Below are 106,623 nucleotides of genomic sequence, written 5' to 3'. Positions count from 1 at the left end.
AGTTAGGACCTCTATATAAACTTTTAAGATTTGGCAGGCAGGTGCAGGGATCTTCTTGTCGTAGACCACTGAAGACAAGCCTAGTATGTAAATTCTCTTGCTAACTAGAACTGCTACCTACCAACCTGGAGTGGACTGCCTCTCTCTTCAGTCTCTCCCTGCCCTCCTCAGAGGGCCCTGTTTCAGATTATCCCCAGGAAGTTCTTGAGGTTGCCAACTAACACCAACACACGTGTTTGATTCCAGATGAACTGCTGTTTCCCTGAAACATGCATGAATTCTGCATACCTGACTTCATGGCAAACTAAACACAGGGTTAGCAGTGACTACCCTTGTCCCTTGTTCCCTGCCAGACCAGGGACAATTAAGGTAAAACTATGTGCCAGAGAGCAAAATGCACATGAAACTTGGAACAGATGAAATCAGTGTGAATAAAGAGGCTGGGACTTGTAATTAAGAGAAAGGACAGTTTTGTGACACCAAGTTCATTAATGGGAACACTCAATTCATTACTGCAAAGTATTTATTCTTTTCATACACTTTGAAGGGAGAGAGAAAGAGAGTGAGAGAGAACGTGAGCAAGGGAGGGGCAGAGAGAGAGGGAGAGAGAGAGAAAATCCCAAGCGGGCTCCGTGCTGTCAGCCTAGAGCCCAACGTGGGACTCCAACACACAGACTTCAAGATCATGATCTGAGCAGAAATCAAGAGGTGGATGCTTAACCGATTGAGCCACTCAGGTGCCTCCATTATTGCAAAGTATTAAAATTCTAAAGATATTCCTTAAGATATACATTTGGGAGATTTGAATTTTTCCATTGTTGCCTCTCACCTTTATCACCCACTTTCAGAAGCTATGTGGTAACACAGTAGGCTGGAGACAAGAGGAGACTGGGTACATTTCTTGAAGAATACCCAAAATGAAAATTAAGAAATACAAAGTGAAAGTAGGGATAGAAAGAAAACCACTTCCTTGGAGTTTTATGATGTTGTAGTCACTATGTGTCTCAAAAAACTCTTCGAATGTTCAGTGGTGGAAAACAATTCAAAGTTGTAATTGAGGTACCTGCTATCACTCCGTCTAGGACTTGAACTCTGTGATTAATTAATTAAAATTCAAGTTAGTTGACATACAGTGTAGTCTTGGCTTCAGGAGTAGAACCCAGTGATTCATCACTTACATATAACACTCAGGGCACATCCCAAAAAGTGCCCTCCTTAATGCCCATCACCCATTTAATCTATCTCCACCCGCCCCCCCCCCCCCCCAGCAACCCTTAGTTTGTTCTCTGTATTTAAGAGTCTCTCATGGTTTGCCTCCCTCTCTGTTTGTAACTTATTTTTCCTTCCCTTTCCCTCTGGTCTTATGCTAAGTTTCTCAAATTCCACATATGAGTGAAATCATATGCTATCCGTCTTTCTCTGACTGATTTATTTCACTTAGCATAATACCCTCCAGTTCCATCCATGCTGCTGCAAATGGCAACATTTCATTCTTTTTGATTGTTGAGTAAAGTCCATTGTATATATACACCACATCTTCTTTATCCACTCATCAGTCGATGGACATTTAGGCTTTTTCCATAATTTAGCTATTGTTGATAGCGCTGTTGTAAACATTGGGGTGCATGTGCCCTTTTGAACCAGCATTTTTGTATCCTTTGGATAAATACCTAGTAGTGCAATTCCTGGGTCATAGGATAGTTCTACTTTAAAATTTTTTGAGGAACCTCCATACTGTTTTCCAGAGTGGCTGCACCAGTTTGCATTCCCACCAACAGTGCAAGAGTGTTCTTCCCTTTCTCCGCATCCTTGCCAACATCTGTTGTTTCCTGAGTTGTTAGTTTTAGCCACTCTGACCAGTGTGAGGTGATATCTCATTGTGGTTTTGATTTGTATTTCCCTGATGATGAGTGATGTTGAGTATCTTTTCCTGTGTCTGCTAGCCACCTGGATGTCTTCATTGGAAAAGTGTCTATTCATGACTTCTGCCCATTGCTTCACTGGATTACTTGTTTTTGGGTGTTAAGTTTGGTAAGTTCTTTATAGATTTTGGATACTAACCATTTATCCAATATGTCATTTGTAAATATCTTCTTCCATTCCGTCAGATGCCTTTTAGTTTTGTTGTTTCCTTTGCTGTGCAGAAGTTTTTATCTTGATGAGGTCCCAACAGTTCATTTTTGCTTTTATTTCCCTTGCCTCTGGAGACATGTGAAGTAAGAAGTTGCTGCAGCCTAGGTCAAAGGGTTGCTGCCTATTTTCTCCTGCAGGATTTTGCTGGTTTCCTGTCACATTTAGGTCTTTCATCCATTTTGAATTTATTTTTGTGTCTGGTGTAAGAAAGTGGTCCAGGTTCATTCTTCTGCATGTTGCTGTCCAGTTTTCCCAACACTATTTGCTGAAGAGACTGTCTTTGGGTCACAAATCAGCCCTCAACAGGTACAAAAAGATTGTGATCACACTATGCACATTTCTAGATCACAACTCTCTGAAACTTCAAATCAACCACAAGAAAAAAATTTAGAGAGCCTCCAAATATATGGAGGTTAAAGAACATCTTACTAAAGAATGACTGGGTTAACCAGGAAATTAAAGAAGAAATTTAAAAATACATGGAAGCAAATGAAAATGAAAACACGACCATCCAAACCCTTTGGGATGCAGCCAAGTCAGTCCTAAGAGGAAAATACATTGCAATCCAGGCCTATCTCAAGAAGCAAAAAAGGTCCCAAATACAGAACCTAACCTCACACCTAAAGGAACTAGAAATACGGCAGCAGAGAAAGCCCAAAGCCAGTAAAAGAAGAGAAATAAAGATTAGAGCAGAGATAAACAATATAGAAGCCACAAAAATAGTAGAACATATCAATGAATCTAAGAGCTGGTTTTTTGAAAGAATAAACAAAATTGATAAACCACTAGCCAGAGTTCTCAAACAGAAAAGAGAGAGGACCCAAATAGATAAAATCATGATAGAAACAGGAGAGATCACAACTAACACCACAGAAATACAAACAATTATTAGAGAATCCTATGAAAAATTATATGCCAACAAATTGGACAACCTGGAAGAAACGGACAAATTCCTAGACACCCACATACTTCCAAAACTCAAACAGGAAGAAACAGAAAATTTGAACAGGCCCATAACCAGCAAAGAAATTGAATCTGTTATCAAAAATCTCCCAACAAATAAGTGTCCTGGGCCACATGGCTTCCCAGGGGAATACTACCAGACATTGAAAGCAGAGATAATACCTATTCTTCTCAAGCTGTTCCAAAAAAATGGAAACGGAAGGAAAGCTTCCAGACTCATTCTATGAAGCCAGCATCACCTTGATTCCAAAACCAAACACACCACTAAAAAGGAGAAGTAAAGGCCAATATCTCTAATGAACCTGGATGAAAAAATTCTCAACAAGATACTAGCAAATCGAATTCAACAGTATATTAAAAGAATTATTCACCATGATCAAATGGGATTCATTCCTGGGCTGCAGGGCTGGTTCAATATTTGCAAATCAATCAACGTGATACACCATGTTAACAGAAGAAAGGATAAGACCATATGATCCTGTCAATAGATATAGAAAAAGCACTTGACAAAATACAGTGTCCCTTCCTGACAAAAACCCTCAAGAAAGTTGGGATAGAAGGAACATATCTTAACATAATAAAAACCATATACGATAGGCCCACAGCTAATATCATCCTCAATGGGCAAAAATTGAGGGCTTTCCTCCTAAGGTCATGAACATGACAGGGATGTCCACACTTGCCACTGTTGTTAAACATAGTACTGGAAGTTCTAGCCTCAGTAATCAGACAACAAAATGAAATAAAAGGCATAGAAATTGGCAAGGAAGAAGTCAAACTCTCACTCTTCGCAGACGACATGATTCTCTACAAGGAAAACCCAAAAGACTCTACCAAAAAACTGCTAGACGTGATACAGGAATTCAGCAAAGTCACAGGATATAAAATCAGTGTACAGAAACCAGTTGCTTTTTTATACACCAATAATGAAGCACCAGAAAGAGATCTCAAGGAATCGATCCCATTAACAATTGCACCAAATACCATAAAATGCCTAGGAATAAATAAACCTAACGAAAGAGGTAAAAGATTTATGCACTGAAAACTATAGAAAGCTTACAAAAGAAATTGAAGAAGACATAAAGAAATGGAAAAACATTAAATGCTCATGGATTGGAAGAATGAATATTGTTAAAATGTCAATACTACCCAAAGCAATCTACATATTCAATGCAATCCCTATCAAAATAGCACCAGCATTCTTCACAGAGCTAAAACAAACAATCCTAACATTTGTATGGGCCCACAAAAGACCCCAAATAGCCAAATGTTGAAAAAGAAAACCAAAGCTGGAGGCATCATAATTCCGGACTTTAAGGTACATTACAAAGCTGCAATTTTCCAGACAGTATGGTACTGGCACAAAAATAGACACATAGATCCATGGAATAGAATAGAGAACCCAGAAACAGACCCACAAATACATGGCCAACTAATCTTCGACAGCGCAGGAAAAAGTATCCAGTGGAAAAAAGAACCCCATGTTTAAAAGGCAGACAAAGTAACCTCTGAGGAGATTAACTCCGTGCTCTCAACCCAAACAGTATCTCCTCACATACATCCCAGGAAAGATTGGGACACAGTTTAGAAAAACCAGTGTCATAGCAGATGGCACAGGAAACTTTCTAGGCAGAGGTGGATGGCTTCCTTGTGCGGAGGGGGCAAATGGGAGGTAGTGTGGTCTATATGGTAAACCATGCAGCGTGGGCATTCTCACCTTGTATCGTTGGGATCGGCACAATCAGGGAGGGAGTTTTGCCCCTATTACCAGATACAAACATTATCAACGAAGGGTGACCATGGGTCCAGAGGCTAGGCAGGAGATATCTGCAGGGTGCCAGACCTATTTTAGAATGACAATAATGAGGAAATCTATGGTAGAGGTGACACAATGTGTGGGCGACGTCAGCGTAAGGATTTGAAATAAACACAATACAAATTCTGTAAGTCACAAAGGAAGAAAATGGAAACCTGACGCTGGAATAAACAGTTACGAAGAAGAAACAGCCAGAGACACTGGCTATGGATGGGAAATGAATGAGTTTTTCGACAACTCGGTAGACTATCAGATAAGACAGAGGGCAGTATACCCAACGATCAAATGAGTGAGCTAGAACATTAAGTCAAAGAACAATCTTAGCAAGCATTACAGAGGCATCAAAAGGTAGAAATGAAGACAACTTTACGAAACACAGCAACAAATGAGGCCCAGAAGGATAGAACAAAATAAGTGGAGAGACAGCATTTACAGAAACAGTGCTCCGGTCCTTGGGTCTATGGTAGCTGGTGGCCCTGGACGGGGAGGTAGCCTCGCTCCTTGCCTGGGGTAATCTTGGAATCTGGGCGGTATGTAGTGCCTGATTTCAGGGCTGTCCGGGACAGCCATGAATGCCACATCCTATGCCCTCCCCTTGCAAGGCGTTGAGTAATTCCAGAGGGCCAAGAGTCACAGGTATGTTCCAGTTCACTCTAGAAAGAAATGCAACCCCAAGGACAATTATGACACGTGTCCACAGGAGAAAATGAGGTCAGCGCAGTGTTCTGGCTCTGAGGAGACCGTGTGCGCAACAGGCCAGGGGGTGAATCGGTGCCCTGTCATTCTCTCCAGATCTGGCCTGTTAGTGGGTCTTTAGGAAGAACTGGAGGAGACAAACAGAAATAAAGGGTGAGATGACCAAACCAGATGGAATCCTCGGGACACAGAAGACAGGAAGACTGATGAAGATAAAGAGTGAGAGTTGACAAGAATATCAGCCATCTCCTGGGTCTTGTCTTTGATTAGAGAAAAATGTTCAGAAAAACACTGATAAGAAAGATGGGTTGAAGCACCCTCTTTCCGAGGAGCTGACATTTCAAACGTCTCTCTCTCAATCCTACTGAAAAGCCGAAACCTTCTAAAGCTAAGGACAGACACAAGAGGGAGACAAACTAAGCTTTCATCCGCCTGCATTGCCTTTTTCGGAGGAGGAAATTTTGTGAGACACTCAGCAAGCAGGGATGCCAGTCTATAAAGAATTTGGAGACAGCTACTTGCACTGAAGGGTTAAATCTTTGAAGGGCTCTGTTCTTAGTTCTAGCAGAATACAGAGGTTTCAAAGTCATAAACCAGATGAAGTCATAATGACCTGTGCTTGGGGTACAATCTGGTTTTAGGGCACCGAATATTACAATCAATACCTTGACCAACATGCCTACTCATGGTACCTAACTGGGCCCTCGCCCCCCCCAGACAATAGAAATTGACAAGAGGCGGAAGGGGCCATCCAGGCAGGGTTTGGTTGGGGCTTGTGCTGGAGCACAAGAGAGGCTGGGTCTCTGAGGAGGGGTCAGAGAGAGCTTTATAAAGAGGCGTAGGTGGGAAAAGAATGACTTCTAATCACATAGAGGAGGGGATTTCTTGGCTCCTGCACATGTCAAGGTCATGTTTCTTCATGCGTCTTCTAGCATATTAAATCTCCACCCTCGGGCAGTACTTTTTTTTTAGTATTATAATGAGGGGGAAACGGGGGTGAAACGTTAGCACCGTGGTCCATCTTGGGGCGCACTGATTTGGCCCCACCTTTACCAGTCTTCACAGTCAAGACATCCCTTTCAATGAGCATGCTGCCTCTGCATTCCTGCAAGATACGCTACTCGAGGGCATATCTTTTTCTCTCTGTGAAGGCAGCCAAGAAATGCTGGATTTTGTGGTTGGGGTGAGGGGACCCAAGTCCAGTCCTCACTCCGTCTTACTTACGAGAAATCAAGTTTTTAGGGGACTTGTTAAAGAACATGTCAAACAACTACCTCTGTGAAAGTAAACCATAGAAAATTAAGATGGATGTCCCCTCAAATCATTTGTCATACCCTACAGCATATCATGAAATTTAGAATACAGTCCAAATGTATTGTTTAGATAAGAATACCGATCAAAACTAGAGTACTTTCCTAATGTAAACTTAATTGGGTTAAGCGACTCACAGATTAATCTACCGACAGAACTCACGTCGGAGTGGTTCTCATATAACAGATGGGAAAAAGGATGAAAAATTTAGTAACATGAGCCTAAGTTAAGAAGTGATCATAAGGCCCCAAAATGTATATTAGTTGTCATTGAAAGATAGTTGCATTGATTAAATAGCCAAGAAGACTGTGGCTCATCTTTTTGACTCTGAAAGTGTGAAGACAGAAAAATGCCCTCTGACGCTTACTTACTTGGTACCATGATCGCTTCTTTTTCCAATCTCATAATTACAGAATAACGGGAAGGATGAACCTAATGAGGGGAACTGTTTTTAATTCTGAAGGTATCACACTCAGGGCAGCAAAATAAAATTGAAAATGTGTATTAGTTCCAGGCATGCGTGTTGGTTCACATGGATTTAAGATGTGGCTTAGATACACCAGCTAGTGTAAACTTTGACTTTAACCAGAAGCTTTTGGTAAGTTAATAAACGCCTCTAACACTAACGTCTTGGTGCCCGTGAAACATTAATGTTAAGAAATCTACCTCGGATCAGTGGAACTTCTGGGAGCTGAAAACACGCTTTGGTCTAGGAGCCCCTCGGTAATGATAATATCCAACTTTCAAAAAGGAAAGAAGTGAGAAGAGGAAAACTCCAGAACAAGAATTTTTCTAACCTAACTTAATTCAAAGTTAGATGGAAATGAGTTAAACGACTTAGAATAGTTTAGCGAAGTAGAGCAAAGGAAAAAGAAAATGTCCAAATTTCCTACAGACCAGCCTTACCACCAAGTGACGTCATGGTGATTGCAACTGTCAACAGACCTTTCACACAAACAGCCTTTCCAACTGTTCATTCATGTAGGTGACTGGCGGGGAATTAAGTTTCGGGGAACAAATTCTTTGTAAACAAATGAGGGTAATTGGAATCTATTTCTTCTTATCTGAAAATATGGAGAGGCCCTGCACGTAGGCGGCTCGTTGGTCTAGGGGTATGATTCTCGCTTCGGGTGCGAGAGGTCCCGGGTTCAAATCCCGGACGAGCCCGCTTCCTTTTCAACCAACTGGATTCAGAGAATCAAGGAAAAGAAGTATTTTCCCAAATATTCTTGCCAAAAAGACTGGGCTCTCACCTTGCTAACAGTGGCACTGTTCTCGGAGGAGCTGGGCTCTGAATCCCGGATCTCCCGGACGCGAGGCACCCGAATCGTTGACGCGGTACCCGGCCGCCAGCGCCTGTGGGTCCCTCCGCCGCCACCGAGGGAGCCCGGGGCCGCGGCGGGCGCGCACGCGCGTGCGCACACCTGGCGCGGCTCGGGAGGCGCGAGTAGCGTCCCCTCGGAGCTCCCCCGCGCGCGCGCAGTCGCGAATTCGTAGCTTACGTTGTCGCCTGGCAACGGGATGAGCGTCCACGACGCGCTGCATCCGCCGCTCCCAGGGCGCGGAGCAAAGAGGCGCCCGGTCCGCTGCTGGCGTGAGACGCCTGCCGCTCTTTGCCTGCGTTGTCGCGGTTGTTCATTCGTTTATTCGTTCCGCGAGTGAATTTTCAGCGAATACTGCAGGTCAACCTGTGCTGGGTGCTAGGGGCGCAGTGGTGGACAAGGAATAAACTAGTTTTTGCTTCTACGGAATTTCACATCACAAGTAGCTGAATATTTACCATGTTCACGCTTCCTGAGACGAAGCACAGCATTCCCATAGAAGCGTGGAGAACCAGGGCCGACCTGTCCGCTCCAGGGAATACTGTCCGCCAGGAAAGAGAAACCAGAAGGAGCAACCCCTGCCCCATGCCGGAAACTTACCAGTACTTTCTCCTCTGCCCCAGGAAATGCGCTCACTTCTGAACTGTTGAAACGCTCGGGTACATTGATGAACATAAATTTAAAAGACGAGACAAAAAAGAAAAAGAAAGAAAGAAAGAAAGAAAAAGAAAGAAAGAAAGAAAGAAAGAAAGAAAGAAAGAAAGAAAAAGAGAGAAAGAAAAGAAAAAAGAAAAGAAAAGAAGAGAAAAGAAAAGGGAGAGGAAGGTATTAATGCACTTACTTTACTCGTGCTAGCTGAATTAAGTTATTTCTTTCTAATAACCGTGTTGTGACCCAAACTGAAAGTGAACACACACACACACACACACACACACACACACACACCACTCCAATTTCTTTCAAGGCTCAACTGGCCCAGCTCATCTCAGTATTCTGAAAGACTGGGTCTTTTGTTACCTTTCTGATCAGTTGAAGGCCCAATAGGCTTGAAGACGCAGGTCATCGTTCAGAAGTGGTGCATAACATATTCTCTTTTTACACACGAAACATGAATTTAAAATTTATTTGTAATTTAAAATAATTTTATAATTTGAAGTAGATGGTGTCATTCATTAAGTTTGCAATTCAAAAGGAACTTCCTCCAAACTTTGCCCTTCAAGAATGTTCTCAGGATTCAGGAAGTCAGTTTATGCCATCTAAACCAGAGATTGAATAATCTTCTTTCGAGGGATTTTATTATCCCAAGAAGGGTGAGTTAAAGATACTGTCTGGTACTAAACGGCACAGGCAGGTCATTTTACAGTGAAGTCTACCGTCAATAAGCTGGACTCGTAATCTGTTTCCATTTATTTTTAGGGCCTCATTATAACAATACCCAGCAACCAAAGATCACCTGACGTCTAAACTTAAGTGTCTAATATGAGGGGGATAAAAGTGGACTTAGAAAAAATAGAGGCTAATGTTATGCAGAGAGAAGAAACCTTCTCAGGAAAGTTATTACAGGGAGAAGGAATGCTGTACAAAACAGTAGCTTGGCTACAGAAGCCTCTTAAAATTGAAATTGTGAGCGTAGAAATGAAAAACTTAATGGAGTAGCTGGAATAATTCTCTTCCAGAAGACGGAGTAAAATATGTAAAGGGAAACTCCAGCAGTCATGTTCCCTAGGAGACCCCCAAAATAGTTGAAATTGCAGCCTATACAAAAACCTGCACGCAATGCTTATAGCAGCTTTATTCACAATTGTGGAAACTTGGAAGCAACCAAAATGTCCTTCAATAAGTGAATTAACAAGCTGCGGTACATCCATACAATGGAATATTATTTAGTGATAAAAAGTAGTAAGCCTTGGGGGCGCCTGGGTGGCTCAGTCGGTTAAGCGTCCGACTTCGGTTCAGGTCATGACCTCACGGTGTGTGAGATTGAGCCCCGCATCGGGCTCTGTGCTGATGGCTCAGAGCCTGGAGCCTGCTTCAGATTCTGGGTCTCCCTTTCTCTCTGACCCTCCCCCGTTCATGCTCTGTCTCTCTCTGTCTCAAAAATAAATAAACATTAAAAAAATTTTTTTAAAAATAAAAATAAGAAGAGTGTAAATAATAATTTTAAAAAAGTGGGCGAAAAGGAAAAAGGGAGACGAAACACCCTGGAGGTTTAAAATCCAAGGTAAAAGAAGTCCCAGAAAAAAAAAAAAAAGAAGAAAGAAAGAAACTAGAGAACACATAAGTGAGAAAATCAAAACAGAAAAAGTCAAGCTAATTTCCCAAACTGAAATACATGATTTTGTAAATTTAATGCTGTAATAGAGCTCTGAGAACAATGAATGAAAATAGAAACACACGAAGGCATATTTTTCAGACATTTAGGAACACTGGGGACAGAGAAATAATCCTGAAAGAGAAAAAAGCTAATTGCCAATGAAGTATCAGTAATTAAAATGACTTCTCACTTCTCAAAAGCAATACAGGAAGCTAGAAGAAAACGGAGAACGCTTTCAAAATCCTGAAAGAAAAACTTCCCCAACCTAGCATTCCATACCCAACCAACACTCAATCGAACATTAGAGAAACACAAAAGATATTCTCCAATACCCAAATATTTAAAAAATCTAAATATCATAAGAGAACAGTGGACAATATTTACCAGTCATAACAAACAAGCAGTGAAGACCAACTCAAAAAGACTATGATATAATTGGAAGAAAGATGGATTGGAAGCCTGTCCCTATACGGTGGTGTTTAAGGCGAGGAAACAAGATGAGCCTTTTTGTATGGTGAGTAGTCAATCGAAAATTCTAAACTTGAAAAATCAGTAAGTAGAGAAAGCATCCGTATCAGTCAGAATACAATTCTGGCTTTGTAACAAAGACCTCAACCTACGGTAGCTTAAAGGAGGCGGACGTTACTCATCTCTCACATGATCGTCGGAAGGTACAATCGAGGCTGACGCTCTGGCCCCACGGTGTTGGTTCCAGTATTGTACCTCGTGGCTCCCTCCTTCCTACGGGGTTGCTTCGTGTTTCGTGACTCCTTTCCTGCGGTGTTGCCATGTCCAGCAAGCACACACGGTAGGAAGAGAGAAGTGGAGGGTGTTCCTTTCCTCTTCTGGGCATAACCTGCACGTTTCACATACACCGACTCTCCAACGCACTGGTTTCGAAACTGGTCACATGACCCCGCTTAGCGTCAAGGAAAGTTGTGCGTTGCGGACTTCTCGTGGGTGGCTCTGAGCCCTACTAAATGTCCAACCAGCCATCTCTGCCCTAGCATCCGACTTGGAGATACTCCGGGAAAAGCAAACACCACCACAAACCGAAAGCCAAATGGCTGAAAATCTTTCCCTCTCCCAGGGGGGAAGATGAGGAAGAAGGCCACGTATTTTTGAAGATTTTTAAACGTGTGGTTAACTTTGATGGGAAAAGATGTGAACTTAAAAAATAAGCCTGAAGCCGAGAACAAAGGTGGATTAAAAAAAAAAAAAATCCATCTGGGTTCAAATGGGGCAGGGGAGGAATACCCCATGAGGGAAGAAGGTCTTGTTGGAAAGAGGGGAAATAGATCCTTCTTGATACCCAATGGGGAATTGGACCGAGCGAAGAAAACAAGGCAGAGGGAAGTGGGTGAACTTAAGCATGAAGATCCAAGCAGGTCAGCGCTGCAAGCAGTAAATAGAAGGTTGTTTTCAAGTAAGAAGAGAGAAGGCTTCTCTGTCGCAAGCAGAGTGGTCTTGACTCAAGAAGATGTTAGTGGGACCCAAGGTAGAGTGTCCTGACACTAAGAGCGTGAGAATCGGCGGGGATCCATTCCCGCAGGATCCCCCCATGCTCCCTGTTATGCTTCCTATGATTGATTTGCTTGGGCTCGGAAAACAAAAAACAAAAAACAAAATATCTTCATGACCACCTTCCTGCTCAGATTTCAGGATTCTCCCTGATGGGTCACACACGTGCTTCAGCGCTCCGGCCACAGTGATTTCTCAACACTCGTCTAGGCACTGTCCGCCCCCCGGCCTTTGCTCAGGCCCTGTCCTCAGTGAAGGACACCCTCTCTCCTGGCCAGCTCTAGAAAACTTCCTCGGCAAGACTCACCTTTAATACAGCCTTCTTTCCCCAGGCATTTATGATTCATTCTGATTAGTCATAAACAAGCCCTACCCATGTTTCCTTATGTGCATTGTATTCATTCTGTGAAACAAATTTTTAAAAAGCAGTTGAAAAAGCTTTTTGCACCCTTCCCCAAATAATCTTCCCGCTGGGAGTGACTCTTTTAACTTTTTTTTTTTTTTTTTTTTTTGCACCGCAGCCTTTGGAAATCAGGCGCAAGTCGGGCCACCTGTCCCCGCTAAGATCACCCAAGAAGCACACGGGGATTTGGGGGGAATCGGAAGTCGCGGCTCCTCTGCTGGGATGAGCGGGGAGAGAGCCCCGCGAGTGAAGGGCTCTGCCCTGCGCAGTTCCACCCTGCAGGGTCGAGGCGGTGACGACACGGGGTAGAGTTGCAGCGCGGCCCCGCTGGGGCCCGTCGTCTAAGCTCCCGGACTGTCTTCTTAGCCGCGAATTCGGAGTCCGGACTCGCCAGGCTCCCTGAGGTCCACACCAGGGGGACCGGCTCTGGGAGCCCCCGCCCGCGGCTGGCTCAGGCGGGTGGCGCCCTCGGACCGCAGGGGGGGAGGGGGGGACCGCAGACAGGTGCCAGGCAGCCGCGCGGGGGGAGCCCAGGCCCAGGCCGAGGTGCTTCCGTCCCGGCTCCGCCCCCGTCGCGACTCCTGGGGGAGCTGAGCCTGCTTTTCGCGTCGCGACTTTTCCAGTCCGGTCGTGGTCCATTCGCGTGGGAGCCGAGCTGGTCTCCCGGGCGTCCCCGAGCCGCCTCCTGGATCCCCTGCGTCCAGGACAGCCGGGAGCTCCCGAGGGTCAACTCTGAAATAAAGTACTTGGAGACCGTGGTGCGTCGTGACGAGGTGGCCGAGTGGTTAAGGCGATGGACTGCTAATCCATTGTGCTCTGCACGCGTGGGTTCGAATCCCACCCTCGTCGGTGAAGGTATTTTAGCGAGGGGGAGCGGGAAGGAGTGCGTGCAATTTCACCTTGGCTTTGATTGTCAATATCGTCTGTGTGGATACTTTATGTGAGTAATAAAGTGCCTGCGGAAGGCTTCCTTTCGGGTCCCTGGGGAAGGAGAGAAGCGAAACACAGGTGAAAAATTCTGCTCCCTAGAAATCACAAAGTTATGGATGGCCTTTTATTAACACTTGAAGGCTGTACTGTTTTACCACTTATATTTAGATCTGCAACTCTCCTGGAACTAATATCGATTTACAGTGGAAGGAAAAATCAATTGGAGTATTTATTCATTGATCTATCATCCACCTGTAGATAAATACAGTCATATTGCTATTCAAACAGATCACCTTTACCGTGGACATCGAATGGCCCTATCCGTGTGGTTCTTTTCAGGTATTTACTCTTGACTTGTCTGTTTTACATACTCCGCTGTCTTATTTCTAGAGCTTTGTAACAAGTCTCAACCCCTTGTTCCTATCCCAGATTTGCCTGTTCTAAATTGCCTTTTTGTAGTTCCATACACATTTTAGAATCGTTATGTAAATATCTGCCCCCAAAAAAGGGGGGGAGGGGAAGGCTGATATAATTTTGGCTAATAATGTTTGAATCTATAGAGCAGTGTGAATACAATAGACATCTTTAAAATATTGAATCTTACAATACATATTAGACCCTTCAGTTATGTATGTCTTCTTGAATTTATCTCAATAGTGGCTTGTCTGATTTGTCTACGTAGAAATACAGCCCGTATTTCACTAGATACGTTTTAGGTATTTGTATTTAAGTATCTGAATTAGGCTGTAAAATATGGCGTATATGAATATGTTGTTGTGTATGCTATTAGGTTTTGAAATTTTATTGTTTATTAAAACATTGAAATCCAGTGGATTTTTATATACCAGTCACGGAAAGCCTGATAATACCTCATCATGCGGGCGCTGAGTTGAAAAGATGACATCACAGGCACATGGTCTTGCTCTGGAAAATGCCATATTAGGAAAAGCCGAGGCCCCATCAGGAGATGCATACAGGCCATCGGACCCCAGGGAATGCGCAGTCCGCACTGGGTACGTCGCAGCACACAATTTTCGGGAAAGAAATAGCGGGGTGGGGGAAGTTGAAACTGAGATAGGCTTTTTGTATTGGAGAGAGAAAATGTTCTACTGAAAGGCACTCTTACTGTGCGGGTGAACATTCTGGACGGGAGTCACCGCTTAGTTAATTTCTGGCTCCCTGAAGTGGGTCGAGGAGGGGGGACAGTTGCCAGGTGCAACAGAGGACCCACGTTTGCTTTACGCATAGAAGCTGTCTTTTGAGTAAATCTGTTGACAGCATCCGAGAGCACCCTCTCCCCCTCCAGGACTTAATTTTTTTTTTAATTTTTTTTTTCAATTTTTTTTTTCAACGTTTATTTATTTTTTTGGGGGACAGAGAGAGACCGAGCATGAACGGGGGAGGGGCAGAGAGAGAGGGAGACACAGAATCGGAAACAGGCTCCAGGCTCTGAGCCATCAGCCCAGAGCCTGACGCGGGGCTCGAACTCACAGACCGCGAGATTGTGATCTGGCTGAAATCGGACGCTTAACCGACTGCGCCACCCAGGCGCCCCTCCCTCCAGGACTTAATGATCCACTCACTAGGTAGGCTTCCTGTGATACGTGCACTTGACTGCGGATATAAAATTGATTAGAAAGTATGGACGAGTTCACTGAACATTGATGATACAAAAGTATATGACATGAGCCTTATGTTTTAATGAGTGCACTTTCGTTGCTGCTTCGATATGAACATCTACGAGCATCTTGCTCACGGAGATTCTCATCCCCCAAAGCTCATTGCAAACTTCTTGGAACTTTAGCAGAACAAAACCCAAGGGGCTGCTGGCCTCTGGCCATATGTCCGTTTTTTCCAATTGTGGCTGAGGCTTCCGCTCACCCGGCGTGGCCCTCGTGACTGGAGGGTGGGCGGAAGTGGTTCTCAGTGACAGGTGATTTCTCCCCATCGGGGGACATTCGGCCATGTCTGGAGACATGTTTGGTTGTCACAACTAGAGAGGGACCATCTGGCGGGGAAAGGCCAGAGGCGCTGCCGACACCCTCCAATGCTCGGTACTTTCTCCAACAGCAAATAATTTCCAGCACGAAATGTTACTCACATCCAGGTTGAGAAGTCCTGATATGTTGTGATAGAGATTAACATAATGCACACACATATGTAGTATAATATCATAAGAACCCTGAGTACAATATAGTAAGAACCCTGTCCTGGGTCTTAAGGAAGTCCATTCCGGTAGGTGATACAGACAGTGACCCCCACAGGCCACAACACAGGCACAAGCTCATGCTGTTGAGACACAACATGAACCACACATACAGCTACTCAAAGGCAAAAACTCTAGCATAGACCTGGAGCGGCACAGAGACCGATGAACGCCAGAGACACAGAGTCTGAGAAGCAGACGTGTATTCAAAATGACACAATCACCCCCACACGCACTAAATAAGGCAAAGTGTACCAAACACTGGGCTAAGCCCTTCCTAATCAAATGTGGATAACATTCTCATTAAAAAGTATCTGATACAATCGTGGTCTCCGTGTAAAATTTCATAAATCCAAGGCACAAAGAACTTAAACTTTCCCAAGGTCACCAGCTGATAAACTGGGCTGGGGGGGTTAGGATTTTCAGCCGTCTGGTCTGAAATCTAGTGTCTGCCTTACCCACGCTTCTAAGCTATCCCTTTCCCTGAGGGTCTCAGGAGGCTGGTTCCTTCTTCTCCTTCCGGTATTGGATCTAAGAGGCCTTCCAAGACCCCACACACACACCCCTGTCTTTAAAACTCTGACTTTGGGGCGCCTGGGTGGCGCAGTCGGTTAAGCGTCCGACTTCAGCCAGGTCACGATCTCGCGGTCCGTGAGTTCGAGCCCCGCGTCAGGCTCTGGGCTGATGGCTCAGAGCCTGGAGCCTGTTTCCGATTCTGTGTCTCCCTCTCTCTCTGCCCCTCCCCCGTTCATGCTCTGTCTCTCTCTGTCCCAAAAATAAATAAACGTTGAAAAAAAAAAACTCCGACTTTGCCTTGTTTTGTTGCCTGCAAGACCCATGAGCGTTTGAAATTACTTTGTTTCCTTTTCACTTGTATATGTAGCTACTTCCCCCCACAAGGCTTGAGGAAGCAAGAGCTGGTCCATCCAGGACTGCGAGATACAGCGAATGAAAATATGAAATGCCTAATTAAATTGCAACTTCGGATCATTTTTTAGTATGTCTCATGCGATATTTGGAACATGCTTATATTCTGAAAAATAATCATTCATCTGGGCGCGCCCGGGGGGCTCCCTGGTTAGGCTCCCTGGCCTAACCGGGGGCTCCCTCGGTTAGGCGAAGACTCTTGCTTTCAGCTCAGGTCCTGAACTTGGCAGCTTGTGAGTCCGAGCCCCGCGTCGGGCTCTTGACTGACCGTGTGAAGCCTGTTTGGGATTCGCTCTCTCCCTTTCTCTCTGCCCCTCCCCTGCGCACTCTCTCCGTCTCCCTCTCAAAACAAATAAATAAACCTAAAAACATTAACCAAAGAAATAAAAAAAAATTATTCATCCATTCAAAATTCACCTGTAATGTTGTGTCTGGCAACCCTATCTCCTTCACGGTCAGCCTGGCATCTGTGGGGTCTTGGCATACAGTGGCCATTAAATGTCCATTCAATGTGGAAATATAGTAAGTGTTTCTATGGTTGCAGCTCAGGAAATCGATGGAACTCTCTGACCTGGGTGCAGGGATTGGTCTACTTACAGATTTGCGGGGAGAATGTCCACAGAGAGTTGCAGATGAACAATCGAGTTGCAATGTCCACAGAGAGTTGCAGAAATCGGTGATTTCTTACTGTTGCCCGTCCCCGGGTGGTCACTATCTTCACCCATCGCTTTGGGTGCTGCCGCACCTCGGTGCCATCGTGTGTCTCTGCTCGTCTGGAAGATCTTCCCTTAGAACCTTCTAAGACTTGTTGATCCCCCAGCAATTCCTCTCCACACACCTAACCGCCTTCTCAGTACGGGACGGCGTAGAGCGACAGTGTGTTTTCTGGAAAGGGTCCGAGGACATGACCGTCCTTTGTGGACGCACCGCTAGTGCGTCTTTTCCCTTTTCATTCCAGGCTTCTGGCTCCTCGTTTTTCTCATCTTCAAACTATTATCCACCTGTAGGATTTGGGAGGCGATAAGTGAACTAATGAATATGAGATCATTTGTAGGCTCTCAAAGGCAAGACAAATGTCACTAATCGATACTGCTTAATGTGGGGCTCTCACACTGCGAGTGGACACCTGAGAGTGAGAGTCTCACACTCAAGAAGACACCGGGTGGGGCGCCTGGGTGGCTCAGTCGGTTGGGCGGCCGACTTCGGCTCGGGTCATGATCTCGCGGTCCGTGAGTTCGAGCCCCGCGTCGGGCTCTGTGCTGACGGCTCAGAGCCTGGAGCCTGTTTCGGATTCTGTGTCTCCCTCTCTCTGACCCTCCCCTGTTCATGCTCTGTCTCTCTCTGTCTCAAAAATAAATAAATGTTAAAAAAAATTAAAAAAAAAAAAAAGACACCGGGTGCAGAACAGAGTCTGAGATACGGCAGGACCGGTGGGTTTTGGAGCCGAAATGCCAGGATACCGGCCCATGAACATCTATGGCCACAAAATAAGCATATCCCTGTAGCCAGCAGAGAAGATGGTGAGAGGAACTGTGTTGGGAACAGGCCTCTGCGGCTCCCTGGATTTGGTTCCCGGCTGTGATGGGGTGTATGGAATGAACGAGAAGCTCAGGTGCCTGCTTCCCTGATGCTGGCGCCTGTTGCCAAGTCAGGAACCGTGTCCGTGCCTTTAGAGGAGTCACATGTTCTCCTGGAAGGGAAGCATTACGTGAGCAATCATGGAATCATTTGATGCAATGTTCCTGTGTGCTGAAAGGAACCAGATGAGACTATGAGGACAGAGCCCGTCACCGAGGGGTTCGGGAGAAACATCCCAGAGATGGGGGCATGAAAGCCATGAATCGAAGCAGACCCACAGGGGCCTGAGTATTTAACATATTCTGACCATCATCTGACTGATAATAATGAGAATCATTCTCCTCTTGAGAGACCTTCATTGCCCAGTGGACTGGGGAGACCCCGGGCCCTGACCCAGAGGAGTCCCCAGAGGTGCTTAGTCTTGTCACGAGAAGGAATTCCAGGACAGACACGCAGCAGATGAGCGACGCAGTGGGAAAGTTTATTAAAGTGAAAAGTACACTTGAGACATGAGAGCAAGAGAGAGGCAGAGACAGAGACAGAGAGACAGAGAGAGGATGAGAGCTGTGCCTTTGGGGTTAGGTTTCTTTTATTCCCGGATGTTAACTAGGGGACAGAACATTCATTGCTTGGGGCGCGAAGCGAGGCTGGTCTCCCACTTTTCCTCCTCTCTTGCTCAGGGCTTCCTGTCATGGCCCGGCCCTCTTGGGCCCATCTGGTATGATGGGGCTTCTCGGGGAGTGAGGCCCCGACAGGACTCTGACCCTCCCCGTGGCTGGGCACGGCCTCCTCCGTGCTGGCCTCCGGGCATCCCCTCAGAGCCTAACTAACTGCCTGCTCTCTAGGGGTTACAAAATTGTGAATTAATTATTTTGACTTAGTGATACATGGACTAGGAGAAAAAGACCCAGAAGTTCTCATGGCTACAGAGTATCGGCACATTTTCTGAAGAGGTTTGTTATAGATCATCAATACTGACTTTTTTCAGTCTCACGTAAGGCAAATATTTTCTAGTTTTTCCTTTGTGTTCTATCCTTGTTTGTTAGTATGTGTCAAAACATTTTAAATACGTGCGTTTTAATATTTCTTCTTTGTGTTTTTTCATCAGATTTAGAATGAAATTCAGAAACACAAATGAAATAATTTTCTAAATTTTTCCTCCTGAAGAAATCATGCTAACTACGGTTATACACTTCCAATCTTCCCCACTCACCATTAAGTTTCTCTTTATGGGCCACCTGCCTGGCTCAGTCAGAAGAGCGGGCAACTCTTGATCTTGGGGCTATAAGTTCGAACCCCACACTGGATGTAGAGATTACCCAAATAAATAACATCTTCAGAAAAAAAAAAAAAGTTACTTCAGGACCCCTGGGTGGCTCAGTCGGTTGGGCATGCAACTTCGGCTCGGGTCATGGTCTCCTGGTGTGTGGGTTCAATCCCTCCATCCGGCTCTGTGCTGACAGTTCAGAGCCTAGAGCCTGCTTTGGATTCTGTGTTTCCCTGTCTCTGCCCCCGCCCCCCCACCGCTTGCCCTCTGCCTCCCTCTCAAAAATAAACATTAAAAGGTAACTCATTCATTAATTAAAAAGTTACTTCCTGCACAAAATAGGTGCCAAGTAAAATTTTGAACTGTGGGCTGCACCTCCAAATCACCATCCACAAATTCCGGAGTCTCCCATAGGCTGGTGAATGTCCTGCCTTATTTCGATTGGTTTGTTTAATGGAAATCCATGCAAACGAGGTATCAGTTGAGATGAGTGTGGCAGGGCGTGGGTAAAAGGTGTGATCTTGCCCGTCCTGATAAAAAGGCAGCATTAAACCGCAGGCCTTCACGTGCACAGTCTTTAGGGTTGGAAGCCTGAAAAGAGCTCCTCGGTGTAAGGGGTGAGTTTTACTTCTCACACTCTTTCTTTCTTTTTTTTTTTTAATTTTTTTTTTCAACGTTTATTTATTTTTGGGACAGAGAGAGACAGAGCATGAACGGGGGAGGGGCAGAGAGAGAGGGAGACACAGAACCGGAAACAGGCTCCAGGCTCCGAGCCATCAGCCCAGAGCCCGACGCGGGGCTCGAACTCACGGACCGCGAGATCGTGACCTGGCCGAAGTCGGACGCTCAACCGACTGCGCCACCCAGGCGCCCCTTCTCGCACTCTTTCTATACTTGATTAGAAATCACTTTGATGAGGGATATGTGTTTGCTATTGGGGGTATTTGTTTAAAAAGTAAATACATAAACAGAGTAAGTAGACGGTGTGGAAGACAGAGGAATGGTCTCACACCATTCCTTCTTTAATAGAATTCTTCTACCCCTTCAGCCCCCAGCAAATTTTAGAGAAAACATCCATGAGGACTCTAAGGGGAGCCTCCTTAAACATTGAAAGGGCTCTGCCATGTATTGGAAGCACTTAAAGTTATGCTGAGTGCTATTTGTTGGACGTGGGCTAAAATGAAAGGTCACAGAAACATGGGCCATGTTTCACGGAACTCAAAATCTTAGGAGGCCGTGAGACAGTAAACAAAAAGGGGACTAAAGAATGCAAATTCCATGCAGAAATAAGTGTTACTTACGGGCTCTTTGCCAAAGCGTTTTTTGTTGTTGTTGTTGTTGTTGTTGTTGTTGTTGTTTTATGGATTATACATCCTGTCTTGGCTCTCTGATCAATCATACTTCACTTGCAACCTCCAGCCAGCTTGTTTTCACTCCTAAATGTTGCTCAAAGGAGTGAAAGAATCCTGGATAGTGATGGAACACTCCGTCTTTTTTGATGGCATAATCCTCACTGCTGGGTGCGTTCCTCGGTACAACGATACGTTTGGTCTTCATCCACCGTTCCTGTAACTGCTTCAGAGCCATAAAGGTGGACTGGGTGTCTTGTTGTTAATGAAGGTGACTTTTGGATCCCAACTTAGGGCAGGGCTGGTAGCCAGGAGGACCGACCCTGTGATCGGAGGGGCTCAGTCCCAGACCCCTGGGGAGCGGGGAGGGGCTGTAAGTTGAACCAGCCAAAGGCCGATGACTTAGTCAATCAGGGCTGTGTGACGAGACCGCCATAAAAACCCAGCAGCGCTGGGTCTGAAACGCTTCCAGGTTGGTGAACACGTGGAGAATCGGGTCCAAGAACTTAAAAGATCTGGTGTCAGTAGAGTCTCCATTCCCCAGCATCCACGGCTAAGCTCCAGAAAGCGCTGACCTGTCTCTGTTTTCGGGGACGTTGAGGAGCCCCACTGTGGCGTGTGAACACAGCGTGTGCCCGGGAAACCCTGCCTCCTTGGTGACGGTGACCAGCAGGAGGCCTGCGCGTGAGTTACGCCTGGTCAGTGTGTGCGTCTGAGCATCTTTCCTACACACCCACCCACTGACAGGGTCCCGCAGGGGCCCTGGCAAGTTTGGGGACGATTATGCCAACGCCGCTGCTGTAAACGTCCTCGTCCTTCCGGACACCACGTGCTCACAGCTACTCGGGCCGCTGAGTCACGGATCCGAAACGTGTCCGAGTTTCAGTGTGGCTGTTGCCATCCTTCCCACGCCCTCGGTGCCCAGGGCCGCCTGTCGCTTTCCTACCTCCCGTCACGCAGTGCTGGTGTCTCTACGGTTAGGCACTCACCTTGGTTACGGTTGCTGTATAGTGTTACCACGCTGTGACTCGCACTTGAACGCCCGACACGCCAACTGAGTTTGAGTCCCCTTGTATCATATGCATGGTCCATTTGGAAACTCGCTTTTGTAAAGTGCCTTTTCGGGTCGTGACTATTCTGTTTTAAGTTTATTTATGATTTGTTTATTTTGAGACAGAGAGAGGGAGAGGCCGTGTGACCAGGGACAGGGGCCAAGAGACCGGGGGAGACGGAATCCCAAGCAGGCTCCGCGCTGTCCGCATGGAGCCCAACGCGGGGCTTGAACCCACAAACCGTGAGATCATTAACCTGAGCCGAAATCAAGAGTCGGTCACTTACCTGACTGAGTCACCTGGTGCCCCAAGTCTTGACTGTTTTGCAAAGGTGGGGTTATCTTCCTTTATTTGGTTAGGGAGTGTTTTTGATATTTTTTTGGCCGGTGAGCGTCTTGCCACTGTGTTTTTCCGTTTCCGCTCTGTCAGTGGTTTCATTTTTTTTTTTTTTTTATCACAATTTTAATAGACGCCGGTTTTCCATCTTCCGGCTCACGGTGATTGCGTTCTCTCCCCTCTAACAGTCCTCCCCTCCGCAACGAGCGTCCAGTTTTCCCCCGGGGGGACGTCTCATGCCCCGTTTTTGCATTTCACACTCCACATACGTTGCATTTTGAGCTGAAATTTCTAAGGTGACACAGAGGGGTCCTTGTCAAACTTGTTCTCTCTTCTTGCCCGATGAACCCAGCCCTCTTTGCTGACAAAGCTGTCCCACCCCCCTTTCGGCAGCGCTCACTGTGTCTTTCGTTGAGTTTCCATACAAGTTTCTGCCGTTTTTGAAACCTTCCTTTCGCTCTAGTCGTTCTCTGAGGAGGAGTTCCAGGTGGCTATGACTAGGATGGCCTCACAGAGCACGTGATGTTTTTTGTGCAATTCCTTTCGCTTTTTTTCATTTTGTGCTGGCCTTGAGGTCTCTGGACCCTGCTCATGTCCACATCGACTTACCTTTTCTTCTCAGTTGCCAAAAAAGGCAAAGGCTGCTATGTTGGTAGAAATACAGTTGATCCCGCCGGTTAAACTGAGGAGAAAGGAAAGGACCCCTTTAAAATACCATCTTTCGGTCTGTGGCCATAACGTGTGAGGAGATAAAATTGGCATTTGCACGTGTTTTGAGTCTAGTAACCTCTCTAAATGCATTGGTTCCAATATTCTCTCTGGTGTCCCGTATGTATTATGCGTATCTTACAGCCTCGCTTGGCAACAAGACAGTTGTCACTTGTCGTTGACACGACGGTAAATCTTTCCTTCTTTTTTCCACAGGTACCGCGGCGGCAAAACTCGGAGCGGCCTCGACTGACGCGCCCTTTTCACCCAAAGTCCCTACTTCAAGATCCCTGTTTGACGTTCTCTGCCTCACTTGTCCTTTGGACATTAGGAGAGGGAGTCCCGGGATGGCTCTTCCACCTGTCCTCGATGGCTTGACATCAGCCGCATCCAAAGGATCCAGACCAGCGTGATCCCGGGGAGGCCGGGGGCTAAGATCCCAGCGCGGGGGATGCTGGCAATGAGCAGGGTCTCTCCCGTGTGCCGCCTGTGGATGCTGGAGGTGATCACCCCATCCCAGCTCCCTAAAAGGGAGAGGCAGCTTCCAACACTTTCGCCCAGGAGGGGAGGGATCGCTGTTCTAACTTGAAGGGCTGGGTGGATTTTGAGAGAAGCTGCAGGCTTCTGAGGCCGCTGCAACTTACACGTCGCCTCTGCTGACGGCTCGTGGCATCGTAGCTCACCACGTCTCCCTGTGTTAAGACGAGGTCAGTCACCGAAACACGCGAGTGCAGCCGTAGCCAACCCTGGGGCAGCTCAGAAGATCACGTCACCCTCCTTGCAAGTCCGCCCCCCTCTCTGGACTGGGACCTTGCAGCCCGAGAGGGGGCTGGGAAATGAGAGATACTGGTGACCCGGCCACAGCGTGCGAGCCTGGTGGGCGTGTTAGTACCCGACGTTCTCGGTCTTTGTTCCTACTTCCAGCGTCTGCTTCAGGGAGTCGGGTCGATTGGGCAGAACCGGGAAATGTTTCTGCAGAAAAGCATTAATCCCACAAGACGCTCTTCGCCCGAACGTCTGTTCCAACCCCTCGTAAAGACCCTTCGACGTATAATAAATCTTCAGTTGAGTTCAAGTCTTAAAAATCTTGTGTTGTGGCGCACATGAAACCGAACAGGGTTTAACACGAAACGAGGGCTTCAGACAGAGACTGTGAAGCTATTTGAGCTGCCTTTTAACAACCTCTGCGGCCGTTACTGCCTGCAGGACCTTGAGTTCTTTGCCGCCACCTCTGTCTTTCAGGTTCGTCCTCTGTAAATGGGGGGAAAGTAGAAAAGCCCTTTTCAGAATTAAACATGTTAGTATCTGTAAAGTTACAGGAACCGGAGCCAATGATAGATTGTTCACATGCTGTTTTACTCCTATTATTAGTGTCATTATCAAACTGTTTTCTACTTTGCTTGAGTCTATTACCTCTTTATTGTGAAGGAGTCTGGATCCGGCTGCAGTCAGCGATCGTTGGAGCCTCTGGCCTTGGGTTCATCCAGATGCGCCCACCACAGACATTCATCTCAGCTCCTCGTGGCCCCGGGTCCGCTGGCCACCTCTGGTCCCCTCCGCTAGGCGGTTCCAGTGGGAGGGACAGCAGAGTGGGCTGTGGGAGTTTGCAGTGCGCCTACATAGCATCAAGGACCTTTCCCGGTGTCTTCAGACCTGGGTTCTCCCCGGGGGGAGGGCATGAGGTCACCTTCTGGGCTAGCACAGAAACCGGGACTGTTGGCCGCGTGACCCCCAACAGGCGGTAAGTAGATATTGTTCTGGACTTTGATCTGAGAAATTTCACTTTTCAATGCCTTTCATGGTTTCCCCTTATTCACCTTCACAAACGTATCTACCTCAGATCTTCTGTATCTACTCTTTCCGCCTGCAATCCCAGCAGAGGGCGGGAACATTCAAGCCATGGAGATGTGCGCCGAAGAAACTACGAGTGTTGCAATTTGACCACGGTCCTGTCCAGGAGATGGTGTCATCTCTGTCCAAAAAGAAAAGCATATTGATATTGACGAAAATGCTGGATCATACTCTCCCAGTTTTCTCCGATATTGTCAAGAGTTTATAAGGTTGAGAAGATGATCGAATCTTTTTCTTTCTTTCTTTCTTTCTTTCTTTCTTTCTTTCTTTCTTTCTTTCTCTTTCTTTCTTTCTTTCTTTCTTTCTTTCTTTCTTTCTTCTGTCTTTCAGAGAGAGAGAGAGAGACCAAGCATGAGCAGGGGAGGGGCAGCGGGAGGTTGAGAGAGAGGGAGAGAGAGAGAACCCCAAGGTGGGGGGCGACGCAGGGCTTGATCTCACAACCGTGAGATCATGACCATGAGACCACGACCTAAGCTTAAATCAAGAGTCAGATGCTTAACCAACTGAGGCACCCAGGCGCGCCTCTAATTTGTTTTTCTGATAAGGAAGACTTCAGATTAGAACTGCAAAAATAAATCAGTGATTTAAAAACCTGACTTAATTCTAAATACTGAGTTTTGCTCAACATGGAGCTGAACCAGACCCCAGAAGCCACAGTTCCAGGGTGGGGTTGTTTCTTTCTCTGGCATCTTTCCAAGAGGTAGCATTCGGCTGCTTCTGGATGGTACCATGAATGTACTACTGAAGAGCAAGCCGATAAGGGTAGGACCTGAGAAGGAGCGAGGGGGAAAGGAAGGGGGCGGCCAGAACCTTATAGAACAAGGACCCTCCCCTATAGACCGTGGGCATTCACTTTCAAATGTCCCCTCTCTGCAAAGACAGCTTTCCTACTATTCTCCCTTTCTCATCTTCTAGTCTAATAAACTTTTGCCTGCTGCTCATTTTGATGGAGTTTTGGGGTGATAGTGGGGTGGTCCGGAGCCGATGGCCAAGAAAGAATTCTTGAAGACGTCTTTGGTGCAAAAAAAAAAAAAAAAAGGTGATATTAGTAAAGCATGGGGACGGGACCCGTGGGCAGGAAGAGCTTCACGGGGTCGTGACGGGTAACTCATTATATACCCTCAAGTTGGGAAGGGGTCAGGGATAGAGTAAGTCTCTAAGGAATTTTGGAAGCAAGGTTTCCGGGACCTTGAGGGGCTGGTGTTGTGAGAAAAACACCATTTATTACCGCTTAGTAAAACCCCAGTCGTGAGACCCTTCAGATGTATCTCAGGGGCCATATGCTTAGAGTATGATTGCCAGCATATACTTGGGACAGTTGAGATCAAGGAAGTTTCCAAGGGAATTTTTATATGTTAAAGCAGACTCACAGGAGGATAATGTTGAGCCAAGGTTCTCTTTTGCCCCCAGCAAAGTGCCATCAGGGAGGCAGCTGAACTCCCAGAGGGAGGTCACTCTACCAGTTTCAAGGAATGTTAATGGGCTGTAGGCAGTAAGGGAATTTAATTTTTCATTTGCCTTAGTTTCCCCCATCACCATGGCCAGCACTGAAACCCCTTTCCTTCATTCTTGGGCGGCCAGGAGTGTCCGAGGAACATCACATATGTCCCACCTGCAGGCGGGGGTGCTGTAACCTGTACTTGGCCCTCAGCTCACCCCGCGCTCCCTCATCCATTTTGTTTCCCCCTTTTCATTCTTCAAAGCGACGAGACCACAAATCCCGGGCACTGAGGTAAAGAAACCCACAAGAACATCATTTCCATATGTGAACTAGAGTTCTTGTCCCTTATTTGTGGGCTTTTCAGATTGAACTAAAAAGGTGTATTACAGACTTGTTCTATCCTATGATATTTTTACTGTGACTGAAAAATGACATTTTTACTTGTTTAAAACGACTTTATTGAAGCGTTATTGGCATGTGACAAACTGCGGATATTTATTTGTTTTAATTTTTTTAATGTCTTATCTCACGTTTGAGAGACAGAGAGAGAGAGAGAGCAAGCAGGGGAGGGGCAGAGAGAGTGGGAGACACAGAATCTGAAGCGGGCTCCAGGCTCCGAGCTGTCAGCACGCAGGGCTCGAACCCATGAACCTTGAGATCATGACCTGAGCCGAAGTCGGAAGCTCAACCAACTGAGCCTCCCAGACCCCCCAAACTGCACATATTTAAAGCATACATTTAATGAGCTTTGATAGATGTATACACATGAAACGATTACCCCCATCAAGACAGTGAACTTCTCCCCTCACCCCTAAAGTCTCCTTGTCCCCTTCTAGAATACTGTTCTCCTGCCCCCTCTGACTCCATCTCCAAGGGACCTGACGGGTCTCCATTTGTAAGGATGTCTCACTCTCGGTCCCAGGAAGAGAACTCTCAGCCATGAAAAAGGTGCTGACTTCCATCTGCATAACGACCTTACCCTCCTTTACAGTTTTTCCTGGGAACCTCGCCTCACTGGCCTTCCTAACCTCCAACTACTTTCTTCTGTCTTGAGCTGAAGATGATATTTAAGGTGGTGCCATTTCAGGGAGTTTCGCTCAGTTTTCCTGGGCCTGTCCCATGCATACATGAGGCAGACATATTATTAAACTTCTGTTTTCCTCTTGTGAATCTGCCTTTTGTTACAGGTGGGGTCTCAGCCACAGCACCTAGGAGGGCAGAGGGGAAACTGTTTTTCATCCGCTACGTGAGCTCCCCGATGAGAATGCAGGCTGGCAGGGGTCTGGACGGAAGCCCTGGGAGCCGCTAAGCCGACGCTGCGGCTAAGTCTTTCCCGGAGCTGAGCATTTACTATCCTGAGATAATAAACGTGTATTATTTATAGACACTAAGCTCGCGGCGTCACACAAAATTCCACCAAGTAAATTCTAAAGATCTTGTCGGCGTTACTCAACGATTCATAAATCGGATTCATAAATCCAGTCTAGCAGACAGAAGTTCTAGGACTTCCAAGGAGCTACACAGAGTGAAAGGCTCTTATAGGCAGAAAGCGGGGAGAAGAAGGAAATTCTACCAGAAGAGCAGGTTGGTTTGCAAAGGTTACTTTCCTTTGCAGAAAAGCCTGGGGTCTGTCAGGCGGATTACCTACCTACCTAGTGCTGACCGGGTGATTTCTGATGGACTGGTTTACGATTCCATTCTCTGAGAGAGCTAGAACTGTAATTATCAGTCTGGTGATCCAAGGCTGAGCATAAACTCCATCTGGGGCCTATTGTCTTAACAAGGCTCATGTATCCCGCCCAGGCGCAGCAGGAAACTAACACTTTTGTTGGCCAACTGTTCATTCCTTTTCGTTGCCGAGTAGACTTCCACGACATGAATGTACCACACACGGAAGCTATTGGTCACTTTGGGGGAGGGTAGGTAAGGAATCTTTTATTTATTTATTTTTTTGATTTATTTTGAAAATCGTATTTAAGTTCTGGTTCGTTAACATACAGGGCAATGTCGGTCTCGGGAGTAGAATTCAGTGATTCATCACTTGCATCCAAAACCCAGGGCTGATTCCAACAGGGTCCCTCCTTAATACCCATCACCCATCTAGCCCAGCCCCCCCCCACCTCCCCTCATCAACCCTCAGTTTGTTCTCTGTCTTCAGAGTCTCCTATGGTTTGTTTCCTTCCCTCTTTTCTCTTTTCTCCCCGCCCCCTCCCCCGTAGGTTCATCTGTTTTGTTTCTTAAACTCCACGTACGAGTAAAAATCAAATGGTACTTGTTTTTCCCTGATCGACTTCTTTCACTTATTAGCTATTTATCTATTGATGACCATTTAGACAATTTCCAGATTTGAACTAATACATATAGGGCTGCTACGAACATGTGTGTGCGGATCTTTGTACGGTGGACAGTACAAAGTTAAGAAACACTTTGTTTCTGGTGGCAGGATTACTGGGATTAAGTGTAAAGGCACCTCTGGTCTCTTCTATTAGACCGAGAGCAGGGGTGATGTCTGACTCCTCTCTGCTTCCCAGAACGATGGAGTTTTGGAGTGGTGGCGGGTCCGGAGCCCACGGCCAAGAAAGAATTCTTGTAGACGTCTTTGGTGCCAAAAGGTGATTTCATTAAAGCACGGGGACAGGACAGAAAGAGCTGCGCTGGGGTCAGAAGGAGTGACTGATTAGGGAGGCCCCCAGAGGGACTGCGATGTGCTACAGAGGACTCCTAAAATACCAGAGGCCTTTCTGTTATCAAGCTAAGTTTGTCCCTTAGGACAGGAGGGGGTTCCTGGAGAAATGCTCTACTCCGGATTTGCCTCAACTATTTGCCAACGGGCTGCAGGTTACTAAAAAATGGAATTTTACCTGTCATTTCCCTCTTGCCTCTGTTCTCCGCAGCGCTGTGGAGGGAGGGTGACATTAGGGCTCCAGGAGAATGAGTGATTTACTGAGAAATGGGTAACTGAAAGAGAGGCTCACAGGCAGGGGCTCCCGTGTCGGAACAGGTCTGGTCTCAGGTTACCTGCCTCAGGTCACTAGGGTGCACCTGCCGAGAAGTTTCAGCCGCGCTAGTTAGTAAGGAAAGAGTTCCAAGCTAGATAATGAGAAAAGTAGGCAGGAGAACCGTGAGAACAACATCACCGCTGGCCATTTGAGTTAAAGTGGGGGGTTGGGGGTGGGGGCTGAGAGTACACGTTGATGTTTCTGTTTGTATAAAGAAGTTCCAGATGGCTGCACCCCAAACTGGTGAACGTGCTTCTTTGTTATCGATGGGGGAGCTCGGCGGTCGAGGAGGACGGTGGGAGCAGGGCTCTTTCGTGTGTTCTTTATATAAGCAATTATTAAACCTTCGCCGCGGACGGATAGAAACCGGAAATAAAACAAAGCTCTAGCTGCATTACCCAAAATGGCCACAAGGTGCCGACAGAGTCCAACGCTCTCCCCGGGCGCGGGCGGGGGTGGTTGGGGGAGGGGTGGGAGGAGGAGACCTGGCCGGGAGGCCCTTCCCGCTTGCCGACCCCTCTGCCTGTTCCTGCGGTTCAGTGGCTGGAGTCGCTCTCTGTGTCACCCTTTGTCCCAAAGACAAATAGCTTCGTTAACCGGGCTGACTTCTTACAAAAGTCGGGGAGGCAGGCAGGGAAGGGACTGAGGCGGGATGGAAGCTACACAAGTCCCCGTCAGTTACAGAGTCTCGTCCACAGGGTGTCACTCTCCGCGCCTACATTGGGCGGAAGGGGGACAGTGTAAAGAAACCACGTATTACGTCAATCATGAATATTGTCACAAAAGTCCCAACAGATGCAGAGTTGAACAGAACACAAGATCCTCGCACCTAAATTTAGAAGCGATGATCTGTAACATCATCCAATATCTAGTGCTTACAAAGAAAACCCCTCAATTGCCTCAAATACTTTTTTACAATAATTTATTCTATCTGAAGTAGGATTCGATTGGTTGCTATGTCTCTCAAATCTATTTTAAAGCGTAACCCTTAACCAAACGTCCAAATTAGCCGAGTTGGCTCTTTGGAAGAGTTGAGAAACAATCTGGGTGATGGCAATTCTCACCGCTCATGGATTGTCCTTGCTTGTAGACATTTTCTGCGAAAAGTGCTGGGGAGAAAAGTTATTTTATAAGAAGAAATACTGACGTTTTCATGTGAAAAGTTAACATCTTTCCCAAATGTCCATCGACTGATGAATGGATGAAGAGGGTATGGTATGTATACACAATGGAGTATTACTCGGCCATCAAAAAGAATGAAAGCTTGCCGTTTGCAATGACATGGATGGAACTGGAGGGTATTATGCTAAGTGAAATAAGTCAGAGAAAGACAAATATCCTATGTTTTCACTCACATGTGGAATTTAAGAAACAAAATAAATTAACATATGGAAAGCGGGAAAAAAAAAAAAGAAAAAAGAGGGAAACAAACCTTAAGAGACCCTTAAAGATCTAGAACAAACTGAGGGTGGGGGATGGGCTGGATGGGTGATGGGTATCAGGAGGGCACGTGTTGTGATGAGCCCTGGGTACTGTATGCAATTGATGAATCACTGAATCCTGCTCCTGAAACCAATGTTGCACTGCATGTTAACTAACTAGAATTTAAATAAAAATCTGAAAAGAAAAAAAAGTTAAATCCTTAAGTTTATAATTGAAACTCCTCTGAAGATCGTAGTTTTTTAACACAATAAACAAATTTGTTTTCTATATCCATAGATAAAATGGGAAAAGGTATCTTAACACTTTTATTATGCTCACTTAGGAACTAGAAGGAAAGAGAGAAGAAAAGAAGGTCTGAACCTAAAAATCTGACCTCAGGTGAGATCAAGGTCAGATTTCAGCACAGACTTTTCAACCCCTTTTTCATTTTAAGTTGACATTCACTAATATTTTCTCCTTCCCAAATTAAGGAAGAAAGAGCCTAGAAGTGTGGATGTTGCAAAATAGCTTAAGAGAAAATGCCTCCTCTAATGGGGTATAATGTAATACTCTTTTCTTCGTGGTTAGTGCTTTTGTTTCCTGTTTAAGAAGTCCTTCTCTATAGTGAGATCATATTTTCCTAGCTGATCTTCTAAAAGAAGATTTACACTTAGGGGGTCTTCCTACAATCACCCATAACCAACTGCACTCGTCAATTTTTTTTGAGCAGCCTATCGTTTCCTCACTAACGTGAAATTTCAACAAAAAATTAGATGCGATCCTTGGCTGTCTATCTAATTCAGTTGGTAAATGTGTTCATCTCTGTGCATTGCCACCCAGTATCAGGTAAGTCTTTTATCACTACATCAGGTTCTACCTCTCATCGAGAGCTTCTTGGGTTTGTTTTTGTTTTGTTTTGATTTGTTTTTACCATTTTGCTCTTTAAATAAATGTTAGGATTAGCTTCCAAATTCCAAAACTGACATTAGGATTTTGACTGGAATTACCGTGAATACCAATTTTAGCAGACCTGACATCTTTAATATTTCGTGCCCATGAATGTATTATATCTTTTCATTTAATGCCTTTAAAGAAGGGTCTGATATCATTGGATTTCTTCTTGACCCATTATAGTTACAGCAGCTATTATATGCTTCTATTACATATATTTAGTCATGTGTGAAAAAGTTTGTGGTTACATAGAAATTCAACTAATTCGCGTAAATTGAGAAGTAAACCTTGGCCAAAGACTAAAACACACTCTTTTCCGCAGATTGCTTTTCCACGACAGTGACGATGTTCTCGTTTTGCATGTCTCCGTCATATCCTAAGAGCAGAGGCAGAATCAGTTCAGTTACAGAAAATAGCTCGTAATCCCGAATCCACTGTTCTTCTGGTTCCACGGTGAGGCCACATGTATACTGTGTCACCTGTAGAGTTAGGTGGCACCAAGACACCCTGAATAAAACAGTAAAGGAGAAGGAAAGAAACACCAGAGATTAGGTTAAATAGCCAACTACACGCGTGAAATCTCACAGGAGGAAACTGGGTAGACAGCACAATTTTTTTTTTTCAGCTCGGTTATCTGAAAACCGTTTCACCAAGTGACCCATTCGTAAGAATTATTAAAACTTTATTTGTGTACTTATGAATGTTGTAGTAACTTAGATCAGTGTAGTTTAACTTGTACTTGAAGGTTTCTGAGACTAAGTCGACCGACCGGCTTTCATTGTATCTTTTTTATGACGGCCTTTTAAAGAACACTCCAACGTTCTCTGTTCCAGGTGCCTGCCTGTCCCTCCTAAAAACAGAGGGTGTGGGAGGGAGGAAGGAAAACAAAAACTTATACAAGATTGAGGAACAGAGGAATCCGAAAGCCCAAAGTCCTCAAGACTTCCCACATGTCTCTCTCATTCTTTTAATTTTTTTAAATGTTTATTTTTTAGAGAGAGAGAGAAACAGAGCGCAAGCAGGAGAGGGGCAGAGAGAGAGGGAGGGAGACACAGAATCCAAAGCGGGCTCCAGGCTCTGAGCCATCAGCACAGAGCCCGACGCGGGCCTCAAATCTACAGACCGTGAGATCATGACCCGAGCCAAAGTCAGATGCTTAACCAACTGAGCCACCCAAGTGCCCCCTTCCCATATGTCTCTTAAGCCAGTCCGTGAATCTAATTAAAATTGTTTTAACTTTATATCAGAAATGGCTCATTTTTTGTAAATCAATAAAATTTAACAGTGTGATCTCAGTCTCCGCTGGCAGACATATTCCTCCTTTGAGTACTAAAGCTTTTAAGAACAAAAAAAAAACGAAAATCCAATAAACTCAACAGAGAGAGCCCTGAGATGCAAGGATGGAAAGTGGGTGTTTTTTGAGCTGGTGATTAACCCTAAGAGCAGAGGGACTACCCCCTTTCTGCCTCTTTGTTCTTTGGCCAATGTGTTTTGGCAATGGCAGAAATTATGCCTATTTGTCACTCTTCGGTACCTATACATTATCCCGTTGAACGGGACTCCAATCACTTGCCAAACTCCTAGATGCCACTTTAACAGAGTCTCCCAGTAATTGGTAAGGCTGTGCTCATGAAGGATGTGGTGCCCATGAGGACGGGTGAGTCCCATGCCATCTTTGCATCGCCTTACCCTTTTTCTAAAATGACCCGAATGCTGCGAGATAGAGGGACAAAGTATTCAGGAAGTTCATGGATAATCTTGCCAGCGACGGCATGAGAGGTGAAACACACCAAATCCACCAAATCTAGAGTAAGTGTCTGTGTCAGTGAAGTCCAATAGCTGCCTCATCCATGACAGCATGGATCCAAGAAGAGCGGTCCCGGCATATGGGTCGCTTAGCAGTGCCAGGATCCAGGTCAACTCTGGTGAGCTAAGTCTATACCAAAGAGCTTGTGGGTAACCTCCAGCAGCATCCCCCTGGCCACCTTGCTTGGGCAGTAGGAAGGGTGTTGAGAAAAAGAAACGTCGTGACATGCACGTGGTGGCTGTCGTATGCCTGAGTACCGATAGCCTCCTCGGAAGGACAGACCTGTCGGTTCGCATCCACAAGGGCCAACGTCATTCTTACACTCTGGGACCATTCTGAGTTCATCCGTATCACTCGTCCCCCAAACTCGTCCACAAACCTCCACTTTTATCCCCTTCAAACCCTTGCCCAGCCAGACACACATGCATCAGTTTAGCTCGATATCTTAGATCATTTCTCTTTCCAGCAAAACTAAACAATGAGACGCCATTCTCCTCTCTTTTCTGTTGTCTTTCGTGGGTACTTTTGAGCGGGACGTTGTTATTACTCGTTCTAATACTGCCCTTTTGACTGGTGTCAGCAGTGGTATTAGCTCAAATACGTTGAAGGCTTACGATACGCAAGACATTGTTAACATAGTAATTCACAAGGGGCGCCTGGGTGGCTCAGTTGGTTAAGCGTCCGACTTTGGCTTGGGTCATGATCTCACGGTTTGTGAGTTCGAGCCCCGTGTCGGGCTCTGTGCTGACGGCTCAGAGCCTTGGAGCCTGCTTCAGATTCTGTGTCTCCATCTCTCGGCCCCTCCCCTGCTCATGCTCTGTGTCTCTCCATCTCTCAATAATAAATAAACGGAAAAAAAAAATTTTTGTTTTTGAAGTTATTAATTCACGAGAAGCACTACCAAATCCCCCTTTGGAAATGAGGAAGAAAGCAACAGAAATTAAAGTCATGTGTAAATGCAAATTTCAAGTGGCAGGGCCTAGTTTCAAACCTAGGTAGTGTGTCTCAATCAGGTATTGATAGGAAAAGTCCTCATGCTATTGAAAAATAGCAAAAAGCATAACTATGTTGCAGAAGTAGAAATAACTGGGGTGTGAGCTATTTGCTCTCAAAATTATTTTCCTCCTTCAACACTTGCTCAGGCCGAGCCTTGCGTGTATCGCCTCCTCCTGACGATCAAGTACCGATGTATACGTCATCGTTTTGTCGATCTGATGGTGTACAAGTAATAGCAGGAGAACAAACAACGTGTTCTTCCGTCCCGATGTCAAATAAATAGTATCGTTTCCACAGTGAGGGTGAAACGATACATTTGCAAAGACTGGAGAAAATACTAGTAATGTGCAAAACAAATGCTTCAGGTATGCCAAACAGTGTTCTTAAAATTCAAAAATTCCGTTCTAGACTTATGGGCAGAAGGCATACGCCTTCATGGAATGCAGACTCTAAACAGGGTTGCATATCCAACATTTGGGGACAATATCAGGAAAAGCGGTTCTTCGAAATTAAAGCTTAGCATAAGTCGTTCAAATCAATAGTTTGGAAATATTGTTATTATGAACTGGGTATTTGCCATGTGTCATCAAAACTTGAAAATAAAATTGACAAAAGTTATAATGGGATGAGCTTTAACATACCAAAGATAGAGTTGAAGAACAGATATCCGCATAGGTATCTAGATATAGGGTCATGCATCTTTCAATGGACTTTGTCAGCGAGTCTCTATTAACCCCCTGGGGAATGGGTGTCTTGATTTCCACAACCGATGCAGATTAGCTTACAAAGAAATATGTGCACGGTAGAAACATGAAATATCATTTGATATAGTATAGCTTGAAAAAAGATTTCTTACGAACAGCCGGTTCACCTAACACAATGTTCAAGGCATCATTGTGGTTTATGATCTCTGGGGAAGATGGGCCAAATAGCCATAAGTATTTGAGCAACAAATGTGTGTATTTTGGGATAAGATATAACACCATGTACAATGTACAAATGTACACTTTTGTAAATGACATACTGTATTAGGTTAGCTTTGAACCAATTCTTCTGAAGCTGGTTAGAAGTAGGTTAAAGTGATAACAGTTTAGGGGAGCCTGAGTGGCTCCCTCAGTTAAGCGTCTGACTTTGGCTCCAGTCACGACTCAAGCCCCGCATCGGGCTCTGTGGTGACGGCTCGGAGCCTGGAACCTGCTTCGGATTCTGTGTCTCCCTCTCTCCCTGCCCTTCTCCCTGCTCAGTCTCTCTCAAAAATAAATAAACATAAATAAATAAATACACAAAGACATATAAGTACATAAATAAAGTGTAACAGTTTTTCAAGCAAAAGATTAAACTCTTGCCTTATTTATAATGGGGCCCCATCCAGGTGCAAATAACTCCACAGATGAAAATTTGATTTATTTTCCTGATTTGTGTATGGCTTAAGCAGTTTAATTTTCTGAGTAATAGGGTAAATTGGCTGGTTATCTTTTCAACTTTGTTGTTTCCAAAAAAAACTTAGTTTTCACAAAGTTTCATCTGGGAATGGACTATTGCCTACGACTCATCCTCTGTCCCAATCCCTCTGCTTTTTCCACGAATTCGGGCTTTGTATTCTCATTTCTATATCCTATAGCACAAACAACAAGAACAAAAAGTATTCAGCTTGAACATTATCATCTGATTATTTGGATTAATGGAGAGGATCAGGGGGCTCATATGACAGAAAAAGTGACAAAAATTACGTTGTTTCCAGGTACTCGGTTATCATTAGTGTGGGGTGGAGATGAAGGAAAGAACTTTCTCTTTTCTTCCTTCTTTATTTTTCCTGTCTTGACTGCACATTTTCTGTGGGGAAACATACAGCAAACCACTTAGTAGCAATTCAAATAGATCTGCATGAGGAACTAACTATACGGAGGCAGTTCCCAAATGCTGGACAAGGAAAGGGAATTTCGGAGAGCAGGCCAGATTGACGTGGGCACTGAACCAGGAGTAGGATTCGAGTCAACAAAGGAGAAGCCTATATTTGACATTGGATCTAACAAAACGTTTTAGACATTATCGCTGTGTTAAATTTAGATCCGTTTTAGATAAATTGGGTAATTTATTTATATCAATTAAATGCATTTAAAATGACTACCTAAACCCCCAAACCAGCCGGACTGGAGGCTTCCAAATGCTTTACAGATCATGGCTGTTTAGCTAAGAGACATAAGATATTGAAGAATTATAATCCAGAGACACATTGTTGGCTGACTGGTTCTTATTTGTGGCAACCTAACTGACGCGGAGCGTGCTTTTTCCTTACTGGTCCCCAACAATGTCAAACAGCAGCTTTAAGCGCCAACCGAAGAAACTTTAAAAGAAAAACTGATTCTCGTTTTACAGGAGTCTGAGATGGATGCTATCAAGCTTCTTTGCCTTCACCGAACCCCCAAATAGCCCTGTCTCGTCATGGTACCATTTTCCATTATATGGGTATATGGCAGAAGGAAAGCGGCAGCCTAATTGGAAATACAGCATTGGTACTTCTCAGCCTGAAAACATCTTCAAGATTCCTCTCTCCAACGAAAATTCCAAGAGGAAATACTAAACCTCACTCCTGACAAGTTTAGAAAGCTTAAGAGGATGAAAACAGGATAGACAGCCGTTGAATATTTACTCTAGGTGCCTGAGTGTGCTGGGCTGGGGGGGCGGGGGGGGGGGGTGTCTCAGATGCCAGAACCAATCAGGGCGCAGAGAGGAAGGGCGGCAAATTCAAACTGTAGGCGCAACCCCCGAAACCTGGGCACGAGTCCAGCTCTGTTCTCAAGGGGTGACTGGGGAGTATTTGAATTTGCTTCCAGCTTATGTTTTCTCCTCCATCGTTTACTTAATTCTAAAGGTTATTCGAACTCGTGACAGAGCCCTTTTGAAAGTAGCTAGCTCCTAAGTGAGGGACAAGCTCAGAGCCTTTGTTACTTTGCACAGGAGCCCCAGAGCTTGGCTAAGACCCAGTATTAGTTTTGCCGCTTAGTTACTGTAATAGGAAAAGCCGGGGATTGTTCAGACTAACTACTGTAATGAGTCACAGGATCAGCACAGAATAAGCAAGTGGCAGCTCTCTCTTTGAGAATATGGGTGGCTCTTAAAAGAGCCGTTAGGATTCGGTTTGCAGCCAACTCACTGTTCACTTGGCGCTGGTGTACTTGGTGACGGCCTTGGTGCCCTCGGACACGGCGTGCTTGGCCAGCTCCCCGGGCAGCAGCAGGCGCACGGCCGTCTGGATCTCCCGGGACGTGATGGTCGAGCGCTTGTTGTAATGCGCCAGGCGCGACGCCTCGCCCGCGATGCGCTCGAAGATGTCGTTCACGAACGAGTTCATGATGCCCATGGCCTTGGACGAGATGCCGGTGTCGGGGTGCACCTGCTTCAGCACCTTGTACACGTAGATGGAATAGCTCTCTTTGCGGCTGCGCTTGCGTTTCTTGCCGTCCTTCTTCTGCGCCTTGGTCACCGCCTTCTTCGAGCCCTTCTTCGGGGCCGGGGCGGATTTGGCTGGTTCAGGCATAATTCAGGACAGCTCAAGACTCCCAAAGGAAAAAACAAAAGAGAAACTAGGAGAAGGGCGTAATGCGCCCCTTTTATATAGAACCACATATGCAAATAAGGCGTAAATTAGAGTCCTGTGTCTGATAGGTGCCGCTCAGGGCAACGTCAGGAGTGAGTTCTGCCCAATCGGAATACAAGGATCCCAAAGTTGCATTTCCATTGGTTAAGATGAAGCTGCAATGTTAACCAATGAAAACTTTTGTTTTTCAAGCCCAATAAGGGTTATAAAAACTGCTACCCTGGTCGGTTTCGTTTTTGGCAGTTTATCGCAGTATAGCTTTTCTGAGCCGCAATGTCTGGCCGTGGAAAGCAGGGCGGCAAGGCTCGCGCCAAGGCCAAGACGCGCTCGTCGCGGGCCGGGCTGCAGTTCCCGGTGGGCCGCGTGCACCGCCTGCTCCGCAAGGGCAACTACGCCGAGCGGGTGGGGGCCGGCGCGCCGGTGTACCTGGCGGCCGTGCTGGAGTACCTGACGGCCGAGATCCTGGAGCTGGCGGGCAACGCGGCCCGCGACAACAAGAAGACGCGCATCATCCCGCGCCACCTGCAGCTGGCCATCCGCAACGACGAGGAGCTCAACAAGCTGCTGGGCCGCGTCACCATCGCGCAGGGCGGCGTCCTGCCCAACATCCAGGCCGTGCTGCTGCCCAAGAAGACCGAGAGCCACCACAAGGCTAAGAGCAAGTAGTGGCCTATATGATAGTTTACGGTAGCTCGAATAAGTCGAGTCCAAACCCAAAGGCTCTTTTCAGGGCCACCTATCTTTTCTGAAAAAGAACTTAGCATTTCTTTGACACTAAGGAAGGAAGTGAGATGTAGGGAAATTGGGTCACTCTTAACGAACCTGTCTTGGGTTGAAAGCAGGACGCCATAGATGAAAGCCTAACGTGCAAAGCGGGGTAGATTTCAGCCCATGGCGGTGATTGGGGGTAGACTTTTTCGGTATCTTCATTGTTTACGTAGCCTTTCGGGTAATGATATTTGGCGCAAAAAAAGTTGCCCTCCCTGACTTGGGCGGACGGCGCAGCGAGCAGCCGGCCACCGGCGGCGTCAAGAAGCCGCACCGCTACCGGCCCGGCACGGTGGCCCTGCGCGAGATCCGCCGCTACCAGAAGTCCACCGAGCTGCTGATCCGCAAGCTGCCGTTCCAGCGGCTGGTGCGCGAGATCGCGCAGGACTTCAAGACCGACCTGCGCTTCCAGAGCTCGGCCGTGATGGCGCTGCAGGAGGCGTGCGAGGCCTACCTGGTGGGGCTCTTCGAGGACACCAACCTGTGCGCCCTCTGCGCCAAAGGCGTCACCGTCATGCCCAAAGGCCATGCAGTTCGCCTACAGGCGGACGGAGAGCTTCAGGGCCCGATTGTCGTGCGCCATCCCAAGGCTGGCCGCCACGTCCAGCCTTCCTAACAGTACCTAAGTTTTGAGACACTGACCTCGCCAGCCCCCCTCCGTGTTGGCAAATGAATGAAATACTGGGATTACGCTGGTAGGTAGGACACCGTTCTGGAGCCCGAGAAATGTTTCTCCCGTTTGGGAGGAGCCTAAAATCGTCAGTGCCGTTGGTTGCTTCCGGGTAGTTATTTCTGTCCCACTTTGTTAGTTCCCACAACTATTGCCATTGAAATGTAAAGTGTAGTTAATCGCACAGGCTGTTCCGCCTTACAGGCTTCAAGGTCCAGGTGGAGTAAGGAAAATCCTATAAATAGAGGATTGTATGGTTTGACCAAGGAATGCTTCTGAATGGAGAGGTGGAGTGTGCTGTGGCTCCCGACGACCCAGGTCTCTCCGCCCAGCTGACGCTGAAGTGTGGAAGGAGGTTGATTGACGTGACTTACTTTTGTTGCTGTTGTCACCAAATAAGGAAAACTCCCTCAATGGTTTTGATTGCCCAGGGCACAATCTTGCCTCCTACTTTCTGTGCGCTGGACCCCTGTCACGGATGTCATCTCAAAAACGGGGAGAAAAACGTTCTTCGCTTTTTTTCTTGAATGTCACGGACGACGTTGGCTGCCTGATGACATTTATGGAAATTCTTCTTAGGATAACATTTCAAGGGTATAAAATGCAAACATTGCAAAAAAATGTTTATTCCACTTCTTATCCAAATTTCAAAAACTAATAAATTTGGTAGGAGGGATCAATGTGTTTATATAGTTAGCACATTCCATAATACAGTCTTTTGGAGACATCTGTGATTTCCAGTGGGTGACAAAGTCACAGGTACTGAAATTGACGGCCCAATGTCGTCATAAAGGGAAATGCTAAAGTTCAGTCAGAGGCGAAGTGTATTTTTCCCCATCCCAACTCACAGGCTTCCCCCCCTTATCAGCACCACCACCCCATCCACAGGCTCCTGATTTTTTTTTCCCTTGGAGGTATTGTGGCGTATATGGACTCCAGGTTAAAAGCATTTGCTCTCAAATTTGGTTGACCTACCCGTTATTTTTCCACCCGATAAAATTTGGGGGTGATGGTGGTGGGGTGGTTAGGAACTGACGGCCAAGAAAGAATTCTTGAAGACGTCTTTGGTGCAAAAACGTGATTTTCTTAAAGCACAGGGACAGGACCCGCGGGCAGGAAGAGCTATATGGGGTCGTGACGGGTAGCTCATTATATATCCTCAGGTTGGGAGGGGGTCAGGGATAGAGTAAGTCTCTAGGGTATTTTGGAAGCAAGGTTTCCGGGGCCTTGAGGGGCTGGTGTTGCGAGGAAAACACCGTTTATCAACGTTTTAACACTCGAAGTCTATGAATATCTCATATTAATATTCACACCCTTCAGTTGTTTCTATTTCTTGTACTTAAAATATAATTACTGCGAATCCCAGTGTAACTATGACTTCTTGGAATCAAAATAAATGCTGACAACTTATCTCACAATGACGGGCACTCAAATGCACACTCCCCATAGTAAGATATTTTTGACTTTTGATGGGATTTTTACAAGCTGGGTGACCCAAATGATTTTATTCATTATTCAGTTGTTCTGTCTTTAACTATGTCTTCTAATTATAGGCCAAGAAAAATAATTTATCCGCTATGCTTTTGAGTGTTTGGCTGAGACCCCTGCAGTTAGAAGACAGTTTTCCCAAGAAAAAAAAACACACAGAAATTTATTAACGTTGTTAAACAACAAAAATTCAACTGACTAAAGGTCAAATTGGCTTTTTTTCAATGATTCCTGAGCAGGCAGCGTCCCATCTAGCAACAGAAAGGAGTTCTGCTGCGCTATAGAAAACAAAAGGCTTTTCAAGGTGGGAAAGCAGCAGAAAAAGGAAATTATTAGCAAAGAGTACATTGTTTCAGTCAAGGTCATCCTCCTAAAGGGATTGGCTGGGCCTACTGGTGGATTACCTCCCCAGCACAGACTAGGTGAATTGCTCCTTGAGTGGCTAAAGGTTCCATTCCCAGGGTGGGAAACCGATCAGATTAGGCGTTCAGGCTTGGTTTGCTGCCGTGGGGTTTCGCACACGTGACTCCATCTGGGGTTTACCGTCTCTGTGACGTGTACCTCGTGCGTACACAGGAGATACACTGGGGAAGATGAACCCCAGAGGTGCCTCGGATGTACGGCTTAAGTACCGTCCACAGCTTGTCGGGAAGCAAGAATTCCTGTCCCCTTCAAGGGTCCTTCTAGCTGGACTAAGAATCCCATTGACGTGAGAAAAATTTATAGGAGAAAATCAAATTTAACAGCATACATATGGGGAATCCACACAGACATGGAAATTCCAAAGACAGCCAGGCCAAACAAGGCCTGTATGTCATCCTGAACTAAGAAGGGGGCAGAGGTCTGGGACTAGGAAGGGAAGGAATGCATTCACAGGGCCATAGGAGCATGCTAATTCCATGTTTGTCCTGCCATGTGGATGGGTCACTCAGATCAAATTTATCGCCGCCAATAACCCTCTTCTGGGAAAGACCCCCAATTTAGGTTGTCCTATGTAGTTAGTACCAAGAGTTTCTCTGAGCCCGTGGGGTCTTCACTGCCTTCAGCTCAGAATAATCTTCATGCCCAGTGGTGCATCTTGGAGCAGCCTGCCCTTGGCCCCCATGAGCCGAAGACAAAAGGTGAGGGGAAGTCAGTTATGAGAAGGTCACCAGGAGAATAAGAATGAAGTCCGTCAGGCAGATTTAAGTTGCTGCCTTCTCCGTTGAGAAGGGTCGAATGCTGTCTACTGGTGTGGCCGGGTGAACTGGGGAGACCCTGAGCCCTAAGACCTCGACCAAGCCCAGATCGAAGATGTCACCGAAGGCTCTTGGTCGCCTCATGGGAAAGAATTCAAGGGCAGACACAACACAGTGGAAGAGAGGTACACTCGAGATGTGCGAGCCAGTGAGCTCAAGGGAGAGAGAGAGCACGTGTGAACCAGGGTTGAGGTTTCTATCAGTTATTGACAGTTGTTAACAAGGAGGAGGAATATTGATTACCCGGGGGTGGGGATTTCTCGGAAGCAGGGTTTTGGGCCTTTTCCTCCTCACTTGCTGGGGGGCTTCCTGTCCTGGCGCCGCCATCTTGGGCCCCTCCAGTGTGCTGGGGCTTTCAGGGGAGTGTGGCCAGACAGGCCTCTGACCCACCCTGCAGGTGGGCACGGCCTCCTCCGCCCTGGCCTCCAGGCATCCTCTTAGAGCCTAACTGCCTACTGTGACCCTGGAATTAACCTTTCCCCTTCCTGGTAGAAAGGGAAGGAGAGACATCTGGATAAGTCTACCACCTGCTTTTAGAGCTAGAAGGGAAAGACCAAGAGCTTTTCTGGTCTCTGCTTTATCTCAAATGCCTTCAGCTGAAAATAAACCTTATGCCAGAGTGGAATATTCTGGGGTGGACTATTCTGCCACCTTTCCATACCTAATGCTAATATTTTGTTGGTGTTTGTTAGCACAGAATTAGGTCAGTATTAATAAACAACCTGAGGAGTGCTTGGGTGGCTCAGTTGGTTAAGCATCTGACTCTGGCTCAGGTCATGATCATGATCTCACAGTGTGTGAGTTTGAGTCCCACGTCAGACCCTGCGCTGTCAGCTCAGAGCTTGGAGCCTGCTTCAGATTCTGGGTCTCCCTGTCTCTGCCCGTCTCCCACTCACGCTGTCTCTCCCTGTCTGAAAAATAATAACAAAAAGGTTTTTTTTTTTAATTAAAAAAAAACTTTAAATCTGCATTGTATTTCTCAGTAATACACAGAGAACATGTCTAAAAATTTTAAGGCAAACTAAAGCTGTCTCTTTACAATACTTTTCAGCATTGTATCTTAACTCCATCACAGGATACTATGCCCCTCGGGTCTTTTGCCTAAATTAAGACACACACTGGAAAAAAGAGCTTAAGGAAAACGTGGGACAAACGTCAGTACGAGCAGGTGAGCAGTAAAGGTCAGGTCTTGGGGCCTCGCTGGTGACATTGTCACTTTCCTCCAGTACTGCACCACTTACCTGCTGAGTTTTCATCTGGTAAGGAATGAGAAGACCAAATTCTCTGTCAAAAATTTGGTTAAGATGAACCTTTATGGATTTGTCCCGAATATTTGGTCAAATGCACAAAGACATATATATTCAAGGTGATTGCAACATTGTTTTAGGACCAGATTTAATCAAACCTAAAACACTCACTGTTGTAAGTTAAATAGCCCATTATGTGCCAATAACCTGTTAAAAAGCAAAATTCAACCAAGTAAATCTGAAGATCTAATTGGCTTCGTTAAATGAAGATTCGTGAATTGGGCAGCATCTGAGGAACTGTATAAAATGGAAAGTTTTTATAGGAAGAAGGGTGGGGCAAGAAAGTTATAAACAAAAGAAAAGAAAAGATTGTTTCCGGCCAGAGCACCTTCCCTTAAGGGTAAAGTCAGGGGGTCTGATTATGCCGATTACCTCACCTTCCTTTGGAGGATGAACAGGCCCCCGAGACAGATTATACCTCTTTGGTGCTTATCAGAAATTAATTCATGTTAATTTTAGCCATTCTGACAGGTGCGTTTGGGAAAGTATTCTAAGAAGATAATGCAAATACCCAAGCCAGTCATATACACGAAATGTTTAAGCAAGATCAAAAAAGGATAAGGAATTTAAAGATCAAGTCTAAGATCAAGAATGTTTAAGGACGATCAAGAGCAGAAGGGCCAAGGGGTGAAAGCGAGTTCACAGAGTGGTCAGAGGTCACAGGCAGAGGTCACGGGCAGAGGTCAGATCACGCCAAGCTGAGTTGTATAAATCATCCGAAATTACCATTCTAAGCTTCGAACATGGGAGTAGCACAACCCGACCTACATTTTTTCCGGAAGTTCACTCACACAAGAGTATTGTGAATACAAAGTTCAGAAGTAAGGCTAGAAGTTGGGAAACCATTGCTGTAGTCTGCTCGAGAGATTTGGCCTAAAGGAAACAGTACAGACTCATTAAGCATAGGATGTATTTGGCAAGTGTAACTAACTGAGTTTGCTGCTGAGGTTCGTTATGCACATTAAAGTACGTGTCTTTTCCATTAAAATTCTCTTGTTATGTACCAGTCTTCCTTCCTGGTACTTACAAATGAAGATTTCCTTTAAAAATGTAAATATGTCGGGGCGCCTGGGTGGCGCAGTCGGTTAAGCGTCCGACTTCAGCCAGGTCACGATCTCGCGGTCCGTGAGTTCGAGCCCCGCGTCGGGCTCTGGGCTGATGGCTCAGAGCCTGGAGCCTGTTTCCGATTCTGTGTCTCCCTCTCTCTCTGCCCCTCCCCCGTTCATGCTCTGTCTCTCTCTGTCCCAAAAATAAATAAACGTTGAAAAAAAAAATTTTTTTTAAAAATAAAAATGTAAATATCTCTTACAATAAAGTAACTTCTACTTTCAGACATTCTCCTGTATCTGCTGTTTTGCAAAAATAATCAGTTCAGAATAATCCTTACGAGAAAGAGGCACACTCAGCTACCCTTCAGCTGTGAAAGGTACAAGGAAAATACCTTGATTTGAATGAAGTTTATCTTGATCTATAAAAGTCAGTGAGTATGAGAAAATGGCCCAAATGGCATTATATTTTCATGAACTAATACACTGTAGGTTTATAGAAAAATAAATACCTTCCGCTATCGCTTTCAGAAACTATAAAGAGCCTGACCAACTTTCCAGATCGCTGCCCACTGCCAACTTTAACAGGATGTGTTGCCAGGCAAAAATCCATGAAGTCAAAGAGGGAGGCTACAGGTTGGTGGGAATTTTACTGATTCTTAAAGTAGAGAAAGTAGGGTCTGTAAAATGTATTCCAATTAACTCATGTTGGAGAAATACAATTAAAAGCAGAAGGAGCGGGGCGCTGGGGGGCTCAGTCGGTTAAGCATTCTTGATTTCCACTCAGGTCATCATCTCATGGTTCTCACATCTCTCTCCGCGCTGACAGCATGGAACCTGCTTGGGATTCTTGTTCTCTGTCTTTCTCTCTCTCCCTGACCCTATCTTCTGGCTCTCGCTTTCTAATTAAATAAATAAATAAATGAATAAGTAAATAAATTTAAAAAGAAGGAAAAGAAAACAATCTTTTTATTCAACACACATGAAGCCAAAATACTATGCTCATCATAGGTAATCTTCTAAAGAGACTGCAAAGGCACAGAGAAACCTCACTTTTTTAGTGAGATTTAGTGGGCACATCCCTTTACATTAGATAGGTTTTGCAGTGTGGACGCAGGTAACAGCTGAACTTGGGTCCCTTTCCTTCTCAAGAAGCTGGCAAGCAGAGGACTGTTTCCCCTGATGATTACCTTTCAAAGAGAGTAAGATCCTTGAGGAAAGTTCCTGAGTTAAGGGGACAGCAAAAGACTTATTTAGCCATAAAAAGGAAAGAAATTCTGAAACAGAAAAAGGAAAATAGAAGGACCCTCAGGGAGAATTAAGCCTCTTATTTCCTATTTGCATTTGCCCTTGAACTAACCTATGCTATCCGTCCCTTTATAAAATATATAGAATATACCCCCCCTGGTTGAATGGGTTTTGTTTCTTCGAGTGTTGGGCAAGTGTTCTTTTATTGCCACATAAACGCAGAAAAGAAATTTAAATATCTTAATGACATTTTAAAATTATGTTTATTTCTTTTATAAAATTTAAGTGGAATACTTTGGAAACACTGTAATGCAACATTTGCTAAAAGTAATTCATTGCTATAAAGGGTAGCGATAAAATCATCGGATAACAAGGGGATTACATGCTAATGCTGAAAAAAGTGTTAAAATTTCGCAGAATTTAAGCAATAGTAAAGTTGTATATATACTTTTTTCAGCTAAGTATATTTTTATAAAGATTTTCGTAGAAAGACCAAAGTGTACTTTCTTTTCCCTGCATTAGAATTTTTACTTGTTCACTAATGACAAATTAATTGCTCTTATAATTAATGAGAGGTTTTAAAAAATTTTCAAATGATATATTATCTAGGGGAAAAAAAAAAAAAAACCTCTACTGAGAGACACGTAAAGACCTAGATGGATGGAGAGATTCAGTATTTTTCAGGTTAGGAAAACACAGTATTTACCATAATAAATGTATAGCGAAATGCTATTTTTCAATGTTACAAATACAACCCTTCAGCGCTGCCAGTAGACTAATCAGAGGAACAGTGAAAACTCAAATAATTTTAAGTGAAATATTCAATATATGAGCAACTAATTCCCTCGAATCAGTGGGGAAAATACTATGTTCTACTGGCTAGCTAGCTGGTTAACTTTTTAAAAGTTAATTCTCTATACAAGAAACCACGTCTGGATTATTACAGTTAAGATTATCTTAATGGCTCTCTTCATTATGAATAAAATGTAGTAGGAGCTGCTGTTGAAACTGAAAACTGCTACACCTTTGCCGGAAGAGAATTTAGCAATACACCTGCAAGATCTTAAAATTCTCTGTTTTACTAGCACATCTTGTTCAACATCTAGGAAGTTAGCATTTGGAGCATTATTCCCCCCGTATAACCTTACAAAATGCACAGTCTTACACACATAGTTAGCAAATGCATGCATATTTGTAGAGACATAAACGGAGTATTTTCTTCCCTGTGCTCTTTAAAGTGTATCCTCTGCAGGGTTAAAGTTTCGTTGCTTAATGAGGATGGGGTACGGAACACGCTACACGAGAACGAGGGGAAATCGCCCGGCTCCTGGGTGTAAAGCGCTCCGAGAACAAAGGAGGCTCGGGTTTAGGTCCCTCCTCCAACCCAGGCGGACTTCCCGCCGCTGCCCTTCCGGTTCTCACTCCGGTCCGCAGAGGTTGCCTATAAAAGAGAGCTGCGCGCTCTGCCTGCATTCTTTTGCTCTCAGACTTCCCGAAGATGTCAGGTCGTGGCAAAGGCGGGAAAGGCCTGGGCAAGGGGGGCGCCAAGCGTCACCGCAAGGTGCTGCGCGACAACATCCAGGGCATCACGAAGCCCGCCATCCGGCGGCTGGCCCGGCGCGGCGGCGTGAAGCGCATCTCCGGCCTCATCTACGAGGAGACCCGCGGGGTGCTCAAGGTGTTCCTGGAGAACGTGATCCGGGACGCCGTCACCTACACGGAGCACGCCAAGCGCAAGACAGTCACGGCCATGGACGTGGTGTACGCGCTCAAGCGCCAGGGCCGCACCCTCTACGGCTTCGGGGGCTAAAGTTTTTTAAACGTTCCCGTCGCTTACCAAAAAGGCCCTTTTTAGGGCCCCCAAGTTTTCGTTAAAAGAGCTTTGGTGCTTGTCTATAAACGGGTCTCGGTAGAGCCGTTTTTAAATGCGGCTTAATGGTTACTTCTGCCCGGGGAGTTCAACGTGGGCGGAGGATGGGAGTTGAGACCCAGCGGGACAGGACCTGGGCCTCCCGACCGCTTTTCACTGCGCGGTGGCATTGCACGGCATCTGGTTAATTTTGGATCATTAGCTTAGTCCAAAGATTTTGAGAAATCTGGAAGCGTCCGGCCTTAAGGGCCAGGCCCACCCTAACCTAACCTAACACCGATCTTTTAAATACATTTCTCCATGTCCGATTGTGAAGAGGCCAAGCAAAGTAATATGTTCCCCTTAACAGGAAACTTTGCAGAGAGCTCTAGAAGAGAAAATCTATCTGTCCTCTTGCACTGTAGACCACATTTATGATTTATCTATTCCTTTCTCTGTTGGAAATTTAAATTGCTGTATTTCCCTCCATGACCTAGCACGGCAATGGGCATTGTACTCAGCTGTAGGCCTTCTCTCCTTGCTTATCTAGGAGTGGGATTGCTCACCAAGAAGATCTGTGCATATTCAACTTGACAAGAAATGCGCAGCTTGCTTCTCAAGGTTGTAGTTTGGGCTACTTTCCCATATTCCACAAGTACCGAGAGTTCCTGCTACCCCCCTCCCCCGCCTGCAAATCCTGCTACCCTCCCCCCCTCCCCCGCCTGCAACATTTTGCTAACGGCAGACCAGATTTTTGCCTGTCCGCATTTGCTAAATTGTATCTCATGTATTTAAATTGCATTTCTCTGATCGTAACAAAGTTGTTTACTTTCTTACAAGATTTTTGGCTATTTTGGAGTCAGGTCTAATGTTGGGTTTATATTCTTAGGAGTTCTTGCAAATGATGCCTGTTCGTACAGGAGTTATTTCCCTCGGTTCCTCAAAGAACTGCAGGCACAAGTGGACAGAATTTAGGCTGCTCATGGCATTATTGGGCTTGGAGATGGAAACTTTTCTGAAATTACTGACAACTGATCGTCCTACTCTCTTAGTAAGCCATGATTGATGGCCCGAATGCCTAAAATTTGCAAGCCATTATGAAAGACAAAAGGTAGAGTGAAAGAGAAGAAATCCTGCCTATAATTTGTTTCAATTTGTGGTAAATACTTTCCGTGGACTCTCTCACGTAATCTTGATCGGTTTTATTATTCTCATTTTAAAATGGCAAAGTAGAGGCACTGCCAGCCAAGTCAAATAACCAAGTCACAAATATATTCTATAACACGAACCTATAACATTTTTAAGCATTCTTCTCTGCTTAGCGCGGCTAGAGAAGCCATCACCAAGGGTCGGCTGTAGTCCTAGTCCCATGAGGAAGAAATGGCAGACGTGTATCAGGACAAGTACAGGGACAGCTCGTGACTATCCCCATCTGATCGCTATTCCGATCTCCTCCACAGTAGATCCGATTGTGGGCCTAAGAAAGTCACTTTTATCATCTCTATTCACACAGATTTCATGTTCTCTCTGGAGAGCACATAATTCACGAAGTTCAGATCCATGCTCTCATACAGATAGGCGAACAGATGCACAGACTTTAATTGACTCAAATCAGTAGAGACGCGCGATCCCAACGGTTACTTATATGCCCTTATTTCCCCCCCCCCCCCCCCCCCCCCCCCCGCTATACCACCTGTCCCTTCTCTCTCTGGCAGTATGACAAACCAGTAAGCTAGCCACATTATTGCGAGCCCTTGTATTCCATTTCTTCACTCAGGAGAAAAGGTAAGCTTATCTTTGCCTTGCATACCTCTCCCTCAGGGCGGTCTGGCACTGTCCCGGTCCCAAATGGGCCGGAGAGGCCAACTTGTTTTCCCCCAAGCCGGACGAAAGCACTGCTCTACGAATCTAACGTCCCCTCCGGCACACAGTGTCTTTCTAATTATGTCGTACCGCCTAGGACATGCGACAACCGGAGGTAAAAGGCTGGCTTTGGAAGACCAGTGGGGACTGAATTTACCAATAAAAGCAGATTAGAACGCCTAACGGAGAAAAGTCACAAGACAATAGGCTGTTAGGATCAACAGGAAGCCACTCTTGCTCACAACCAAAGGATCCACATTCGCGCTACCGCCAGGAATCATTTCTAGTTCACACAACACACGTATACAAACTTGTGTTACTCTCCCGTTAAGGGGCATACTAGAATGTTTGCTGCAAACCCGCAAGAGTCAACTCACAGCACACCCGGGTTCCTTCCTGCCAGAGACAGTTACGGGCACAGTAGGCATTACTCACTGCAATGGAATCCTCATGGTTGCCTCAAAGAAACCGCCTGAACTTGAGCCTAGATTCCAAACATGTAGTTACAGCTCTGATATTGACAGGTTAGTGGCTCTTAAAAGAGCCTTTGGGTTAAATATTCTTACTTGGCAACTTTACTTCGCGCTGGTGTACTTGGTGACGGCCTTGGTGCCCTCGGACACGGCGTGCTTGGCCAGCTCCCCGGGCAGCAGCAGGCGCACGGCCGTCTGGATCTCCCGGGACGTGATGGTCGAGCGCTTGTTGTAATGCGCCAGGCGCGACGCCTCGCCCGCGATGCGCTCGAAGATGTCGTTGACGAACGAGTTCATGATGCCCATGGCCTTGGACGAGATGCCGGTGTCGGGGTGCACCTGCTTCAGCACCTTGTACACGTACACCGAGTAGCTCTCCTTGCGGCTGCGCTTGCGCTTCTTGCCGTCCTTCTTCTGCGCCTTGGTCACCGCTTTCTTGGAACCCTTCTTCGGGGCCGGGGCCGACTTGGCTGGCTCAGGCATGGTCGACAAAAAAGACTTGACGCGCTGGGAAGAGAAATGAAAGCTATACTGCGGGCAAAGCGCAACTTGTCCTTTTTATGTAGAAGCCCTTATGCAAATAAGGTGCAAGTTACAGTCCTGGGTCTGATTGGTGACTAGTCAACTTGACGTCAGCGGTTAGTTCTGCCCAATCGCAACGCGAGACTCCCAAAGCTTCATTGTCATTGGATGAAATAAAGCCACCAGCTTAGCCAATGCAAAGTCTTCTTTTTCGCGCTCAATAGGGTTATAAAAAGTGCTGGCCTGGTGTCGGCTGTATCAGGTACACTCTGTGCACCTGGGGTCATCATGTCGGGACGCGGGAAGCAGGGCGGCAAGGCTCGCGCCAAGGCCAAGACGCGCTCGTCGCGGGCCGGGCTGCAGTTCCCGGTGGGCCGCGTGCACCGCCTGCTCCGCAAGGGCAACTACGCCGAGCGGGTGGGGGCCGGCGCGCCGGTGTACCTGGCGGCCGTGCTGGAGTACCTGACGGCCGAGATCCTGGAGCTGGCGGGCAACGCGGCCCGCGACAACAAGAAGACGCGCATCATCCCGCGCCACCTGCAGCTGGCCATCCGCAACGACGAGGAGCTCAACAAGCTGCTGGGCCGCGTCACCATCGCGCAGGGCGGCGTCCTGCCCAACATCCAGGCCGTGCTGCTGCCCAAGAAGACCGAGAGCCACCACAAGGCCAAATAAGGAGTAAGGTTAGGGAAGTTGCCAAACAAAGGCTCTTTTCAGAGCCACTTACGCCATCAAAGAGAAAGCTGGTGCACACTATCTGCTGCGTTTTTCGGTGACTGTTGTAAGGCCTCGTTAATCGTGGGAGACAAAGTGTCATTTCTGCGGGCGATAACTACATGTAGCCTGACCTACAGGAAGGACAAGCTGGAGATAAGGGGTAGTGGGTTTAGGACAGGCTTGGTCTAGAAGTTTCAGATGGGGCCAGTCAGGCAAATTCCTGAACCCATTTTGGTGTTATCCGTTACCAGTTTTAGGCGGTGAAAAGTACCGGATGCAGTGACCACTTTTCCAGAAGAAATTTACCTGTATGAAGGTGCTAGAAGAGTTCTGGAAAAGGACACTGATTCTTAAGTGCTCTAAATTCCCAGGTGATGGAATTCTTAGTGGTCTTCCCCTTTTAAGATTTCATTCCGAAGGTAGTTAGTCTGACTTACCGGTTGAAAGTACACAGAACTTACCGAATCCCACATTGGTAAATCCTTGGTCCTATTTCTTTGGAGCCCAAGTGTTCATTTGATTCACTCTTCCAGCAGCTCAGGACCCAATAGCGGATGCAACCTAGAAAATCTGCCTCCGTGGAAATTACTCCAGTAAGAGAGACAAACACAGAATCGTACAATAGGTTAGGTGTCAAATATCTTGTGCAGAAAATAGGGCAGCTACACAGCATAATGGGGACCCCTATTTTAGATCGAAGGTAAGTGTAGATAACTTCTTTAAAGGTGTATCTGATCAGAGACCTACGTTCATCTAACAAAGAGATGAGCCAGGCAGATATTAGAGGAAGAGAATTACAAGTGGAGGGAAATGAACATGCAGAGGCCTTAAGACAGAACATGTGTGTGGCATTAGTTGGGAACAGCCAGCAGGCCCAGAAGACTACGGTATTAAAGCAAGCAGTGGGGAGCATAACGGAGGACTTTGGAGTATGTGGATTAATGTGGATGAGTCATCAAAAGCAATAGCATGGGGCGCCTGGGTGGCGCAGTCGGTTAAGCGTCCGACTTCAGCCAGGTCACGATCTCGTGGTCCGTGAGTTCGAGCCCCGCGTCGGGCTCTGGGCTGATGGCTCAGAGCCTGGAGCCTGTTTCCGATTCTGTGTCTCCCTCTCTCTCTGCCCCTCCCCCGTTCATGCTCTGTCTCTCTCTGTCCCAAAAATAAATAAACGTTGAAAAAAAAAAAAAAAAAAGAGAGAGATACCATAAAAGTATTAATTTGTCGTGTGGTCACAAACAGCGATGTTAAGCGCACACGGTTTATAATTCAATACACACAGATTTGTTTGCTACTGAATGGAAGGAAGATTCCTCTGTCCAGATTTCTTCGAGCCGGGCTAAGAACTCAATTGACATGAGACGGATTAGGAGGAGGAAAAAAAATGTTTCCTGGCGTGCGCGGGGAGGCCCAATAATGAAATTGACACTTGAACAGACTGTAAAGCGGGCAGTTTTCATACACTTGAGACAGACAAAACAAAAAACAAAAAAAAACCAAAAAGTGAGGATTTGACAGGGTAAAGAAAACAGATGTTTGGGAATCTTAATTAGTAAGAAATTTTAAGTAAAAGTTGGGCTGAGGTAGTCGATTGGTGAGAGACGTCACAAGGCTTGTTACTCTCAATTCACTTTCTCTGGTGATAAGTGGTCTTTTACTTTTCCGTCCTGGGAGGTGACCTTTCCCAAGGGAGATGTTCCCTGCTTCCCCGGGGGACCGAAGATGGTGTGAGGTCCTCGCACCTGCTGCTTCCCAAGAAGCTCCCATTCAAAATAATCAATATGCCATAGAGGTCCATTTGGGGCGGCCTCCCGGGGCCCCCACACTAGTCCTGGTCTTAGCTCGCGGAAGCCCTACTGAACAAAGCAATAATAAAATGCCAGAGACCCAGGACAAGATTATGGTGACAGAGCAACGCAGGTGAGGTTCTCCGGGAGCGGATGCCCAGGTGGAGTTTGGGGTACAAGATGTTATTAAGGACCAACAGCTGTGACAGGAGGAAGAGGAACGAGGACCGGACAGAGGGTCAGACCGTGCCGCGGGCCAGACAAACGTGGGGGAGCAGACCCCTGAGCCACCCATCAGCGATGTCCCGCATTGGTCAAAGATCCCCCCGGCCCAGTGTGCATGGCCCCGCTTTGCTCTGTGCGGGCTGCAGGCTGCCCTGGACGAGGGCGCGGTCTTGAGCCGGGTCAGGTCCTGTCACTCGGGCAAATCCTGATGTTGCTCGGCGGCTGTTGTAACCACACTCGCTCTGCAGCTGGACAGCAAGGCTCCCCCGGAGGGGGGTCTGCGCCCTGCATTTGTATGTCTCTGACATACGTTAACATGCATGTAAACTCTGACGGTGAGTAATGTCTGTGACGGTGTTTGTAAAACTTACTTTTTAACACATATGGCTGGTATCACCTCTTTACTTTCATTGGGGAATTCAAAAGGGATGTGGTTTCTTTTCAGAGAAATGAGAAAATCTACAGACTTTCTAAAAAAATCTTTACTAATGTTGTCTATCCCGTAAGATTGTATTAGATGCTTGATTCACCGCAAAGGGAAAGTGATATAAAACAGTTATAAGGACTACAGGGTGGGGGGAGGTGGGGGGGGGGGCGGGCACCTGGGGGGCTCAGTCGGTTGAGTGGTTGAGAATCTGATGCTTCGGCTCAGGTCACGATCTCATGGTTTGTGAGATCGAGCCCCATGTCAGGCTCTACACTGACAGCACAAAGTTTGCTTGGAATTCTCTCTCTCTCTCTCTCTGCCCCTCCCTCCCTGTCTCTCTTAAAATTAAATAAATAAACTTAAAAAAAACAACAACAACAATTATAAGGACTACGGAGGATCTTCCCCTGGCCCTCCCTCCTTCCTCCAGATCCAGCCAATCACCTCCCTCTCCCGGTACTGGGAAATAATCCAGCCTCACACCATGATGTAGAAGCTTCAGAATGAACAGTTGAGGCCCAAAGGGGAGGAGAGGAGCCTTTCAAGAGAACATGGAAGGGAGATTCCATACAGACCACTCTGGGCTACAGATGAGGTGGGTATTGTTCTAATTCCAACCCAGAAAAGAAATGCTATGGGCTGAGTGTTTGTATCTCACCCTCACCCCCTAGTTCTTGGGCTAAAACCCTAAACTCCAATGGGATGGTACTAGGAGGTGGGACCTTTGGGAGGTGACTGGTTTCCCATGAGGTCATGAGGGTAGAATCCCCAGGATGGGATTACTGCTCTTATAAGAGCGAGAGGGGGGCGCCTGAGCACCTGGGTGGCTTGGTCGGTTCAGCGTCCGACTTCGGCTCAGGTCGTGATCTCACGGTCCGTGAGTTCGAGCCCCGCGTCGGGCTCTGTGCTGACCGCTCAGAGCCTGGAGCCTGTTTCGGATTCTGTGTCTCCCTGTCTTTCTGCTCCTCCCCTGTTCATGCTCTGTCTCTCTCTGTCTCAAAAATAAATAAACGTTGGGGCGCCTGGGTGGCGCAGTCGGTTGAGCATCCGACTTCAGCCATGTCACGATCTCGCGGTCCGTGAGTTCGAGCCCCGCGTCGGGCTCTGGGCTGATGGCTCAGAGCCTGGAGCCTGTTTCCGATTCTGTGTCTCCCTCTCTCTCTGCCCCTCCCCTGTTCATGCTCTGTCTCTGTCCCAAAAATAAATAAATAAACGTTGAAAAAAAAATTTATAAAAAAAAAATAAAATAAATATATATTTTTTTTTTAATGAGGAAGAATAAAACTAGATTTCATTATTCAAGTCATGTTTACAGCAGTCGTTTCCTGAAAACGAGGATCACAGTTAATACATTCTCTTCCTCGTTCTATTCTTTACTCCTTCATGTCACCTATTACTAGACGGAGTTGTTGTAACACATGGGGTATAGGGAACAATTGTAAGGTCAGATCTAATGTTTAATATCAAAGCAAAATATCTAATATTTATCCCCCAAAGTAACTACATGACTCAGACTTTTCAGCACCTGATAGAAGTTCTGACATTTACAAGAATGACTGATACCTACACTCACAACTGGCCATCGGCATATAAATTTAAGATCCCAAATCTCCCTTGGAATAACCTAAAGGAAAATACCAAAAGAACTCTGAGGGCAAAACTGCTTGTGCAAATTAATATCGTTTGGCCCCTCAAAAGCTAACCGCATTATATTCATGGTAGAATTGCTAACCTAATTGGTATCTTTGTGGAGAAATCATTGCATCCCACACCCTGCTTGCTTGAAACATTTATGAATTAATACAATTATCAGATCAGAATTAGAAAGCCCTGTCAGGGACGGGCCCTTCTGATTTGGCCTGGCCCTGTCGCTAAATAAATCGGAAGCCTCTCTGAACATTCTAGTCAGTTTCCAAAATGTCCTTTCAGGAGATCGGTTTGCACAAAGAGATCGTATTCGGCTTGTTCCGTCCCTTTCCCACGGGAAGGAATGCTGTGTTACAGTGATCTTGTCCCCCCAACCCCCTCAACCTCCCCACTCAAGACCTAACCAGCACCATTGCCAGAAGCAACTCGATTCTCCTTTCTTCCTGGCTTCTCCTTTCCCTCCCATTGCCTCCCACTGGCGGAAACTACCCAGAACCCTGCTGACAAAGGAATCGAAAAAAATATAATCTATAGTCTTCTAGCCTTCGGGATACAAAGAAAAGCGTGAGGTGGGAACAAAGACACAACAGACAGACGCTCATAAAGCAAAGGGTTCACCATGCATGGCCTTCTCTACATCCACGACTTCTTTCTCATAACACTCTAATCACAAGGGATTGTTTACTGCTTCTAAAATAGGTGATGGCTCTTCCTGCCTCAGGACCTTTACATGTGCTGTTTTCAAGGCCCAGAGTGTTTGTCCATCCAGTCACTCTTTGCATAACCTCCTTTTAAAAAAAATTTTTTTTAACGTTTATTTATTTTTGAGACAGAGAGAGAGAGAGAGAGCATGAACAGGGGAGGGTCAGAGAAAGAGGGAGACAGAATCCGAAGCAGGCTCCAGGCTCAAGCTGTCAGCACAGAGCCCGACGCGGGGCTCGAACCCACGGACCGCGAGATCATGACCTGAGCCGAAGTCGGACACTCAACCGACTGAGCCACCCAGGCGCCCCAACCTCCTCTTATCCTACTATTATTTTATGTCATTTTTCATAAAAAAAATTCATCTCTTGGTGAGGTATTCCCGAATCCTGATCCACCGTACGCGTTCTGCAGCCATTCGCTGTTACTAGACCAGATTCTTAAACTCCTTATCAATTACCATATTTTACAAACACATATCTTATTTGTGTTTAATGTCTGGAAACTTCACTAGCATGTAAGCTGAAAGAGGTCAGTATGGCAGCTAGTGTTTCACCAGAAGAAGGACGCTCAGACTGAATACTTTGATATCGTCTCATTGGCGTGTGAAGAGCAGGGAGCAAGGTGTTAAGAAGTCACAAGGGACAGAGAAGCTGATCCATGGAGGCCGTCACCACCCCCCACCCTCCCAGCCCCAGAGGGCAATGGGAGGAAAGGGAATCTGGAGACAAAGGGTGCTCCTTCCTCCGTGTAAGCTGCCAAATCCAGCCGGGAAGCCGGAGGGCAAAGATTGAATTGGTCGTTTCAGGGGTCAGCCTCCCTGCCGGTGAAGGAGGGGAGAGCAACTCTCTGGCCCAGCCTTTCCCCTTGTTCCCCGTCTCCTCTTGTCCTTTCCCACGTGAAAACTCTGTATTTCCAACACGGGAGGGTGTACTGGCAGCCTGCTCACCGGATAATTTCAGTTTGTTCAGAGACCCACCTTAAATTTAACGTGTTACCACCTTCTTAGAAGGTGTTGGGGTAAAAAGTGAGAAATAATCAGCTGACAGAATACAAAGCTACTAGGGATCCTGCTTCCGATCAGGAGGCTTGAATTCGCCATCTCACTTCCTTCTAAAGACTCATTCCTTATCACCCTGACCTCTGCGAGCACCTCAGCCGCATTCTTACACACATGGGGGTAAAATCTATGCCTTTATTCCCGTGGGACTCATGTCCCTGCCAGTCTTTTTTTTTTTTTAATTGTTCCGCCACAATGTTTTTAGTGCCCAGGGTTGGTGGCAAACAATACTTAGAAGCTTCTCTCGGTTCCAGTAGTATCTTTTTCGCCCCCATTGGATAACAGACACCCAATTACTTCCTGGAAATTGGGATGAATCATCCCAGCGAGAAGAGGAACTCTTTTCTCTGCCTATTGGCTCAGTGGCATGGAGAGACTAAAATGCACAGAGGCCGTCCTCAGCCTTTAAATTTGTTGAAATTGACTAATCAATTAATTTGAAAACTGACAATGCGCCCTCCTGGACACCTTTCTCTACTGGGCATGAAGACCTTCAAGCCCTCGGAGCTGAAGTTCACAGGGGTAGGATGCAAAATTCTCCTAATGGATTACCGGGTGTAATGATGAGAGGGGCCATTCTCACCTTGACCCCTTGATTCCCAGATCCGTGCATTCTGAATACAGAGGGATGGCTTTCTGTGTTGCCCGTTGTTTTAAGGCACGGTTGGAAGGACCACCCTGTAGGACAAAAACTTGAAGATCCTCGCCTTTCGGTTAGTGGCATAATGAGCTTCCAGAAGGCCATTTCACAGTTCTATCAAGCCGCTAGCTTCTGGGTGATGCGTGCACGTTATGACCGGTGAATACCATGGGTACAAGGCCATTGCCTCAAAGTATGTGCCCGACTTAGAGGCACTGTTTGGGGTTCCATGATGACGGGAAGGGTATCCCGTGGGCCCGTGGATGGTGGTAGGAGCTGAAACATATAAACAAGGAAAGCAAATTCAGGCCCCAAATAGGTGTCTACCTTGTAAGGAAAAATCAGTGCTTCCTCCGTGAAAGAAGGGTCTGGTGTAATCAAATCGCTAACTCGTGGCCACTTGATGAAGCCCCGAAAGTCACCCGGTAAGGACGCTCAGCAGCGACCTCTGCCGTTGGCAAGCAGGACAGTCAGCAGTGATGGTGGCCCACTCGGCTGGGTGTTGGTGAGCGTTTGATTTGAACCTGCCCAACTCTGTACAGGGAGAATCTTGCCCTCGCTGTTTGGCCGGGGAAAGAGGTTAACTGATGCCCACAGAGAGGTCACCGTTTCCACCTGATGGTTAACAGCCTTCATGGGAGGAGCCCTCTGGTAATCACTTTGGGGTGACTCGAATACCTTCGGATGCACACCCAGTGCTGTGCTGATAGGATTTCCCTTACCCTTGGGCTGAGTTGTAACTTACAATGCACAGCCAGCCAGTTCTACTGGTGCTAGAATGCTCTGCAAAGCCAATCGAAACGGGCCATGATTGCCAAACCTCTGTTAACTGGTCTTAAGGAGTTCCCCACGACCTTATTGAAGGAGGTTGAAGGAGGCGTAGCCAGGCAGTAGGAACAGATGCCAAAGGAGTTCAGACTGCATCACACACGCACCCCAGACCATCTCAGTTCTGGTCTTATCTATAGAATTTCACTTTCAAATAAGATGCTACTGTGAGTACCCAGTTGTATGATTCAGTAGATCATAGAACACCTGGGGAATATCTGGGGACACACATCTACTTTGTGTCCCAACGTCACGCATTCGGTAACTATAATGGCTCAGGAGGTGTCAGAGGCTACTTTCACATAAAGAACCGTTGTCATTAGAAGAAGCCATGGCCTTACTCTAAGTCCCCGGGTGTAGTACTCTTCATGAGGTTTGCAAGAGTCTCTTGGAGCATCCCCGTGCGCCACGGATAACCTGTACTGGGAGGAATGTGTCGCGCGGAGAGGGGAGGTCAGCAAAGCTTCCCGGACGAACTGAAGCTACTGTATCCAACCGGGTGAAGAGCAGGCCGAGGGCAGGGCAGCCCGCCAGGGGGCAGGGCCGTCCCGAGGGGCTTCCGGTCCACGCCGGCAGCGCGCAGTCGGGTCCCGGTTCTGGCAGCCGGGGAGGCAGGAGGAAGAGGCCGGAACGAGGCCGGAGCCCCTGGCAGGTGCACCGGGCGGCACCCAGCCGCGCGCTCCGGGGACCCCGGACCCGGCCTGCGCGCCGGGCCCCGCAGATTCTGGCCGGTTGGGGCACAAAGGGGCCCCAGGATGCCTCTCTCCGAGGCAGCACGTCTCCAGCCTGCGGCCAGAGCGCAGAGGACCACGCGTCGTAAAACTCGGGCAGAGACCCGCGTGGGCCGGGGCGTGGGCGTTCCCGCCCCCGGCGAGGGGCCGCCAGGGTCGGTCACGTCCATGTGGCGGAACTTACTGTTCCTCCCCTTCGGTTTGCTCGCCAAGAGCACAGTATCGGAGCGGGGAGGGCAGAGCAGTCATCGGGGTGAGCAATTCAAAAAAAAAAAAAGGACGGACGGCCCAGTGCAGGTGTCTCCCGACGACACAGGTAGGCGTTGCTGACAAAGGAGGAAGGCCGGGCCGGGAGCGGGTGGCCCGCGGTGGCGCGCCGTGATCGTATAGTGGTTAGTACTCTGCGTTGTGGCCGCAGCAACCTCGGTTCGAATCCGAGTCACGGCAGGAGTGTGTGGTGCCCGCCTTTTTCATCGCGACCAGGGGACGCCTGCGACCCTTGTCCTTCACCACCAGCCCGGCCTCGGGCATTCCTGTCTCTTTTTAGCGCTGTTCTCCCCCACCATGCCCAAGTCCCGTGGCCCTGTGGGCACTGGCTGCAAGTCCCAAGAAGAAGCTGAAGTGACAAAAATACACATAGAAACCTTTTCCTTTTCAACAGGAGGAAACGACTGTCCAAACGCAGGCCCAGGTTGAGGATGGCGGTCTTCCCTAGGGACAAAGGCCTGATTATGAATCACGCCTGCTGAGTATGGTGGCTGGGCCAGGGCTGAAAAACTGACCTTCTGATCATCTGGAGAAAATTGGGGAGGGGGAGGGGAATACGGCTCAGAAGAATAACCCCTACCTCTAGCCTCTCCCGTTTCCAGAATGATTTAGAAAGGGGCAGGTGGACAGGTCAGGCGGGTGTAGGGAGAGCTGAGCTGAGGTGGAGGTGTCTGGAGGGAGGCCCCCAGACCCCCAAGAACTCCCAGGAGCTCGACAACCCACAAATGGCGTCTCCTCTCTCCTGGGCCTTGTGGATTTTGAACGCTCAAAAAAATACTATTTGCCGTCTATTTTTGTCATATTTTTGTAGCAGCTTTTAGCAATTTCCGCATGAAGAGCTCCGATTTCCAAAAGCTTTCCCTTCCTAAGGCTTCAGTGGCCCCCGTTCCTTCCCCAACTGTCTAGGGGACGTAGGGTCTGACGCCCGCACCCACAAAGCTTCTGAGACGTTGTGACTGAGGCTTCTTGTACTGCCGGGGTCACCTCACGGGCAGCCCCGGTGGCCCGACCGCAGTCATACCAGTCACCCAGGGTCACCCGTACCACATCTACTCAGTTTTCTCTGTTACGTGTGTTACTTCCACTCAGTCTTAGAGGCGCAAGGACAGGGACCAAGCGTGTGTTTTACATGGTGAGGACAGGGGTCAAGTGCGTATTGACCCAGAAGGACCAGCTCCTGTCGATTCTTTCGCCACCAGTGAACGAGGAGACTGGTTGAGAACAGAGACAAACGGCTTGGTCCGGAAGTTCTCCAGAACACATGTTCTCCAGCTCTTAGTGGCCCGAGGAGTAGGTCATGGGCTGTGGCCCAGAGGCCACCTCTTAGTAGCAGGAGGGTTAGTGTCCTCGGTCTGGCCCCGAATTCTCTCGTGGCACCAGGCGAGTGCGGGGTGAAGACCTACGCTCTGTGATTTGCTCAAAAGGCCCGGAGCTTGCTTGGCGTGGCCCGTATGTTTACCTGGTACTCTGTGCGTGTTTCTATTAGATGTATATTAGATTTATATTAGATATATTAGATGCTCTGCTCATGGCTCTATTGTGTAACGTTGAACGAACCTCAGTGGCAAATCCGGTCTAAACCGAGCGGCGGGGGGTGATAAAAACCGCCTCGTCCAGGGAGTCCTTTTACGTAGGCGTGAATATCGGTCTGGGAGCCTCCTACACAGCGTGCCAGCCACGTCTGCAGGCAGGAAACTGCCCTCCTCGACGGCACTCGCGGTCCGGCTTTTAAACTTCTCTGCGCCCCATCGTCCTCCTCTCTCAAGGGAAGCGAAGGAGAATTACCCCTTCCTACAACTGTTCTGAAGATGTAAGGGCATGACGGGCGTGGTGGCACCGGCTCGGTGAGGTACAAACCCCAAAGCGATCCAACGAGCCATTGTCGTTATTGGCAAATAAAGAAAGCGCGTCGCGTCCTCCACGGAGGAAGGGCTTCGCGCGGTGCTGATGGTGCGGACACTGGAGCCAAAGTCAGCATCTTCTTAAGGGGCCTGACTGGCGCGCCGTGCCGTTTTGATGGGGAGAAGCTAAGAGCAGGAAGAGCTCTTTGTCCGTCCTCAGGATTAAGGTTTATTTCAAGATCTCGGCGAGGCCGCGGGGAAAGCCGATCGTGGCCAAGACGTTTGCCATAGTAGGTTATATACGTTCGGGGAAAGCACGCAGGGAGGTCAGGGGGGGAGGCAGATCAGAGGAAGCGTGGCCACAAGTCCGGGAATCAGGAAAAGGACAGATTTACGTCCAAGAAGCTTTGTTGTCCTGTGAGCGGAAGTCAGAGGGAGCGCCCGGGGCAGGGGCCATTTCTCCCAAGAGGGCAGCAGGCCGACTCTAGACTCTATGTAGGCCGCACCAGCGCCTCCTTCGTGCTAACACGGCTGCTCAGATTGGAAAGCTTTTCAAGAGGAGAGGGGGAGGGCTTTTCCTCCAGGGCCCTAGGCAGGCTTCAGCTAGACTCGTAAAAGGGAATAGCCAGGCCTCACCAAGAACCCCGGGCAGGAGAGCTGCGTGCATACAGGTCCCGCCTGGGGACCAGCTGGGCAGTGAGCACGAGCTCCCGGCCCGCGTCCGGACACATCAGAGGCCGCCCCACACTTGACCCGAACCTCACCCGCGCGGGCCTCCCAAGGCCCGGCCTCCAGTCTTTCCTCTAAGTGTGAGGCCCGGGGCAGGACAGACCGCCCCGGACAGAGGCTGGAAGGCGAGAGGGACAGCAGCAGGCCCTAAGCTGAACAGAACAGGTGAGAGCGGGCTCAAGGGACAGAGAGACATCGATTCGCGTGGGATCTGCCTCACAGCTCTCGGTAGACCCTTGGCCGAGGCAGAATTGTTAGCCATCCTCCTCCACGGCCGTAGCTAAAATGCCTAAACGCTTTGCTTTTCGTATTTCAGCCTTTGATCCGCCTCTCATGAACTTCGATGTACATTTTGAAGTGTGGACTTTTCCCCAACACGTGTAATTGAGTCAGGAAGACTTAACGAAGAGTGGACATGCCCTCTGGACCCGCCCTGCCGCCCACGTCGGATATGATGGTTTCATTATTGGCCTCGATATTGTGCCGTCCATTCTGCTCCACTGGCTTACTTCTAGATCTCTGCGAAAATGCCATGCATATTGTTATCCTTTACGGTACATCTAGTATTTACAAGAGGAAGCCGTCCTACTTTCTTTATCTTCTTTTTAAAAATGATTTAGCTGGCGTGGGTGCCTGGGTGCTTCGGTCGGTTGAGCGGTTGAACAGCCGACTCTTGACTTCGGTTCAGATCTTGCAGTTCGTGAAATCGAGCCCCACGTCCGGCTCTGTGCGGACTGTGCAGAGCCTGCTTGGGATTCTCGCGCTCCCTCTCTCTCTGCCCCTCCCCACTCTCTCTCTCTCAAAATAGGTAAGTAAACATTTTAAAAAATGATTTAGCTGGCTAAATCTCTCCGGTTCTTCCAAGTGTTAGGATCTGTTGGAGCTCTGACGGAACTCTCATTTAATATATATAATTTTAAAGAGACTTCGTATTTTTCCCTTATAAAGCATTTTCTCCCCTTGATACAGTGTTTCTCTGTGGTGACTTAAGCAGTTTTTGATATCTCTCCATAATATTGGAGAGATGTAATATGGATAATGTAAACATTATCCATAATTTGTCAGATTCATTCTTGGGTATGATTTTTTAGGCCTTATTTTCTGTATGTTTCCGAATTAAAATTACGCAAAGTAGCAAGCGTGCCCAACTCAGGTATTGACTTGAAACGTTCCTCGATCCTCTTTTTTCTCTATGGATAATATCATATTATCTGCAACTAACGATTCCTTATTTATTCCTTTTCAATTCTTATATATTCCCTTCCAGTTTGAAATCGTCCTAACAGACCATGATTGCTCCTCCCACAAGGAATGAGTGACCTTCATTTTATTTGCACGGCTTTCTATAGGTCTTATTTCAACCCCAAATTCACGCACAAGTTATTGAAGTCTCTTTCGAGGGTGTCTCTCCACATCCCAGTTTCTCTGAGCTGTGCACCCCGGGAAGAATTCCTCCCCAGACCTTCCTGAACCCCCGCAATCCCACCCCCCCCCCCTTGCCTCACATTTGCATCTGGAACTTTCTGTATCCCCAGTCTCCCTGTTTCTCAACTTGCATTTTCATTTTTACCTAGATCCTGGGGAAGGCAGGAGTAAAGGTAAATTTCACAGGGCAAAGCACTTTTGAAAACGTCTCCCACGCTCATACTTGACGGATACTTGGGTTTCACGTGGCATCCACCGTGGATTTGGTCTTGAAGACTGGAAGCCGTCGCCTCACTGTCTTCTAGCTTCTGGCCTCAGTCTTGAAAAGTCAGTGAGTCTGTCAACGGATCTACTTTGTGTTTTCTTCCCACCCCCCCCCCCCCCCCCGGAATATTTTAGGCTCTTTTCTATTTCCTCGGTAGTTAAGTATCAGATTATTTTTATCCTTTTTACTGAATATTCAGTGATCCCTGACCACCTAGAATTTTTTGCGTAGGGCTGGGATATGTACCTGATTCGGGGGAGGTTCTCTTCCTTGCATTTTCCCTATTATTTCTAGAAGTAATATTACTGGAATTTTGCACATCCTCGGCTTTCCCTCTATCATACTTATTTTTTTATTTTTTTTCTCTCCTTCAGCACTATGTTTTTGATCTGCCAGGATACTACCACACTTTAGGATCCGCTTCGTGGATTTTCCATTTCTGCTAATACCTCTTTCTTTTACAGAAGCCTCTTTCCCCGTGTCGACAGGCCTGTTTCGGCATTCAGTGAGGTCTCCCACCTCTCTGGGCATAGCGTTTGTTCTCCGTATGGTTCTATCGTAGCCTTGATCCTCACGGCTCTTCTCCCCCGTCTTTTATTCCCTTTCTGTAACATAGTCTTCAAATACGTAACAACGCTGGCTTCTCCATGCCTAGTCAAGAGCAGGGCACTTGACTCAAGTCAAGGGGACTGGCTGCTCCGGGTGTCTGTGGTGGAGGAGGACTGGAGCCGGCCCCGGAGGCCCTGGGAGGTCGGTGTCCCTTGTTTGCAGCGCAGAACCGCCCCCCCTACCGCGTCCGGCGCTCGCGGCCGGGAGGCGGGTCGCCCCGGCCCGGAGGCCCAGGCTGCGCACTGCTGACCTGAATCCCTCGCTCAGGTCTGCGGTTTTAGGAATCCCTGCACATCGGGCGCTCGGTGTCTTGGGGAGAAAACTCGGGCTTCACGGACGCCGGTTCCTTTCTGTCTCTGACGGCGGCTGGACGTGGCAGGAAACGAGACTCTTTTTCTGGGACCCCCTGACGCGGCTGCACCCGCCTCCAGCTGAGCGATGTATGAAGGTGAATCTCCCAAGCGGTTCGCGGTTCTGGTTTTCCGTTGGCGCTGTCAAAGCCTAAAGTTTAAAAAAAAAAAAAAAAGCCGCCTAAAATTGAAGCTGAAGGGCAAGCCCGCTCGGTTTGCGTCCGACCGGGCGCGGAAAAGAAGCGCCGCCAAAGCTGGTTCCACTGGGGATCGAACCCAGGACCTTCTGCGTGTAAAGCAGACGTGATAACCACTACACTATGGAACCGCAAGCCGGCAGAGGCTGGCAGGTCTCTCCATACAAAAGTTTCCGAGCAAACACGTCGAAGGAAAACCGTTTCTAGTCCCCCCACCGCCCCGGAAAGAGAACGAGCCCGTCCGCGCCGAGGGAGTCGCGCCCCCGGCGCGTCCCGCTCGCGCCCCAGCTTGAAACATCCTCGAGCCAAGTCCCGTGGGAACACGCGAGAAGAAACTAGGGGCGGCAGCGTTCTCGACCGGTGCCCCCTCGGGGCGCGCCTGGGCCACTCCGGGTTCCTCCGCTGGTTCAAGACGCGCCTGGTTTCGAGCCGCGACCCCCAAGTACGCATGTCTGGCGTATTGATTATTTTGAGTTAAAGGCGCTGGAAAAACAGGAGGGGAAGGAAGAACTCTCTCGCTTGCCTTTTTCCTGCTGAGAGCAGGAGGTAAAGGAGCCAGGTGAGAGGCGCCCTCCCTGTCCCGGGGGGAAGGACCCTTCTGATCACCGAGACCAGGCCAGGAGAAAGCTGCACCGAACCCGGTTAAACCAACCCTTACCTGCCACTCGCTTGGCCCCGGCTCACTGTCCTCGGCCCAGACCCCTTCTCTTGCCCGGCTTTCCCAACGTGTGTGCAACCTAGCACGTGAGGCCGGGGCTCTAACTGCTTTGAGACTTTGTGTGAGCATCCCCCCGCCCCCCATGTCAAAATTGCTTCATGAAATGTGTGTTTCCATCAACCTGTTTTATATCAGTTTAATCTGTAGGCCCGGCCAGAAACCCTAAAAGCTCAGAAGAGAGATTTTACCTCCCTTACACAATCTTTCTCTCTCTCTCTCTCTCTCCCTTCCTCTGACACAATGCGGCTGTGACCGTCTCCGGGCAAACTCCAGGCCCCACTCTCCAGAGCCTCGGTGAAGGGCTGGGAGCCTTTTGAAAGTCAAGTCACCGGTGAGGGCCACGAGGCCGAGGACGCTGCGTGCGGGCCATGTAATCCCGGGTGTTCCTTGGTGTTGTCCAGGCTCTTCTCAGTCTTCATTTCTGCTTAGAATCAAATTACAGCAGACTTAGACGCTGATGGACTCGAGAGGGTTATGCCGAATCCGTGGTGGGCGAAGACCACGATGCAAAGATCCAGTCGTGCCCCCATTAAACGCTGCCTAGCAGGATTTTTGCCCCCAGCTCTTGTCCTGAGGTGCAGGATTACAGGAGAGAGAAAAATAAGCAAAGAGCCTGAGAACAAAAACAGAAATGCGTAGGTTTTCCGGAACCAGTAAGAGGGGTTTCCAGTCCATATTGAAAAGGACCAATTAGAAGACAAGATTATGTGCCACAAGCAAGGATTGGACCCCCGCAGACTTTAAGTGCAGAACCTTACCCACTCATCCGTCCCAGCAACTTAGAACTGGGATCCTCCTATCTTTTTCTTCCAGGAACCAAAAGACTTGTTTTCAGTTTAGGGAGCCTGCGATTGACGTCAGAGGTCTACGCAACTTGGGCCCAGGCTTACAAGAATATAAACAAAAACCAAATCTTTGCAAGGTTATCTGCTGGGAAATTCGTAAAATATCATTCAAACAGTGTTTTATTAAGATATATTCTTTACAGGGGCGCCTGGGTGGCTCAGTCGGTTAAGCGTCTCGCTCTTGATTTTGGCTCAGGTCCATGATCTCACAGTATGTGGGATCGAGCTCTGCATCGGGCCATGTGCTGACAGCACAGGGCCTGCTTGGGATTCTCTCTCTCTGCCTCTCTCTCTCTCTCTCTCAAAATAAATAAATAAACTTCTAAAAAATAATAAAAATAAACTAAAATAGATTCTTTCCATGCTATGACTTGTACTGTGTGTTAGGGAATAATCGGATTCTCCCCAACCTTGCAGACATATGTTCTAACAGGAAAAACACATAATTTTATGAAATATGTAATTGCATAAGAAACGTGAAGCAGCTAAGAGAAAGGAAACCTAGGACGCTAAGTGAGCAAGTTCACCTGCTGGGCACCCTTACCAAACCAAAAAACTCTTGAGAATTGGAAGACACAATTCCAACAGATTGTCATAAAAAACCAACACACTTATCTAGAAAAGTAGATGGATCGACGTCTCAAACGTGAAAAAGAAAATCGACACATTTTTTGTTGAGAGAGGAGAACAGTTTTTAACTTAGTAACAGAGAAAGGCCCTTTAAGCCTAACCTCAAAAGGGCAAACCATGGGCCGGGCGGGGGGAAGACAAACCCTTAACAAAAGGAAGGATCCGCCATTAGGTTCCTCCATCAACAGGCCAGTGGGTCACATAACGGGGGACGATATTTCCAGATCCCAGGTTCACAGCGGTCTAATAACCACGATACACCACACAGCCCCTGCGAATCAACGTGAAAGATCCATCAGCCTCAGTAAGAACACAGGCGAATTATAAGAGTCCACGCCAATGGCCAACAAACATAAACAGATGCTCAAACTAAGGCAAACTTTGAGGCAACAGTGATGAGACGCATCGCTCTACACATATTAGATTACAAAGTGGAAAGCTGACTCGTGCTGAGCGTCCAGACCAGGATAAAGGGGCGTGCAGAGCGGTGCAGTGTGGACTTAGCCATTCTGCTCCTACACGCACATCCCAGTGAAACTCTCCACCACGTATGTAAAGGGGGTGGATGAAAAGGCGGTGTTATTTGGAACTGGGGGGGACCTGCGGGGGGCAGTGGAGGCAACCTGGGTGAGTCCATCACTGGGACGGAAGAGAGGAAACAGTGGGAGCGCCCACTATTGGGAATTTATACGGCATTAGAAGCAACGACTGCGGAGCACAGGACAACTCTGATGGATCTTGAAGTCAGTATGTTTTTTTTAAACATAACTTGTCGTCAAATTGGCTTACCTAGTCATAATCTTTTTGAAAGGCATAAGACTAGATAATATGCCATTTATGTAAGTGTGCAACATATGTGCACGGAATTTCAACTTTGCAAAAAATACACCTCAAAATGGCCGTGCCGTAAACAAACGAGCTGGTACCAGGAGAGGAATGGCAGCAGGACCTGGGGACGAAGGGAAAGCGTAACCCTCAGGCGACACGAGAAAAGGCCAACCGGGTTAGGTACAGGCGAGGCTGGCTGGGAAGAGAGCCAGGGGGGCGGGGCTGGTGTCCAGAGGAAAGCAGGTGTACAGAGATCTGCCTGTCCCCAGGAGATCTCCGAAGTGATCTGTCACCCCTGCAGCGTCTTGCCCTTTGTGGCTGCCCAGGAACGCACATGCCCTTGTCGCTCAGAACGCACAAAGCAGCATCTAAACGTCTCAGGATGACGGCCCCACCTGCTCTCTCCACGCTGAGCCGCGCTCGGGCCCCAGGTGCCACAGTCCCCTCCTGCTTTCGTCCACCTGGCGCAGAACCTGTCAGAGGACAGGTCGTGTGACTCTGCTAAGACCCCCCGCCCTGCGCCAAGCCCAGATCCCACAGCACCCCGTGGGGGTTATCTGTCACACTCTGCCCCGATTTCTCCCTCTCCGTACCCTCTTCTCAGTCCTTCTGTCTTGACAGAGACCAAGGCGGTTTTAACCCAGCGGGTCAATCCGCGAACGGAACGAGACTGTGCCAGGAGTAAAGTGTCCTCCTGCGGAACTCCCCACCGAGCAACAGATCTGTTGGGGTCCAGACTGTCTTGGAAAGAAAGGGCCTGACAGTGGCTGGTCTGGGCACGCTGGAAGCAGGGCGGCCCCAATTCTGCCTCGGTGTGTGCTCATCGCTGCTTGCTGTCCTGAGCCAAGTTAGATATAACAGAGGGACGCGTGACAGCCTTGCTCCAGTGCAGGAAATCAGCTCAGAAGGTCGCCCCGTGGGTTTGTAACCCGGCAGTAGTCGGATTCGTTCTTACATCCCCCCTTATCTATCTGGCAGGTGGGGGGGGTAGGGGTTGGGGCAAATTGTTGGAACGTGTTTTCTTCGCCTCCCTCTAGAACACAAATTCTGTCAGAAAAGAAAGTTTTGTCTATTTTTTGTTCACTGTTCTATCGCCCATACCTAGAAAAGGGCTTGACCGGCTAGTGACTCCCGATTGCGGACAAAGGATTTAAAGAAGAAACAAAATTAAAATGTGTTGCAATAACCAATACGTCCTCTAGATGGCGAGAGTCTCCATGAAATAGGAATTTAACCCATTTTTAATTTGAAAATTTTTAAACCTTTCTTGCATTGAAGAATGCATCTTCTTTAAACGTTGGAGGTTTCCATTTAAGTACACGCTCGGAAACACAGATATCGTCTCTTGGTCACAAAACGAAGTGAGTTTCTGACAAGTTGCTACAACTCACAGAAAACGGTATAAATATGATATAACTGAACATAAACTCAAAAAGGGGCTCTGTGGCTTAGCTGGTCAAAGCGCCTGTCTAGTAAACAGGAGATCCTGGGTTCGAATCCCAGCGGGGCCTTCTTTGTTTAGTTTTCTGTTTTTCCATAGTGGAAGGTGCCACTAAATATGTTGGAGAGGCATTAAAGAATCTGTGTGGCGGGTAAGCCTGCGCTGAATTGTTATTCCAGGCGAGGAGAGTCTCTTGCCAGGCCACTGCCATCCCATTATGAGGGCCTGGGGTGAAGGGAAAATGAGGAAGGTTTCTGTAGTTGGTAGAAAGTGACGGGTTTGCGGATCGCAGGTAGGACTGGGTTAAGAACTGAGTGACAGGTGCCTTGCAGTAGAGATAGAAAGCAATGCGCCACACTGTGGCTTGGAGGTTCGGTCCCAGACCTCTGAACCTGGGACATCTTCAGCTGAGGGAGTGTGGTTGTCCGTGTCAGGCAGGGAACAAGCCAGGGTGTCTGGCTTGAGTCAGACTCCGATTTTATTTTTTGAGATCAAGTAAGAGAACAGCGGCCAGACTTGGACCCTCGCCACTTTGGTTTTGTGCGGGCCCGGGAAGCGCCGCCTTTGTGCATCAGATGCACGTTCTGGGCGAAGGGGAGAGACTGGAGCTCGGGGAGGAAACAAACCACAAACAGACTGGCGCCTTCCTGAATCTACGGAGCCCTGGCCTGCGCACTGGGCTTTTCCGCTTGATGTAGCGATCTCGAAGCTTCTGACTGGGGTCCCCTGAGAGTCACTGTCTCTTCACCTAGCGCAAGCGGCCCAGCCCGGCGCCCGGCGTCCCGTTCACACCGCAGCAACCCTGAGTTCATCGTTTATTCATAGCAGTTCCCCACACCCAACTTCCAAAGGAATGTGAACAAACAAGACGGCGAAGGTGGAGGACTAGGCCACCCCCATATATGCCACTTGGGCAAAAGGATTGTTGTGAGCAGAAAGCGAGAGAGAGGAATTAGGACAGAAGTTTGCCAAGAGACTCTTGTGCCCTCTCTGCCGGGAAAGACGGAGGTTCACCCCCAGACAACCTTAGACCCCAACAGCCTGGAAATCAAATAACAAACTTTACTGACTGGCCTGTCTCCTGCCCTTGGCCTGACACGCGTTCCTTTGTTGCGTGACTTCACCACAAATCCACTGCTCTTTGTTGAAGATGCCGCGTAAGCTGGACTTCTAAGCCACGGCGACAGTTACTTGTTCTCCCCGGGTGTCCCCACCTGTCCCCGGGGCAAACGGGTTAACAAACTTCGGTCGGTTTTTCCTTCTTACTCGCTCGTTACCGGGGTCTCGGCGAAGACCTCAGAGAGGCAGCGGGGCACTGTCTTTCCCACCTCAGTCACAAGCCTCGAGTACCTCTAATTCTGCAGGATTGCTGCTTGGGAACCCAATCCAGTGAAGGCTGAAAACACCTTGGGAACCCAGACATCACATATTAGTGTCACTCCTGCCTGTTCCCTACCAGAAACTTGGGCGGGAGGGACAGATATGCCACAGGTATGTCAGGAAGTGGCCCCGAACAATCCGTGTCACAAGTAGGAAGTCAAACTCACAAACCGAGGGCCAAACTCTGCCCACGTGACACTGTCCGATGCTCCAAAGTCACGACAATTACAGGGAGGCCTCCTCCATATTAGCTCATCGGCAGACCCCACTCGCGGCCTGGTTGATGGGTAAGGAAATGGAATCGTCGCTCCTCTCTCTCTTGCCACATTTAGGACAGGAGGAGGCAGGAAGTCAGGAGGAATGACAGAAGACGACACAGAACACAGGATGCCAACGTTTCAAGGTTTGCAAGATAACAGATTCAGTGAAGATTTTTTTTTAGAGAGGACAGGAAATCTTAGAGAGATAACAATTAGAACAGATCCAAGAAAGCAAGACAGTCAGATCAAAATAAACAAACAAAAAGGCCTCAAACGAAAGGAAAAATATTTGGAAATAAGAATATCTGACCATTTAGCAGCAGCGGCCTTGGTTTTTAAACAGATTTGTGAATCAGATCCTGAACTATGGCTTTTAAGGATCTGTGTGTTCGTTTACCTAACATGTACATTCTGGAACGGGCAGAACACTTCTCACGCTGAGGATCAATTACATCGCGAGAGCCTCCTGTTCCTTGTTTCATTCTTCAGCGTTCCAGTTGGTTCCCCCGGGAGGGAGGTCAGAAGCCTGGGATTTCACGGGCCCTTTACGCTGGAAAGCTGCAGTTGAAAAACACTGTAAACAATTGAAGAAACTACATCTTGAAGGCTTAAGTATCTAAAATACGAACCTGACTGGCAATGCTTGTTCCATTACAAACAATCCCAACACGCATTTTAAAAAATCGTACTTCTTAGCGCATTTGGAGATCGCACAGTCGGACACAATCCGTGTTGGTAACATCTCAGCAGTGGTGTGAAATCAGTGCCAACCTCGTGGACTCCTGAAGCCAGGACAGTGTCAGATTGCCCCAGGGTGTAGAAGAACATAATGATGGGCAAAACTGGCAGGTTAATTTTATTTATCCCCATTTAGAATACCTGAGCTTGAAGAGCCACGGAATATACCAAAATCTGGGAAGGTCTGCTTCACTTTGATGTGTTTGTTCCTTTGGTTAACTGCTCGGTGTCCTCACCCGTAATATGACCGGTTCTTTCTGTTTCCCCTGTGTAACCTTCTCCGACAGCAAATATTCTGTTTTTTAGCAGAATAAGCTTTATAGTTTACACTGAGTGTGTCGTCCTTCCTGAAGAAAACAAAGGTTTCTTACATAAGAATAATGTCGTTTACAGTCATGTTACCTTCTGTGCTTAGTTTTAACTGTTTTATTGTAACTTTGAAACCAATAACCACGTAAGTTCTCCAGCAATCATGGTTTGTTTCCTCTCCTAAGTGTTCAAATGTTCTGATCGGTTTTAACCTTTGCCTTCCCCAAATCGAATCCTAAATGTCAACTAAAACTTTCAAGGTACTGTTTCCACCTCCACCTGTGGTTGAGACTTCCCCGAAGGTGCCTGGAAAATCCTAACGATGCGTTCTGTCCCCTTGCAAAAAGACAGATACTGAAGAGAACCAGGGCTATTTGATATGCTATTATTGATGAGCTGCACAGGAAGAGGTGAAAATCAGAAGGGATGCCAGAAGGAGGGGGAGGGGGAGGAGGAAAAGAAGGAGGAGGAGGAGGAGGAGGGGAAAGGCCTAGGCTTCCCTAAGTCAGATTTGCATGGCTAAAACGTTAATATAAATATTCCAGAAATTGTACACCGAATGGGAAATTCCTGGAGACTTATCAGTGCTCTTACTGCCCATGACATGTTTCCATCAACATAGAAAGTCCTGGTGCTGTTTTCTCTGATATTAGACAACAGTAGTGAAGTGTAATCAGTCATAATTTTAGCTATTTTTTTAAACGTTTCCTTGGTCGCAACTTTATTTCTTTAATTTGAATCTAGCATCTTCTGGGCTTCTGAATTTCAAATAGGATTTACATCACTTGCCTATGGAGTCTAATTAATGTATAAATATGTAGAACTTACTCCAGACTTACCACAACTGTCTCATATTGTTGATATATTATTCTTACTATGTGATTTGTATATTTGCAGCATATTAGGTCTCAGGATTATTATATGTCTGTTTCAAGACTTTTTCTCTGTGGGAATTACGTTCATCCACTGCTATAAATCCCATGCAGTGTTTTCTAGGTCCTTTGAAAATATGGTAGATCACTATGTCTGTAGCTATTTTGTCTAAAACTTACTTTGGATTGGCTTTCTCATCTCGTTTTTGTATCACAGAAACAACCAAAACTCCTTAGTGGCAGTCTCCTCGTTATGAATTCTCACCAGATCTCTTGCTTTTGAAAATCGTTAAGTAATAAATTAATTACGGCCCCTTTAAATCCTCTGACATCTACACATAGTCATTCTGTTTTACTTCACTTCCCTGAAAGCATCTGCAATCAGCCACAGGCCAGCTTTATCTTCAACAAAGCACAAGTCTTCAAAGCCTCACAGGAGAAGACCACGCCACCAGATAGGCTTGGTTATAGACTCCGGATGGCGTGGCTTCAACAGCGTTGCGCCCATAACCATCCTACCGAGCCTGGAGTTCCAGAATTCTGCTCCAGAAGCCCCCTGAGTTCTGGAAACTGTGCTGGGGCGATGAAGGGACTCGGCCAGCAGAAAGATGCTTCCTGATCAGAGAAGAGAGAGAACACACTTTACTAAGTGTTCGCGTTATGTACATGGCAGCACCAAAGTGACAACAAAATTATGTCAGAATCTCACTCCTTGTTTATAGTAAAGCTGAGGAAAGAATAGGAACTTCTCTGTATCTCCTTGAGAAGCCAGTGGCTGCACCCTATGACGGTGTCCCGGAAATCTCATGACGGACCCCTGAGCTAATCCTGGAGGCACATTTTTACCTATCTAGAGGCTATCTGGCCCATAGCGTTAGAGATACTCTACACTGTAAGCACTGAAGACTGAACTTAATCCATAGAGATATCTATCTCTATTCTGAAGATTCCAGTAAGGACTCAGATTGACTAGGTGTCCATGGAGACCCTGCATAGGGCAGGGAGGGGAGACAAGGGCACTTTTCCCTACAGAAACAGAGAAAAACGTTGTCATTTACCCTGACACCCTGTTAACTCAAGATCTGGTGGAACAAGAATTACATAGGACTGACCGAGGGATGACTTCGTCTTTGTTTGGAATAGTGTGCAAGCTGCTATAGGATTCTACCTTCTAGATCCACAAAGAAGCCCTTTCTCTTTCCTCTTAAGGATCTATGCTAGAAGTTGTAACAGTTTAGTAGACTTCACTTTTGTGAACTGAAGCAGTTGAAAATATCCTGTTGTCTAGCAACATGCTCATTTGTCTATCTATCTGACTCATCGTTTTACCTTTTCCTGAAAAAATTACCTTTGAACACATCTATACAAAATTTCCTTCGATCAACGGTGTGCTTTGGAGCTCTACCCTACGGTTTCGCACAGAAAGTGTTTTATCCACATTATCACAGAAAATGGAAGAAAGGTGTCCTCTTCCCGTCCTCTCTCCAGCCCTGCTTGTGTACCTCTTGACTCAGGGGGGAAATGGATTGAAAAGTTCTCATTCAGCTTCTGGCCAGCTGGACCAACTCGACCGAAAAGAGGCTGTGTCCTAATAGCGTCTAACAGTGGCTGTGCCGTGTGCCGGCTCTGGGTAGATGCTCCAAGACACAGAGAGTAGGAAAAAGCAGGATGCGAAACAGTGCGCACAATGTAACACTTTATGCCCCACCGAGAGAAATGCATATTCATATTTACAGCTGCACGCATAGAGGAGAATATACAAGAAAGTGGGGGTAGCACTTCCTTCCACAGGGGAGACAGTGGTGACAGGTGGCAGAGTGACCCGAGAAGCAGCCCATGTAGTTACTGATACGAGAAGGTATTACCTTATCCGAGCCAGATGGAAACCGGGAGGCTCATCAGGCTCGCAGGAAGGGGTAGAAGGGCCGGGCTCCGTGCCGTGGGCGCGGGGCTGAGTCTCCTCCCAGGCTGTGGACGAGCGCAGGTCCGCCCAGGTCAGCATCGGCCTGTCGAGTCCTCGTACTTCACATCTGTGGGTGCGGTATTTCACATACAATGAAGTACTGAATATTCCTTGTTAGTTTTTTAAAATAGGTTTTTCAACCTTTAGCTTTGAGCCCGGCACTGTTCTTGACCTAGAGGATGCAGCACCGACCACACAGACGAAGCCCCGCTTTCTGGGATTCACTGAGCATCTCCTAAGGTCCCCGGCCCCACGCTCCAGGCACTGCTTACGTTACTATTTAATCAGTATGGCTCATGTCACTTTCGTGGCTGCCCGGAACTCAGCAACAGGGGGAAGCGCAGAGCACGTGGGCGGCCAGCGGGGCAGAGCCAGCGGCCTGGAGAAGCCGGTGGAAAGAACTCCGGGAAAGATCGGCGGGCGCTAGGACCCGGGGCAGGACCTCCGGAAAAGGACCGGGCGGGCGCTAGGACCCGAGGCGGCCCGAGGCTTCCCGCGCGCCCGCCGAGCGCGCGCGGCCTTGACCCGGGCTCCTGCTCTTTCCGGGGGTCCGGGGCGGCCCCCACTCCGGACGGAGGGAGCAGCCGCGGCGGCGAGCGCCTCCGGAAGCCCGGACTGCCGCAGGGCAGGGTCTCCCGAGGGGCGCAGGCCCTGTGACCGTCCCTACCGCCCCGCGTTCCCTCCCTCCGTTCCTTTACAAGCCCTTCCAGCCGGACTCTCGGGCGCCATTGCTTCTTTCACAAAAACAAGGCTTCCAGAAGCACCGCTCGGCAGTGGCGGCGTAGAACTCTCCGTAACCGGCTGTAGGGCTGCAGATTCCACGTGACGGGGTAACCGCAAAAGGAAAAACAGCGCACAGCTTGGCCCGTACGGGGATCGAACCCGCGACCTTGGCGTTATTAGCACCACGCTCTAACCAACTGAGCTAACCGGCCCGCCTTGGCGGGCTCGCTTTACTTACGTACTTTAAAGTCACCACGAACCAAGGGTGACGAGCGCCTTTCCCTACAGAAGGCGAGGATATGCTGTTTCTTCTAGAAGGAAAGGGAAAGGAGACGTCCCAGGGTCGACACAGCTGAGCAGGGCTCCTTCCCGGGAAAACCCGGTCCTTCCCAAACTGCAGAAGCACATAGACGGCGCCGAGCGGGGCTTCCTCTCTCCTACCCAGCCCGGGAGGGGCCGACCGCGGAGCCGCCGCCGCGCAGCGCACACTCCCGGCTCCCGGGAACTGTTGGAGCAGGTCGGCTCCGCCCAGACCCTGGGGGCCCGGGACCCCGCGCCCCGCGGCGCGCGGCCCAGAGTCCGAAACGGTGTCCCGGAGCCGGAGCTGCAGGGCGGCCCGCGGGACGCGTGGTGGCGCCCGAGTGCTGGGCTGGCGTCGGCGGGAAGGCACCGCCCCCTCTCGAGAGCCTCCGACCCTTCTCCGTCCCCAGAGAACTCAGACACCCCAAATCCATGACAAAAGAAGTCGAGACCGGGGCGAGTTCGTAGTTAGGGCCGCTAGCTGGGCCGGAGAGAGCAGAGGAGCTCAGGCCCGGGTGGATCAACTCCGAGAAGGGAGGCGGGAAACCTTTGTCCCCGGAGCGCGCCCTTGGCCGCGCGGCCGGATCCACCTGCCGGCAGGTGTCAGGGAGCCGCGCAGCCGCAGATCCACCCTCTGCTTGTCCTCCTTTCTCTGTTGGACCCTACAACCCTCCCATTTCTCTTCTAACTTCCTACTCTCTGTTGCTTCTCAAGTTCATTGACCCACTTTATACACACATGTATCCGAGTAAGACTCAAAAGCCACTTTTTTCTTTTTTTCTATTTGAGAAAGGAGAGCTGTAGCTTTCAACAAAGCGGATCAACTACTTTCCATCATGCAATTTATAAATCTTGTTTTTACTTTAAAAATAAGAGCTGTGAGAGCATGCTCCTTATCTTTGGCGCATCTCTTTAACTTGGAATCCGCATCCTCCACATGAACTGGTAAGTTGTCTTCATTTGCTTCGTCCTGTAGTAAAGAATCAGTGGACGTTGAATTGAAAAACCAGGATTTTTTGCTCTCCGGGGTCCCTTCTCTTCTCTTGGTGCTTTACTACCGCACCCCTGGCTTTCCAAACCCTGAGAGGTGCCTGGGAGATCTCTCTCCTTCCAGAGAGCCTTGGAGAGATTTCTCTCAGCTCTCAGCCGTGGCTCTTGGCTGTTTAATACAAAGTGCCTTAGATCGGTTGCCCTTAGCTTTCCTGCCCTGGCCTCTGACTTTAGAGACTTTGCCCCAAGCGGGGGGGGGGGGGGGGGGGGGGGGGGGCTCAGTGGATATTTCTCTCCACTTTCTAGCCTTTTCCCTCGGCCCCTTTTTGGCTGGCTCTCCCACAGCAGAGACAGTTGGCAGTGGTTTCGGCTACGTGGAATTCTCTGCTTGGGTCAAGCAAGCCCACCAACAAACTTTAAAAATCCCTTAGATTTTCTCCCAGTCTCTCCTGATCGGGTGTTCACAGTTTTCCTTTGCGCCTCTGCCCATCTGCCAGGGAGAAGAGGCCTTTTTTACCCTGCAAAGGCCTCTTTCTGGAGTTTAGTCTCCTCAGGTTCGTTTGTATCGTTGACTCCCTGACGGGCTCAGAAAACCTGATGTTCTGCAGTTTATGGGCCTCTTTAATAAGCAGGCTGAGAAGGAGATGCTCTGGGCTTGCTTTAATTAGCAGGTTTAAAAGGGAGGCACTGTGGCAACTTTGCATAGCCTGACCAAACATGCCTAGGTTTCTGTGCCAAAATTGCTTTGTCATCCTTGAAACGACTTCACTTAAAATATATGTGGCAACAGCCTGGCCACTCTCAGTAAAGAAAGGAATCATTTGAGGGCCTGCTTTGTGCCACATGATTGCGTGTTGTTTCGAGTGAACTTTCCATCACGCATCATTTATTCAATGGATATTAAGAGACAGCCATGATTGTCCTTATACTGAAGCTGGGAAAAATTAGAAATAATATATACATGTTGCCATGGAAACTTCCATAAGTGAAGTGGCTGACCACTTACAGGTGCGTTGCCAGGCTTTACTTAGACTTCTGGGTGAGATGTCTGGGTGCCTGGGAGGGCCTGCATCGTGTGGAGTTTAGGATACATTTCAGAAAGTTACCTATAATATTGTTCACTGATTTCACAAATGTTTATGGATATCCTGCCAAGATCCAGTCTAGTCTTCACGATGGCAGCCCATAGACATGGCCCAAGGCCACACATGGTCCCTCCCCTCCACCTCCCAGAGCTTCAAATCTAATAACACCCATGGTATATGGTTAGTTGTCTAAGTGTAGGCAAGGTCTTTCCCACATAGGCAGTATCTTTGTTTTACCTTAAGAAGGATCTTCTCTTGTTCTTCAGGTCTGACGCTGATGTATTTTCTATGCAAATGATCAGGACAGATTAGCAGCGTTGCCCAGTGAAAGCTCTTAAACTGTGCAGCACAGAAAACTTCCGTATTTTGGGTTCATAGCACATCCGGTTAAAGAGAATAATATCCTGTGTTAGAACCCTTCTCCCTTTCTTTCTGTAATTTTGGAGAGTATTGTCACCAGCAATGTTGAAGGTTAGCTTGACAGAGTATACTATGGAATGCTCAAGTTTAGAAGTCAAGCAATGGAGGAAAATGTGAACCTCGAAGTCAACGGGGAAAGAAGGATTTTGAGGTCAGGAGATGACCGTGGGGTCTTCTGTAGAGAAATGCTAATGTGAAGGGTTGGTCTATGTAAAAGTCGGTACGAAAAATCACTCCCAGTGTGGCCTCAAGAAGGTACCTTCAATTTGCTCTTGGAAACTGTGGAGTGCAGGATTTTCATTCTGTAACCACTAATAAATTGCGGAGGCCAGTGGAGTCTGAATGTAGGCATCAGAACAAGTTGAGGGGCGCCTGGGTAGCCCAGTTGGTTAAGCATCCAACTCTTGATTTTGGCTCAAGTCATGATCTCGTGGCCTGTGGGTTCGAGCCCTGCTTCAGGCTCTGTGCCGTCAGCTGCGTTACCATTCTATTTCTACCTCATCTCCTTGACTTTTCTTGCTTCCTTTTACCACCATCAGAGCACCCACTGTACCTACAATAAGTTGCTGTTCAACCAGTTTTTGCAAATGGGACAATGAATGGCCAATTTCTTCTTTCAACCTCAAGGAAGGAAATGGAACACATACTCAAATTAGTTTTAGGCAAGATTTCTAGTATATCTTCACAGGGTTTTTCACATGGCTTAGCCTAAATTCCCACAAATGTGAGCATTGACCTCTAAGGAACATGAGAAAAATAAGAAAAGTAAACAAATCTGGTATGATTTATATAAATTGGCGACTCCCATTAGGATTCTCTCCTGTGCACTAATCTCTCTGAAGCCACGGGGACAGGGAGACCTTAAGTCATTCCTAACAGAAGTTGGAAGTGCCACGCAATTTCCCAGCGTCCACCCAAAGCTCGCACAAAAGTCGGGTGAAGGCATCTTGAGCAATAAGTCAAAGAAACCTGTCTCTGAAATGATCATTTCGGGACAGCAAACGAGTACTCATGTTCTGTTTATTGGTTGCTTATTCCCGGTGCCCAGATGTGAAAAATGCCATCAGCAACATGACCTAACACTACAAAGCGTAGCGACTTTGAGCGGAGGGAAGGAGGACTCACAGGTTGGTTGTGAATGAAGACAGAGCGGTCAGGTTCCACGTCAGCCCAGTCGAGTGCAGACGGATGGGGGGGAGGAATTCATAGGAGGTTATCAAGAGTAAAGGTGGGACCGGACGTGGACGCGGTTGTGAAAATGGCTGCACATCAGATTCTGGTTATCGTGAAAGTTTTACCCAGGAAGCAACCAGATGATATCCTGGAGGAGAAGAGCTCACTTGGCAACAGCAAGCAGACGAGCAGAAGAAAAAACACTTAACAAAGGCTGAGAGCAAGCGAAACAGTATAAAAAATGTTTTGAGAGCTGAAAGTGTTAAATACTTGTTTTTTAATTAATTTTTTTTTATTTTTGAGATCAATGTGGATTCATATACAGTTGTAAGAAATAATACAGAGTGTTCCCAGGCGCCCTTTACCGTTTTTCCCAATGGTAACATCTTGCAAAACAATATTACATGCAGCATGTTGACATTCAAACAGTCAAGATCCAGAACATTTCAACGGCCCAAGGATTCCTCAGATGGCCCTTCTAGAACCGCATCCACTTCCTTCCTACCCACATTCCCTCCTTAACCACTGGCAACCGCTAATCTATTCCCCATTTCTATAGTCCTACCGTTTCAAGCATGTTCTATAAATGGAAGCATATAGTATATAGCCTTTGGGAATTTTTTTTCACTCCAAAATTCACTGCAAATTCATGCAGATTCTTCCAGGTATCAGTAGTCGATTCCCTTTTATTGCTGAGTCATTGTATAGATGGTTCATCGTTCACTCCTGGAAGGGCATCTGGGTTTTTTCTGGGTTTTGGCTATCATGAATAAAGTTGGTGTGAACATTCACATACAGTCGAAGGAGAGAAAAAATAATTTTCCCTCTAGTCTTTTCAGTTCTTGGCTGAGACCCTCCCACTGCCCATTATACAAGACAGACTGACAGAAGTAAAAGAAACAGAAGTTTGATAACATATATACCTCTTGCGTACATGGGAGAGACCCGGGAAAACTGTGTCACTACCACGTATACAGAAGACGTACGTATTGTAAATTTCTATTCTTTTTCTGTTGCTAATTTGTCCTTTCTTGCAGGGAGGTCTCAGCCAAGAATCTAGAAGGGTAGAGGGAAAATTGCTTTACCTCCCCTACACAGTTATTTGTGTGGACATAAGTCTCCCATTTCTCTAGCGTGAATGCCAAGGAGAGCCATTGTTGGTCACATGGTGATTTTGTATTTAGTTTCTAAAGATTTGCCAGTGTATTTCCAGGGTGGCTGAATTACATTCCCGCTAGCGATGTATGGCGTATTCGTTGGCGGGGGCTGCGGTAAGGGTCATTTCTGTTGTTCTGTCTTCCAGTTCACACATTCTTTCCTCTGTCCCTTGAGTGCTGCTGTTGAGCCCAGGCCCTGAGATCTTTATTTTGGTCACTGAGTGTTTCGAGTCTACAATTTTCATTTTGTACTCCTTTCTTTTTTTTTCCCCTGAAGCTTTCTATTTTTCATTTGTTTCCATCACGTTCATAATTGTTCACTGAGGCATTGTCAGGTGGCTGCTTTAAAATCTCTTGTCAGATAACCCTGAATCCCTTACATCTTGTTATTGGACTCGCTCTGTTGAATGTCTTCTTTTACACAGTTGGAGATTTTTCCAGCTTTTGGTTTGACAAGTGATTTTTCAACTAACGTCTGGACCTAATGTGCTTTGTGTTGTGAGACTCTGGCTCTTTTTTTTTTTTTTTTTTTTTTTTTTTTTTTTACACAGACTGAGCCACCCACCACCCCCTGAGACTCTGGCTCTTATTTAAACTCTGTTTTAGTTGGCTTTCTCTGCCCCCAAGGGAGGTGGGGGGGGGGGGACATCTGTTCATTACTGCCAGCCGGGCAATCCAGAAGTCCAGGGTCCCCCACTCAGCCTCCACTGACACCAGAGGTAGGGAGCATCTTATTTCTGCTGGCAGGTGGTGAGAATTCTGGCTCCCATGCGGTCTCCACTGGCCCAGAGATGGATGGAGGCAGGACCCAGTTACCACTGGGCAATGATGAAAGTCCTGTTCTTCACGGGGTTCCTCTATCACCACCCCAGCAGGCAGGGAGAGGGAGAGACACTGCTGGGTGGGGGGTACAAGTCCTGGCTTCCTGCTTGGCCTTTGCTGCCCCAGGCACTGGTAAGGCTACAGTGGAATGTGGTGCGTGGCTAGAGGTCAGCAGTTATTGTCTACAAGTGTTTTGTCTTGCTAGGCTGTCCCTTTGATGGCCTTTTGGCTGGTGAGGGCAGATTTTCTTAGAATTTTCTGTATGTGCCCACTGGTATTTCAGGCTTCCGGTTTATTTAGCTCCAAGTCTAAGATGCATGAGACAAAAATAGGGAGCCTGCCATCGTGTCATTCTTCTGGCCCCAGGGTCCCTAGCCAGTCTCCTTCCTTTCTCCACCTTTCAGGTTCTTAGGTTTATTTTATGCATAATGTCTGGGGGGGTTGGTTACACTTAGCAACTACAGGACAGAGATAAGTACATCTTCTTCCCAGAAACTCTGATTAACTTTTATATTACTATTGCTATGAATAGACTACAATAAGATACTTATATAATTTATATGTAATTCATAACATAGCATATTACTATTTATTTATACGATACATGTATTATGCCTCTATTATCCTACGTGGACATGTGTTTGTGTATATCCTGTGATAGCAAACATAAGATTTCTGGAGCAGAGACTGACGTTATTATTATGAACTGCAATAATCCCTTAGTCTTTTCCTCCTCTCCATCAATGTGCCTTAGATATTCTAGCTCTTATGTCCCTTTGAGAATACGAATATCCCACGGACCCCCTTCCCAAGCTGCCTTCCACGGAGACCACCAGGGAAGGGCAGCGACTTCCAACCGCCGAAGGAGGGGACAGAGGTTCCTGCGCACCGCCCCCCCTCCGCCCGCCAACACCAGAGATGCTACTGCTCCTTGACTGGCACCTTTGTGAACTGTTTTGTGCTGTTAAAGACACCCCTTATTTGCGTGGACAGGGGGAGCACGACCACCTCTCCAAAGACCACTGGGATCAGAACGCCGCTGTGGAACCTGAAGCAGGTGTCGTTTACTGACTCCTGCAAAGTTCAATACTTTAAAATACCGACTGGGATGCTGGTCAGGTTTCTCCAGAAAAACAGACCCAGGAGGACGTTTACATATATAGAAAGAGATTCATTGTAAGGAACTGGCTCACGTGATTGTGGCAGCTGAGGGGGTCCAAAATCTGATAGGGAGCTGGCAGACCAGAGACCCAGGAAGGGGTTACAGTTGGAGCCCAAAGGCATCTGCTGGCAAACCGGGAAGTTCTGATGTTGCAGATGAAATCCGAAGGCACTGTGGTGTCAAAACTCCCTCTCGTCCACTGGAGATCAGCCCTGGTTTCTACTCCAGACTTCACTTGATTGTACAAAACTCCCTTGCATTATAGAGGGCAATCTGCTTTACTCAAAGCCCACCAGTTTCCATGTAAACCCCATCCAAAAGCACAGAAACAACCAGAATAATGTTTGACCAAATACGTGGGCACCATGGCCCATTCAAGTTGAAACATAAAAATTAATGATCACAACCAGTCGTTTTCATCCTCCCAGATGATCGCTGAACGAAGCCAAGACGCTCAGAGATGCGGCTCTTGGCTTACGTGTTTCTCCTTGAATGAAATACGATTTTTCCCTCCCGGTCTCGGTAATTTTTTGTGTGTGAAAATAGTTCCTCGTCCCCGTCCTATCAAAGATACCCAGTGATTGGATCCACTAGTCAGAATGGCCCGCATCGCTTGTAACCTCATGATCTGTTGCCCAAATAAAAATTAGGCTTCGTTCATTGATCTGCATATTCAGCTGACAGCACAAATGTAAATTTTGGCAAATTCAGCCAACAAGTTTCTTACCAAAGAAGATGAAAAGGGAACATCTGGGTGGCTCAGTCTTGGTTCTGGCTCAGGTCATGATCTCACGGTGCCTGAGTTCAAGTCTCGCCATCAGGCTCCGCGCTGATAGCCCGGAGCCTACCTGGGATTCTGTCTCTCCCGCTCTCTCTGCCCTTCATCCACTCTGTCTCCCAAAGTTGTAAAAATTTTAAGAAGACGAAAAGATGAGGGGCGCCTGGGTGGCTCAGTGGGTTAGGCGTCCGACTTCAGCTTTGGTCATGATCTCTCGGTTTGTGTCTTTCGAGCCCCACGTCCAGCTCTGTGCTGACAGCTCGGAGCCTGGTGCCCGGAGCCTGGCGCCCGCTTCGCATTCTGGGTCTCCCTCTCTCTCTGCCCCTCCCCCACTCATGCTCTGTCTCTGTCTCTGTCTCTGTCTCTCTCTCTCAAAAACAAAGAAACATTAAAAAAATTAAACAACGACAAGATGATACCTGCTAAATGTCCCTCGCAGCCCGTACACCATGTCTCCTGTTCACAGGGGCGTGGTTTATTCACTATGATAGTGAAGCCTTCATCCATCAGCGTTTTGCGCACTTTTCAGTTTCGCAGAATTTGCAGAAACAATGAGATTTTTTGGCTGCGTAGAAATTTTTGACGTGGAGATGATATGATATGATATGATAGATGTGAAAAACCTGATGAGAACCAGCAGGTCAACGCAAACAAGCTGTAAAGGAGGCGGACGCTTTTGGAGAGCTGGAAAGGAATTCCCACCTGTCCAGGAACCTGTGATTGGTATTCAGTAAAATCCCAAGGATTCCAGGCTCGGTTTTATCGAGCGGATATTTAGTTGGATGTCTTCACACTGAACTGACACAAAGGACAGTATGATGTGGGCTTGAGAAGAACAGAGCTGCACGTCAAAGTGATTTTTCTTTGACCGGTCTTCACCACTACATCAAAGAAGAGAAGAATGTCCTAAAGGCTGCAGGCAGTTCGGTGAAGTATTATTGGAACGGGAAACAAAGAGTAAAAATAACCTACAGAATTATGGGACAGGAGGAAAAAAAAACATGTTGTTAGTTTTTATTAAACATAGATCATCTGCTTAATTTGTCCTATTGTAATCATCTTTTTTAAAAATATTACACGTATGTATCTTACGCATACACAATAACATCGTGTACACAACTTAAATACCCAATAAGAAGTTTACGTTTCTCTATCAGAGGACAGAAACATTATAAAATTCTTGTTATATTTTCTCACATGTATATTTGTTAAGTCCTGCTGTTAACTACCAATTGCCACTTTTAACTGGTCCCATTGTTTTGATTAAATAACAGTATTCAGGTAACAGAGAGCAAATAGAATAATATAATTTCAAATAAACACTTGTTTTTCATATTTTTATGGTAATATAACAATACACGTGTGTTGGAAGTATTCAGTTTGTATTTCAGGTTCACGTTTGTTCGTTTCCACCTGGCACGGCTCTGTCCTGGGTCGGCCCTCTAAAGCTGGCCTCGCGGGCACACTCAACTCCGCGGTGCTGAGAAGGGACGGGACAAATACTCCGAGCGCGGCAGAGCGCCCTTGGGCTCCGAGAGGGCTCCCGGGGAGAGAACCGGCCGCCAGGTCTGCAGCGCGCGGCGGGGGAGGGGGGGGGGTGCACGACCTTGGACACCCAGACTCGGCCCCTTCTTGCCCGCTTCCCGGGGGTGCTCACCCCCCGGGCCGCAGAGGGGAGCGGGCGGCAGGGGCGACCCTTTGGTTTTTATGTTGTTTGTGAAATATAAGGAAGATGAAATCCCCGAAGTCAAGTCAAGCGTATTTTGAGAAAATAGTTGTTTCCGCCCGGTTTCGAACCGGGGACCTTTCGCGTGTGAGGCGAACGTGATAACCACTACACTACGGAAACGGCCGTGGGTTGGCCCACGTGTTTGTGCCTCTGACTGCACATAATTAAGATTTTTTTTTTTTGCCTGCATGGGCCTGTCCAGGAAATGTTTGTTGTTATGGTGCATTTCTGCCTCTTCTATTTATGAAAAAAGAAAACCGCCATAACCAAACAAAGGCTTCACCCAGGACCCCAATTCTTGCATCATCCTGAAGAATTCGGGGGGGGGGGTGAATTAATAAGTTGTTATTTTTTAAAAGCCGTTCCTAGTTTTGACATAGAATTGGCATACAGCACCGTATGAATTTAAGGTGTACAGCATAATGATCTGACTTCCACCTATTAAGAAATGATTACAACTGGAGAATTTGATTTCAAGACCACCCCATGCTGTCTACACCTGTTTTTCTGTCCCTGCAATGGGGATTCCTCTCTTGGTGACAGAAAATGACTCTGGGAACCAGGATTGAGCGGCCTGAGCACAGGAGATGGTCAGAAGCCACGGACGCTTTCTGCCCCAGCCTCTTCCTTTGCAGGTGAGTTGAGTAGAAGTAGTCGTGTGGCTTCACCTCGCTACCAGGCTTCTGGGACCCACAAAGGAGGTGAAATGTTTAGGGAACACCATCCCAGGCGCGGAACGCAAATGCAGAAAGTCTTTGTCCTCAAGGAACTCGGAGTCCGTAATAAGTCTTCTTTACAGAGTCATAGAGTCACGATATCTTTGTTGTACTATCGCTTGCCCAAACTTACAGCTGGTAGAGACAAGCGTCTCTAGGTTATGTCATCTCGCCCTTGGGTCTCACGCTCTATCACAGTTGAACTGGACGCACGCTATTATGCCAACCAAATGGGCAATATTTGGCCACAAAACGTAATGCCACGGTTGCTCTTGATGAGACCATGTTCTCAGCCTGAGAACAAATCTTTCTAAATTCATTGTTAAAAGCTGAACGGACTCAAATACAAACGAACCGACTTAGGTAAAAGGTAAATGTCTGTCTTGGGCAATGGGTAAGGGTAGGAGAGTGAAAAAGGCAAGGAGTAAATTGCCTAATAATTTAGTGATACGTGGGTCTGTGTTTGAGTCAGAGATTTTGCTAAAAATTAGAAATATCGAAGACTTGATTTTTTTTTTTCTGGAATGAAATAAGCTTGGAAGGGGGAACCATCACATCTCTCAACCATATTTAGGGACGTTGTTCCCAACTTCCAGATTACCATCCCCTAGTAACTGGTAGAAGCTTCCTATCCCAACCTGAAGAAGGTCAGTGTCCTCTTGTCTGAGGTATTCGTAATGGCCTCTCTGAGCTCCTTGTCTTGCTAAGCTCGGCTGATACTCTCCCGGATCTGTCACGACCACCTCTCTCCTTTTCTGAGACCCCAGAGGGTCAAGTACAAAGTGTGACCCATGAGGAGGTGTGGCACACATCAAAATAACTGCATGATTTTCCCAGTTTATATTGACAGGACCCTGGCAGGTTTGAACGGGAATGGCTCTCGAGTGGACAGGATCAAGGTGGCAGGAAAATAAAGCTGCATCACACAAGCTCACCGACACAGTCTTACTTGGCACAGGTATCCGATTCAGTGTTTTAACTCAAGGGCCTGGGAGCAGCTCCAAATTTTCATTAATTAAAACATTATAATTCATACGTGATTAATGTATGGACCCGAAGTTAGGGTGCACCAACAGAATGAAGTTGAAACATCAGTATTTCCTCCGTGTATGGAGAGCGAACCCAAGGCCTAAGAAGATTGAAATTCTAGAAGGAATTTGTCACGGGCTTCTCCGGGGGGAACTAACTTTCACCCCGGTGGTGAGAAGTAAGTTCATGAGGAGCGCCTCGGGATCCTTGAGTTGTTCTCGGGTGGCTTTTCCTCAGACGCCAGAAATGACAGGGGGGCCTTGCTGACCCTGACCTGGAATCCCCACACGTAACAGAGATGACTGGAGCCCAGGGTGACAGGGGCCAAATGTTGGCAATAAACTGCCCAAGACTGGATGGGTGTTGTCACGAACTCGGTGGTGTCTCCTGAAAATCCGCATGTTCCAGCCCTAACCCCTTATGTGACTGTGTTTGGAAGCAGGCACTTTAAGGCGGTAAATACGGTTAAGTGAGGTCATAGGGTGGGGTCCTCATCCAACTGGACTGGTGTCCTTGCTTGAAGACAAAGACACACCGGAAACCTCTCTCCAAGTGTGCACAGAGGAAAGGCCATCTACGGGCCTAGAGGTCCCCCCAGAAAGCAGTCCCGCACGCACGCAGACCTTGGACTTGGTTTGTATGAGCTCCCAGACGGGAGCCGGTTTTGAAGGCAGAGAAGTCCAGTGTCCCTTGAGAAACACCCCTGGCACATAGACAAAAATGTACACTCCTGTTCTTCCTCCGAGCCTTTCCTAAAAGGACCTGTGTCCACTTAGCAAAGTGACTGTGCCTTAGGGAAGAGGAAGTGGAATTTGGGGGATTGCTAGAAAATGGCTCCGGGCTGGCATCGATTCCTAGAGATACAAAGCATCACGGCTGCCCACCGAGCAAGACAGGACTCAGTGAAGCCTTGCTTCCCATCTGTCTCGCTGTGGGCCTGGTGGGTCCCGAAACCTTCCCTGAACCCATTTCCCTAATTCCAGACGGTAACTTTAATATTACTTCCATGGCTCACGGAGTGAATGCTACGATGGCAGAAAAGGCCAAGTGGAAGCCACGAGAAACTCCTCTAACGCTGACAACAGTGAAGCCACAGCAGGGATCACAGAGGTTAGTGCCAACGTCGGGGACTAGAAAGCGACAGGGTAGAGACTCCCTCCGTCTCTCTATTCTGTGATTGTATCTGTATCTGTATCTGTCGTCGTAGAAAAGAGGTTGCTCATGCAGGGTGACAGAAGCTACTGTCAGTGTCGTCGAGGGGTTGTTCCCATTGTGCGTGCGATTCCAGACGCCATTTCATCCGTGGAGAAATTTAACGCGGGCACCTAGTGTGCAGCCGCGGGCAGGGCTGGTGCCGTGTTCTCTGTGCCTAACCGTCGAACCCGCCGGAAGCAGTGGACTTTCCGCTGGCTCAGCCAGCAGCCCGCCCCCCCCCCCGCCCCCCCGTCTACCCCACCCCAGGGCATACCAACACTCCCATCCCACGGCCTAAGTTAGGCACGGAGACCTTCACCCACATGACCATGCCCTAAAGTTGAAAGCTGATTCTTGTTTGACACATGGACATTTGAGGCAAATGTATATTTTGCAAACTGACCACAAGGCGAACGGGTGTGCCTTTCCAGAACTGGCTCGGTCTTGTGGGCCTCCTTTGTGTCTCCAACCCAGTCGTAGTCCACTCGGGCTGCTGTAACAGAGGCACCATAGACTGGGTGGCTTAAACGACAAGCATGGATCTCTCGAAGTTCTGGAAGCTGGGAAGTCCCAGCTCAAGGCAGGAGCAGATTCTGAATCTGGTGAAGTTTTCTTCCTGGCTTCCTGGCTCATAGAGGGCAGTCTTTCTCTGTGTCTACACCTGAAGGAATGGGTGAGCGAACTCTCCAGGGTCTCTTTTATAAGCACCTATTCCCATTCTTGAGGGCCCCACCCTCGTGACCCCATCACCTCCCAAGGCCCCACCCCCAGGTACCATCGCCCTATTGGGGATTAGGGTTCAAGGCACCAATTGGGGAGGAACACGCATAGTCCACAGCAATCCCCCGAACACCCACTTCCTTTTCTGATTTCAAATAGTTTGGTGCAGAGTAAGTTGATGCGAGCCTCCTGGGCACGGTGGCCAGTGACACGAGGGGTCACGGGTCGGGCTAGGGTCACCGTCCACTCCTGGCCGCCTCAGTTTTCTTTCCTTTCTCTTGTGAAAAACATCTTTCTTCCTACATCATCCAAAGAAGTGACACTGAACCGTGACACTAAAACTCACGCTGAAACGAGCTACCAAAACATCTTGAGAGGAAGTCACCGTCCCACGGTGGTCTCGGCTGTCAGCTGAGGACCTTCAGAGGCATCGAAGGAGCCATCTTCTAAGATTTCTTTCCTTCTCCCCCTTCTTCCTGAAACTGAGAAAGGAAGTTGACTGAGCAGGACTCTGGCAAACTTTAAAATCAAAGATGCTTTAAAGAAAATTATGATAATTTACCAGTACGTTCTCTTCCAACTGTTTCCCAGTTCAGCAGCGTCTACACCCGCTCAGCTTCTCAGGGCTCTGGGCTGGGGAGTCAGTCCTGGAGGAGAGAGAATGAACATCTCCTGGGGGACGTTGAGTTGGACAAGAACACAGCAGGTTCCCGGCGACACAGAGAGTCTGAGAAATTTGGAAATTAAACTCCCCGGGGAGGAGACAGGAAGGAAGGGGTGAGCAGTGACAGCTCGTGGATGGGTCCTTCTTAACAAACAGCCTCCTTTCTCCGTTTTTTTTTTTTTTCTGCAGGGACATCTGAATTCCTTGGCAGAGTAGGACTAGGGGAAAATCAAGATCTAGCTGAGAAGGAACCACGGACATTTCAAAAGACACTTGAATTTGTGGATGGATTCCACCGTGTTCGTCCCAAGACAACTTGAGCCTCCAAAGGGTTCTGCCAAAGGCCCTGAAAATTAAACCAATGAAACTGCCCCGTGGCCAGCCTTGGGTTGGTCCTGGGTCTGTTGCAGAGCTGTGAACTGGTTAAATGGCAAAGCTGGGGACAGAGACTGGAGATTGCCACTACACGGTTCCTCCACTCAGTGCTCTTTGCCACGACAGGATTTCCCAGTGAAAACCACTCCTGGAAATTACGCTGTAAGGGGAACGACATGCAGGCCCAGACAGAAAATGCTCCTTTCTCTGCAAAAATAAAATACACGCACACACACGCACACACACACACGCACACGCACCCTACAGATATTTGAAATTGTACTCCCAGACCCAAAGGAGGAAGTTTAAGCTACTTGAACTCTGTGAATTGGGAAAAAATAGTCCAAGGTTGCACCGTGGAGACAGGACTTCTCCACTTCTCCCGGAACACCTAGAGCAAATCAAGACCACTCCCCAGCGGCCCTGGAAACCAGGGTGTGCACTCCAGCTGTCCGTGCCCCTAGGACACTTTCCAGAGCCCTCTTCCTGTGGCCCCAGCCTCCTCAACCGACTCGGAATGGCGATTGGCTCCCTCTGGGGCTCCGGGTGAGGCCGCCCTCAGAGCCCTCGGATGGCTGAGTTCCAGAAGGGAAGGCCCACTCACCCTTCCAGAGGAGGCCTCTGGGAAAAACAATTCTGTCCCCCACCTCCTCGTTCGTAGTGTTTTCTTGAGCTTTTCATTTTTTTTTTGGAGGTGCGTCAAAGCCTAAAGTGGCCTGTGGGCACCTCCTGCCTCCTGCCCATGAGCCCCTCAAATGACTACTGTCGTCCTGAGTCCACTCATTATCCTTGAGGGATGTGTCGTGTAAAATCTATGTATGATCTAACACAAATAGATTTCCAATGGTAACACTGGATGCAGATTGCGCTGACCGTCGCTTTTATGTTAAACATAACGACCCTTCTCGTCTTCTTCGAAATATGCATAGCACTCCACTGTGGAGTTAGGCCATAATGTATCCAAACAAATAATTCTGAATAATTAGGTTTTTCCCAATCTTGTTATTACAATTAATGCCACGGAGAATAAACTTCAGCACAATATGGTCTGTCGTGTGTGGAAGTCTACGGGGTATATTTGTGGAAATGCTGGACCCGAGGGTATGGGCGTTTGACATGTTGGTAAGATCCTGTCAGATTGCCCTCCGGGGCAACAAGGCAGAGTATATTTCGTAGAGAGCACGACTAAATAGGAGGTTGGGCACGAATAATACAGCTCCCTACTTCATTTCCTACCAACTATGAATCCAACCGGGCAATCCATGAAGACTCTAGAAAAAGTCTGAAAATCAAGGATTCTTGCGATGCTGGAAGATCGCCTCCTCTCCAAGAGGTGAGATTTTGCAGCCTGGGGCCTGGCAGGATGGGGGTGAGGTGAAGGCGGCTGGGGGTGCTGAGTGGAGACGCCTGATGCAGGGGCTTGGGCATGGTTTCCTGTCGCGTCCACTCAAAGTAAATAGGCCAAAGGCGCAGAAGCAACCAGACTGCAGCAGTCAGGGCCTTGCACGAACGTGTGTTTCTTTGTAGACAAAAGCCTGCGTGCCAGGCTGTGATGGCCGAGTGGTTAAGGCGTTGGACTCGAAATCCAATGGGGTCTCCCGCGCAGGTTCAAATCCTGCTCACAGCGCTCTGTGGTGCTTTTTCTATCCAAGTTCTAGGATGAAATTCTCACAAAGCACGGTCTTCTCAGCTTCTCATCTTATTCCACAAACTGAGAAGTAGGAGGGGAGCGGGGAGCTACCTATCCAGAGGGCTGCGTTGGTCCCCCCCACCTTGGCTTAGGCACCACTCGGGTGTTTGGGACCCTTACGTCCTTGTCCTCCTCCGAGCCGCGCACCCCTGAATCTCTCCCTGGGAGCGGGCACCGCTTCCACGGACCCAGGAAGTGAAGCCTGAGGTTTAGCTCTCAGAAGAGCCGCTTGCTTTGTAATGAGATTGGGAAATCCGAAGACAGACCCCAGGGGCAAAGACAAACAGGAGATTTTGTTTTTAAAACTCTTGAATAAAAGTCCTTGTGCTGACAATAGAGATGTAGGTAAACTTCCTTAAAGAGTTCTCTGGTATTTGAAAAAACAGGAAGGGGAGGGGAGGGAAGGGGAGGGAAGTGGAGGGCAGGGGCCGGACCTAACGCAGGCTGGTGGGAAACACAAAGCTCTAGGATCAGAAATATCCATGAGATTTGCAACTACGTGGATGGAACCGGAGGGTATTACGCTAAGTGAAATTAGTCAGTCAGAGAAAGACAAAAATCATATGACTTCACTCCTATGAGGACTTTAAGAGACAGAACAGATGAAATAAGGGAAGGGAAACAAAAATAATAGAAAAACAGGGAGGGGGACTAAACAGAAGAGACTCATAAATATGGAGAACAAACTGAGGGTTCCGGGAGGGGATGTGGGAGGGGGGAGGGGCTAAATGGGGAAGGGGCACTAAGGAATCTACTCCTGAAATCATTGTTGCACTATGTGCTAATTTGGATGTGAATTTTAAAAAAATTTAAAAACAATAAAAAATTAAAAAAAAGAAATATCCATGAGTGTGTGTCAACTGCTCCCTAAAACATCATATAGAAACGAGGAAATCGAAGCAAAGAGAAAGTCACAACTGGGCCAAGGCAATGAACCCAGCGGGCCAGGAGTCTGCATAAAGGCACCCTGAGACCCCGGCGCCCATGCTTCTGGCTCTCAGGGGAGAGCACCACCCTCACTTAGAAATACTTTGGTGTTTCCACGTGTCTATTTCACCTGTATCGAGCCCTTTAATATACCTAGCTGTTTTATGTAATGGTATTCTTTCACTTTATAGCTGTAAACCCAAACGTCGAAGCTTCTATGTGAATCTGGTTCTGAAAACACTTGCCTTGGTTGAATTCTTGCCAGCCTTTGGCCTAACTGGGGAGGGTGGGTGTTTCTGAATGTCTGTTCTCAGCGTCGAGTCTGCAAGTATCTCTCCGTCTTGAGTTACAGGTCTTCAGAGAGTGAGGTGGAAACATATGATTCATCACTCAAACAAGGTATTTTATTCCACTTTCTTTTTCACGATATCAAAATTTTACATCGTATGGCTCGCTATGACGGAGCCAGACACAGCATCGGTGTTAAGCACGTAAAGAAAACGAGATGGCTGACGGAGCCATGAACCAGCTGCGTAAACCGACGGAACATTCACACGTAGAAACAGGCAAGCACATAGATGGAAAAATGCAAACACCAGTCATCCTGTCACATACGTGATGCTTCGAGGCAGAAAACCCTTTCATACACGCAACTATTTTCAGGGGATGTAACTTACACAAGCTAACCACAAAGACCCCATCAGTCAGCTTTGCCGGAGTCCACAGGTCTTTCTTCAACTCACTTCTGCCCGCATCACGAAGCAACTGCGTGCTCGACGATTCCGATGAATGATGGATAATCGACACACAGCAGCCGAGGGGGCCAGTGGCGCAATGGATAACGCGTCTGACTACGGATCAGAAGATTCTAGGTTCGACTCCTGGCTGGCTCGTACCTCCTCTCTTTTTTCCTCCCTCCTGTTGGTAAGAATGTCTTTCTGTGTCCGTTCTTCAAGTGGGTAAGAGAAACAGATTTTTAGTCCTTTGGAAGGCACTTGCTCTGGTCTGGCTCTTGGGCTCACGTGGTGCTGCCACGCGACCCAGCCGGGGCTCTCCAACAAGCCTGAACGGATGCTGGAATTGTCTCTCCTCTCAACTTCCCTTTTCACCTGCTTCCTTTTGCTGATACTGACAGAGCTGACTGAAGGATCTTTGGAAAGACAGCTCGAAGATCAAATAAGGAATATCATTCGGCCATAAAAAGGAATGAGGTTCTGATACATGCTACACCCTGGATGAACCTTGAAGACATCATGCTAAGTGGGAAAAAAAAAAAAAAAAAAAAAAAAGCCAGACACAAAAGGCCCTGCTGTATGATTCCATTTCTGTTTAACGTCAAGGACAGGCACATTCAAAGAGCTAGTAGCTGCCAGGAGCTGGGGAACCGGGTGGAAAGGGACAGAATGTGATTGGGAGTGATGAGTATGTTTTGCAATTAGATAATGGCGATGGTTGCACAAGTCTGCAAACCAAACCACTGAACTGTGCACTTTCATGTGAATTTTATGGTATGTGAATTATACCTTAATTTTTAAAAACCAAAGAAGTGTCAAAAAATAAAAATTGGCCAGTATTTTCTTCACTAGGTTGTCCCCCATTTGGGCAAGGGCTCTCCCTCTTCCGGCTCTCTCTCCTGCACACTTTCTGTCCCTCGGTCCGCGGCCCGGAGGAAAGAGAAGGGACATCAACCGGAGACATGTGGAACCGAGAAAGACGCGGCCGCGGACGAACGAAACCAGAGCCCCCCGTGGACCCTCCGTTCTGCGTTCTCCGCAAAGGTCCCCCCGCCCCGAACACGCACGAAAGCGACTGAGCCTCCTTGTCCCCGCCGCGCCCCGCGAGGTCACCCACGGCGGGGCCGCCTGACCGCGGCCGGCTGAGACTGAGGAACTGTTTGCAGTCGCACAGGGTCCCGGACGGAAGGGGGTCGGCCGAGAGAGAGGGGAGGGGGTCGGGAGACGAGGGGGCGGCGGCCCTGGGCGGGGTCTCCCCGAACACGCGCTCCCGCGCTCGACCCCGCAGCCGGGGCAGGGGGAGAGGCCGAAGCCCGGGCGGGGAAGGCGCAAACAAGCAACGGGCACCTCGGCTTGCGGATATGCACGGATTTATGTCACAAAAAACGCGGTGGCACGGTGTGCGCCGTCACGGGTGCTGGCGCGGAGGATGAACCTGCCACGCGTCCAGACCTCCTTCGATAGGTACACGGGCCGTCGGGCTGGAAGCGCATTACAAGGCGGGAAGGAGGGACGGATGGTCTCAGGGGTTGGGAGCTTCTAGAGTCGGTGCTCCTCCAAGTTTAGCGCGCAGGAAAGCCGCGGAAGGGGGAAACCCCGGCTTTCTGCGTCTCGCTCCCCGGATTCCACGCCGGTTCCTGGGGTGCAGCCCGGGACCCGTCAGCGAGAGGTGCGCGCGCGACCGTCCCGCAGACCCCACCTGCAGTGGCCCCTGCTCCACCCGCTCTGTGCAGCCAACACCGACGGGGGACGTCCATCCACCAGAGGATGGAAAAAAGAAAAATAGAGCTTCTCCACGGAGGTGAAAATCCCCACTTCAGCTTTATTCCGCTGTGCTGCAACCAAGCTAATTAATTTTAAGGGAACCGATCGTTTCTCTCCTCGGTTTTCGTTTTCCTCAAGGTTTTGTTCCAAACGTGTACATATCACCAAATACTTTATTTCATGTTGGTGGTGGTGGCTTGTTTTAGAAAGAAGTCTATTTCCACCTCCCCCTCAAACAAACAAAAAGGCCTTTCGTAGAATAATCACACTATTGGGCGTAAAGGAGGAAACAGGCTTTTTCTTTTCTTTTCTCTAATCTGCAGGTTGGGAACTCCTCCTCCCCATAAAAGCATCAGCTGAGATTATTTTGCTGAGAAGAGAAAAGTTTTTTGTTTTCCCTCAGAATGTTCTAGAGCTGCACTGTCCAAAACAATAGCCATTGGCACATGTTTCTAAAACTTAATTCAAAAAAGAAAGAATGTGCAATTCCTTATTAATGGAATAATGTTTGGGATAAAAACGTTACAATCAATCACACTTGTTTATTTATACTTTTTAAATACGGCTACTTGGAAAATTAAGTTTACTTATTATATGGCACTTGTTAACTCCCACACCTTCTTGTGGTTATGGATGTGGGAATATCAGTAAAGTGCCATCACTTTGCCAGGGTTGTGGGGGGTGTCACATTCCAAAGAAATTGGTTTTTACGTCAAAAAATGAATGTGCTCGTCTCCAAAAGCAATTCCTAGTGTGTGAAAGCGAAACCTTTTCGTACTGTATTTCTTTACCTGCTTTTCTTTTTCTTTGTAAGAGGGCTGGTTAAAGAGCCTGCTTAGTACACAGATTGTGGATGGCAATTTGGTGAGGTTCTGTCTACAGGCTTCGTCATCTGGAAAATGTTAGTCCTGGTTTTGTTGAAGACCATTTGGAGGATTTATACTTGATGAAACCTGAGTTATTCAATTGCTGTATAATGAGGAAGACGAAGCCTGACGTTTACTGCGTAGATGCAACTTCTGAAGGTGGCGGTAACAGAAGTTTTCAAGGAAGAGCCAGGAAGACTGGGTGGCCTGTGTAAAAAGTTCCGTGAAAAATCACTCTTCGTAGCACACGACTGAACCACCATAAACTATGACCTGGACACCAAAAAATTCAGAATTCTCATCTGACGACAATGCTTCTCCCCGATGCAATGAGATTCTCAGTGATTTGGTTTGCAATACTTGGATACTTTGTCCTTGATCTATGACTTTACATTTGAGAGCTTGTAATAAGAGCTCTAGCAGTTATTGGAAACCCTTTTTGATTTTGTATGATCCCCACAACTACTCTTAATTCTTTTTGTATCCTGGAGTGGTCACCATATGTGATGTCCAATAATTATTTGTAAATGGATCAGTGAATATCCAATTTCCCTTCACTTTTTTGGAAGTCAGTACAATAGAGCTGGAACAGGCTGAGGGCTGTAGGAACTTCGGAACCGAAGCAAAAGTCTTCCTCCTGCGGCGCCTCTCCAGCGCCCTCTACTGTCAAAACTTCAGTGCCTCTACAAGGAAAAAAATTGTAAGGCCCAGATCCCTTTTCAAAAAGCTGTCTAAAAAGACAAATTTGCCAAACATAAACTATTGCTACTTCATCAAGATAAAAAGTTTATGCACAGTGAAAGAAACAATCAGCAAAACTAAAAGGCAGCCTATGGAATGGGAGAAGATATTTCCAAACAACATATTGGGTAAAAGGTTAATATCCAAAATCTATAAAGAACTTATCAAACTCAGCACCCAAAAGCCAAATAATCCAGTGAAGAAATGGGCAGAAGACATGAATAGACACTTTTCCAAAGAGGACATCTGACGGCTAATAGACGTATGAAAAGATGCTCAACATCACTCATCATCAGGGAAACACAAAGCAAAACCACGATGAGATACCACTTCACACCTGTCAGAATGGCTAAAATAACAATACAGGAAACAACAGACGTTGGCGAGGATGCGGAGAAAGGGGAACCCTCTTGCACTGTTGGTGGGAATGCAAACTAGTGCAGCCACTCTGGAGAACAGTATAGAGTTTCCTCAAGAAACTAAAAATACAATTGCCCTCCAATTCAGCAATTGCATTAATAGGTATTTACCCAAAGAATACAAAAATACAGATTCGAAAGGGCACATGCATCCCCATGTCTATAGCAGCACTATCAACAATAGCCAAAGTATGGAAAGAGCCCAAATGTCCGTTGGCTGATGAATGGAATATTACTCAGCGTCAAAAAGAATGAAATCTTGCCATTTGCAATGACATGTATGGAGCTAGAGTGTATTATGCTAAGCAAAATGAGTCAATCAGAGAAAGACAAATACCGTATGATTTCACTCATATGTGGAATTTAAGAAACAAAACAGATGAATAGATGGGAAGTGGTGGGGGGGAGAGAAGAGAGGGAAACAAACCATAAAGAGACTCTTTTTTTTTAATGTTTATTTTTGACAGAGACAGAGACAGAATGTGAGGGGGTTAGGGGCAGAGAGACAGAATGCGAGGGGGTTAAGGGCAGAGAGACAGAATGCGAGGGGGTTAGGGGCAGAGAGAGAGGGAGACACAGAAGCAGAAGCAGGCTCCAGCCTCTGAGCTGTTAGCACAGAGCCCAATGCGGGGCTCGAACTCATGAGCTGTGAGATCATGACCTGAGCCTCGGAAGGAAGTCGGAAGTCGGAAGTCAGACGCTCAACGGACTGAGCCACCCAGGTGCCCCATAAAGAGACTCTTAAAGATACAGAACCAACTGAGGGTTGATGGAGGGAGGTGGGTGGGGAATGGGCTGGATGGGTGATGGGTATCAGGAGGGCGCCTGTTGTGATGAGCACAGGATATTGTATGTAAGTGATGAATCACTGACTTCTATTCCGAAAACCAATATGGCACTGCATGTTCACTAAATAAAATTTAAATTAAAAAAAGGAAAAAATAAAAGAAGGAATTTGGGCTGAGAAGTGTGTTAGGGGGAAAAAAACTGGTTTTTTTCTCCTGCGTGTCTCCTTTACAACTTACACAGAACACTTTACACTTGTGGTCACCAAATGTGTGGGGTTTTTCCTCCCACCAAGCAATTCAACACCAGCTGGATGTCTTGGGTGTAACTCAATTCTGACACTCTCTATCTGAATCTGGTGTCGGATCCCACAGGTTAAGGGTTCAGTCTCACGAGACTGCGCTCACTTTAGATGTCAAAGGCGAGCTGTGGGCCCCAGGTTACCCACAACTCTGTCCAACTTGGCAACAAATTGGAGGGTCCCATGAGCGCCTCCCCATTATTTGCTAGCACAGTTCACAGAGCTCAGGGAAACACTTACACACATCTAGCAGGTTATTAAAGGGTCTGAAGAAGGATACGGTTGGGCAGGCACCTGTGGTCTGAGAGGATCTCAAGCACGGGAGTGCCTGTCCCTGGGGAGCTGGGGGGAGGTCACCCTCCCAGTACATTGAGGTACAAACTCAAGTGAGTTGAGTGAGTTGAGTTCACCAACCTAGAGTTCTCTGAATCTTACACTTCGGTGATTTTTATGGAGGCTTCATCATGTGGATGTGATTGATCACACACCCCATTTTCAGTCCCTTTCCCTTCTTAAGAGAATTGGGGGCAGGGCTGGGCATTCCCAGCTTCTAATCATGGCTTGGTCTTTCTGGTGACCCTCATCCGGGAGCCACCAGGAGCCCAGCCGGAGGCACCTCAGTAGGACCAAAGACACTCCTATCACCCAGGAAATTACAGGAAAGCCATCTCTCTCTAGCCAAATGATCAGGAAGAGAGCAGCCGAGCAAGACAGACAACTTTCAGACAGGAAAACTCTACTCCAGCAACACACCGCAGGAAACACTGTCCCAATACCCCCGCCCTCCCGTTCACCATCTGAAAGGACCCAGTGGACAGCTCAGACCCCCACCTTTGACCAGCAAGGAAGGTGGTGTTGGAGAAGGCCAGGTGTAACTTGAGACCTTCACCCTTACTTAGTAGGCAGTATCTAGGCCCGTTCCCTCCAATTCCTGCCTGACCAGAAGCTCAGAGCATTTGGGTGGAGCTCTTAAAGGGGAAATTCATTTTCGGTTGATATGGCTGGGCCAGTTGGTTGGGGAACTCTTCCCCATCAGCGTCCGTAAGCGGGCTGGGCAGATTTTCAGAAACAAACCTTCTAGAGTGCTGCAGGATAGGATAGTCCTGACTATGAATCGGAGCCAAGATAAGATAGAATTCCATTGGTTTGTACCATGGAATACACCTTTCCAATTTGTTGGCGTCTTCCAGGCAGGTGAGCCTCTGTTTTTCTCAATGAAATTATCCTCCAGATGTCCTGCCACAGTCTGGAGGGGTAGTACCCCCCCCCCATATCTTGAAATTGAGGGAGAGGGTCTGCAGTTCGAAATTCCTTGCAAGTGACATTCAGCCAAATTCTATTCTCACTCTTACTTTCACTGTCTACATATAAATCCCTGCAGCTGCCAATTTTTTAAGTTTAGGAGGTCAGTTTTCACAAGAGAAGTTGTATTTTTATTGAGCTTTTCCCAATTCTGCCTTAAAACAAACCTTTCCTCGTGTATCTCGCCAGTCCTTCTGCCATTTGGTTTTCAAAACTTGGGTGCCACCCTTTACTTTCCTGTGATTGTCCTTATGTGTTTCTGCCGTAAAAAACACCCCCCCTTTCTTTCTTTTTTTAGTGGATTTTTGGATAGAGCGACATCAAATGCTCCTTTTTACCACGCCATCATTATAAGTAGATCTATCTCTGACTTACTGTGCTTTCTTATCATGCTGGATTCGCAAAAGACCAGTACAATAATATCATAGGCAATGAACAGTATGGCGTCATTTACGTTCAGATTAAAATCCTAGGGGACTCCAGCTCTCACTTAACGTGAATAGAGCCGGTAAGACTGTTGCTCCTAATCGAACAACCAAAAATCTAGATCATTTAAACAAAATTATAAGTTTCTGTGACTCCACGAAGAGCTGAGGTCTCAGAGTGACCAGATAGTATGCAATCTAGGGAAAACAGTTGCCTCCAGCAGAGATAGGACATGGGCACTGTCTCACCCAAAAGCAGTGGGATGAAGACGGGGCCTCCAGGCAAGAGGGTCAGAAAAGTCCGGCTAAAATTCATCATTTCGTAGTGAATTGCTGAAACCCAAGTGTTGGCCAGCAGGGGGCTGGGACCCCTGGGACCAGTGTATTGGATGGGCGGAGGGGGGCGGTGGGTTACCCACACTTCACCGAGCACTCTCGGGGGCAGGGCAAGAGCGCAGAGAAAGCCTCCGTCAGTAGTCCGGGCTTTTACTTTGGCAACCGCAAAACTCCTAAACACTGACAGGGAAACAGCAAACACGGTTAGAAACTAAAGAAAACATCAAAGAATAAAAATCTCTGCCCCCGGGGGAGTGTCAGAAAACCATACTGGGCCCAGAATATTAGAGAATGTCAGCTGCGGGGGTTGAGGTGGGGGGCGAGCAGGCTGACTGAGAAAGTCACGCCCCAGAGCCCCAGGATCACAGAGCACAAGAAGACTGGGGCTCAAGCCTCCCACACGACCCCCTAGACCAGCGAGCGCTAGTTATCAAGAAACAGAAGTGTAGCGCTGGGGGAAGGCAAGAAACCCAAGGAGAGAAGCCCTCTCTGAAACTTGTACAGAGAAGGCATACAGCTGAGGGTAGAGCAAAAACATTGAAAAAGCAAGAAATTAAGCCTCACCCCAAACCCAAAGAAGAGCCCAAAGAATTTGAAGCCGGTTGTGCTCTGATGGAAAATACAGCAACGATAAAATACAAACATATCTCAACTCCTGCTTCAATTTCAACCTCACACATTAATAGCCTAGTAGAAGGGACATATCGGTCTCCGGCTTAGATACTACTAACCTCACTGGCTACAGCCCTAACACTGTGTCCAGCAGCTAGTGAAAAATTATGAGACGCTCATAAAAGCGAGAAGAAACCATTCACTGTCAAGAGACAAAGCAGCAAAATGAGATTCAGATATGTCTCACATGATGAAAAACTGTCAGAAAGGGAATTTCAGGTACCCATGGTTATTATGTTAAAGGCTCCAGTGGAAAAATGGACCACGTACGTTAGCAGATGAGAAATTTCAGTAGATTGTTGGAAACTAAAAGTCAAATAGATATGCTAAAAAAAATTTTAAAAACCTACACACAGTAACAGAGATAAAGAATGCCTTTAATGTCTCCCCAGGAGACTCTGGTCTGAGGGGCAGTTGAAGGAAGGTCAGTACAGTCTACCCAGCTTGAAACACCAAGAAAAAAAGACTGGGAAAAAAAGATCATTAAAGAGTTATTGATTAATGCCAAATAGTCTCATATATTTATTGTTGAAATCCCAGAAGGCAAAGAAAGAGAGGAAAAATAGAAAAAAATATTTGAAGAGATCAAGACTGAGTACTTTCCCAAGATAATGAAATTCATCCAACCCCGGCTCCAAGATCAGAGAACCCTAAGCATTTTATATTGGTTGGGGTGGGGGGGACTCTATTTACCTCATAGTCATACTGCTGAGAACAAATAAAAGAGAGTGCTGAAGGCGGTCAAAGAACGAAATACATATTATATATAGCTGAAAAAGATAAAAATTACAGCAGACTTCTCACCAGAAATTAAGTATGCCAGAGGACAAGGGAATGACACTTGAAAGTGATGAGAGACAAAGCAAACAAAACCCCAAAAGAACAGAAACTCTTGACCATGAATTCTCTATCACGCAAAAAAATATTTTTCAACCATGAAGAAGACATTAAGGTCTGCCCAGACACACAAAATCTGAAGGGCGGATGACCAGCAGACCTGCGCAACAGGAGACGTCGTGAGAAGGAGGAATTCAGGGAGAAGGAATACGAGCCCAGAGACACAAGAAAGAGTGAATATCCAAGGAGGTGGCTACCCCGTGAACAAGGTACATAAAAGGAATATTTTTTCCCAATTTGAATCACTCTAAATACGATCAGCTGCATAAAGCAATCGTGCTGATGAGCTGTGGAATGTACGGGAGAGCCAAGGCGTGGGACGGAGAACACACAACAGAGGAGAGAGGAGCCAGGAGCCCGCTGTTGCAAACTCGGAGCCACTCAAGAAGCAGCATGATGCCATTTGAAAAGTGGACCTGGGATCATTGCAGCTGGGTGCAGGAAACCCCAGGGAAACCAGTCAAGGTTGTTTTCAAAGGCAAACAGTAAGGCCATAATGAAGATAAAATTGAATCACGTAGAGTGCTCCCAAGTGTCAAAGACAGGAAGAAAGATAAAGGAAAGGAACACCTAGAAAACAGGGTAACGAGACAGTGGATTTTAACACCAACATGTCAGCCATGACGTTACACGTAGGTCATCTGAATCCACTGATTGGAGTTTGTCAAGTTGGATAATAGAAACTCAGACCCAGCTGCAATACTGGACCGACTCCCCAGGAGGGAATTTTTATCTCGCATAAAGTATGCATACCGGGAGTGGGGTTCGAACCCACGCGGGCACACGCCCATTGGATCTTAAGTCCAACGCCTTAACCACTCGGCCATCCCGGTGGCACATGCAAACTCTGATGTCAAAATTACTGAATTAGAATTAATTAGAATTGCTAATTCCTGGAAAGTTATGAATATACCTGGGAAATCTGTGACCAGGCTTTAACATGCCGAGAGGAAACAATTCCTTATGATGCTTCTCGGGGGTAAAAGAAAACTAATGAAAATGTGTCTTTTCAACAACTATTACGTAATCACTAATTTGTACCATACATTACGGCGGGTGTTAGGGAAAGACTGAAATATGCCTGATCTCACGGACCTGCATCAAAATGAGAAATATTATGACATAAAAAACACAGGATGCTACAGGAACACTCATCAGATTCAACTCACTTTGTCACCACTGACGCTCAAGAGAAGACCCTTCTTTTAGTGGATTTGGAAAGAAAACCAAAGAGAACAGGGAGTGGAGTGAGAGGTGAGGGGAATGCAGCTGCGTGAACTATGTCTCTAGCTCTACAAAGGTGGTATCTGTACTTTTCCTTACTCATCAGAGAACACTGTTTTGCCTGCTGAATCTCAGCCCCCATTCCGAGCCCATTGAATCTAACTGTCCGGGTGAGGGTTTCAGGTCTGGAAGCAGAGAATAGTTAATATTGAGACAACCTACCCTTGGAGTAAGTTTAGAAAACCCTACCGCATACATATGGAGTTTGGAGTTTAATACGTGACATTGGTTCTAATAAAGGAAGTGTTTTAACCGAGAGTTCCAACTCTCCGCTGACGAAGTCTCTTTCCTGAGTACCTACTGTGCGCTAGGCACTGAGCCAGGTGCACATAATACTAAGTCAGTAAGACACTTCAGGGAGTGGGCTGATTAAGAACTCATTAAGGCAGGTTCCCGATGGGGATTTGGGGGCTTGTCTTGAAAGTTTGTGAAGGCTTCCGGAATCAGAGATGAAATTAATCCTGATGTAGGGTTTGGAATACAATTAATGTGCAAACATCATAAAACACCTATGGAGAGCCACCATAATAAATAAATACTCCTGTGCTATTTTGGTTACCTGGACAAAGAACCGCCATATGAGAAGATTGTCAGCTGCACCACACAAGCGTGAAAGGTCTAAGCACCGCCCTCCTCCGGCTTGAAACCACTGAGGCAGAAAGAGTCCAGCTTTTGCTGGCAATGCACAGAGCTCACCAAGTTCAAAACTATGTCCTGTATTGGCTGGTAAAGCCACGAGAAAGGAATGTGTCACTCATTTCATTGGTCCATCAGCTCAGAGCTCTGTCTCTGGCCTTTTAGATACTCTGTGCTAGCGAGCCAAGAGATGGCCTAGAAGCTTCTTGCCTTTGCCTGTTGAGGGAGATCCAGGCTGGGTCAATGCCAAGTCCATGCCTGGGTCAGAGCTGAACTGGGAAGAGTGAGTGGTGGGCGCAACAAAGGGCATGTCGGAGAAAGGAGTTCCCACACGTTGGCACACACAAGGGCTTTTATATTTTTCTATTATTGTGATTCTTTTTGTCGCCAATTTTTTAAATTGATGCATAATTGACATATAACCTTATTTTCAGGTGTAAAATTTAATGATTAAAAATTGTACATTGCAAAACGATAACCACAATAAGTCTAGGTAACGTCCATCACCATGCAGTTACGATTCTCTTTCTCGTGATGAGAACTTTTGAAATCTACTTTCTTAGCAACTTGCAAACATGCAATACAGTATCGTTAACTGGAGTCACCGTGGTGTATCTTATATCCCCATGACTTATTTCTTTTATAACTAGAAATGTGTAGTTTTTGCCCCCTTCACCCATTTGGCCCACCCCCCCCACCCTCCACCTCCTAGCAACTGCCAATCTGTTCTCTGTATCTATGAACTCAAGTTTTTGTTTTTGTTTTTGCCTGTTCGTTTTAAGATTTCGCACATAAGTGAGGTCATGCAGTACTCGTCTTTCTCTGACTTATCTCACTTAGCATAATGCCCTCCGGATCCCTTTGTGTTGTCTCAAAGGGCAAGATTTCGTTCTTCCTTTCGGCTGCACGATATTCCTCGTGTATATTTGCCACGTTGTCTTCATCCGTTCACACCCCGAGGGACACTTAGGCTGTGTCCCCATCCTGCCTATTGTGAACAATACCGCAGTGAACGTGGGATGCATCTATCTTGTCAAATTAGTGTTTTTGTTTTCTTCTGATGAATACCCAGAAGGGGAATTGCTGGGTCTCACGGTAGTTCTGAGGACCCTCCGTGCTGTTTTCCACAGGGGCTGCGCCGATTTACATTCCCACCAACGGCGCATGATGAGAGTTCTCTTTCCTCCACATCCTCACCAACACCTGTTATTTCTTATCTTTTTAACACTAACCATCCTAACAGGTGTGAGGTGATATCTCATTGCGTTTTTCATTTGTATTTCCCTGATGATGAGTGAGCACGTTCTCGTGTGTCTGTTGGCCGTCTGGGTGTCTTCTCTGCAAAAATGTCCCTTCAGATCCTCTGCCCATTTTAAAATGGGATTGTTTGGTGTGTGTGTGTGCGTGTGTGTGTTTATTTTTTGCTATTAGTTGTATGAGTCCTTTATAATTTTTTTGATACTAACCCCATATCAGATACGTGGTTTGCAAACGTTTTCTCCCATTCCATAGGTTGCCTCTTTGTTGACTGGTTGATGGTTTCCTTTGCTGTGCAGAAGATTTTGATCTGATGTAGTCCCACTTGTTTATTTTTGCTTTTGTTGCCGCGATTATTGTGATTCTTAACACAGAGTAGAATTGTCTGTAGAGTTTATAAAATACACTTAGCTAGAGAGTGTAAATACCTAAATGTGAGAGGTAAAAATTAATAGAAATGTATGTAGAAAAGTGTCTTTATGACCTGGAGGTCAGGGAGGACTTAAGGAAAAAAAAAACCGTAAAAGCACCAACGGCTGGTATGGTTTACTTCATCCAAATCAAATGTTCAAGCGAAGGCCACAATGGGACAGCAAATGGACAGGTATGACTAAAGTAAAAGATAACGGAGACATTTAAAAATGACAGCTTAGGGGCACCTGGGTGGCACAGTTGGTTAAGCGTCCAACTCTTGATCTCAGCTCAGGTCATGATCTCAGGGTTCCTGAGTTCAAGCCCTGCGTTGGGCTCTGTGCTGATGGCGCGGAGCCTGCTTGGGATTCTGCCTCTCCTTCTCTCTGCCCCTCTCCTGCTTGTACTCTCTCTCTCAGAATACATAAACTTTAAAATTTTTAAAAGTAAAACTGACAGCTTGCTCTATATTATGTAGTAAGAAGTCGTGGAAATCAGCAAAATCAGACAGAAAATTCAACATGTGATGGGTTAAAAAAAAAAAAGGAACAGGGGAGCCTGGGTGGCTCAGTTGGTTAAGCGGCCGACTTTGGCTCAGGTCATGATCTCGCGGTCCGTGAGTTCGAGCCCCGCGTCAGGCTCTGTGCTGACAGCTCAGAGCCTGGACCCTGTTTCAGATTCTGTGTCTCCCTCTCTCTGACCCTCCCCTGTTCATGCTCTGTCTCTCCCTGTCTCAAAAATAAATAAAACGTTAAAAAAAATTATAAAAAAAAAAAAGGAACAGGGTGCTCATCAAAGCCAAGATAAAGAAGAATCTGAAAAGATTAACAAAGATATTAAACAGTTAATATTGCTAGTAATGCATGCAAATGCAAAATAAAATGAGATCTGCCTCTACATATGTTAAGTGTGAAAAATCAAAAAACCGCATGTGTTCTTTACTGCAGGAACGAGGACAGAACAATCCTCGCGTCCTGCTGATGGAAGCTTATGCTGGTGTAGCTATCCTTTGTGAGCTAAAGTTGGCAGCATCTATATCTCCACAGCTTCTACAATTGTCCCCCAAGTCAGTGCCCCTGGTTCTGTATCCTGAGAGTATTTGCCAGTCGCAGGTGCTCAGGCTTTGTTGAAAATGCGTTTTCGGTGGCTCCTTATGGTAGCCGGAAAGAAATAAGGAAATGGAAAAGTCTGCCAGACCCCAGACCCCTGCAGCCCAGTGGAGCAGACATCCCCTGGATGGGAAAGACCGTAAAATAATAGCTTGGACTCTCTGTTATGAAATAAAAAAGCAGGACAAGGAATCAGCACTTTGTTTATTTTCGATGTGGGGAACAAAACTGG

At 47.2% G+C, this 106,623-nt stretch overlaps 6 protein-coding genes, 3 long non-coding RNA genes and 10 other non-coding genes across 26 annotated transcripts; 12 read left to right on the top strand and 7 right to left on the bottom strand.

Moving 5' to 3' along the window:
• Positions 1-8,014: 8,014 nt before the first annotated feature.
• TRNAP-CGG lies at positions 8,015-8,086 on the top strand. The gene has a single exon. It is a non-coding gene; the product is annotated as a tRNA-Pro (tRNA).
• Positions 8,087-13,246: 5,160 nt separating this feature from the next.
• On the top strand, positions 13,247-13,328 carry TRNAS-GCU. The gene has a single exon. It is a non-coding gene; the product is annotated as a tRNA-Ser (tRNA).
• Positions 13,329-31,905: 18,577 nt separating this feature from the next.
• On the bottom strand, positions 31,906-37,885 carry LOC123609487 (histone H2B type 1-J). Of its 3 annotated transcripts, none has more exons than XM_045500565.1 (2): positions 37,454-37,885; positions 31,906-32,013 (listed from the first exon to the last, which is right to left on the bottom strand). In XM_045500565.1, the coding sequence occupies exon 1, from the start codon at positions 37,835-37,837 to the stop codon at positions 37,457-37,459; it is 381 nt and encodes a 126-aa protein (XP_045356521.1). In that variant the 5' UTR covers positions 37,838-37,885; the 3' UTR covers positions 31,906-32,013; positions 37,454-37,456. The 3 variants fall into 3 exon arrangements, with proteins under 3 accessions (XP_045356521.1, XP_045356522.1, XP_045356524.1); XM_045500566.1 differs by having other exon boundaries at positions 31,925-32,003; XM_045500568.1 differs by lacking the exon at positions 31,906-32,013 and adding an exon at positions 35,543-35,914.
• A 240-nt stretch (positions 37,886-38,125) lies between these two features.
• LOC123609469 (histone H2A type 1-H-like) lies at positions 38,126-40,695 on the top strand. The gene has a single exon (XM_045500544.1). The coding sequence runs from the start codon at positions 38,171-38,173 to the stop codon at positions 38,561-38,563; it is 393 nt and encodes a 130-aa protein (XP_045356500.1). The 5' UTR covers positions 38,126-38,170; the 3' UTR covers positions 38,564-40,695.
• LOC123609466 (histone H3-3-like) lies at positions 38,850-40,695 on the top strand. Its single transcript, XM_045500541.1, has one exon. The coding sequence runs from the start codon at positions 38,850-38,852 to the stop codon at positions 39,279-39,281; it is 432 nt and encodes a 143-aa protein (XP_045356497.1). The 3' UTR covers positions 39,282-40,695.
• A 5,803-nt stretch (positions 40,696-46,498) lies between these two features.
• On the top strand, positions 46,499-47,526 carry LOC123609511 (histone H4). The gene has a single exon (XM_045500591.1). It carries the CDS (start codon positions 47,161-47,163, stop codon positions 47,470-47,472), a length of 312 nt encoding a protein of 103 aa, XP_045356547.1. The 5' UTR covers positions 46,499-47,160; the 3' UTR covers positions 47,473-47,526.
• Positions 47,527-48,698: 1,172 nt separating this feature from the next.
• On the bottom strand, positions 48,699-50,345 carry LOC123609493 (histone H2B type 1-K). Its single transcript, XM_045500574.1, has one exon. It carries the CDS (start codon positions 50,328-50,330, stop codon positions 49,950-49,952), a length of 381 nt encoding a protein of 126 aa, XP_045356530.1. The 5' UTR covers positions 50,331-50,345; the 3' UTR covers positions 48,699-49,949.
• Positions 50,346-50,618: 273 nt separating this feature from the next.
• Positions 50,619-51,125, top strand: LOC123609479 (histone H2A type 1-E-like). Its single transcript, XM_045500557.1, has one exon. The coding sequence runs from the start codon at positions 50,658-50,660 to the stop codon at positions 51,042-51,044; it is 387 nt and encodes a 128-aa protein (XP_045356513.1). The 5' UTR covers positions 50,619-50,657; the 3' UTR covers positions 51,045-51,125.
• A 7,922-nt stretch (positions 51,126-59,047) lies between these two features.
• LOC123609538 lies at positions 59,048-66,494 on the top strand. The gene is made up of 2 exons (XR_006717811.1): positions 59,048-59,446; positions 62,284-66,494. It is a non-coding gene; the product is annotated as an uncharacterized LOC123609538 (long non-coding RNA).
• On the top strand, positions 59,506-59,577 carry TRNAH-GUG. The gene has a single exon. It is a non-coding gene; the product is annotated as a tRNA-His (tRNA).
• On the bottom strand, positions 64,872-64,944 carry TRNAV-UAC. The gene has a single exon. It is a non-coding gene; the product is annotated as a tRNA-Val (tRNA).
• Positions 66,495-67,025: 531 nt separating the features above from the next.
• Positions 67,026-75,876, bottom strand: LOC123609521. Of its 3 annotated transcripts, XR_006717788.1 has the most exons (5): positions 75,763-75,876; positions 74,700-74,864; positions 71,795-73,449; positions 71,313-71,473; positions 67,026-67,277 (listed from the first exon to the last, which is right to left on the bottom strand). It is a non-coding gene; the product is annotated as an uncharacterized LOC123609521 (long non-coding RNA). The 3 variants fall into 3 exon arrangements; XR_006717787.1 differs by having other exon boundaries at positions 71,313-73,449; XR_006717789.1 differs by lacking the exon at positions 75,763-75,876 and adding an exon at positions 75,070-75,270 and having other exon boundaries at positions 71,313-73,449.
• TRNAT-AGU lies at positions 69,272-69,345 on the top strand. The gene has a single exon. It is a non-coding gene; the product is annotated as a tRNA-Thr (tRNA).
• On the bottom strand, positions 75,659-75,732 carry TRNAI-AAU. Its single transcript has one exon. It is a non-coding gene; the product is annotated as a tRNA-Ile (tRNA).
• A 176-nt stretch (positions 75,877-76,052) lies between the features above and the next one.
• LOC123609523 lies at positions 76,053-90,883 on the top strand. 4 transcript variants are annotated; one of them, XR_006717791.1, is made up of 6 exons: positions 76,053-76,765; positions 84,787-84,973; positions 85,680-85,771; positions 86,690-86,810; positions 87,865-87,991; positions 89,649-90,883. It is a non-coding gene; the product is annotated as an uncharacterized LOC123609523 (long non-coding RNA). The 4 variants fall into 4 exon arrangements; XR_006717794.1 differs by lacking the exon at positions 89,649-90,883 and adding an exon at positions 88,089-88,298; XR_006717792.1 differs by lacking the exon at positions 89,649-90,883 and adding an exon at positions 80,328-80,470 and having other exon boundaries at positions 84,799-84,973; positions 87,865-88,297.
• TRNAV-CAC lies at positions 85,184-85,256 on the bottom strand. The gene has a single exon. It is a non-coding gene; the product is annotated as a tRNA-Val (tRNA).
• A 497-nt stretch (positions 90,884-91,380) lies between the features above and the next one.
• Positions 91,381-91,461, top strand: TRNAS-CGA. Its single transcript has one exon. It is a non-coding gene; the product is annotated as a tRNA-Ser (tRNA).
• A 1,810-nt stretch (positions 91,462-93,271) lies between these two features.
• Positions 93,272-93,344, top strand: TRNAR-ACG. Its single transcript has one exon. It is a non-coding gene; the product is annotated as a tRNA-Arg (tRNA).
• A 9,100-nt stretch (positions 93,345-102,444) lies between these two features.
• On the bottom strand, positions 102,445-102,527 carry TRNAL-UAA. Its single transcript has one exon. It is a non-coding gene; the product is annotated as a tRNA-Leu (tRNA).
• Positions 102,528-106,623: the final 4,096 nt, after the last annotated feature.

Source organism: Leopardus geoffroyi, chromosome B2 (assembly GCF_018350155.1).
Source record: "Leopardus geoffroyi isolate Oge1 chromosome B2, O.geoffroyi_Oge1_pat1.0, whole genome shotgun sequence".
Lineage (NCBI taxonomy): Eukaryota > Metazoa > Chordata > Mammalia > Carnivora > Felidae > Leopardus > Leopardus geoffroyi.
Note: the sequence above shows the minus strand (reverse complement) of the source record. Positions and strands in the feature narration are given on the sequence as shown.

Excerpts from the sequence above, each read along its gene's own strand:
- LOC123609487 (XM_045500565.1), bottom strand. The coding sequence starts at position 37,837 with ATGCCTGAACCAGCCAAATCCGCCCCGGCCCCGAAGAAGGGCTCGAAG.
- LOC123609479 (XM_045500557.1), top strand. The coding sequence starts at position 50,658 with ATGTCGGGACGCGGGAAGCAGGGCGGCAAGGCTCGCGCCAAGGCCAAG.
- LOC123609511 (XM_045500591.1), top strand. The coding sequence starts at position 47,161 with ATGTCAGGTCGTGGCAAAGGCGGGAAAGGCCTGGGCAAGGGGGGCGCC.
- LOC123609493 (XM_045500574.1), bottom strand. The coding sequence starts at position 50,330 with ATGCCTGAGCCAGCCAAGTCGGCCCCGGCCCCGAAGAAGGGTTCCAAG.
- LOC123609469 (XM_045500544.1), top strand. The coding sequence starts at position 38,171 with ATGTCTGGCCGTGGAAAGCAGGGCGGCAAGGCTCGCGCCAAGGCCAAG.
- LOC123609466 (XM_045500541.1), top strand. The coding sequence starts at position 38,850 with ATGATATTTGGCGCAAAAAAAGTTGCCCTCCCTGACTTGGGCGGACGG.